Genomic DNA, 144,179 nt, shown 5'->3' with positions numbered 1-144,179 from the left:
ACACCCACTCACGCACATACACACTGACAAAAACTATGACTCCTTGCATGAAAATCTTTAACAGTGTTTGTAATTCACTAAGGTGGTGGTAATTTGTTATAGCAGCAATAGGGAACAAGTACATTTACCTAAAAATAAACCATGAAAAGACTTAGCAGAGCCATTTAAAGAGTAAGACAAATATATTCACATAATTCTGCATTTGCCTTCTCACTTTTTTAAAGCTGTATATAGAACTCACACAGAAGAAGGAGAATAAAACAGCTTGTGGTGAATAATGTACTTGTCTCATGAGCCCACGACACTCTGACCTCTGGTTCCTTCATTGCATCGCTTTCTTTGAGTCTGATCCTCTTGCCTCACTTTTATAAGGGCCCCTGTAGTTATATTGGATCCACCAGGATAATCCAGGATAATCTCTCCACCTCAAAATATTTAGTTTAATCACATCTGCAAAGTCTCTTTTATCATGTAAGGTAACATAGTCACAAATTCTAGGAATTAGGGTGTAGGCATCTTTGGGAGGCTGTTGCTATACCTACACACTAATGCCCTTCTTATGTTAGGTGCTACTGATCTTTGAGCTGGGATGTAGCTATCTTGGTCCAGAGATTTAATTTCTAACCACAGAATTACAAATCCTAGTCTTTGCTTAAATATTTATTAATGAATAGGGTTTAGCTCTTTTTATTTATTCATGAGTTCATGCCTTCATTTAATCAATAAACTGAGTCTATTTTGTTGAAAGTGTGCTTCTTTCCAAGAAATTCTGTAAAATGTTAGCTGATTATTTTACACAGATACAAATTGCTACAAGTTGCAGAGGCGAAATAATTGTTATTGTCACTAGAGTTATTTGCTGTTTAATGATGGGGTATTGATTTTTTCTTTTTCCATGGGAAGAGTTTAATGCTTAGAGTCTCATCTAAAAGCAGATTTCCCTATTAGGTAGTACCATGAGACTGTCCATGAGATCATCATCAAACATCGCTTCTCAGCAAGCAATTCAGGAGTATTATCATTTCACTGCTCCATGTCCAATATTCTAAAGGTGGCAGTAGGCTTTCCCCAGGAAGGATGACGTGGCTCAGGGAAAAAAATGAAAGCATCACTCAGCACTTTTTTCCTTCCCAATGCAGAGAAAGGACTATGCCTTTTAAGAATTATCACACTGTAGTAGCCATCTTTAAATCATAAAATGCCTATTCACCCACAATCAGCCTCTTTCTCAAAAAGAGGTTCATAGAATTTTATGACTAGAAGAAAAGTAAGAGATTACTTGTTCTGTTTTTTTTTTTTTTTTTTTGGTACAAATGAGGACTCTGAGACCCAGAGAGGAAGTGACTTGCCCAAGGTTAAACAATTAATTAGAGCTACACTAGGACTAGACTCAATTTAATTCTTCTGACTTTCTGAAAAGAATTCTTTTGAGCATATTTCCATTAAGAAATATGTGTTGAACATTCCTATAAAAATATGGCTGTGAGTGTTAGCACAATGCTGCAAAAGAAGTGACTTTTTGAAGACCCCTTGTCTTGTTCTTGTTTTTCTTTCTCTGTGACTATTGCAAAAAGATTGTACTCTGCTAGTCTCTTAGTTATAATGACCAATAGAAATATGGTACCTGCCTTTGGAGGCTTTGGGTAAAGTCCTGAGAAGTTCAACTGAAAGGTAAGTTAGTACACAGAAGAACCAAATGAGAGTTGCTGGGCTTCCCTAAGAGAGTCACCAGTGAAAGTTATGGAGAAAATAAGAAGTAAACCTTGACGATCAATGATATGTCATGACATAAGTGGCAACAGCTCGGGGAGGCTGGAATGCATAAAGAAAAGAGTTTGGCTAGACAGGGACAGAGGAGTGAAGAGATTTAGGTGAGTATACAGCTGAGTTAAGGCCAAGTCCCCCATTTTGACCTGATTCTAACTTTGAGTATCCAGTATCTCTCTTTTATTTTAAATTGATTTTATTGAAGTATAGTTGATTTACAATGTTGTGTTAATTTCTGCTGTATAGCAAAGTGATTCAGTTCATATACATATATCTATAACTATATCTATATACACACACATTCTTTTTTCATATTCTTTTCCATTACGGTTTATCACAGGATACTAAATAGAGCTCCCTGTGCTATGCAGTAGGACCTTGTAGTTTATCCATTCTCTATATAATAGAGTATCCAGCATCTCTTCTTCAGTAGCCTTCTCTGTAGTCACTGAAGATGTTTAAGTGGAGAAGTGACATTATTGAAGCAGTTCTTTATGATATGTAATTTGCCAAACTGTGCTGAGTGTTGTGGAGTAGAGAGTGTCCAGATGCAGGGTGGCCAGTTCGGAGGTTAACGAAAGTGTCTAGCCCCAAATTATTGAAGACAGTGGGAACTTCAACCACAGAATCTATGAGACTCCTGTGGTCTGCACCCCTCCTCTCCTAAAGCAATAGCGGGACTCTTCCTCCTCTAATCAAAGGCCGATCTCCTGTGTTCTCGACGCCATTCTTTCCCAGTTCCTCAAGAACCTTTCTTGTCATCTCTCTTCTCTATCCTCTATCCTTCCTTTCCCCCTCATTATTGGTCCCTTTCTTTCAACATTCTCAAATCTCTCTTATCTGAAAAGCAAAAATTCCTCTCATCTATAGCTCTGCCTTTTTTTCTTTACCGCTCAGGTTTTTCAAAGTTTCGAAGAAGTATTGAGGATCACTGCTTAAGTCTGCTCAGTTATATAAAATCAAACAGGTTACACTTTGCTGTACACTTGAAACTGACACAACATTGTAAATGAACTATACTTCAATTAATAACAAAAACAAAAATCAAACAGGTTACTTTGCATTTCCTAACTTTTTAATAAATTAACAAATAACTCCAGTCTGGGTTTTACTCCCATTTCTTGCATACAACTCTCCTTGCTAAGGTCACCAGTGCCCTCCAGAAGTCGCAGCCACACTGTTTTCTGTCCTGACTTGCCTCACCTCTGAACAGGCTTCAGCATGGTTTATGGCTCATCCTATCTGGAAGCATTTTCTTCTTTTGGTTTCTGTAATACCTCATTCTCCTCATTTTCCTCATTCTTGAGTCTCAGTCCTTCTTTTCTTGTTAATCAACCCCGTTTCCCCAAGCAATCACATTCTTGCTAACCACTTCTATTACCGTCTGTTCAGTGACAGGTCCCTAGTTTACACCTCCGGCCACGATCCTTTGTTTGAGCTCTAAGACATGCATATCCATTTGCTTAAGCAACAAATCCACTTCAATGTCTCAGAGGATCTCAAACACCTGTTCAAAACTGAACTCATGATATTTACCTGCATATCTCTTCTCCCAAGTATTTCAGCAAACTGGCCACCATAACCAACTGTTTCATGTTAGAAACCTGGGTAATCACAGATAGTTCTTGACACTTTTCCTCCTCTACTTGCTGGCATCCAGTCACTGAGTCAAGCTGATTCTGATTTCTAAATCTCTTAACTCTGCCCCCTTACTCCATTTCTCATGCTGCCACTTTAGTTTCGTAAACCTTCACCTCTCACTTGAGCCATTGCCATTGCCTCCTAATGATCTGCTCACTAAACAAGCTCTCTTCCACCTACAATCCACTTTCCACATAACAGCTGCAGTATTACTGTAAAAGCCCATGACACCACCAGTAATTAAGCGAATTTGGAGAGGATGTGATTGGTTACTATTTCCCATCCTTCCGCCATTCTCAAACAGAGGTGGGGTAAAGTTTTTATCTTTCATTGGAGAGGCCCAAACAAGACGGCAAGGCCCACTGAACTTCAAGGCCCACTGAATTTCAGGAACTCCTATTTTGGGAAGTGGATAAGGGACTTCCACTCCCCCAGTTTTCTCCAGTCCTATCTCCCTAGATGGTATCAGCAAAACAAAAGATTTCTGACATTGCTGCTACTGTCCTAGAAATCCCTTCCAAAGCACTCAGAATCATCCCTACCAGTATTTAACCTAGAATTGGCAGCTGCCACTAGATGGTGCCAAACAGAGGCTAGGATGCAGACCCCACCCAATTTGAAGGAATTTGGGCAGCTCTTCTGCACTCCAGTGACTGACAGCCTACTGTCCTTGTGGCTGATCCAGGTCACTTCATTAACCTAACCATAACAAAACTCTACATATATAATAGCAGTGGAAAATTCTGGACCACACTTACTCTGTTATGGAAAGGCGTTAGTGTATTTTATAAACTCAAATCAGAATGTGTCACTTCCCTTGTTAAACATTTTCCACAGATTTTTTCCCCCCCTCTGAGGATAAATCTCTAATCACATGGGTTCTAAGGCTCGATTTTCATCTCAACTATAATACTTATGGGGAACAGGCAGTAGGCGTGAGTGTGTGATCCACCTGCCTATAAGACTATAGGGAATGGTGGGGGCCTGGGGCTTCTGAAGCTGTATTTCCTATCTAAAGGTATTCAGAGTTGATTAAAAATAAAACAGAGTAAACGGTAAATATGCCAAAGGAGAGGAAAAACCTGCCCTCCTCTCTCCTCTACCCATGCTGCAGTTTCATGAATATGTCAAGCTCCTTCCTACCTCAGAGTTTAAGAACTGACCATTCTCTCTGCCTGGAATGCTTTCCTCCTTCTTTTTACCAGATCAACAATCTCTTGTCTTATAAACATTAGCTTAAAAATCACTTCATCATGGAAGCCTATTCCTTTTGTACTCCTGACTCGAATTCGATTCCATCTCCCTGTTACTGCATACTTATCCTCTTAGAATGTTTTCAAAATTATGATTATCTAATATCTATCTTTTCCTCCCCATCCATCCACCCATCCATCTGCTGAATCATCCATTCAATAAATCTTTCCTAAGCATCTATTTTCACCAGGAATCTTCAATCTATTGTAAGCAAGCCCATGGCAGGGTTCGTAGCATTGACTGGTTGGAAAATGAATACAGAGGAAAGAGGAAAGGGGATTCAAAAAAAGCTTTTGAGTGTTAAGCCTGGAAAAATGACAAGAATACTCCCCAAGAATATAGGACAATCAGGATGGAAGCAGGTTTTAAGGCAAGAAGAATCATCCTTCTATATCAAGATTGTGTTGAGACATTCAAAGATTAGTGTCTAGTATACAGAGAAGTTGGAGGACCATTTGAGAATCATCTGCAGAAGTGTGATCTATGGAGCTATGACAATACTTACAATCTGTAAGGCGCAGAATAGAAATAAAGAAGAAAGAACTGGCATATTTGAAGGAAATTCCAGGAAAGTTAGCTCAGGAAGAATTTTTTTCACATGTTCTATGCAATACAAGTTAACAAAGATAGCTTTCTTTCTTTCTTTCTTTCTTTTTTTAAAGGAAATAGCTCAAGTAAAATAAGAAGGTTAAAGTCCCTGATGTATATATACCATTCCACTAACAAAGAATGGTGTAGCACTTCTAAGGTGGAAAAAAACCCCAGTAAGGTTTAGTTCTTGGCTGAGCAATAATTGTTCTGTAATTGTACAAGTTGAAACCTTAATTAGCCAATTAAATCTTGCTTTCCTCATCCTTACTATTATCTAAATATATATTTTGAGATGTTGGAAAAACTCTCCTCTCTTTGAAACAAGCCCTGAAAATATTATTCGACAGAAACCCATCTGCACAGTGATTGAGTCACAACAAATCCAGATTCCTGGAATCAGTGAGAAAGGCTTTTGCTTGTCATGTCATCCCTGCCCAAGGACCTGGCAGGTTTCTCGGAGGCCAGATTTTCTGTGCTGCTATGCTCCATCAACTCGCATGAGGGCAGCAGAGGGGCAGAGTAGATGCTCACCCTGAAGAGCAAATCAGAGAAACCTGAAGCTCTAATTTTGGGCGTAGCGTTTTCAGAAACACCCCTTCAAAAATTAAATCGCATGTTTTATCTTTTTAAACAATCGTAGTCGGTCGATTTGCCTGCTTTTCTCCTTTAAAAGAAAAATTGGACCTGTGTCCAGGAATAGCTAAGTACCTGTGAAGACAGGCATTTGCAAGCAGTGTTTGCTCAGAATACATTTCCTAATTTTTCTTGGGTAGTTACAATTTGACAAAAGATTTACTTAATAAATACTCAATGATACCATCCTATATCCTTAAGAATAATTATTTTGAGCACAGTTCAAGCCCTGTCTCCTGTTTGGAGACACATGGAAGCACATTTCGATGAAACACAGTTTGTATAAAAGATTGGTGAAGAGCAACAGCTTTTGTATTAGATTTGTGAACTGTCTCTGGCTGTATCCTAGGTTGTAACAGAAAGTTATTGGATCAGTTTGACTCATAACTGAAAACTAGTGAATATTGAACTATAAAGATAGAGGTTAACGTAGTCTCCCTGCCACAGGATCCCTATCTCTTGAGAATGTCTTTGTTCTCTCAGCCAGATGCCTTTTCCCCACCTCCATCCCACCTCACTTTCCAGCCATTCCATTCTTTTGCCTGACTAAATCCTTCAGACTCGTCAGGTCACAGTAGAGGTACTCTCTCCAGGCAGCCTGCCCCACTGCTTCTCACTGTTCTTGGCGATTGCGTGCCTCTCCTATTTCCTCCCATGGAGCCCTGTAAGCTCCAATGGGAACTATGTCTTTTTCCTAATTTTATCTCCAGCACCTAGCACTGAGTACTTAGTAGGGACCCAATTTAAGAAAAGAATACTTAGAATCTTTATCAAGGAGGTGGAAATAAAGGGTAAGAGGAGCAGAGGACTCTTCACACTGTGAAGGAGAGATTAAAAGAGGATTTGCTACCCTGCATGTTGTAGGGCGGGGGTGGGGAATGTAACATTTGAAGCCAAAGCAAAACTGATGGAGAGCAGTTCTTTTCAGCAAACATTTGGAAGTCAGGTAAGATCAGATAGACCCAAGGCCCATAACTAGTCATACGACTCAATACTGATGAGAGTCAGGGGCTAAAAAGAAATAAAAGCGTGTTTGTGAAAATGCTTTGTGCAGTGCTAAGCACCGAGGAGTGAGCACTGTGTCATCTGTTTAAAAACAAAAGAAGAAGCTTAGACCTTGTAGCGATCTTAGCAAAACTCTTCCCCTGTAGTTTTCTGGTTGTTAAGGTGGTTCTCTCAAGGGCATCAGTTTGTGCTAGAGGTCATTGCAATGCGATGGGGAGAGAAAGAGAGAGCTCTTTCTGGAGAGGATTCAGCTTGCCTTCTTAGCATCTTGTTGCTAGGCAGTGGCTCTGCCGGTGAAAGCTCATCTCCCTCTTCAAAGGTGGAGTGAGGTCTTGTTGAGGGAAATGCAGTTTGTATAAATTGGACCATATGCAAACAGTATTTTGCTCTAATCCTCAAAATTGCCTTATCCTATAAGGAAGACAAATAATTCTTACTTAAAATCCTGTTACTTAGCAACCAGATACTATAACTCCTCTCTTTTTGTTGTGAAGCAATATACTTCCTTTTTAATCTTATTGATTTATTTTTACCTTTCCACCCATATGCCTTTCCAAATTGATTTAATGAGATTCAGCAGGGCATTGTTTTGTGATAGTATTTCCCTAGACTGCTGAATTAATTTCCATTTGAAAAATTACTTTGGATCTGCGGCTTCTAGCCAGTGCCTAGCATATTGCTTTTAGCGCGTATTACACTATGATAAAATATAATGGGTTGTCAATGTGAGGGCCAGTATTTAAAGAATTGGTTGTTTTAAGGGGAAGTGTAAACAGGTCAGTGCTATTTGTATATATCTGAAAAACCTACACATGGCTTACTAGACTCTAAAATTTCAAAAATCAATTTAGAATATATTCAATCAATATAGAAATCTTTTTCAGAACTGCAAAATATCCATCAGACTCAAAGAGCCTTTTGTATTAACCTTTCAATATTTCAAATTGTTGGTCATTTTAGAGCAAAATTTGCAATTTGCTTTTATTCTCATCTCAAAATAATGTTACAAACTTTTGGAAGCTAGTGGCCAAATTAACATAGCCACATATTTATATTTTTTTAATTCTGGAAGACTTCTAAGTTGTAAATAGAGAACTTTTAACTTAAAAGCAAGGAGTTTTAAAATTCTTTTCTAATAGTTATTGTGTGAATTGCCTAGTAGATTCTTGTGTTCATTACAAACCTTTATTAAAAAAATTCCATCCTGAAGAATTCGTTATTGAACCATGTATTTTTGCCCAACGTGCAGCAAGTCAGCCTGAGACGTCAAGGTTTGCAGCAGAGGGAGGGTTTATTCCCAAGACAGCCAAGCAAGGAGATGGGATAACAAGTCTCAAATCAGCCTCCTGAAAGGCAAGGGCCTTGAGATATTTATGGGAAAAAGAAGCAGGGTGGCCTAAGGCATGAGGAAAAATGATTGGAGATATGAAAAAAGTGAGGTAATTGTCGTTCTGTGCAGGTGCCACTAAGGTACATGCTTCTTCATGGGAAGCATGTTCAGAAAATAGCTGTGTTAGTATGTTCTGAGGGTGGAGTTTTTGGCCCTCTGACGTCAAAAAGTCACCGATTAGACACTTGTGCATGCCCAGCTGGAGGGTCGGTGGTCCCAACCAGTCTTAACAGGTTTGAGCTCAAACTAGACTACAGCTGACTCCAAGTTCCTGAAAAACAACTTGAGCAAACATCTTAAGACTCTTGTGTCAGAGATACTCTCTATAGGGGCAGTAAAGGGGTCTTCTTACTTATTGTTTAGGCTATGTGACACTTAGAGGATATGCAAATTTTTGTATAAACAATTAAAGTGAGCTGGATCAGTGAAGGCAGTTTACAGTTTATTGCTTATTAAGCAAGTGGAAGGGAGGTGGGCCCTTCCACACCATGGTCTCTAGTCTTCCCCAGGAAGATCAGAGGCTCCACTGTGACATCTGCTTCTTCTGTCACATGCCTGCGACTGTGGGGAACAGACTGTCCCTCCAGGTGGGACAGCCTCCTGGAACAGCCTGGAAGGCCACAGCGCCCCTTGTTACAGCATCGACAGATATCAACAGGGCCTTCTACCGGGGACCATCTATTGGAGGACTTGCTGAAGGAACAGGCTTTGTTTATTTGGTCTGGGACTCAGTCAACTGGAGTGACCTTCAGGTGGCAGGTGATATAGTTTAATGGATGTAACTGATGACTACCCGCAGTTTCAGTTTGTCACCTGATTGCCATCCAACACTAATAATTCTGATTAGAAGTTGGAAAACTTGAATCCTTGAGTGAGTTTAGTGAGGTTGAAAGGATTTCCTGTGCCATTTGACTTTTTAATTTCCTGAACCAGCTTAAGCAGAAAAGGGTTTGTGCATGGTGGAGCTGAACAACCCGACACCAGGGTCTGCAATGCCACCAGAATGCTTTTTCTCCCTCTTTCAATTCTGCTTCTCTCATCATGTTTCATCCTCTTTCACGTTATCCCTGTGTCTGTTTCCGTGATTTCTGGTAGCTTCCTGGACCATATGTTCCTAGTTTAAAAAGAAATTTATCAATGTTTTTATACTAGAAAAGGACTGAAGAAGGTAATCTTGAGTCACATACTTACTCAAAAACCAAATCCTGTGGCAAATCCAAATGCAAGAAAATAATAACTCCTAATTTCCAAAAAGGAGGGGTGGGGTAGGGGAAGAATTATGGTGTTGTTGATAGCAAGGAGAGGAGTACTAAGCAAAGAAAACTAAAAGTAATCATGACCCCATCACTTGCCATGTACTTTAGGAAAAAGATCGCTTAGATGTACTTTGGTTTATGAAAGGCTCACCATCTCATGGGACAGCAGGCTTATAAGCTAATACCTTTAAGGCAGTGTCACTCATGCAGCAATAAAAGCTTTCACAGGGCTCTCTAGGATCTTTGAGAAGGTGAACCAGCTTGCCTAGTGATATGGAGCTATGAAGTAAGAGGAACTATGCTTGGTAAGCTATGGAGATGGTTGTTACCAAGAATGCCTTTGCAGTGATACTTATGTTTGCATTGAATCTTGAATAATGTGTAAGAATATGCCAGGGGAACAAAGGAAGCAGACATTTAGGCAAATGAAACAACAAAGACAAAAAGAACATGGTATGTTTATGAAGTGTTAGCCATTCAATATGGATCAAGCCATGAGTAAATGGTGGGACTTGCTGGGAGACATCAGCAAAGAGAAGCAGGAAGAGTATCACAGAGAGCCTTTGGGGCCATGATAAGGTGTTCAGTTTATCTTGTATGTGAAAAGAAATCCTGAGAGATTTTAAGTTGACTATAAAACATCTGGTTAGGCATTTATATAGGTAAGTGAACATTATTGTGGATCAATATTTAAAATGAAAATGGAAAATACACTGGAGCCCTCATTTTAAACCTGCCTGGGGATATATGGAAGTGGACCCCACAGTCCAAACACCTTAATAACTATTAGTTTAAAGTAGTGCCTCCAATCTTTTCAAGATGCTGCATAGAAAACATTAATATTTATACAGCAAATAGATAGCCTGAGGAGGATGTTTCTAGCCAGGGTTACAGCCCAGGAGTCCTGGCTGCTCTAGGCCCCCATCTATCAGCTGTGAGGGGTGAAGAGATAGATCCATCTCCTAAGATGGTAACCCATTTGCTGCACACTAGTTGAGGAACTCTAGTGGAGAGATCTGCATAGAGTGGGGACATGATTTTTCTAGAGTAGTGATCGCTCGTTTTGACAGGAAGTACAAATAATGATAGAGTCGTTGATGGCAGTGAATTAAGATGGGAAGTGTTTTGGGGGGAGGGGCAAATTGGGAGATTGGGATTGACATATACACACCACTATATATAAAATAGATAACTAATAAGGACCTACTGTATAGCACAGGGAACTCTACTCAATACTCTATAATGACCTATATGGGAAAAGAATCTAAAAAACAGTGGGTATATGTATATGTATAACTGATTCACTTTGCTGTACACCTGAAACTAACACAACATTGTAAATCAACTATACTCCAATAAAAAATTTTAAAAAAAAGATGGGAAATATTTAACCCCTTAAAACCTTTCAGGATGTCGCATTTGGTGTTCTTGTTTATTTTTTTAATTTAAAAACTTATTTTCTTTTATTCTACTTTAATAAACAGGAATTTTTATAAAGAAAGAGTTCTTTAGAGAAAAACGGATTGTTCTGTCTTCCTGCCCAGAGCTCATGGGTGCTCGCTGGAGTTTTCTTCTCAAGCAGAAGGGCAGCACCCTCCTTGGTCACCATAGCAGGACCTAGACGAGGGAGAGGTGGGACCTTAGGGATAGCGGTGGGCCAGGCTCTGACCCTGAAGTTACCTGGTGGCACAGGCTGCTCTCCTCCCACCTGCAGCAGGATCCCACTCCCGCCCCCTTTGCCCAGCCCCACTGACATGGCTGCTCCTGCTGAGGGAGGCTAGCTGGGCGCTCCGTGGTCTCTGTTAGGACCAAGGGTTACATGGTGTACTACCCTGCTACTGGTAGACGTGGAACTGGGGATCCAGTGTTGGGGTGTTAGGAGAAGCCAGTGACCTATAGGTACTTTCAGTTGGAAAAAAAATATGTGAAGTAAAATATGTGAATTATACAAATGTATTATTTTAATGGGAACTTTTTATATAATTTTATCTGTTATTTCTAGTTTAAGTATGTACCATAATTACCTCCCCGCAGTGATTTTATTTTTCATTTTGCCATTATTTTTCAGATTTTCTAAATAGTACACCCATCTTACATATCAAACAGAGATATAGTCAGAGAAATGTTCCAAACAAATAGGTCTTTGAACTAAACTCAGATATTTGCATTGAATATGCTGCTTAAAATTCATTTATTCAGTCTCTAAGGCTGTTTAGTGTGGTGGTATGGATATGAAATTTGTCAGTTTTCTAAAGTGCAGCTAGAAAAGTTCTGATGTTTATAATATTTTTACTGGCAATAGATATGCATCAGTAAGCATATTACAAAAACCATTTGAATTTTTATTACATTTATTTATTAGAAAGATTATAGCTCTACTGACCACAATTAACCTATGAGTCTTTCTCTGCTCTTTTTCTTTATTTAAAAAATTTACTTATATACCAATCCATTTAATTACAAGGAAAGAGAATTAAAGCCTTTATCATAGACTTATTATCATGATTTATGTCGTATTTGTGGTTGAGGTACTGGGAACTCAATTAATGGAAACTTCATGTTAGTGAAATGAAAAAGTTGGAGAGAATGCTTCCACCCTTGCCAGCGGAATACCACCTAGGAATGGTATTAGGAAGTAGGGATCTTTATATAACACACCTTGATACTCAAAGTTAGACGTCTGCACATGATTCCCAAGGAGAGGACATTTCATCAGAAGATCATTAGAGTGGCAGTGCAGGTGAATTAGAAAAAAGTACAGTTATTTTAGAAGTAGCCTATAGACTGAATTGTAGGGAATGTAAAGGAAATGGCAGTAGTTAATAGCACTGTGCCTCTGATTATGATGAACCTTTAACTTGAATTTGTTTTGGAACCTGCATGCATAATGTTGCTAAGGCAAGTGTTTTACTTGTCATGGCAGAGATGAAAATGTCCTGTTAGATCATCTCCGGCCAATGCAAAATAGACTCCTGAAGTCTGCGTATGAGGGCTTTGTCCATACTGCTATAATACTGTTGGGTCAAACTTAATAGTGTTGGAAAAATATATTTTAATGTAGCAGGTAGTTATTCTGATTTGACTGTCCCATTAAAAAGCAGCAATAGAGTCAAATATCACCATTATGATTTTCAGATAACCCAATTGCATAGGAGGTGACTCAGCAGAAGTGTCAAAACCGAAAGCAGCCTGCTGTGTCTGTTAAACTCTATGCTCAGAGTGCTTCACGAATCTTTGATGTTATTAGGTTGATATGTAAATTATCTAGCCCAGCATGTTTAAAGAGTCACTATGCAGCAACAGTAAAGATCAAAAGCAGTATGAGTTGTTATTCTACTGAACTTCAAAGACTAATCGAAAATCATGAAGAAAGTTAAATGAAAAGTATTTTATATTTAATACCAGGAGCCCTTGAAAAATATAAAGCATAATGTCTTGGCTGAACTAGGGACACTCTAGTGGATTCTTGCTTAAAATTTCTCCCACTAGTTCTCGCCGCAGCCTCTCACGACTTCTCAAAACCTATGGAGATGCAGATAAAGAGGGATTCTTTCACTACCTACAAAGAGGAATTCTAACTATGCAATCACAATATGAAGCTGAAACTTAACCTATTTGGCAAAATCTGAGAGTTTTCAATAACTGCAAGAATCATCAAAGAGATTTTAAAGTGCAGATAATATACTTTTAATCTTATGCTGTTTTATTATGATTTTATCTAGTCAAAAGGAGTAGAAAAATGATATTTTTTTCTCCTTCAGGTTACCTTGTCACTTTTAACCTCCACACACACACTTCAGAAGGTGTGAACCAACAAAAACCTAGGGCACAACTGAACTATTATTTTGCTCTCCCCTCCAGCCACAAACACACATCTACACATGGTAAAGGCAGTCGAAGGGATATTAGGCAGAAGGAGGCTGGCGGTGTATCAAACCGGCAGTAGCATGTGACATTCTGGCAGCCATGCCCCGTGCAAGTCAAGTACTGCAGAGAGGATGCCCAGAGCCATGGTATCGGCCCTTTCTGTGGCCTGTTGTGCTCCCGGGTTCACTGCAAAGAGGATCTGAGAGCTAGTGAGTGAGAGTAGTAGAAGGTCCCACTTCAGGGCAGAGGAAACTCACTGGATTAAAAGCTGCTAGTATTTTGAGAGTGGGGCTAAGAATGTGTTTATTTTCTTGCCGTAACATTGTAGACGATAGAGAGAGATTGTATCAGGACAAGGTGGACAAAGTTTAATTCACTCATTTGCTGTCACTAAACGCTTTCTATCAATAAATGTTGAGAGTCTAGACAGGCATGACTTAGTGTTGAGTAATTGAAAAGAAAAATATCCACCTTGGAGATAATGAAAAATTACCTGGGAAAGAAAGACCCAGGGGGTTACAAATGTTGTCCTAAGAATTAGATTTTAGAAAAATGATTGGCATCCTTGATACAATGCCATATATATATATCTATATATATACACACACACATATATATATAGTTTATATAATAGAAGCTGAGATGATAGTTCAATATCTGGATTAAAATTCGTGTTGGAGACTGCAAAAGACAGATTGGACACTGCAGAAAATTGAATCAGTAACATGAACAACAATGAGTAGCTCTCTCAGAATATAGAGGAAAGAGGCAAAGTGATGAAAAAGACAAGGAGAACAATCATAGTTATGAAGAGCCAAAAATGTAAAATCAATCTCAAAATTATACATGTTCTGAGGAGGAGACTAGAATAATAGGATCAGAAGCACCAAAGATAATTGATGAAAAATGTCCTCGGTTGATAATGCTGGTTGAAAAAGTTCTCTATGTTCCAGACAAAAATCAGTACAAAGAAATGTATAGGTAGGCATATCTTGGTAATTAAAAAAAATTCAAATAGAGTTATAAAATATTTCAAAAGCATTGAGGTCTTAAAAAGTAACTTTGTAACAGGATAAAAATCATGATGACATCAGATGACTCCTCTGCTATGTAGGAAGGTAATAAAACCAGCAGCTTGGGCTTCCCTGGTGGTGCAGTGGTTGAGAATCCACCTGCCAATGCAGGGGACACGGGTTCGAGCCCTGGTACAGGAAGATCCCACATGCCGTGGAGCAACTAAGCCTGTGAGCCACAACTACTGAGCCTGCACTCTAGAGCCATCGAGGCACAACTACTGAGGCCCGCGTGCTTAGAGCCCGTGCTCTGCAACAAGAGGAGCCACCGCAATGAGAAGCCCACACACTGCAACGAAGAGTAGCCCCTGCTCGTCACAACTAGAGAAGCCCACATGCAGTAACGAAGACCCAACGTCTTCGTTACTGCATTTAGAACGTCTTCTAAATATCTCAATAAGAGATATTTGTTTTGTGATCCTAATGGGTATCAGAAACTTGTCAAGCTTTTCTCAGTCACTGCTAAATTTTAGACATTCTGCCTTAGACTTATGGACCCTATATAGATTATATAGTCAATAATATTATAATTAAACAGTGAAATGAAGCCAATTAGATTTTAGCTTCCTCTACTTCAGTTAGAAAATGAAAATAAGATAGGAATAGCCTTTAAAAAAATTTCTTAACATCCTATAGCCTCTAATTATACCCACCGAACTAAGCTAGGAGAAGTAGCTCAAACTAGACACAGCCTTTTCTAAATATTTCGGAACTTGTTCAGTGAAAACCAATCCAAAATCTGTTCTCTGGTTATTTTAGAAAAAAGCTAGGAGGTAGATGTTGAGACCATCTGGCCTGGGGTGGCAAGTTCCAGCTCAGATGCCAACCCTAATTGATTATTAGTGGCTGTATGTAAGGCTGTGCTAAGAACTGTGAGGTCTGGTACAGCTCTCTGTAAAAGATAACTAAAGTGGGAGGACATATGGGCATTCTTACCTCTCATTAACAGCAATCCTCACAGAAAGGGAGCTCCTTGCCCAGTAGGGGAAAGGTGAGAGAGGTGCAATCATTATCTCAGCAGACTGTCTGGAGCTGCAGGCAGTATTGCGTGAAAAACTGGGTCAGCCAGATACTAAGCCTAAAGGAGAATCTTGCTGTTCGAATTCTGCAAAAAGAGGTAGAATCCTGGTGCAAACGCTCACAGGGACCATTCCTAGGGAAGCAGCTTGCCTGAGCAGACTATAAGCGCCAGCATGTTTGTTTAGTGGTCACCAGTGGGCATTAGCAGGACATGGAAGGATGATGCCAAAGGAGATCAATTAAAAAAAGTGGGAATCTCTTAAAATACATATGGAAAAGACAAAGTAAATATTCTAAAATCAATTTTACTAGCCTTTTACTGGAGAGTAGTTTATATCTGGATCTTCTTATGAAGAAATATTTTTTTGATGTGCAATAATAGAATGTAAGGACTAGAAGTAATTTTGCTAAATCCAACCTCATCATTTAACAAATACATAAATGGTCCAAGGAAGACAGGTGAACTCTAAGGTCCAAGAGTTTATGTGTATCAGAACTGTGTCCAGAATAAGGTCTCCTGGTTCAAATGGGGTATTTCATTTCAGTAAGGGATCAGGATCTGAGCATCAGAGGCCTGCTAGGACCCCTTAAATAGTATTCATTTCATTTTACTTCCCATGGATAGAAGTTTCCTAAAATTGTTTTTGACAGGTAGCTTTTTATTGTCTTTAAAGAGCCCTAGGATATTTCATTATTTCTAGCACCTCGATATAAAAGGGAAGTAATTTTTAAAATCTCTTACCCATCTTCCACTTCACTCCTTTCCTTGAACCACTTTTTTTTAGCAAAGATAACCTAGTCATATCTTTCATCTATTACCTCATCTTTGGCCCAGCCGCTCCGCGGCATGTGGGTTCTTCCCGGGCCGGGGCATGAACCCGCGTCCCCTGCATCGGCAGGCGGACTCTCAACCACTGCGCCACCAGGGAAGCCCTATTACCTCATCTTTTTAAACATATAAATGGTTTCAATAGAGTCATATTTTAGGTAAGGAAAATCCATAGCTAGTAAAAATTGTCTGTTTGTAACATATAATTTAGACCTCTCTTTATTCTATTGCACTTAACATTAGTAACTGGATGACTCAGTGGGGGAGAAAATAAACATTAATTATAATTATATGTAAAATTCAGTTTGGGGAGTGCTATAAAATATCTTGCTTTTAGCCAAAAGATAATATGTTTATTTATTTGCTAAACATTTTGTATTAGGTACTGGGTACAGTGGAAAGTTGAACACAAAATGTCCATAATATACTCATATTTTGAGGATGGGAATGCACAAATAAAACTTAAAAATGGTATAGTTTATATAAATAATGTAGATAAAATGCTACTGGAGTACAGAAAATATAGTCCAGGAAGACCTCGTGGATGAGATGACATTTGAAGCTTCTGAGAACTTCCAGGGCAGACAAGACACTGCAGTGAAAGGGCATAAGCAAAAGCAAGGAGATGTAATGCTATGTGCCACTTTTAAGGAACAGTGAATAGCCCACAATGACTAAAGTACAGGGGGTATAGGATGAGGTGACAGAAGATGATTCTAGAGAAGTGTATTGTATACTAGAAATATATCCTTAAGACATGGACAGTCATCAGAATTTTTTAAATAGCGAAGTGATGTAATAAGCTCTGTATTTACAAAGATAGTACTTGTGGCAGCATGGAGCGTAGATCACAAAGGAGAGACAGACTGCAGGCTGCAGGGACATGAAGCGGGGAGATTTAAGGAGCAAGGCATTACTCAGGGGAGGGGCCCCGTGGTCTCTCATATAAGCTTCACTCTTTCTTGTTCTCTTTCTACTGATTCACTTTACTTATACATCATCCCGAATCCTTAAGGCAACTTACGAGGTTTGTCATGATCTGGCCCCTGCCCGCCTTTCATGGCTTGACCCACCCTGCTCTTCCAATTCCTCACGGAACTCCAGCATGCCGTGCATCCTTCCACTGTACTCATGTTACAAACTCCTGATCTCAGAGCTTTTACACATCTAGTGTCTCCTGCCTAAACTGTTCACTCTCTCCCTTTGCTCGGCCAACTGTTTTTTATGTTGCAGCTTCGAGTTATTTCCTTGAAAGATGCCTCTCCTATAGTTCTTTCCCTCAAAACACACAGACATGTGTGCACAAACATACACACCTACAGTCCTTTTACGTTCCTCCTGTCCTCTGCTTAGCGACGAGGTCATATAAAAGGAAAGCCTAGCCTAGACTTTGAAAATAATTATTTGTGCACTTGTTTGCTTATTGTCAGTCTCCTTCACCAGAAAACGTTTTAGACTGTGCTTATGTTTCTTCACTGCTTTATGTGCTCAGTAAATGTTTTTGAATAATTGAACGTGGTTATTCGTCTACGGGCTACATAACATTATTGCCCAGCGCCAACTAGCTGTAGTCATTGTATCTGTTAGAGAAAGAGGGAGAGAGAAGAGAAATGTTCTGATTGATTTAGTTATCCTTGCATCAGGTTTTCTTACCTGACGATGGGGTGGCAAGTTTATTGGGTGTGTGATGCTCACTCAGCAGGAGCTGTGGGCATTGGCAGATTTTGTGATACTGGGCATGACATGGCAGATACCCCAAAGTACAGTTAACATGTTAGTAACCAGAAAAGAGGGGGTGAGAAATTTATATATAGATATACAGAGGACATTTAAGAACAAAAAGCAAACTAAACAGATGGAGAATGACTGTCCAGGCAAAAATATAGTCTCAAAATTATTTGGATTCTACTTAATGACTAGCTGTAAATCGATAGGATAATGCTGTCATTTGAAATATGTTAGTAGGAGGATTTTATGTACCGACCTTCCATACTGGTCATTTACCATAATGCATCTATTCTAGGCTTCTCTCCTTTACCTACAAATGGTAGAAGAGAGAAAGACTAGTAGAGGCAAATAATAGAAATTAATACTGTGAAAACTGGACTTATTAGAATAACTCAGAGAGAAGAATACTGAGGAAAGATATAATCCCTTTTTGATTTAAAAAAGTTATTATGCACATAATATCAATCCAACTGTTTTAATTATTAGTAACAAACAAGAGCAAATAACTTGAAATCATTACAATTATTAACAAGATCATAAGCATGTGGATAAGGACCCTATTATGTGTTCATCGTTATTGCCTTGATGCCTAACATAGTTTTTGGCAAATAGGGAATGCTGAATTAATGTAAGTTGAGTGAATGAATGAAGGTGTTAGTTATATAGTACTCATATGCATATAGTTCTATGGAAATAATACCAAACAGAATAGCTAATATTTGAATATTTATAATATAAGGAACTGTCCTAGGATGTTTATACATATAAACAAATGAATATTTATAAAACTTATTTAAAATGTAGGTTTTAGAATTTTTCAGGTATGGTGAGGCCAACAGATCAGGAGAAAAGATAGCTTGTTACCCACAGTTCCCAAGAGGAGGGGGCTCACCACACCACTCAGGGCCATGTGGGACAGCACCAGGGTCAGTCAAGGGGCAAAACAGGTGATGGGAGCACATGGACAACAGCCTTTATTGTGGTTTTCACCGGAAGGAATGGAGAAGGCGGGTAAACAAACTGAGTAGGTTTAGGATCAGATAGTTTGAATAATTTCAGCAAGCTCTGGGCTATAGGGGTGGTTCCTAGTTGTTCAGTGCCTGATCCTTCGGTGATTTCCGGCAGACAGTGTCTCTGACTCTGGGAGCCTGATAAGAAGCTGGGTGGAGGTATGGACTCTGGGTGGGTGGGTTTGCATATCAAAGTTGTGCTCGCGGGCAAGTTGCTTGCTATCTTTAAGAATTACCTAACCCTGGGAGACTTGGTTCCTCTCTGGGTCAACAAGGTCCCAAGATGTCGAAGCATCATAAAATAACAGGAAAAAAACCCCCACGATTAAATCACAACCTCCTAAGGTAAAAATTATTATGCAAAATTTCAGATGAGCATGGAGGCATGGAGAGGTTAAATAACTTTCCCAAGGGAACATAACTAGTAAATGATCAAGCTGGATTCAAACCAGATAGTATGGTTTCAGAGACTCAGTTCTTTAGTATCATACTGTACTTCCCATGTACATAGTGAGCAATTATCAAATAAGACAAAAAATAAACTATAATAAAAGTACACACAGAACCAAACCACCAAGAGCTGAGCTAATGAAACCATGAGTATAAATGTGTTTAATTCAGTGATTAAAAATTTGATGAGAGGTGGATGTGACATTACATCAGGGAGAACTTTAACTTTCTTTTTTCTCTTTTAAGAAAGACTTCATAGATGATGGGTTTCTGCTTTGTTTTTTTTTTTTTTTTTTTTTTTTGCGGTACGCGGGCCTCTCATTGTTGTGGCTTCTCCCGTTGTGGAGCACGGGCTCCGGACGCGCAGACTCAGAGGCCATGGCTCACGGGCCCAGCCGCTCCTCAGCATGTGGGATCTTCCCGGACCGGGGCACGAACCCGTGTCGTCTGCATCGGCAGGCGGACTCTCAACCACTGCGCCACCAGGGAAGCCCCTTTGCTTGTTTTTAAAATGAGAAGAAAGAGGGACACAATAAAGGCTATATTTCTATCTTCTGTATTACTTCCTCCATTGAATTGTGATTTTTTTTTTAACATGAGTTTCTATGTTAGTTATTGTGTTGGCCGTGTATGGCAGAGACTTATTTACCTTAGCATTGGGTTGACCAAAAATTTCGTTTGAGTTTTTCCATAAGATGCTACGGAAAAACCTGAACAAACTTTTGGCCAACCCAATATCTTCCCAACACCTGCCATATAATAGCATTGTACCAGAATGTGTTAAATATGGAAACTCTGGTCGTAGAGTAGTTACATGGATAGGTAGATGATGACATAGTGATAGATACACACAAGACAGATAGATACAAAGTGCAGGATTTTTGACGACAATGGCCTTAACCTGGGTTGCTCTGAACTCCATGTTCTAAACTCAAATTTCTTCCTTATATAATAGCTCAGAAAGTACTATCTGCATGAAATAGACACGTTAGAGAGGCTGAGAGTAGCTCCTGACTGCACTTCGGTTATTCAGTAACCCAACATACTCCCCAGATCATTGTTCCCGTGATCTTTATTCATTAGTTATACAACTGGGAGCTAAAGGTTAGAGTGACCCAGCTGTGCTGAGGCCAAGCTCAAAGAACTCAGAGAGATCATGATGGGAGACAGTTAAATATTTAAAGGTAATAAGAGAAACAAGGATTAGGATTGCAATAAAATGCCATTAAACTTTAAAAAAAATCAAATCAGCAAATTTCTCTGTAGGGTTGGTGGTTCATTTTACATCCCTTGATCTGTAGGATGAGATTTGTTGCTCATGGGAGAACACTTCATCAAGCAAACTAAAGTTACTTGCATCTAGCCATTTTAGATTGTGAAATGAATGCACATTGAATATTAGACTGTTCATATCACAGTCTTTTGCAGAAAGTGGAAAGCAAAAGAGCATATTCCCACATGTTTGTTTAAATTTTAATTGTATTTTGAAAAAACCCAGAAGCTTGTAGCCAAGATTTGCAGATATGAGAATGTAGGTTGTCATAGTAGTACACAAAAACTATCTCTGGGACTGTATGACAGTGTCTACAAAAAAATGATTTGTATAACTTTTTCCCTATTGCTTAGCAAGTCAATAAAATATTTCAGAGAATTATTATGCTAGATTAAATGGATTAATCCTGTTCATCATATTCTATGGATTATTTCTTTTTGGTGCTTGCTTTGGTCCAGGTGGTTTTAAAAGCAGATTTCATGAATAATTGCTAGAGCTATTAATTTACAATGTAGGCTTTGGACTCATTTCCCTTACATTACTCTGCGGAAGCCTACCGCTTCCAGCTTCCTGCTTTATATTAAGTCAACCCAATTTGATTGATCATCATTTTTCTTTTATAAATATCTATGGGGAAAGAAGAGAACAAAATCAAAGAAGTTTGTTTCTTTTTGTGATCTATGTTAGACCAGACTAGACATCGCCTATTGTTTTTATTATTTATTAGCTTTTAATACTTCTTTGCTTGCTTCTATTTATTAGCAATGGCTGGAAGGTGTGAATTTGCCTGAGTCCCTGTTTACTGGAAAAATCTTTTTTAGCAGGTAGCTAGACAAAGTTGCACTGTTATTTATTATTTGTGTAAATTATTTGAACTTTCATTCTTCTCTTCAAAGAGAATTTCATTAAGAAGCAGGGCATAATAAATTGACTAGCTAAAAGTATTTTAGAGGGATATTTCAAAAACTTTTCTAATTTATACTAGTATTTCAATTCAAAAACAATTTATTGAGCACCTACTATGTGACAACCATGTGCCAAGCTAAGATTACTAGTAAGCATAAAATATAAGCCTTGCTTCCAAGGAAAGATCGACTAAGTCATTAATTTTATTTTTAGTTATTGAATTTTAAAAATGTGAAATATGAGCTCAGTAAAAACTAATGACTATAAAAGTCTGAAAATTTCACTTGAGCCACATTCCTAGATCTTGCATTTGAATGTTTATATTTACCTAATCCTCCTGTTTCTGGAAAATAATAGAACTATCACATAAGGAAAAGCTTTATAAAATTAAACTTCATCATTTCTAGAGTCTTTATTCTGATCACACCATCTGACCTGATAAGCTTTTCATTGTCCTTGAATGTGGACTTACTTTAAGGTAAAGAGAAAGTATTACTGAGCTGTATGCTAGGGCCAGATTTTAAAGAAGATCAACCTTTTGTTGATCAAAGTCATCAAAAGCTGGCTTTGAGCAATAAAAATACAATCTTGATGTAAAGTTTTATAGCCTCTCACTTTTAAGAACAATTACAGCAAACTTTCAAAAAGTCCTTCCTAACTCTACACTAAGTCCATTATAACCATTAACATACTTACTATTCACAACAGCCCTGGGAGGTGTGGCACAGTTTAGGGGTTATGAGCACACCCTCTAGAGCTAGTTGGTCTGAAAGTGAATCTACCAGGATATCCCAATAATATCCCATATACAACATTTCCTAAATGGATCTTACTGCTTTCTCCCACCAACATGCCCCCTTACCTGTATTTGCTATCTTAAACATCAGTACTGCCATCTTTATCCAGCCACCAACTCTGAAATCTGAAACTCTTGTTCAAGCCTCCATTTCTTTATCTCCCAATTTCTAATACTATTTATTCACAATTAATCCTTCTCTCTCTTTCAATACCCCCCAACTCCCCACCCTTCCATCGCATTCATTGCAGTTCACAGCATTTTTATACTGGACTTTCCACTAACCTCTTCCCTTGTCTCCAGTCCTGTCCTGCTCCAATCTGTGACCACAGAACCATCCCAGAAATCTTGTTATGTCAAATACAGCTCAAAATGCTTTGATTTCCCCTTTGCTTTTGGTTCATTTTAAAAAACTTTAGGTGAATACCTCTGTATACCAGAAATTGTCAGGTGCTGGGCCATTCACACATCCATAGTTACTATGATACACATGTGACAAAATTATAACAACATAATGTGATAAGTGCAATCAAAGGTATGATGATACACAGAGGTAGCAGACTGCTTGTCTTTGAAGACCTTACACTGTGGGAGGATTTTGAGCTGGGTCTTTAAAGGTCAGATGGGGTTTGCCAAGAAGATGTGGTCAGAGGACTCTTTCAAGTATATCCCAGGCAAGTGCACTAGGATATGCAGATAAAATTTAGACTCCCTTCATAGCATTCCAAATCCTTGCCTTTAATTATCTCCCATTGTAATTAACAAGTAGTCTCCCATATAGAGAGAATGAACCAAGTTTTCCCAGATATGCTATATTTTCCAGTTTTCAATGCTCTTTTCCTGTACCATGAACCACCAAGCTAACTACTACTCAACCAGTAGTATTTCTAAACTCAGTAATTTTTCTAACTACTTCCTCTCCCACTAGGCCCTGCTCCCAGGATAAATTGTTTTTGTCTCCTCTCTGTGTGTTGGTTTTTGTTCTTATTATCTTAAATATGCTACTCACATCCAGGTGTGGGACCCAGATACAACCAGGTCTTCCAGATGAGCCTTCAACAGCTGTGCTTGTACAACCTGTCTCTGTCCATTCAGAAGTGGGTATTTTGAACTATGAGAGGAAGAAGCAGCCACCTCAAAGGGAGATCTACAAATTTCTCCTGAGGAGGTTACTAGGATGGCCCCGTTTCTCTACTTTCTGAAACTTGCTTGTTTGGCACTTTTGAATTTTATAAGCTACTTCATCATGTTTCCCATCAATTTCCCTTTTTTGCTTAAACTCTCTGCATTTGATTGCCATTATTGACAACCAAAAAACAAACAAAAAAAACCCAAAAAACAAAACAAAACAAACAAAAAAACCCGAAAGAAAACAAAAGTAAAAACAAACAAAAACCACTTAATTTTGAAACTTGAAGCATACTACCTAAAATCATTGATTTTCTTGTGTGGATCACTTATTCACCTATGAATTCACTGAAGCCAGTGATATGACGTATAATGGGCCCTCAATAAATGCTGAGTGAACTGGAATGGACTATTTTGGGCTCAACTCCATTAATCTAGAGACACATTTTTAAAAATTAAGAACCAAAATCATCAGCGAATTAAAATGTATCTATTACTTGAAACTACAGAGTGGTCAATGGATGCTGTATTAGTACCTCAGAAGCTCCTGCTCTTTGCCAATATTCTTTCTGAGACGGCTTCAGACTGACTGCATGGTGAAAGCAAAGGAGAGCTTGTGTTACTGTGGATACAAACACTGCCAAGTCAGGGTGGAGGGATTAGGCTCTGGAGAAAGGATTAGAGAAAGATAATTTACCTGGGACTAAAGTGGAAAACAAAAAACCAAAAAAACCAACAGCCTAAAAGTGAAAAATGGTGACAGAATATTTTTGGTAGATAGTAAACTTTTGGCCAATTTTTGAAGTAGTTTATGTGATATTGACTGTTCTTAAACTACCATGTTATTTTTACTGTTTGGTGTGATGTTTATTGAGCTGTAAAAGCATTCTGAAATGTTGTATGTCATTTTAGCCATATATATTTGCATTAAATCTATCTTTATTTTAGCTCCAATCCAGTTTTATATATACCTTCTTACTCCACCTCTCTCACAGCCGTTATCCCAGTGAATCAAGAGCTATGTTACTTCTCAAATTTTTGATAAAGTTTAATTTAAAATTTTGCCAATTTAATTTACATTAAAATTAATATGTTTAATGAGGAAAGTTACTCTTTTGGGTTTTATTATTTCAGGTGTTACTTCCTTAGATAATCTGAGCCATGTCACTGTTAGAGTTATTTAACATTCCTGGGGAACCAAATTTAATTTCCAGTGTCTGTGTATAGATGGTAAGGAGTAGATGTGAGGGGAGGAGGGGCTCATACTTACAGTGAGCTCAGAGAAACATTAAGCTTATATATAATAACATTTCTGTAATTAATATACAGTTTTTTTTGCACACAAATCTAGTCAGTACTTCAACTGCATTCTCCTATTTATGAAAAAAATGGAAAACACTTTTTAAATTAGTATAGCTCTTAGCCTAAAGCCTTAGGTTCTTTAAGTAAGTACACATTTGAAACACAATTGATGATGTAGTCATAGGAATTTTTAAGAAACATAAATTATTTAAAGATATGTCATTCTCCATATCAGTGAAACTGCCATTAGTGAGAAATATCCTTTATTTGCCAAAAGGAGTTAGGAAAACATATATTTAAAATACTGTTATTTTGTCTTTTTTGCAAACCAGTTGACACTCTTCATGCGACCAGAAAAAAAAAAAAAAAGATTTGACAGCATTTCCTGTAAGCCTCTCAGAGAAGGAGGACATCACTCCAGTAACATTTGAATTAGCATGCATGTATGCATTTATACTAATATAGCTGAGTATACACTTGAAGTGTTAATTCTATTCCCCCTGATTCACACAGAACTAGAGACTGTATCTGTTTGCCATGGCAACGCTATCTTGATGAAATGCTTTGGGTTCCTTATTGAAATGAGTCATGCTCTGGTAGTGACAACATGACTCTGTTTCCAGAGCACTGCAGCAACTGATTCTTGTGTGAGTGAGGAAAAGAGGGAATGTTTCATGTTTCATGAGTGTGTGGGCTGTAAACAGAACAAAGGGTTTATCTGTAATTCAGACTTAAATAAATTGCAGAGTTAGCAACACCATTCTCACCAAGGGCCTTGTTCCAGAAAAGCTTCAAATGAAAAATTTGTGTTTGAAATTTTCCTGAAGAAGAATCCAAGCATAACACAGAACTGCACATTTTCTAATCTCTTTCCCTAATGACTTAGTCTTTTTTTCATACTGGTAGACTTAATCCTGCCACTCATACAATAATAAGACTGTAAAAATGTCCTAAGGATGTTACAGAGTGTTAAGTGCCTGAACCCAGGGAATAGTAAAACAACTCTCCATCCAGGATACTAACGGTGACACTTCTTTTAGAAGACATGCTGTCAACCCCAGAATGTTGTTGCTATAAGTGGGATTCAGGGGTTTATTATCCAGCTTTCTTGCTTAGTGATAATAAAACCCAACAAAAGATAAAATTTCTATGTTAACATCTGATAACAGCTCTATGACATAATACTGTGTTTCTGTGTATAAATATAAATTGTGAAGTCCTTGTGTATAATTAGTATAAAGAGCTTGTCATCCTTAAATAGCATTGTCAAATGCAATAATGAAAAGCACTATTACAGATGTGTCTATAATATATGACCATCAGAACATTCTACATTGAATACACTTGTAATTGCTCTTATGATGCCATCTGTGGATGCTTTTTGATAGACCCGTTTCTGATTCTGGGCCTACTTCTTTGCTGCATGAACCATATGATCTCTTACCTCATAATAAATGTGTAATCAGATCAATGCTTGTGTGTGTGGTATGTGAAGTAATGTTTTATTTTAGAGCAGTGACAAATTTTTGATCTCAGGACTCCTTTATATTAAAAATTATTGAGAACTCCAATGAGCTTTTTTTAATGTGAGTTATATGTATTGCTATTTACTGTATTAGAAATTAAAATTAAGCAATTAAAAATATGTATTAATTTATTTTAAAATTACAATAAAATTATTACTGGTAACATAACATTTGTGTGTGTGAAAAACAACTCTATTTTTCAAAACAAAAGACATTTAATGAGAAGACTGACACTTTTAAACTTATGCAAATCTCTTTAATGCCTGATTTAATAGAAGATAGCTAGATTCCTATACCTGCTTCTGCATTCAATCTATGGAAAAACATTGTTCTGGATGAAGTGTATGTACAGAATGTGGCCTCACATAGATATGTAATTGGAAAAGAAAGAAGAATGTTAATAGCTTTTCAAATATATTCAGATATGCTGTGGATATTGTTGTTTGATACTACACTAAAACTCAACAAGTGGATATTTCTTAAAAATTAGTTGCATTGTGCAATCTAAAATCAAGTCAATAACATTGGATACTCTGTGACATTCAAAATCTGTTGCTCTATCTTGCACTTTGAATGGATATCAACTCCTATGTGTTTTTTTTTTTTTTTTACCATCGTAGATTGGTCAATTGGAAAATAATGCTTCACTGAGTTATGCTGATCTTCCCAATGTCAACACATTTCATTATATAGTACAAAAAAAATACATTTGTTAATATCATCACTGAACTCATCGGAAGAGTTTTTAAGTATTGGGAAGCTGTCAGATTCGCTGCAGCAGATACAAGTTTTCCAAATTTTTATTTTTGCTTGAAAGCTCAAATTTTATCACTGGCAAAATAGTGTCAGCCTTGAAGTGACAGGCTTATTTCGATCGTTTCCAAGAAAGTGCCTGTCAGATACCCAAGTCTGAATAACCATAGCTTTGTCTGTCAGTTGTTCTTTCAAGTAAAAATGCTGTTCCATGAAAAATGCAGCTAGTTTATCTCCAAACTCAACCACCTATTGCTTTTCCTTAAAATGGCAGATATAAAGCAGAATGATTTTTGGTGTGTGTAGTCCCATTTTGTAACACAAAACTCAAAATACATGTACACAGTGGTCATAGTTTTATAAAATCAATACTTTTTACTGCTTCATCTAGCACACTTTTTAAGTAAAATTGGATTTAAAAAAAATCTAATGCCTACTCATACTGTTTCTTGTCATTCCCTTGACTCAGACTAAGACATCTCGTTTTATCTAGCAATGTTTTTGCACCATCAATGCAAATGTCAACATAGTGAAAAAGGCACATATCATCTTGTTAATACATTGATATTAACAATTGGTATTATTATGAAAATAGTAGACCCCCTGCAGAGATCGTGCATGCTACTGTCTAAACCCTGGCTCCACCACTCGATAACCATGTTCTCTTTACCTATTGCCACGTAAGAAAGCACCTAAAAAATTAGTGGCTTAAAACAACAATTTATTATTCCCTTTCATAATTCTGTGAATTAGTTAACTTCAGAAGGTGGCTTTTACTTAAGGTTTCTAATGCAGTTGAGGTCAGTGGCTAGGGCAGAGCCATCTAAAGGCTTCCTCCCTGTATTAGTCAGGGTTCTCCAGAGAAATCATTAAGACACGTATAGTTAATATATAAGAGAGATTTATTATAGGAATTGGCTCCCATGGTTATGGAGGCTGAGGAGTCCCATGATCTGACATCTGCAAATAGGAGAACCAGAAAAATCAGTGTTTTAATTCAGTCAAAGTCTGTGAAAATCGGAGAGGGCAGGGGTGTGTGGGGTGTGTGTGGGATGATGGTGTAAGTCCCAGTCTTAGCCCAAAAGATCGAGAACCAGAAGCACCAAAGTCTGAGAAGATGCATGTCTCAGCTCAAGCAGAGAGAGCGAATTCACCTTTCCTTCAGCTTTTTGCTCTGTTCAAGCCCTGAATGGATTGGATGATGCCCACCCGAATGAGTGAGGGGATCTTCATTACTCAGTCTACTGATTCAAATGCTAATCTCTTCCAGATACACTCTCCCAGACAGATTGAGAAATAATGTTTTACCAGCTATTTGGTCACCCTCAGCCCAATCAAGTTGACATATAAAATTAACCATGATACTCCCTCACATGTCTGCCTGTGGTAATAGGGCTGGAACAACTGAGGGATGATTGACATCCTGCTCTCAATGTGGCCTTTCCACTTGGCTAGCTCGGGCTTCTTCACAGCATGATGGTCTGGGGTTAGTTGGTGTTCTCACATGTAACTGGTTTCTCCCAGAGAGTTTTCTCAGAGACAGGAATGAGAACCCTATTTCAGAAATTGGCAGTGTCATTTCTACTGAAATCTATTGGTCAAAGCAGTCACAGAACCCATCCAGACTCAAGGGTGGGGAAAATAGACCCACTTCTGTATGGGAAAAGTGAAAGTAACTTGTCACCATCTTTAATTTGCTACAAACAGTGTGATCTTAGAGAACTCACTTTCTTAGACTTCTCCAAATCTCCTTTTCCTTGTCTGTAAAATGGAAATCACAATAGATCCTATCTTACATCTTCTCCATGAGAATTAAACGACCCAATTATACAACCCTTAACATGGTGCCTCCGAAACAGTAGAGCTCACTCAATGTTAGATAGTATAATCATTTTTACTGTTATTATTATTTTATACTGTTACTTCACAGTAGGCAAAAATTAGCCAATATTTGCTATGGTTTCAATTCAGGTTATCCTTTTAGAATTTCACCAGTTTGAGCTTCTTGGAAATAACCTTTTTCTTTCTTTGCTTGCTTATCATATTCACATCAGCTTTCCATAGGAGTTTTTCCAGTGGAGATAGAGAGTGCTGCACTGTGTCAGAAAATAGGCTTCGTTCCAGCTGCATTTCACTGTTGATGAGCTTGCAGGTGGGTTGCCATCCAAAAACTGCTCAAATAGCTGGACGTGATGCTCAGGTCAGGTTTCAAATCATAAACTCTGTTATATATTGGTAGACCTTGTGTATGATGCCTCTTGCTCTCCTGGGGCAACACTTCCAAGGATGCCCTTATTATTATATTTTTTAATCCTAAATTTTACTTTACTCATTAGTATGGCATTTCACCACGTGATGCTAACAGCCACAGCTCAGCAGCCACTTTCCGCTTTTTAACTTTTACTACAGAACTCCAAAATGAAATGTGAAAAAAATCCTTGCACCACACACGAACGACAAGTCAGAAGTGATAAAATGGTTTTCCCAAACTGACAAAACATAGGAAATGACCCATTTAAACTTTCTCTGCTAGATAAGTCACTTTTATTACTTTAGTTGTAAATTTGAGTACTTCATCTCTAAATACAGTAAGTTTGTAACTTTTCTTTCTTTAAGAGACAAAGGAGGGGTATACATTTACAAAACTTATAATTCATAAGCAATTAAGAACCTGTGTTGAAGAAAAGTGTATTGCCACCTTTATAAAAATGTGCTTCAATGTATCTTCACCAACCTCGGTCTAACTGGTAGAGATGAGTGAGGTTTAACAAGCACCATCCTCTCCAGGTGTCATTCAATACTTACTTCTGAGGCTAAAATGTTTGACTTTTTGCCAGCTGGCAAGGAAGCACCCAGCCTCTACTGCAAGATTTTCTCTCCCGGAGTAGAATTTTAATGGGAATGTCATTTGTATGTATTAATATTAATAGTAGTTCTAATTTTCAAATGTGCCCTTATTTAAGTAGTGAAAGACAACCGAAATTGTTTAAAAAAAAACCCCCAAAAAACCCTTCCCATCAGTTAAAGTGCCTTTAAAAATATTTTTCCAGAATATATAATCTTAGTTTCCTTTTTAACAGCCTCACCAGTTATAATACTGTCTTCTACTAGTTGAAAAGTAGCTAATAAATCTTTTCCTATTTAGATGCCAACCTTCTGACATTCACAATTAGCCAGAAACCATCTGTAGGTGTGTATCCCATTTCTGTTGCCATCTCACACTCTTGGGCATTTAAGTATTACCAAGAGATCCCTCATACTTGGGAAATTGTTAATTAGGATAATAGGGGTAATGAACTTGAGCAAATGCAAGTGTTCTTTTAGAAGATGGCTTCTATTTCTTAGTAGACTATCTTATCAACTATCTTCTAAGAATATGTTTTGGTCTCCATTTAATATATAACAGACCTCAGATGACTTCAGTTTTCTAAGACTAGGTACTTGAAAATAACCAAGGAAAAAAATCCTGTTTTGTTGGCATAGTAACCTTACATATGTACTCTACATACAGGGACAATTTGATTGAATCAAATTGATGTAATCAGAATTTTAGTCTTTGTTTAAAAATACTAAATTTTATCTTATATTTCCCGTTAAAATTTCATATTTAATTAGCATTATTTTAATGTACATTCATTAAGATCTAGAAATAAAAGCAGAGGTTATCTTAGAAGGCATAAATTATGCATTTCCAAGCATAGTTTGTTTTACCTTATATATTGTCAAATAAATTTTACAGCATTATGAGAAAGTTGAAAGGTACAGTTTAGCCTGGTACTTAAAACCACGGGCTCAGGAGTCACCTTGGTTTAAATACCTGCCCTCTAGTGGCTGTGTGACGTTGGTTCCATTTCTAAACCTAAGCCTCAGTCTGCACATCTGTGAAGGGGGGCTAAAAATAGTGGCCTCTTTAATAGGGTTGTTGGGAAAATTACCTGACATAATTCTTGCAAAGCACAAAGTATATGAATTTAAGGCCTATAAATGTTAGATATTTATCTTACAAAAATTAAAACACTCAGATATTTTGAAGTTAAAGGTGGAATACCTCCAATTCTACACAGTTGTAAGGGATAGTTTTTTCTTTCTTGTATACCAATTACAATAATCATTGTCAGAACAAGAGGCATGTATATTACTTAATTTAACTAAACCATAAAAGTAAGTGCCCTGAGTATGTTTCTTCCTTAGCAAATTGTGCATAATGATTTATCAAATTAAGCATGTATATTTGAATATATATTCTGTGTGTGTGTGTGTGTGTGTGTGTGTGTGTTTCTTGAGGAGCCTTATTATAGGAATTTTAAAAAATCAGAAACATGAAATAAACATGAGAAAATAAAGAAATAAACATTGTTAACCTGTTGGTGCTAATATTACCAATATCTTTTAAACTCCTACCCATAAATATCCTCACATGCAAGTGTGTTTATGCTTGTGCATATGTTTCTATGATGCAAAGGCATAAATTATTTGTGCATTTGTTTGCCAGACACTGATCATACAGTAATATTAATTTATACCCTGCCATTTCTTATTTGACAGTATCTGCTACCAGGAATTTATCCTACAGATATTCTGCAAAAGAACATCACATATGTACAAGATTAATCATTGTGTCATTGTAATAGAAGAAAGGGGTAGCTAATTATTTTGAATTTAAAATATCAAAGTAGAGTTAGGAGCCTCTCCTTAAACATAAGCTCTTAACACTGGTTTATCATTCCTTCCTTGGTTGGATTCAAGATTATCTCCCTCTTCATTCATTCATTCGGTCAGTTTAGTGAGTCACAAAATGTTTATTGTCTACTCTTTGCTGGGAATCTGCCAGGCCCTGTGGTGTTATATGGTCAGTTCCTTCAAGTGGCTTATAGCCTGCCACCTGGTTAATTCCTTTTTGTCCCTCAGGTTCACTTAGATATCCCTTTGTACAGGAAACCAGTGAAGACTGTGTTAAGTGCCCACTTTTCTGTTCCCCTAGCAGCCCGTACGACCCCCTTTTCTTAGACTTATCACACAGCATGACATTGCTTGTTTGCTTCTCTGTGCCTCATACTAGCTGGTTAACTCCACCAATAGAGAGTGTATATTCTTGGCTGAGGTTGTTTCCTCAGCAGTTAGCACAGTGCCAGGCACAGTGCCAGGCATAGTGGGTTATCAACAAATATATTAAATGAATCAATGATTATTTTGCCTGAATTTTGCTTTGACTTCTCCATTGTCCCTATTTATATTTTTTGCTTCATTTTTTAGTGCTTGTGTTTAATTATTTCTTCTCTGTGTGTCAGTGCTGCCTGACCCTAATTGGGTAAGACACTGTCTATTTAATCAATCTTTTTCCATGTCCAGAACAGAACAGTTCATGTGATCAAGGCTGTAGACTTGAAATAACTTGTTCTGAAATTAAATTATTTTAAGCTCAAGGGCAGGAACTACAGAGTTTTCCATTCTCTCACACCTTCTGATTCTCTACATAAAAAGCTATTCAATAAATATTAAGTAATATGAAATGTGATTTCAGAGAAAATATTGACTAAAGATAGCAGTGGAATAGCTAACATGACTGATAGTTTTAGAGAGGCAGTATACTAAATAGGGCTTGCATTTGGACAGGTTTGGCACCAGCCAGATCTGGATTTGAACACTGGCTCTGCCACTGACTTTGTGGTCCTGAGACTCTTTCTCCATTTTTATAAAGTATTAATAAAACTTATCTAATTAGAGTCTTACAAGGGATAAATAAGATAAAATTTGATAAACACCAGGCACATAGTACAGTGGTCTATAATTGTTTTACTATTTTCTTTCTGACCTTTAAGAGGCTTCTTAAGATAAATAGGAGATTCTTTACATTTGTATATTATGCCTGCATATTTATTGGCTCTTTTCTTCTACAAAGAAAGACATACTTTTAAGTGCAAGTAAAAGCTTCTGGGTCTTTATAATTGTGGGTACATAGGAGTGCCTGCAGTAAACAAATGAATTCTATGTTGCAGCTTCCAGAGATGGAGAAATCTGGAGACTGGACCAGAGTGTGAAGAGGATACAATTCTGCATAGAGCCTGCTTTTAATCAGTTGGCCACTAAAAAATGCCAATTCCAAAATGAGTTGTAGAAAGTACTTATTTAAGTTAAGGAGAGTTGGCCACTTTAAACTGGAATGCAGGATATGTCACTTTATTTTAAAGGAAATGATTGCTCCTGTGATATGCTTTTCAAAGCACAATATTAAAGTTGAAAAGAAATCTTTTAAAATGTGTATTTTTATTTTTGTAAAAGCAGTATTAAAATCATGTTATTCAGAGTAGAGACTGAAATTGGGAATGACTTGTTTTAAAATCTGTTTCTTGAACTGTCATTACATCTACATGCAAATGAGGTAATTATAACTCAAAATAATATTGCACATAGTACATGCAAAAAATGTAGGCTAATTCTAGAGTTAAGATTTCTATGACATCCTTTGTTTCAGAATTCATTAAAAAATAGTGTCTGGGAGAGTTGATTAAGTTCTGCTGTTTTATTCTCTGTATGATAACTACAAATTGAGAAATCATTGTATATTTGAATCTGGGTTAACTTCTTGAAGTAAAATTTGAAAAGTAAGAAAGGGACACACACATTATATGTATATATTTAAGATTTGGAGGAAGCCAAATTTACTCTGCTCAAACACAGACACAGCTGCATAATCTCAGGTCTTTACTGGAGCAAAGCCAGCCCACAAGGGTTACTGCCACTCACAGCAAATCTGAATGTTTCTCTGGCAAGAAGACCCAGAAATAGACCCCAGCAGGTGGAAGCCAAGTTTTCATGGTTTTTTCTACTAAAACCCCTATCAGAGACATTACTTCTCCTCCCCTGGGAGGAGTAAGGAGGTGAACAGAGCCTGGAAATATTCTTTCCACACTTTGCCCTTGGGGAGAATGGGTTGGAAATTTCCTCTATGAAAACATGAGGAGCGTGTGTTTGTGTGTGTGTGTGTGTGTACGTGTGTGTGTTATATTGCCTGACACTATTAATACATTTTTAATTTAATCTTTCTCCATATGTATACATACACACTTTTTTTATCTTTAAAGTTTACATAAGTATGTATGTATACATACATACACACACATACTCCTTATGAGAGAGAGAGAAAGGGGGAAGGAGAGAATAAGGAGAAAATAGAATGAAGTTTTTGTTTTTAAAAAAATTTTTTATATTTAATTTTTATTTAATATTGGAGTATAGTTGATTTACAATGTTGTATTAGTTTCAGGCGTACTGCACAGAAGGACATTTTTCAATTGTTTCAAGTTTCAAAGTGAAAAGCCAGAGTAGTCATAAAAGTCCAGGAACATCAGCTAATTTACTGAAGATAAATTCCCATAATTATTTCTATTTATCTTTGATCTTTTCTTGTTATGATTAACATTATTGTCAGAGTATGTAATGTCCCCAAAGTTATGAAGAGCTTAAATATGATCATGACATCATTTTTCAGAAAGTAAGGCAAGTATGGGTATCCCCCGAGAAGTGCATTTTGCCTTTTCATATAGCTTAAGATCCATTTGCATATAACATTTATCCATTTTTGGTTTGTTTTTCCATGTTTTTTTTCCAGAAAGGATTGGGGTGGAATTATGTTATAAATTCCTGTGTTTACATGCTTGATTGTGCTCTCAGAATCTAGAGAGATAAAGTCTTTTTAATAAATATCTGTTTCCTTATTTAAAGGTCAAAAACTCTATCCATATTATCCACCATCTAACTTTTAAAAAAAATACATTGGTAACTTTAGTATTATATATAGTTCATGAACCATATATGAAACAAGACATTCACAGCATTTTTATATAAGGACTTAAAATCCAAGAATGTGATTGAGTTCATTTTCTTGTAGAATTTTATTCAAGGGAAGTAGCTTGCAGTAATTAAATAATAAAATAGTTTACATGTAAATTTATTGTTCATTTTATTATTTACCTTTTTCATTTACATACTCCTTTTTCAGGTTTGCATTCTCTGCTAACGGATACAGGATGTCAACATAAACTGAAGACGTGACTGTAGATTTTCTAGACAAAGTAGCTGTGCTTAGAATTTAATGACTACAGAATAAAGGAAGAAATGTTATTTATGTCTGTTCAGACAGCTGATGTATAAAGAATACTATTAAATATCACTGACTCACATTTTCACTTTTACTTTTTAATTCTAGTTGAATTAATTTGCTCTGTTTTATAATATAAATAGGACATTTTTATAAAAGAAGAGGTTCTTTATAAGTACCAGATTTCATATTTCTATTTATGTCTGTCTTAGTCATTTTAAATTTAAAAATATTTATTTGTGCTTATCTTTCTGTACACATTAGTGGTATTTAATGAAAGATTCCAGTTACTAAACTGGTATATAACTTCCTTAGAGAATTTGTATATTTCTGTTATATTATTTATCTTATTAGTAATAACTATTACTACTCCAATGAGATTGAATTTCATTAGAGTAGTAATAGCTTTGCCTTTATTAAACCTTAGAAGAAATAAATGGCTTTTCTAAAATCAGCTCTTTGATCTATTTAAATTTTAGCTAAGTAAACAGGTGATCAAAGAGTATCCTTATTGTCCCTAATATCATTGTGTTGGGTCTGTGTGGGGCAGGGGTAAAGGAGGGGGTGGATTTGTTTGTATTCCTTTTTTTTCCCTCTCTCTTTCAATGTACTAGGTCATTGCTTGATGTTCACAGCAAGCAGCAAAAGGGTTCACCACTGTGTTCCCAAGCTAGTACCAACCAGCCCTGCTGTTTCTACTCCGAGGACAGAGGATGAGGCCTCTCCTGTCTCCATGACAACGATGTGTCCTTTGGGAAGCTGCTTGTAGCTAAAGACCTTCTGAGAGCTGGGGGAGGGGCCGTTTCTGAGGAAAATCTCACCTCATTTCCCCTCTTACCAGCGCATTATGTCTCTGCATAACGCTGTACCCAAAAGCCACACACCCAAAACCTTATTTCATAAACAAAGGGCCATATCACAGGGATTTTTCTAGCATCTGGCATATAGTTTCACATCCTCTTCTCCCGTTTTGTGTTAACTTTATCTCTAGTTCTCCAATTCCCTGAAATGATTTAAATATTAATGATCATTGGAAAGCCAAACACTGCCTTAGCCTGGGAATATTGTTGCTATACATTATGAATATTTGAAAGGAAAAAAATGTTTCTTTCTTTGCTTTTTGTTTAAACAGACTTACTAGTATAATTTAAAAATGTAGCTCGCACAAAAAAACCATTTCATCCTTAGACAACAGAGATGTGTGCCATATACATTATGCAAACCTAAATTTACCAGATTAATTCATTAGGGGGTGAGCATTTGATTTACATTTGCCACAAATCTTCAGCAATATTTAACATATATATTTATTCCCTTAAATAAGCTCTGTTCCAAGAAAATGAGTTAAAAAAAATTATTCTTTTTGCCCCGTGGCTCTATCTGGTAATGGTACTGGGCTGGTACAATAACCTTCCCTCTCTTCTCTACGTTTTCTCTCAAGGCGTCTCTTCCAGTTTGTGGCTTCAACTAGCATACTGAATCAAATGAATTACTGTGTCAAGAGTGTCTTGGGGGCTGGATCCTTCCTTACCCTGGGGTGGGGGCTGCACATGGACCGAATTCAGATAAGCGGGAACTACGTTTCCCAGAATTCCCTTTGCGGTACGACTTCGGCTTAGTGACGTGCACACGCAGAACCGGAGCAGCTGCCATATTTGCGCTCTGAGGTGGCGCGTGGTCGCAAGTGAAGTGCTAGATTGTGCCTGTGGTTGCCTGTCCTGTGGGCAGCACTGGGGCCTGCGACTCGCCTAGCTCCCGCCAGAGCTTTTTCTCCTTCTCTGGGTCCTGGACCAGGCCGGCGTGCGGCTTCGCGTTGCGGGGGGCCAGCCTCTCTGGCAGGCTACCCACTCTCGGAATCTTCGCTTTTGGCTTCTTTGAATCCTGGACCAGGTGCGTGAAGCACGACCAAATTTAAGCGTGACAAGTCCACAGTTATATGGGAGGTCTTAGCTTACTTTTCTTAGTAACTAATAGAATAAGCAGACAAAACGTCAATACAGAGATGAGTAAACACTAAATATGTAGATCCCTGTACCTCACAATTGCGGAATAGACATTGTTTTCAAAGACATGCAGAGTATTTACTGAAAAAGACTATATGCCATCTCTGAAGTAAATCTCAGCAAGATTTTATTTAATTTATTTAAAAAATTTTATTTTATTACATGAATACTTAAGGAGATCTATCCTCATAACACATTTTTTTTTTTTTTTTTTGTGGTACGCGGGCCTCTCACTGACGTGGCCTCTCCCGTTGCGGAGCACAGGCTCCGGACGCGCAGGCTCAGCGGCCATGGCTCACGGGCCCAGCCGCCCCGCGGCATGCGGGATCTTCCCGGACCGGGGCACGAACACGTGTCCCCTGCATTGTCAGGCGGACTCTCAACCACTGCACCACCAGGGAAGCCCCTCATAACACATTTTTAAGTGTACGAAGCATTATTGTTAATTGTAGGTACAATGCTGTACAGAAGATCTCTAGAGCTTATTCATCTTGATTAATTGAAACTTTATGCCTGTTTTAACTCCCCATTTCCCCTTCCTTCAACCCCTGGCAATCACCATTCCAATCTTTGAATCTATGAATTTGACTACTTTAGATACCTCATATCAATGGAATTATGCAGTATTTGTTTTTCTGTGAATGGTTTATTTCACGTCCCATAATGTTCTCAAGGTTCATCCATGTTATCTCATATTGCATAACTTCTTTCTTGAATAGTATTCCATTGTATGTGCATACCACATTTTCTTTATCCATTCATGTGTCATTGCACATTTAGGTTGTTTTCATAACTTGAATATTTTGACTAGTGTTGCAATGAAAATGGGAGTGCTGCTATATCTTTGAGATTGTGATTTCAATTCTTTTAGATAAATAATCAGAAGTGGGATTGATGGATCATATGGCAGTTCTATTTTTAATTTTTTGAGGAACTTTCATACTGTTTTCCATAGTAGCTACGCCATTTTACATTCCTGCCAGCATTGTGCAAGAGTACCAATTTCTCCACATGCTTGCCAATACTTATTATCTTCTTGGATGTGTAGATTAATGCTTTTCATAAAATTTGGGAAGTTTTCATCCATTATTTCTTCAAATGTTTTCTTTTTCTCTTTTTTTCCTCTCCTTTTGGTACAACCATTACACGTATGTTGGTGTGCTTAATGGTATCTCACATTTCCGTGAGGCTGTTTATTTTACTTCATTTTTTCCTCCCTCTGTTTTCAGTTTTGTGTAATCTCTATTGATCTATCCTCAGCTTTGTTGACTTTTTTGTTCTGTCAGATGAAATTCACTGTGGAACCCCTGTAATGAAATTTCCACTGTAGTTATTGTGTTTTTAAACTCTAGGTTGTTGTTATTTACTTGCTTGGTTTTTTTTTAACTTTTAATTTTTATTTAGTGATTTGGGTGAACTAATTTTGGAAAGTCTATTTCCTTAGTGCAGCCTCTAATTTCCCTGCTCAGATTATTTTCCCTTATTTTTCTTTCTTAGCCTGGATACCTTGGTATTACCCTGGGATCAGCATTAGCTACTTAATTTGTCAAAGGTTCTGCTTGAGCCCTCTAGGCCAGTTAATTTTTTTACACTTTGCCATTGGATGTGTGTGTGGCTTGGAGGCTGTTATCCCAGGCCAGGGATTTTGGTTTTTGGTTTTCAGCCAGGAACTAGTAGCTTGGAGTTTTCCTCTCTGATTGCTCCTGAGGGAGTACAGTCTTGGACATGAACACAGTCTTTCAGACTGCTGGGGATGAGTATGAATTTCTTTTTAATCCTGGCCACCTAGGAGTCACCTCTGGGTCAGAAAAGTTTATTATTCAGTCAGTGTTTAGTTGGAGGTGGGGTTTAAGCCTTTCATGCAAGTGAGCCTTCTGTCCTATTTTGATGGGTTTGCCTGCAGTTCAGGGAGTGCTTTAATGTCTGCCCCATGTCTTCTTCAGATTTCTCCTGAGTGGGTGAAGCCTAGTGCGTGTATACAGTCCTCTTGACCCATGGAATTGGCTATGACCTCAACAGGGCTGTTTTGCCTTTCTCATTCCTTAGTTCACTCTATGAAACTAATGACTGCTCTGCTGTTCTGCTTGTATTGTGGAACTACTAGCCTCCTCTCGGCTAAAGTCCACCTAGATCACTCTTGTTTTCAAAAACATCCTTAGACATGGAGTTCTGCACTTCCTGTTCCAAATAAAGTCAGTCTTCTCACGAACTGCTTTAGAGTTTTTTCTCCTTTTGGCCTGCCTTCTCTGGATAGGAGCCCCACACCACTGCAACCGAATCGGAGTCCTGCCTCTCCCTCAGTGACATCCTTCGAGTGGGTACTCGATGGTGGGTGGTAGCCCCTGGTCTAGACATGGCATTCCTGTAGTGGAAACTCTGACCTCTGAGTGAGCTGAGGTGGGTGTAGTTCAGGCCCCAAGTACTCTTCATCTGTCATGCCGCGGGTAGAATTTGTGCTATGCAAATGGAGACTGGGTGGGGCAAGAGACACCTGGTCCTCTCAGGAAAGCCTGTCTGGAATAGAGTTCCTGCAGTATGTGGCTGCGGGTGGGGATGGGGATGAGAATGAGAAGTGAAGGCAGCCTGTTTATCCTGGGACTGAGCACTAGGGGCAGAGGGAGTCCTGCGTTCTCAGAGTGCCCAGGATAAAGCTCCTGTAACATGGAACTGGCAGCAGGGGAAGACAGTGAGTTGTGGCTCAAATGCCACATACCCTTATTGTTTTTCCTGATATTTAGTAGATTTTCTTGAAGAAGTGTTTCTCCATTTGTTGTATGCCCCTAGGACAATTTCCAGAGACCTTAAATAATTGGTCTTAATAATTTTGACCACTTAAATAGTTGTTTTACTGATGAGAGAGTTCTCTGAGTTTCTTATTCAGCCACGCTAGAAGATTCATCTTTTTTTTTTTTTTTTTGTGGTACGCGGGCCTCTCACTGTTGTGGCCTCTCCCGTTGCGGAGCACAGGCTCTGGACGCGCAGGCTCCGTGGTACGTGGGATCCTCCCGGACCGGGGCACGAACCCGTGTCCCCTGCAGCGGCAGGCGGACTCTCAACCACTGCGCCACCAGGGAAGCCCTGCTTTTCCTTTTGAGTGTTGTGAAAGGTATCTCGCAGATTCTCTGGCTTCTCTTCTGTTCCTCTGAAAAATATCAGATGAGTTCAACTCCAGACTATCTTCCCTGCAGTGGGCAACAGCTGAAAACCCTGGATGTTTAAGACTTAGCATGGCAGCTCTAAATCTGTTGCACATGGGCAAATTTAAGGGCTCAACCAGATTTGTATGGTTCTGTCACTTTCCAGCTGCTGTGGTTGTTTCAAACTCTATGCTCTGATTTCTCAAATTGTAAGACTGTAAATTTCTATCAAGATTTCAGCTCAGTGATGACTGGATCCTGAACTCAGATGAAAACAGTAATAAACAGGAAACTCATCCAGTGCCATTTCCTTTTTCCAGTTTTCTGGCTTTTTGGAGTCACTCCCTATACCAAAAGATAATTGTATTTTGTTCAAGATCTACAGTTTTTATTTATCAGAACATTGGTCTGATATTATCTACCTCATCATTTCCAGGAGAGGAAACTAGAAGTTCATTTTTAAGCCTTCAAATATATTCCTAAAAGTTAAATTTGTAATTTAATTGTATCCAAATCAGAAAATGTGGTGTGCTCTGTATGACACCAGTACTTTGAAGTTTTTTGACACTTGCTTTTTGATCTGTCATTTAATGCATTTTTAGTAAATGCAACATGTGCACTTGAAAAAAAAACAGACTTTTTCAAATGTTGTTGCCGAGTTCTTTATGGGTCTAATAGGTAAAGCTAATTGTAATCAAAGATTACATATCCTTATAGGTCTTCCTGTCCACTTGAGCTATCAGTTATTCAGCAAAAATGTTAAAATCTTTCATTGTATGATAAATTTGTCTGTTTCTCCTTGGGATTGAATAGATTTTTGCTTTATATATTTTAAAGATAATTTCAATAAGTGCATCCAGCTTAAAATCATTATGTCTTAGAGTTTTTTTTTTAATTGGAGTATAATTGCTTTACAGTGTTGTGTATTTTCTACTGTGCAATGACGTGAATCAGCTATACGTATACCTATATCGCCTCCCTCTTGGACCTCCCTCCCACCTCCCACCCCCATCCCACCCATCTAGGTCATCACAGAGCACTGAGCTGAGCTTCCTGTGCTTTATAGCATGTTCCCACTGCCTATCTATTTTACACATGGTAGTGTATATGTTTTAGAGTTTTAAACCTATTTTGTCTCTAATAATACAAATATGTGAGTATTCATTATGTTAGTATTTGCCTGATAATTTTCAAATCCTGTTACTTTTAAGTTTTCTGTATTTTTGTGTTTTAGGTTTATTTATTTTAAATAACTAGACTGTAAAAATAAACATGATTTTCTTTGCCTTTTAACTGGGCAGTTCAATGTATTCACTGGTAATTACTAACATATTACTGACATATTTTTATAGATATCACCAATGCCGTGGTGTTATATTGTATTCTATGCTGGAGTTTTTCTCTAAAGTATACCATTTTTATAGAATACAGTGTGATTTTTCCCCTGGAGTTGTGTAACACAGTTATCCTGGATAATAAAGCAGTATGTTGCAGTGATTAAGAGATTGGCTCTACAGCCAGTTTTCCTGGATAAATATCTTTATTGTGGTTCTTCCTAGCAATGCATCATTGGGCAAGTTAAGAATATTACATGTATCTCAATCTCTTCATAGTTCTTATCTTCATCGGGTTAATGTGGATTAATGAGGATTACCATGCAAAGTATTTGAAAATGACTAGATTAGAACATAATAAAGCAGTCATTACATGTTGAGTATTGTTAATTTCCACCAAGTTGTTTTGTAGGTTTTATTTGTCTTATTTTTCCCTACTTTTATCTTCCTTCTTGTGCCTTTGAATTTCTTAAATATCAAGTTTTCCATTTTCTTCCTATGGTAGTTTTAACCTTTTTATTCCATTTTTTGTCTTTACATGTATATCCTTAAGATTTTAGTAAGCATTTTAAGCAAAATTTAAAGTTAATATCTTTACCAAACTCCTGAACAATACGAAGACCTTAGAATTCTTTTTTTAATTGAAGTATAGTTGATTTACAATATTGTATTACTTTCAGATGTATAATGTAGTGATTCAATATTTTTATAGATTATGCTCCATTTAAAGTTATTACAAAGTAATGGCTGTATTTCCTTATGCTGTACAATATATCCTTGTTGCTTATTTACTTTATACACAGTAGTTTGTATCTCTTAATCCCATACCTCTTTCTTGCCCCCTCATCCCTCTCCCCACCAGTAGCCACTAGTTCTCTATATCTGAGTCTGTTTCTGTTTTGTTATATATATACATTTGTTTTGGTTTTTAGATTCCACATATAGGTGATAACATAGAGGACTTACCCTGGTGGTAGTGTGGAGCTGTGCTGCAGAGCAGGTGGGGTAGGTGTGGGTTGGGGCATGGGCTGTGGCCATGTGGCTGCAGTCAGGGACACAGACTGCTTCTGATGTGCTGCCTGCGTAAGTGCCTGTAATGTCTGCCCCTGCCCTACTAAGACACTGCTCTGGGTCTGAGCCATCTTTGTGCTTACAGCCGACACACCCCTCGGCCACAGCAGCCCTCGTCCTGTGTGGAGTTGTGTCCTGAAGCAAGTGGGTCTAAGTGGTGCTCAGGTCAGGCCAGGGCATGCGCTGGGATGGTAGGAGAAGTGCAGTTTCAGTGTGCCTTTTCTGCCCTGTTTCAGGAAGGTGGATTTTAAGTCTCCCATTTTGTTTTGATTTCAATCATTACATTCTTTATTTCTGTAAGTAGCATGATATCCTTCAAGTATGCCTCATAATTTTGTCTCTCTCACTCATCGTCTTTGTTTTTTCTTTTTCAGGCAGTGTAAATTCTCCAACTATGTTCTTTTATGTCAAGATTATCTTGGCCTTACTCAGTCTTTTGCTTTTCAATATAAATTTCAGAATCAGGTCATCAGTTTCTATAAAGGAAAAGTCTGCTTGGATTTGAGATTTTTGTTGTGATTGCATTGAAAATAATTACATCATACATGTGTATGATGTAATTTTTTTTACATTATATGTATATGTGAGATAATATATATCTCAGTTTGTATATATGACTTTCTAATAATGAATTTTACCACGCATGATCTCTCTGTTTTATTTAGACTTTGAATTCTGGGTCTATGACTATGAATCTTGGGAGACTTTTTTCTGTAAACTAGAGCTAAGACAAGACAGTGTTCCCTTGCTAAGGTGTTCTTTCTATCTGCTTTTGCAAGGTTGATTTTTAAAAATGCTTTCATTAAGTGTGTAGCTTTTTGTGGATCTTGAATTTATTCAGGATCTCTAACCCATATTGGGTTAATCTTTGTCTTCTATTTTCTGTACGCAGGCAATTAAAACCAAGCTATAGGTCACTGGGATCAATAGAAGCCCACAGAATAGCCTCTGACTTTAGTGCTAGCTTACCTTTCACTATCAGTCCTAAGGAATTTCCCTTGTTTTCTGGTAAGGCTAACCGTACATTAAAATGATCTTCTAAAAATATTTTATTCTGTTTTTAGATATTTTGTGACAAGAGTTTTAGGATAATTGTCCCATTATATGCTGGAAATATACATTCATCAAGCAAAATCCTAGTTATCAGTGTATTACCAGTGTACCTATGAGTTATTCAAGTGAAGAATATATACATGATTAAGGTAGTGAAATAAAACCTGATTATGTTTTTTTATCCATACAGCATACATCTAATTGAGGACAACTAAGTAAAACTATTCTTTCACTGGCAGAATTAATGAAATGAAATTTTTTTTTTCAGTAGTTTTTGCTAGGCAATAGGCATTGCTTGTAAACTATAGTTACAAGGTGTACTGTATTTCTGAGATATTTTGTAATTATGGTAGTGCTTTATCTGAATTTAGATGCTAATAAATTTGAGAGTCATTCTGAGTAAGTACTGGAAAAAATTTACTGGTGGTGTTGTTTGGCACTTAAGTATTTTTGTGTTTTCCTGCAACACTCAATTCTAGCAATGTATCTGAGAACTGGTAGTCACATACCCTGTTAGTCATTGCTGATAAAGGATAAAAGAGTGAGAAAATTATTGAGATGCATCCCATACCTTGGATATACTACAATCTATTAGAAGAGATAAGTGCAAAGGAGGTAATACAGCACGGTAGGGTACATAAAATCCTAGATGCACATTAGGAAGTCTGAGGAGAAATGTTTCGGGGAAATCTGAGGAAGCTTTGAAAAGATGATATTTGAGCCAGTTTTTGAAAGATGAGCAACAATTTGTCAGGGAAAAAAAGAGAAAGACATTTCAGGCAAAGACTGTAGCATGTGCCAAGACAGGAGAGATGTCCAGAAATTGTGTAATTGGAGACTATGTGATTCCGTGGGGAGGAGGCATGAGTTGTGGAGTGATGGCCAATGACAGAGGATAGTAGTGGGATATGTGAGGGACAGGTTATTCAGGGTTTGTTTTTTTTTTAAACTCTGTAATAAGAAAGGGAAATGGATTCTCTGAATAATGGGATGCCATCAGGTTTAGAAGATTTCAGATGTGTATTTCAGTATGCCAGCTGGACGGAATATTGGAGAGACTCTGGAGAGAAGAGGAGAGGAGAAATACTGCAGATGGAAGGACACATAGGAAGGAGACAGTTACAACAAAAGTTTGGTTGCATCAAATCATAAATGTCTTTATGAAAGAATAAAACATTTTAGGTGTTATCATAAGAGAATGATGTGCATCTTCTATTCTTTTTTCAGTAAAAATAGTGTTCTAGGGAATATAAGACTTAAGCCCAACTTCCTTAAGTTTTGTGGCAAATGTTAATGACAGAAGGAGTAAGTACACATGTAGTTCGAGACAATTTTACAAATAACTAATGATTTCTTTGTTTTAATTTCTTCTGTTATATATCACGTGTTGTCTTTTAGAAATCTGTAACATCATAGAAGAGAAATAATAGCCATCCTTTCAATTATTTAAAACATTCTTCAACTTTGTCATATAAAATCTTTGAGGATAAGAAGACTTCTTCATTAGTGGGGCTAAAGTCAAGGTCAAATGTTGCATTTCTATTTTAAGTTATCTGAGTAATGTTTTAAATGGTGTATTGACAATGGACATTTTTTTAAATTAAGTATTATTCATATAAAGGAAATTACTCATTTTGAATGGCAATTTGATTTTGAACATAGAATTTTAGAATTAAAGTACTACTAGAGACAGCATACCTAATCCAGCATCCCCATTCAAATAAAGGGGGAATCTGAGGGGCCAGAATTTGGTTTGCCTGGATTACACTGCTAGTTTTATACCAGAACTGAAACTAAAAGCCAAGTGTCAGAACTCTTGGTCCAGTTCTTTTTACATTTTTCATTTCCACAAAAATGGTCAGTAAGAACTTTCTTTATGATTACTACTGAGTAGTTTGAAATGCACAAGAATGATTTTCAAGTTATTGTATTCTAGTTATTTGAAAATTAGTAAAACACGTAAATTTATATAGACATTATCTTTCAGCTACATTATTTGAAATGCAGAATTCTCATTTTTCTCTCCACACAAATGGTTTTTCTTTACTAAAGGATCACTTATTGGTAATTTAGTATCACTTACTGTTGATTTAGTATCACTTGTTGGTGAATTTAAGTTTCTTTAATTTCATGGTATTGTTATTTCTATGTCCAACTTGATTAATTCTATTTTTTACAAAATTCTATCATGAAGTTTAATAATAGAAGGATTTTTCTTGTGAAAGTAGTTATTTCAAAAATCTGTCAAATTGTATTAGCAACCCTGTATTCTGAACATTTTTCCGAATATCCTTTAGCTAGGTATATTTTTTAAAGTATTTTTTTTTTTTTTGCAGCTGAGACTCTTCTGAACATAAGATCATTTAGATATAATGCATATCAATTAATAGATTGCTTGGCTAATGATTATATAATAGGATGCATAAAAAGGTTAAGGACTTTGCAGAGTAATACTTGACTTCTCTGTGGTGTTGGCAAGATCTGAAAATTTACCTGAACAGCAAGAAGGCAACAAATTCCAATTAAGTCACCTCATACCGTTTATGTTGGGGAAATTATGAAATGCGTATTTAGATCCAATTCATCAAAAATATAAGCATTATAACTGGAGTTTTCTACTGAGAAGAAACATTTGGTTTTGACCTGACATAAATCCAAGGGACCCTGAAAAAAAAGTTAATATAAATTTTCAATCACTGCATCATTAATATTTTATGTGTAAATAGGAGTTCATAAAATGGATTTAAGTAACAAGCTATGTAATATAACATTTATTTAGTGCCAAGAAATTTGGAGATTACAATAATTACATTGAGAGGAGTTGAGGTCAAAATGTTTATAGCCAAGGGAGTTAATTGAAATGGATAACCATTATAGATGGCTACTATTATTGTTGTTGAACTTGAAAGTTGGAATATGTGAGCTTGATCTTTTGCACACAGAAAAGTTCACAAAAACTGCTTTTAATAGACTTTATTCTATAGTACTGCTTGGTGGATCATGCAGTAGGTTGTTATAAAATTCATGTGAACTTTTATGTATACAAATGTCAGATCAAGTACAGGTTTCATTAATTATATATGTTTTAAACTCCCAACAATAAAAAAAAACCCAGAAGCCAGGAAATTAAATACAATAAAAAATGAAATATTTATTCGTTTGGCTCAATAATGACATAGCTCACCGTTCGTTTTAGTAATAGCAATTCCCTGCATGCAGTTCATCAATACACTACAAGTAAATAGTTGTGTAAAAGGAATTAACATTAATCTTTTGGTTTGTGCAAAAAACAAAAATTTATATCATGTTAGGTAATTGCACAGCTTAGCCACTATGTTCATGGCTAAAAGGGTCAGAGCCCAAGTTATATCTCTGATAGCTTTAGTGCAACAGGAATTAAAAAAATAAGACTAGTCTGCATAAGCAAATACTACAAAAGTTGAGTAAAAAAAAAACCTTCCATGGATAAAGGGTTATATTGAGGCAACCATAGTTGGTAGAAAATGGTCTAGGTTTCAATTTTTGACCAATGTTCTCCTACTGGAATGGTAGAAAATATATTATAACAAAGAAATCCACAAAACACATTGTTTAACTTTTATTTTAAGAAATTATCCATTGAAAATTCTTATGGATTTAAAAGTTTGGAGTTGTGATTAAAAATAAAAAGAAAAAGCATAAAGTAAATAAATTGGCATGTCATCAACCTGAAAATAATTTTCTTATGTACAAAATGCAACAAATAAAATTGATTATATTTTTACATTATTTATATTTAAACAAGTTTTGGACATATTTTAGCAAAATATGAAGTATAGGTTTTGACAGTAGGCAGTATGCAGTGTGTTTCCTTGAAATCTAGAGAGACACCATATGACACAAGTTGAATTAAAAATGCAAAAGGAAAGGTGCTTTTAAATAACTGCAAGCTATTCTGCTTGATGTCCTAGACATAGAGCTGGTTAAATCACTCTACTACCAACATGTGACGACTTCTAACCAAGACTTGTGAAGAATGGATTGAGTAAAATAGAGCAGCATAGGTAATTAACATGCATTAGTGGTAGTCTTCAAACTATTTATGTTTAATGAATGGTGCAGGATACAACCCCGTTGGAAGCTCGTAAAAGACACATACACTGTGGTACATATTTGATTTAATAGAAGTTGTTTATCAGGAGATATATATATATACACATAAATATATATATATATATATATATATATATATATATATATTCCCAAACATGCCCCACAGGATAAAATAACTATTTACATAAAAGAGGGTGTGTTTAATTGACATAAAATGTCAGCTTTGCTGAGAGCAGAAGATGGCAAAGCAACACTGCATCAGAAGGTGGAACAACTATTCTAAAGCGATACTTTAGATATACTTTTCTAGAACAGATTTATTAGATTACTTTTTTGGAAAGCATTTAACCAAAATTAAATATAATGCTCTGGAACTTAGAATAAAATTTGCACTTGCTGAAACAGAATACTTTGCATAAAAATAATCCTTTAAAAATTAGAGGAGACTTTACAGGCACGTAACTGTTTAGATATAAACAAACATAGACTAAAACACTTTAAAAATTAAAGCCGTCTAGAAAATGGAAGTACCTGAAATTGTTATTAGATTTTTTCTTTCTGGATTTGAGCAAGAATTTCATCTCTTGGACAAAACCCTTTGTCTGATTATTCGAGAAACTTGTGGAGTAGGAACACAGGGCTCTTATATACTTTTTTCTCAACTTAAATTTCATTTACAAAAATAGTGGCATAGTATTATGAATAAACTATGAAGTAGTGACCAGGGAAATCCACTAGAACAAATTTTGTAAAAATATTGCAGATATGGAAGTTAAAAATAGAGTGGATGCAAGTACTGTACTAAAAGTGTTTGGTGTAGTTACAATGATCACTTTGCACAACTATCCCTACAGTCTAGGTAGCCATTGAGTTTCTCCTCAGCAGTGTCAGCTGGTAATGAAAACAGCAACCTCTTGTCAGTGTTGATACCCTGACTCACAGAGTTGTATTGATGGAGAGGTCACTGTCTTGTTATAGGCACTGACCATGAGTATTTGTTAAAACAGTTTGGCATAGACCTCCTCTGGGAGTCCAGTTGACACATAAACTTTACCTTCTTAGGCTGTAAACAATTGATCACAAAGATAATTCTTTGTCTCTTTTTACTTTTGATTTTCCCTCACCTCTTTCCCTTTGCTTTCTTTTTCTGGTCTGTCTTTTCCAAACTTTTCTTTGTCTGGCTTTGTTACACTATCATAGGAAGGAGGAGAGGTGGTAGAGGAACTTCCATCTGTTTTTTCTGGGGTGGAGTTCCCATTTAATTTGTCAATAATCATATCGTCTTTTATAGGTAAGTCAATCCTCCCTTTGATTGCCTCTTTGTTATACTCACTTAATACCGTCTTTAACCTTTGCCTTAAAAGATAACATCTGAAATTACGCTGAATGATAGCAGCAGATACCTCCTCTTGTTTGCGTTTCAAAGTGGTTGTAATGGGCTCATAGGAGACTTTGGAGGGGTTTGATGCCATGAACCGATCTTCCATTTGTATTCGAAGGGCATCCATCTCTCCACTTTCACCCAAAACACGCTTTGTAAAGGCAAATAAAATGTCGAGGCAGTGGATCCTGTCCCCACTGACCATGGGCAGATCCATGGCAATGAGCTGGACTTTGTTTGGTTTTGCTATGAGAAGAGGAGGATCCAGGGCAGCCGCAAAATCAGAGAGCTTGGAGAACTCTATGAACTGGGTGGCATCAGGATCAAACTTCTCCCAAACCTCATAGAACATCTCAAAGTCGTCCTCACTCAGGGGCTCTGCACTTTCTTCAGTAGCAACACTGAAGTTCTCCAGGATGACAGCGATGTACATGTTCACCACGACCAGAAATGATATGATGATGTAACTGACAAAAAAGAAAATCCCCACAGATGGGTTCCCACAATCTCCCTTAACTGAGCTGCCAGCGTGAATTGTGTCAGGGTCACAGTCAGGCGGTGCACTGTTGAGAATAGGTGCTAGCAATCCATCCCAGCCAGCAGAGGTGGTAATCTGGAACAGGCAGATCATGCTGTTGCCAAAAGTTTCAAAATTGAACATGTCATCAATTCCAGCTTCCTTTTTAACATAGGCAAAGTTGGACATCCCAAAGATGGCATAGATGAACATGACCAGGAAGAGCAGGAGGCCGATGTTAAACAACGCAGGAAGGGACATCATCAAAGCAAAGAGCAGCGTGCGGATCCCCTTGGCCCCTTTGATCAGACGCAGGATTCGGCCAATCCTGGCAAGACGGATCACTCGGAACAGGGTAGGGGACACAAAATATTTCTCTATCAGCTCAGCCAGAAACATACCTATGGAACAATACAGAAAACAGCTAAACAGTGAGTATCTTATGCTTATATGAATGCTTTTTCTTTGCAAGGTTAATGAAAACAACAAATTTGTTATGAGTATAAACCTTTACTGTTTGGATCCACTTCCTAATATTACCAGTGAAAGATTATAGAGTTTTATTTAATAATTCTATAATGTCATAAACCAATATGGACTCTTGCAAAATCCTATAAGTTAAATAATCTCACATAGTGGTATGGCATTTTAAGATTATATACACCCAATTACTATGAATAGTTATCCTCGCATATGAAATGTGCCAACAGCAAACAAAGACTATTTCTGAAATCTTCAAATATATTGTTTTCTTTTTTTGAATAGTTAAATTCTTCAGTTAGTGGAAAATGAACAAGAGTGTTGAACTTTAGATCTATACACATTATGATTCTCAGATCTAATTTCCATGTTACACAGGTGATAGGCTTTGGGGACTTTTCCAACAACTGCACTTCTCTGTAAATAAACCATTCTTACCTACAATGGAGAGAATCACCACCACAAAATCAAAGATGTTCCAGCCTATGGTGAAGTAGTAGTATCTGAGGGAGATAAGTTTCAGCACAAATTCTCCGGTGAACAGGATAATGAACACAAGGTTGATCCGGGACAAGACTAGAGTCATATATTTGCTCTGGTCATCAGTTTCTACCATCATGGTGACCATATTGAGGCAGATAAGGATCATGATGCTGATATCAAAAACTTGTCTGGTTACAAAATCAAAGACCATTCCTTGGAATTTGTTCTAGAAGGAGAGGAAGGAGAAGGTTAATACGCATATTTCATAAATATTGATCCATAAAATTGCAGATGAAGCCCTTCTACGTATGGCCCATGGGATGTGCACCCTTCTCACATTACCGCAAACAAATTTGTTAAAAAAAGAGCAATAAATGAAAAATGTCATATGACAAAAACAAAATATAATTGTTTTATTTAGGTCCCATGGGAAGACAAAGCTGAATAAAACATAAATTGGTGGCAACTGGTTGATAACGTGCATGGGCTTTGCTTGATTTTAATAACTGATAATTTTTACAAAAAATAATGACAACTAATAATGAAGATTTACAAAGTAGGTTAATATAGACAGACTTTTAGATGGATGAATATGCCAATTCATTTATCAATGCTTTAGGGATTTTGAATTATAGCTTATTTCTATCTGTCCATCCCTCAAAATATGTCAGTTGTTTTCTATTTAATTCTGCCTCTTCTAACTATAATATTTAAATGACATTCAGTAAAGTAGGTATATGCCCTTTTGTGTGCCCTCCCTTACATCATCCCTCTGCCCTGCTTCCCCTCCCCTCCCCACCCCCCGCCTGCACCTACTTCAACTACTCTTAAAAATAATGCAAAGTGAAGTCATTTATAGGATTCATGAGACCTTGTCAAGTCCCAGTTCTGGCGATTACAGGCTTTGTGACTTTACGTACAGTATATACCTTCTTTGGGTCTCAGTTCCTTATTCCTTACCCATCTAAGAGGATAGGTGATTTAGAATACAGCTCTGTGAACATAGTCCACCATCTTTATGACTTTCCACTATAATGAAGCTCTACAGAGTATGCATTCTGAATAAATCTTTTGTGTGTGGGTGTATTTGCTGAAACAAACTATTTTGATATACCCTTTTCCTTTCTAAAAACGTTAAAAATATTTTCTAGTCATAACAATGGAGAGAACAAATAGCATAGAGGGAGCCCATGGGTGTAGAATGGGAAGTCTGGAAAACTCCACCTACTTAAAAGGATAAGAGGGTGCCATGTAACAAGATCAGAGGAGCTGGAACCAGGTGTGTTGTTGGCAGCAGTAGGTGGCAGCAGGAGCATGAACCTTGCTTTGGAAGCAGTTATTGGGAACCCTGACTTGGAGGTTTTCAACTGACAAACTAAAGAACATTGCCTCATTTTTAAGAACTTAGTAATTCTTACAGTGTAGTAGTTGCAAATTGTGTTACACAGTATGTACTTTACAATTAGGTCATATTATATATTGATGATATCACCTAATATGTTCTGATCCAGAGCACTGCCCAATTTCATCATATGGAAATAGGGCTTTGGAATGTTAAAGAAGATGAGTAATTCTTACTGCAGGCCGAGGTATGGGTTTCTGAGGTTTCTTGGACCCAAGTTTCTTCATTGCATTGTAATATTTTTTTTGTTCCTCTGTCATAAATATGTCTTGACCTCCAAAGTAAAGACATAGTATAAAACTGGTTACAATCCAACCTGTATTACAACAGTACTTTTACAAAAGTATTTCTGAGTCTCTCCTTTAATCCTTCTTTTTCAGTTTTTAAATGGATATTATCCTGCTTCATATAGATTTATCCTGCTTTTCCCTTTTATGTGAAATTCTGAGTACCTTAACATTATGTAAAACCCATAATCACATAAAATTCTGATAAGTACAGGATTCTAATTTGATTATATTACATTTAGAAGGAGGCTCAGGAGGCTCAAATATATTTTCATGAAAGAAAAAAAATCTTAGTCATTTTAGTGTTGACAATTTTACTTCTTTATTCAACACTTTTTGAGCACTTCCTGTGTCTTAGACAGTGCACCCAGTATCAGAACTACATAGATATATAAGACACAGTGTCTATATGCAAACAAACAAAAACAACCCAGTACTGCAGAGATAACAATAATCTGTTTCTGAACCTGTTCCAAGATTCAGAAACAGGCTTTATATAGGGGAGTACCCTTAAGCTAGACCTTAAAGGATGATTAAGGGTTTGCTAGGCAAAGCACTTTAGGAAGAGAAAATATCCTATGTAAAGTCATGGAGGGAGAAGAGCATGCCTTGTTCAGAAAAGGGCAGAAAATCCATGTAGCTGTGTATGTAGCAAGTGATAGTGTTAATGGTGGGTACCTGAGGAGTAGGGAAGTGCATATAGAAAGTGTGGTGTGGAAGAAGATGAAGCAGGAAGACTGGGTGGAGATAATTCCTAAAAGGCTCTGTAAGCAAGGGTAAAGCATTGAGGCCCACTGGATGTTTTGAAGCAGTGGTCATATTTTTGAGTCAGAAAGACACTACAGCAGATCTGCAGAGGATGAATCTGGAGAGGAGCCACCAGTTAGAGGCTGGACTCCTCTGCAGCTGAACTGACCACATAGTGAATGGAAGACAATTTAAAAATGATCTAACTCCGTCATGACTATGAGTGTCCTGGTTATTTGGATGTAAAACAGACAGAACCTCAGAATGGAGAAAGGTGAGAGCTGAGGAATACTTATCTTCTTTTTCTGTTGGTTGAAGTTATCTATGATGACACCAATGAATAGATTCAGAGTGAAGAATGACCCAAAGATGATAAAGATGACAAAGTATAAGTACATATACAGATTTTCTTCATATACAGGCTGAAGTTTAACCTAAATAATATTGAAAATATTAAATAATATTTAAAAACACAATAAATACTTGAGCTAAATTAAAAATTTGGTGAGTGTTGTTACTTACTATAGAGTTATTTTTGCCTTGACCTGAGATACTGTTCTGCAAAAGCAATTCTTTTCTCAAATTAGTATGACCTAATATAATGAAAATTTGTAATTTTACAATTGTTCTTAAATCTATTTTCCCATTGTGGCTTACCTGTACCTATTCTTTAGAGTAAGTAGCAGTGGTATAAACAAGGCAAACATTTTGAACCTGTTATTAGTCTTACTATAATTTTTTTTGCAATATTTTCTCCTTGGGTTTGTAAATGTTAGCTCTTGGAGATAAGGCTTTAATAACAGAACATCAAATTCTAAGAGGAAAATTCAGCGTAAACAGATATGTTCTGAGGAACTATTTTTATTCCTATTTTCTAAATTGAGTTTCCCTGAAACTTGTTTGCTTTTATCATGATATTTTTGGAAGCTGCTTCACAGACTCTGGTTTATCATACTCTCCAGGGATAGGGAGAGACAAATTACTTCCCCACTGAGCAGCTTTCCCAATCTTAAGAGTCTCATTTACTGGACCAATCTGATTCTTCTAATCCATGCAGTTAGATATCCTTTCATATTAGATCTATAATAGACATATGTTAACCAAAATATCATTTATATTGAAGTGAATTGGCTTAAAAAGAGAACTTCTATATGCAGTTATAAATGTTCTGATTGCTTCTAATATAAAATTCTGGGCCTTTCAGTTAAATTATCACTATGGAAAAATCTAGTAGCTATAAATAGTATTTGAATGAAACTTACATCTCGTGAATCAACAGCTGCATACATAATATCCATCCAGCCTTTAAATGTGGCCTGTAAACAACATATATTTGAATTCTGCATAAAAACCTAATCCAAGAATACTCATTTTACCATACGAAAATATGATAGTGTTATTAAATATAACTTTTTGTACAATATTATGAAATATTCTACAAAGAGATTGAAATGGATTGAATGAAGAAATGAAATTGAAATAGAACAAGATTTTATTTCAAAACTGGAACTCTTTTTCTTTGTTTGTCATGGAAGGTATTTTGTTTTTTTCTACACTAACATGTAACTAGGTGAAACTCTCATCTCAGTCTCAAATCCCTTTCAAAAGGTAAGCTCTATGATTCAAACCTCTTGTGTGTTTAAACACTCAACTGTTTTCATTAAATTCTTGATTAGTTAATATACTGTCAGTTAAGTCAAAATAATTAAATATTACACATTTTGAAATCCACTCCATAAGATTTGCATTTCCACACATAGTAGAACTATACTCCTTAGATCTTGGTACAATTATCTGTACATTAATCTGTACATTATCTGTATCTGTGTGTTAATTAATTAATACTTAGATTAATACATAGATTAATAATCTATACATTTAATTAATCACTACAATAGATACGTTATTATTTTAATACATATAATTGCTTCTTTGGCATTTATTGCTACAGAAAATTAAAAATGGTAATAGCACAATAACACTCAATAATAGAGTAAGAAAAGACAGGAAGCAGAAATATAAAATCACATTAAAACATATTGACAACTGAACACTGGGGAAAATACATTTTAAAATCACTGCAAAACATCTTCTTTAGTCAAGTCACGCTAATAGTACAGGTGTTATCATCAACTACTTTCGTGCTATCAGATATTAATCACTCAAAGAACATCAGAGAAATGATTTTACTTGAAACATTTTGAAAACGTATTCAAAACTCATACAGTAGGCACTTACCACTTGAAGCAATGCGAGATAGCCAGCACCAACATTATCAAAGTTTACTTTCACATTTTTCCACCGAGCTTTCTTGCCAAGAGCCTGACAATCACTCAAATTGTTAACTTCACTAACTTCAAACATGTTACCAGTTGTCGTGTTTACACAGTGGTAGAACTTGCCAGCAAACAAATTCACACCCATGATGCTAAAGATCAGCCAGAAGATGAGACAAACCAACAGCACGTTCATGATAGAGGGAATTGCTCCAACAAGAGCATTCACAACCACCTAGAAGAGGAGATAAGGATAAGGCAGCTTACAAATTGTTAAAATGGAAACCATTTCTTCCATTATTTATTCAATATAAAATGGGTGTGAAACGAGTTAAATAAAAATCTAGGTGGACAAGTTTGTTTCTTCTGATATTTTCTAGGACATATTCGGTAGGGGAAAACAAACAGTGACACACTAAAGAGCTAAAGGATTTAAAGAAATCAAAATATGCCAAAGTGTGAAAAGAAATAAACAAAAACCTGATATAGTAAGATGGAGTCAGAAAATGTTTGTATGCTGGGGAAAAAAAGAAAAAAAAAGATGTATTAAATACCAACAAGAAATAATCATCATTCAACAATACATGTTAACTTTCAGGTGTGTTCATGAATGATTGATGATTTGAAAACATGGTTAAACAAACCCATTACAAATAAGCAAGTATTAATAATGCCTTAAATCTGTATCACCAGATCAAGTTAACTTTTGATGAAGATGAAGAATGGTATAAGGAATTTACAAGGTCCTTTTTCCCCATATTGATAATTCCTAATTTTAAAAAAGTATATTAAATTAGGAAATGAGATGGAATTTATCTCTGGACATAAATTACTGAATGTATTCCCATTATTATTGATCCAAATCTCTTAAATGTTCACTTCAGGGCACATGTTACTTCACCAACCCAGGCCAACCTATTTCATGAAGGAGAAATTCAGTCATCTTTCCTCTAAATTCAGAAGAGATTAATGTGTATTTTCAAATCTCTAGTGATTTGTATCTTTTCTTATCTAATTAATCTAGCTCATACTGGGACTATTTTGTTAGGCACTTATATTAAATGAAACGATTGTTTTATTTTAAAATACTGAAACATTATTTTAGAAATCAACACCAAAGAATTTTAAATTAATATCAAAACCTGAAATCTAAAATTGTAAAAATTTCTTATGCTACTTGAATCTTATTTCACTTAGAAATTGTCATATATATTATACTGAAACCAGGTTTTCTTGGCTCTAAAATGTGTGTAAAATGACCTCCCACAAGTTCTCTTATCATCAAATAAATGCATACCTTTTACCATATTTTATACCTAGAATGTTAATTCTGCCAGATGACAAAATTAAAAATGCCAAACTAGAATAGTTTTCAGATTAGAGCAAACTTGGAAGTTTTCTATTTTGTTCAATTGCTGTCTCCCCTCAAAAATGAATTATTAGGGCTTCCCTGGTGGCGCAGTGGTTGAGAGTCCACCTGCCGATGCAGGAGACACGGGTTCGTGCCCCGGTCCGGGAAGATCCCACATGCCACGGAGTGGCTGGGACCGTGAGCCATGGCCACTGAGCCTGTGCGTCCGGAGCCCGTGCTCCACAACGGGAGAGGCCACAACAGTGAGAGGCCCACGTACCGCAAAAAAAAAAAAAAAGAATTATTAATATGAAACCATGCAGCCAGATGAAGGCTTAAATAATGTGAGTGATGGTAAAAGATTGGTGTGGAAAAAACTTGAAATTACATAATCATTTTTATTAATTTTATCTTGTCTTGTGACTTTATCAAGTAGCAATGAAAGAAAATTATAATGTAAAAGCAAGTATTTCTTTGCTTACAGTGCATCTGGAGAGTGGTTTCATTCTTCCTGGTGAGTGAATCTCAAAGTCAAAACTGAAGTGTTTTTATCGCTTAAACAAACCACCTCCTAATATAAAAGCCCCATGGCATAGAAGAAATTCAGTATCCATGTGCATTTGCAAGCTGGATTAAACAAAGCTGGCCTTTGTGCTAAATAGTATTTTGAGGGGCGTGGCAAGTAGATGTGTATATAAGTGTGTATTTTATGTTTAGATGCATAAAATATACACTAAGGAAGAGAGCTGGAGAGGAAAATATAAGTGCTAATGGAAAAAGTGAACCTCATTCAGAATGCTCACTTAAAAGGGAGATCTATGAAACAAACCCCAGGGGTTGCCTTCAATGCTTAGTTAATTATCCTAACCCCTACTTTGGTTGCTTAGGATATATAGATTTTGTCAGAGGCTACAATTTAGTGTTGTTTTCTTGTACAACAACTTTTATTACTGATATTAATTGAAGAAGTAGAGCACACAAAAACCATTCTATCTTTCATTCATTACTGGTAATTTTTTAGAAATCAGACTATCTACTGAGAGGAAGAAAAATCTCCTCCTAGGATGAATGTCAGTAGTAAATAATTATAAAATGCATAAGCAATGAAAAGAAATAAATGGCAACACATAGGTTTTACTTGTTGTGGAAATGTCCTTGAACTGTCACCAGAAGACTTGGATTCTAGTTCTAGTTCTGCCACAAACAATTTTTGAGGGCCTGTTTTAGTTTCAGGAGGCTAGGCTCAGTGATCCTTAGGATTTCTGCTTTGAAATTTTGTAATTCTATGAAATAAATATCAGAAGAGTATGGCAGCCCTCTGTATCTAAATCATTACCTACACTTAATTTTTTTCAACAACGCGTTTTATTTAATTAATTAATTAATTTTTTGGCCGCGCTGTGTGGCATGTGGGATCTTAGTTCCCTGACCAGGGATTGAACCTGTGCCCCCTGCTTAGGGACCTGGAGTCTTAACCACTGGACTGCCAGGGAAGTCCTTACATTTAATTTTGACATGAATCATCAGAGAACCTGTATTTTTCTTACCCTCATGCCTTCAAACCGGGATAAAGCCCTCAGTGGTCTTAAAGCTCTTAATGTCCGTAAGGATTTGATGGCACCAAGTTCTGAGTAACCGAGAGCATTGGCTACCAAGCTAACCAAAGAAACCTAAAGAAGAAACAAATATCAATCAGTCCACCAAGGATATATCTATTCTTTATGCCAACCAAATAAAACTTCAGACATACCTTGGCAGCCTTCATATTCCACATAGTGTGATCATCTTACATTGCCAGCCTCATATCATATTATTGCTTTTCTTATCAGTGAAACTGGAGTCTTTGCCCATTTATATAAACATCTGTAAACCTCTCCAGTTAGATATTTTACCCATGGAGCCCTTTTCAACCTGTGCATACACCACTGATGATTTGGGATTTGATTCAAAAGCCATATGCTCCACGGATCTGGGCTTAATATCATTGATTAGAAACCATGCTTTGCTTCCAAATTTATGTAATATCTTGGTTATGTGTATTGGAGGCATTGACCATGTAATAGAGTCAATAGGTTAGATATCTTCTCTCCCCTTCCAGGTCACATTAACTTTTTATGGGCTGAGATGAAGCATTTTTCTTTTAACGTTCCTAATAATGTCTGGTTGAATATGTTTTAGTCAATATATGTTGGATAAATAAAAAAAGAATAAAATATAACCTGGAAAAACATTTTATCAGACCACATAGTTTCATAGTAATGAAAAATATTTTATCTAAACTACTGGACTTACAATTTAAAATACAGTACCTCTCATTCAGAATGATAATACATCTTTCTGATATTTACACAAATGCTAAATTTTACTTAAATATATGAAAGGTTAAAGAAGACATGTCTCTTTTGGGAGGAAGAGACTTTATTTGCTTTTATTTTCTTTCAATATAATAACATTTATTGAAAATTTACTATATGTTAGGTTCTGTTCTGAGTGTCTTACATGTATAAATCTCAAGAAGTAGGTACTATTACTTTTGCCTTTTCACCAGTGAGGAAGTTGAGTTTCCCCCACACTCCCCCCTTCAAAAAAAAAAAAAAAAGGATGTACAGGTAGAAAGAGGTGAAGTTAGAATCCAAGTGATCTGACTTCAAAACCATATGTCAACCTTTTTCCTCCATTATCAAAAATTCATTCTTAATCTGAACCACAGAACACAGAAAATGACTTGTATGATTATCTTCTCAATTCTTGCAAGGATTTTATATTACTAGTCCTCTTCCTGATGTATCGGAGAGAGGTTAATTTACTACATCCACTGGATGGCTTAAGGGTCATGGTGTAAAGGTGACACCAAAACCAGAACTGAGACTTTACAGGCAAATGGAGCCACTGTCCCCTCATTATTTAATTTAACATTCAGCTCGCAGAATTGAACAGAAAAATAAATGACTTGAATGGTAAACTTCACTAGTGGCAGTATAATTTATCGAGCTATTCATTTCTGTCTAGTGTTCGCTGCTACAGAAGAGTGGAAAGATGAGGAAAGTTATTATCAGAGAACGCACAGGCTTCTATATTCTGGCCTCATTTGCCTCCGGAAGCATTCACAGCTTCTTTAAGTTTCTGGAGCTGCTTTCTGAAGACTTCCCTCATCTTCCCAACCAAGTCCTCAGACTTGGGCATTTAAAGGGAAGTGGCTGCAAATTTCTCAAGACCCTGATGTAAGGAAGCTCACGCTTTGAAAGGAAAAGAAAGGTAATGGTCAGAACCAGGAGGTTCTGGAAGAATAGCAAGTTGTGGGTTCAAAGCTGAGAGGTACCACTTGCACACTGGGGTGGCTCTGTGTGTTGCTAGAGAAGCTGCATTTTAGTGAATTGCCCTCTTTTAATGGATTTCATGTCATTTTGTGTAGGACAAAAACTCATTGAGTTAAGTATTGTGAAAAACTTAATATGCTTTAAAGGCAATTTTGAAATAAATAATTTTAAAGATTTTCAACATACTTAAAATTGAAAGATGATGCCTTATGTTGGTAGGGTGCTTTAAAACTTACAGTGATCTTTTTCACTCATTATCTGTGTCTGAGAGTAGTCAAATGACTAGTCCAAGAAAAGGTAGCAAGGGGCAAGCACATAACTGGAATTTCTGTTTTCAAGTCCAGTGTGTTTCCCATCTCAGCAACTTTGTCCTCGACCTTTCAATACACAGTGTTTTAATCTTAGTCTCTTATGCTAAACACAAAAGGCATTCTTCCTAATGTGTGCAAAGTGTAACAGAAACTCTTTGCCAAAAACTGAATTTTTAGTACAAATTTACATGATTCTAGATACCTTACTACCCAGAAAATATATGAAACCACAGGGGGTGGTTTAGTTGTCATCCACACCCTTCCACAGTCCTGTGGCAGTTGAGACTGAGAAGGAAGGGAATAATGCAGGAGGGAGTTGATGGTTCTGAAGAAGACCCTGGAAGTCCTGTGATTGTTTAATGAACTAAGTGATATGAACTTATTTCCCTTAAAATGGCTAAAGATAATTTTTTAAATTCAGTATAAGCAGTTAAAAGATTAAAACCATATGATCACCTCCATACATCGAGATGATACATTTCATTGCAAAGCCTTGCTTAATTTTTGATGGAGAAATTTAGAAGCATTCTCATTAAAACCAGAAATAAAAAAATATCTCCACTATCAACATTATTATTTAACACTTTCTGGAAAAAGAAATAAGAGCTATAACAATTGGAAAAGTGGAAGAAGCCATTATTTACATATATGTTATTGTTGACCTCAAAAAAGCAGGGGAATAAAGTGAAAAACTATTGTAAACAATAATATAATTATTTTTGGTTGTAATATATTTTTTCATATTAATTTTTTAAAGTTTATATGTGTCTTTTGAAACTATACAAACTTTAAAATATTAACAAGGAAAAATAAAAGTATAAGAATAATCTAAAATATTGTTTTAAGAAGAAGAGCAATCAGAAAGGACAAATTCCACCTGATATTAAAGCTAATTATAGACCTACAATAATTAAAGCTGTCATATTAGTAGGCAAAGAAGTGAATTAAACAAACCCAAATTAGACGCAAGGCATACTGGCATAGCAAGATTTAGCACATAGAAAAGGGTAGCATTTTAAATGAGAGGTGAAAGGAACAACTAAAATGAGAAACCATTTTGAGGAAGATAGAATTGGAGTCTCACCTCACACCTTACACCAAAATAAGTTCCAGACTGATCAAAAATTCAAACATAAAAATGGATGAAGAAACAAAAACAGTAAAGCTGAGGGAAAAAGCATGACAAAATGTTTTAATAATCTTTAAAGCAAATGGTCTTCTAAGCATGAGAAAAACCAAAAAGGGAGAAAAAGGCTGGTAAATTTGACTAAACCAATATGAAAACATTTTCACGTGACAAAAAAAAAGCTCAAGAGACAAAAGCCCAAATCAGCAAAATAGTCATACCACATGTGACAAAATAGTAAATTTCCTTAATGTAAAAGGAGGTCCTACAAATCAGTAACAAAAAGGTCATTAACCAAATAGTAAGACATACAAATTCCGTCTAAACTTTCATTTTAATATATTTGTTTGAACAACATATTTATTTATACTCCTTATTGAAATTTAACTCGAAGGAAAGCAAAAGAATACAAAGAGAATGCAAGAAGAGACAAGAAGAAAGAGAGTTCTAAAAAAATTCTGGAGTTTGAAAAAATAAAGCACACCGGAATGATTACTTTCTCAGCAGAGCAAAAGCAGCAGCAGAAACCCAAGTGCCTGAAGAAGTAAGTCAAATTGTTCCAATGGACTCTGAAAAGGCTCTGGACATGGAGGCCCTGTGTTCTTCTAAGACAGGCGGTAATGGATGGCACTGAAAACAGAATCGATTCAAAGTCTCTGTATAGGAAAGCTGGACATTCTTGAGTCCCTTCACCCACCCTTCTCCAGCCCTGCCAGAGAGCAGAATGGAGTAATACTCCTTCACGGCTTACAAAGTAAAATCTGTATTTGTTACAGAGGTCAGAACGTAGCAACAATAATCCACATTGTGGTTGGGTTTCCTTGTGAGACCACAAAAGCCTCTTTAATACATCATGCAATGGAGGGTTTTCCATTAATAGTACCATAGGGTTTAAATAGCATGTAGACTAACTCAGTATTTCCTAGAGAAGGGCACCTAGAGTTTCAGATTGCTAAGTGCATACCTCCTTCCTTCTACTCCAGAACAGTCGGCTAAGCAGCTTCTAAAATGGGGCTCAGGTGATGGTGAGGGAACAGGTACAAATCTTCCATGGAAGTGGTGCTCTTAACGAAGATGGGAGGTAGGGGATACTGGAGATGGCAGGATTTGATCAGCTGGGATGGGTAACATTTATGGTAGGAATGGAGTGAAGACCATCCAGTGTCTGAGAAGTGAAGAGCAGTTCGTATGCAATGTCAGTCAGGAATGAAAGTCCTTACACTTTTATGTAACGGAAGTCTGTAACTCAAGGCTGCCTCTTTGCTTTTGACATTCTCCTACTTTTATCTTAGGCTTTTATAGTTTATTTATTTGTCTATAACTTTTTACATGATTAGAAAATTCATAATGCTCACCAGACATGTAAAAGTGAGCATCTTGGTAATTATGGTATTTGTGGCAGAGGGAAACTGGAGATAATCTAAGTGCTCATTCCTGGGGAATGGATGAGTAAATTCTGGTGGTGCATCGCTGGGGACTGCACTATGGCATGTAGACACCATGGGTTCCATGGGAATTTCATTGAAATATTGCAAACACCATTTTTTTAAAAATGAGGACTTTGAATCAGGTGATTTCTAAGTTTACTTCCTTGCCTGGAATTCCATAATTCAGTAATTTCAAGATGATTAAAGCAATATAATGCTATATGTTATTCATGTTGAGAAGATAAATCACAGTATCTTTACTAATGGAGGCATCATCTTTAATCAAGTACTCTACTGGTAAAATACTAGTAAAAGTGCTAGTCTCATTGATAGTGAGCATGATTACTTATGGGGTATGTAATTGTGAATCTGTCCTTAGGTTTAATTATTGTTTTTTTCTAGGAAAATAGGAATTGTTTTTGACATTTTACTTAATGAACATATGTTATATAGTCACTTAATAGCTAAGTAATTACTCCGTGTCTCAGTTTCCTCATCTACAAAATTGGGATCATAACAGTGAATACCTCAGTGGTTGTTGTGATGATTAAATGAATTAAAGCAAAGGTTAATCGTTATTAATATTATACATGAGAGCCCTTATCTGCCTTCAGTGTCACTGCTTAGAATCTTAGCAGTGATGAGCTGGTATGATATCCCATGGGAAGGCTTTTAGAAAAAGAAAGAGACATGTGGATCTTCCTAAGGGAGATATTTAATGAGGTCATGACTAGAGGCAGGGAGAACATTTATAAAGCAGCTCAGTGCTTTGTGACCACCTAGAGGGATGGGATAGGGAGGGTGGGAGGGAGACGCAAGAGGGAAGACATATGGAGATATATGTATATGTATATCTGATTCACTTTGTTATAAAGCAGAAACTAACACACCATTTTAAAGCAATTATACCCCAATAAAGATGTTAAAAGAAAAAAAAGCCATTGCTTGGTCTAGTTAGTCATTGTGATGTTGGTGTGTTGTTGAAGAGGAGGGTCCAGACCTCCAATTCATTTTTTAGTTGGTAATTTGAAGTAGAATTTGCTGATTGATTGACTGTGAGGGGTGAAAGAAAGGGAGAGGCTGAAGATGACATTTAGCTTAGCTTCATAAATATACCACTACCAGACTAAACAGGACATTCAGGAAGAAATGCATGACTGGAGGGAAAAAGTAATGAATGTACTCAGTCAGGAGGAGGATAAGTAGTATTATCTAGGAAGCAATTAGAAATGTGAATTGGGGTTTAAGGAAAGACCAGTATTGGCTAAAAGTCATAATCTTTTAAAAACTGGAATATAGACTTTATGCTATTAAATTAACAGGATTATCTCTTTAAACCTAGCCAGTGAAAAAATTTTCTTATTAATAAATTGATAATGCTAAAAGAATTAAATTCTTCCTGAAAAGGAACAAAGTGAGTCATTCCTATTAGGAGACATTTGTAGAAAAAGCCAAAGCACATACTAGACTATTTACATGGAAGTATGTTTGAAGAGAGATCAGAAATTGATATCAAATGACAATAATTTATAGCTATTCAGTTCCTTTACCTCAAAGTTTTAAATTTAATCAAATATTTCCACAAGAGCTCCAGGTGAAATTCAAGGCAGATGTGTACATATTAGCAAGGCATCTTATTGTTTTCATTCACCACCACCAAAGCAGCCACCTTCAGAGTGTAATGTGGGAACTCTTTGACTAGTGCAACATGACATTTTACATATATCTGTGCTCTGTTGAAAAATATGGGGCAAAGAAAGAGCACAGTGCTAGACAGAGGTACCTCTGACCTAATAGCTGTGTGACATCTCTAAACCTCATTTTATCAGTAGCGAAATAGAGATAAAAATAAGAATTACATCACAGGATTGTTAAGAGGATTAATAAATACTGTATAATTAAAAAGAGATATTGATAATGAGGTGGTAATGTAGGGGTTAGGAAGCACAGTCATTAGAGCCAGACTCCTTGGTTACAAAATCCAGCTTAGCCTCTTCCTTATTTACTGTGTTTACAAGTAACAACTTTTCTTTGTCTTAGTTTCTCCATCTGCAAAATGAGAATAATTATGGCTTCTAACCATAGAGTTTTGAAGATTAGATGAATTAACATATGTAAAGTGATTTTAGCAGCTGTTGTACACAGTAAGCATTAAATCAGGGTTACCAATTTTCTTTATTATTAGGTAAGGCTCTGAATTAGTGCTATTCCCACAGTAAGTGTTCAGGAAGTGCTAGGCATCTTATTGTGGCTACTAATATTAATAACAATTCTGGCTTCATTATTGAGGATGCTGATACGTCAAAAATAAATGTCAAGAACAGCCAGGATCACCTGATTCTAGAGGTTGATGGCAATTGTAAATACATATTAGAATCAGAAAATGTCCCTATTCTCCTTTTGTTCACTTCAGCAGAGCAGCTGATGAGGATTCTAAGGAGCCCTTGAGCAAGCAGGATGTCTGAGTAGCAGACATCAAGCATCTCATTTCAACCACATCAGCAACCTGTGCTGTCTCTAAAGTGGAAATCACTTGTGGACAATAAATATTTCATGATAGTTGAATCTTTACCAAGAGTGTGTTTTGGAAACATTAGCACCTTAGGATAATTTAGAACCAAATTTGAAGTTGTCATGATAGATGCTCAATGAATTTTCTTAGGGATGACACTTATGCAAAAATCCATAAGGACCACAAGAAATGTGAATTTTTTCAATAAATTATGATCACATGCTTAATTCATTCTATGGATAATAATAGCATCTAAAGTATAGCTTGTATAGTTATAATACAGGATAGTTTGGTTTTCATATGAATATAGTATCTTTTGCCTTTGGATAGGAGAAAATAATTATACAGAGTTAGAAAAAGTGGTCCATCTAGTGTGCGATTCTGACAACAAAGGCATGGGTTAAGTTTTCCTACTTGATTCCAACCTGAATTATCATACTTGCTGTCTCTATCTCTTCACCTCCATTCTTCCTCAATCTTACCAATATTTCTAGTACTTTATCCCCATACTTCCATGAGACATCTCGTAACTATGACAGCAATGACGTCCATTCTGCCAAATCTAAGTGTCATTTCTCAGTACTCATGTCACTTGACCTCCTTGCAGCCTTTTGATCACAAAATTGATCACCTCTCCTTTGGAAAAACCCAACTATCCTCCTCTGGGCTTCTGTGATACCATGTATATTTTGTTTTCCTTTTTCTTCTAATTGCTACTTCTCAATCTAATTTACTGGTTCCTTCTCTTTTGCCCAACTTCTAAATGTTGAAGTGTCTCCAGAGTTTGGTCTGGGCTCTTTTGTTTGTCAGCTTACATTCTCTGCCCAGGTTCATGATTTCAAATGTCATCTCTTTCCTGATGACTGCCAAATCCATAATCAGGTGTTAGATTCTCTTCAGAACTCGAGACTTGGGTAAAACTCACCGTGTACTCTTGAATGTCTAATTGGCATCTCAAACTTAGTACTACATCCCTCTTCCACCTACCATCTGCTTGCCCTGTCAAGCCTGTTTTCTGATCTTATCTAGTCCAGTTAATGGTTTCATCTTCTACCCATTTGTTCAGATTGAAAGAAACTCTGTTTAATCGAATTCTCCTTTTTCTTCATGTCATACATCCAGTTCATCAGTAAGTCTCATTGCCTTAGTCTAAGACATAATCTTCTCTTTCCTAGATTATTAACACAGCTCCCTAATTGGCCTCCCTGCTTTGACTTTTTTGCTGTTCCTTCACCATAGCCAGATGTGATAATTTAAAAACAGTAGAACAGATCCCTGCTCACCCTTTCTCCCTTGAGTTTCCCATTGTGAACTGTAATCAATATACATTAAATTACATAATATGTACAATATACATTAAATTACAGTAAAACATGAGTTTCTTACCATGGCCTCTAGGTGCCTTTCTGAATTTAATGTCTATTACTCTTGCCCGTGTTTCATCACACACAAGCACAACAGTTTTCCTTCTGTCTCTTAAGTGTCCCTGGCTCATACTTCGGCGCCTTGGGATTGTTCTTTTCTATTCCCTCAGGTCTTCAAATAACTGTCCCATTGTTATAGACTGAATGTTTATGTCCCCCCAAAAATCCATATGTTGAAACCTAATCCCCAGTGTGAAGGTATTTGGAGGTGGGGTCTTTGGGAGGGTATTAGGTCATGAAGGCAGAGCCCTCATGAATGGGATTAGTGCCCTTATTTATAAAAGACACCCCAGAGAGCTTGCTTGTCCCTTCCTGTATGTGAAGACACAGCGAGAAGACTGCTGCCTATGAATCAGGAAGCAGGCTCTCACCAGACACTGAATCTGCTGGCGCTTTATTCTGGGACTTTGCAGTCTCCAGAACTGTGAGAAATAAATTCTGTTGTTTACAGGTCACTAAGTCTATGGTATTGTGTTACAGCAGCCCACAGGTACTGAGACACTATTTCTCATCATTTACCTTCTCATCATTTACCTCATCAAAGACACCTTCCATAGAGACTCTGGGTAAAACTCTCCTGCTCCCCACTCTGCAGTCATTCTCTATCCTGTTATCCTGTTTTCTTTCATAGCAGTGATCACCATCTGCTTTTATCTTATTTTTGTTTACATCTTTACTGTCTGTTCCAGTCTCTCCTAGAGTGTTAGATCCTGTAGATCTAACAGTGCTTGATTTGTCTTGTTCATATCTTCTTTATCTCAAATAGCATGTGGCCCTTATTAGGTGCTCAAAATATTTATTAGATCAATGAATGAATATTAATGGAGGTTGGAGAGATAACCCAATACCTTTATTTTTAGGTAGGGAATTGAAGATAGATAAATTTTATATAGATAAATTTCTCCAGGTTTAAAAGTGTATTTCTTCTGGTTTGAAGTTACTTCACTTATACTTCAGTTTTTGGGGTTTTGCTTTGTTTTGTTTTGAGCTTTCTGTGACTGCTTAGTTGGTATAGCAATCTACCTTATGGACCGTGAAACCCTTTTAAGTATGTTTTACTTGTACTTTAAAAAACTGTTTTAACTCTATGTTTACTTTAGCTTATTGGACCCAGTGGTCTGAGAACAAGTTATTAGTTGAGGTTACATGAATTCACATATTTTAGTCCCTGCTTTGGGAAAAGAAGATAGATCCATTTAAGATTACATAACTTGCCCAAAGGTACCCAGTTCCATTTTACTAATTTAAACTTACTAAAAGGGAAGTAATTTGGGGGGCACCATTCTTTGACATTATTCTGTAGCTAACTAAGTGTCTATATTAGCTTTCTAAGGATTCAAACATGATACAAAACCTTGACAGATTTTTGCATCACATTTATTTCTTCTGTATGAGGGAAATACACGGACTTAAGTACAATGTAGTAAGTGTTTCAGTGAATGTAAATTTTTCAGTAAATGAAAATATTTTAGTAAATTTCAGAATTTTCTGGAGAAGTTCTATCACATTTTTAAGTGATCTTCATACATGACAAAAGTTTTTCGAACCAGAGAATATTATGTGTTTCGTGTCCCATCATTTCAGGGAAAAGCTGGAGATCATAAATGCTGAATTCCAAAGCCAGTATGAAAATATAAATATAACATTTGTACGAGTTAGATAAGAAATCTGTAGGGTAAAGGAGCACTGAATTGAGAATTAGGAAATTAGGACACTAATCTCAACTTTGTTACTAAGTAGTTGTGCTATCTAAGGAAAATTCTTCAAACTGAGGCTTTAGTTTACAATAAATTGTTTAGAAGACTGTGTAGAATAGAGCGTAGATATTCTTTAAGGTCCATTCAATCTGCAGAATATGAAAATATTAAACTTCCCTGTTTGGAAGCTTTTCAGGACAGTATTGAGATTCATCTCTATTATTCATTAAAGACCAGACACGGGAAGTTGGAAGTCATTTCTGATCTATTAATAGTGACTTGGCACCAGATTTCGTCTCAACTCAAAGGGTTGAACACATTTTGGTTATAGAACTTCGAGTATGTATGTATGGGAGAAAGGGGAGTAGAATTTAGATAGGCCCACACTTGTCAAAGACGATAAAAAGAATGAATGCACACATAATGACAATCATTGATTCATAGTGGCAAGCGTTAGAACTAAAAATAAAGTGCTTTATAATTGCTGGGAAACAGCTAGAGATAGTGCTTAAAGCACCTTTTTGAGGTGGAGGAGGCTGAGAAGCCTTGTGCAATGGAACATCACAGACTACAAAGGACCAGTTGACTCTCATTTTGCCCCAGTGCCTCTCCATTGCTTGGAATAAAAAAGTAGGCTGCAAGTCAGACAGGTCTTGTTATTGGCAATGTTCCTGTGACTATTCACCTCAGGGTAATCAGATTCAGAACAGGGCTTCTACACCTATCTCTTTGCATGGTAAATATTTCATTAGCTACTGAGGTATCTAACTACTGATTTAAGAATGGAAATACATTTTATTGTCTCTGTGGGTTTGTGGCTGAATGAATACAGTGAATAGGCTATTTTAACATTATTTAGTAACATACACTCTAATAAGGGATTAGAGTGCAATTCTGACAATTCCTGGCCCCAAATATGTCTTGATTTTACCTCCTGGAGATAATTTTTTTCAATTGAACTGTTAATAAGCTAGATCTGTCAATTAACAGATTTTTAGCTATTCCTTACCTTGAGATCCTTAATTTTCAGAAAAAGAAGAGCTATTTGCCTGTGGCCTAGAACAACTCTCTCTGTGTTTTCTCTTACCACTGTCCACATTTTTAGGACCTTTTCTACTGCTTTCCCTTGAGACTTACCTCATTTTTGCATTTTTTTTGTAGTTTTTAAAAAAGATAATTGCATAATTGTGTCAGAATTAGTGAAACTAGGGTCTAATTAAAGTCAAGGTTTTAATTGTAGAAATATATGAAATGTCAAACTTGCCTCTTTTAAGAATAATTTCATAAAAATCACTTAGGATACTTACATCGACAATCAAGAAATCTAGCCAGCACCAGGCATTAGTGAAATAGGTTTGAAATCCATAAGCTACCCATTTGAGAAGCATTTCCAGGATGAATATATAAGTGAAGACCTTGTCAGCGTATTCTAGCATGGTTTTGATAGTTTTTCGTTGTTCAATGTATATATCTTCAAAAGCCTGTGAATCAAGAATGCTTTTATTTTATTTGAATGGCTTGCCTCCACCCAAATACTTGATAAAATTCTTAGTAGAATGCTTGGCACAAAGCACTAATTTGATAAATATTGGCTAGTATCAGACAAATGTGGAACCAGACGAAATCTAAAGACTAAAACTAATGGAAAATGTTGGCAAGAAAATGTCAGTATCTTTACTGATTTAGTTTGTGCTTTCTTCTCTGCCTCTCACCCCAAGATCTGTATCTCAATTACTTCTACAAAGACATGCTTTTAGAGAAGTAATATGAACTCAGAAAATATCTAGAAGTTCTGTTAACGAGGGATAGACTTGGCCTATTCCAACCTTACTTTCATCAATTCTCTGAATGATCTGGCTCATTTTGAAAGAATAAATTGATTAGACATAAAAAAATACACTTTTAGTCCATAAATATTACTATGATTATTTGGGAGAACTGGATGGGATTCGACATGGAAGGTAATGTAGTTACAGAATGTCCCTGGAAATGGTTGTCTCAGTAAGGAAAACATCTGTTAGAAAAGCACCAGATGAGAAATTCCATCTGGCTGCTCATGGTTCTAATTTATTCTGTAATGAATTTTGCATAGTTAAACCCTGGGTGCCAAGCTCTGCAAGGTACAAATATACCTCTTGTTTTGCTCCTTAAACTAAGTGTATGCTTCTGGTATTTTTGGAGATAAGCTATTTCACTAGAACCTGATTCTTGCCAATAATGCGTTACACTTACCAAAGCACCACTACTGAGAAGGATCATGAAGACAATGAAAGTCTCAAACCAGTTGTGTTCAACAATGCTATAGCAGGTTTTCCGCAGATTCCACCAGACTTTTCCTTTGCCTTCTTCTATACTTACTTGACAGAATGGAAACTTTTTAATACATCCTAAAAGATAACATTAAATATAATAAACTAGAAAAATATATTTCAATCTTAAATAGGAAGAAATAAACTTTGTTCCTCCCTCCCCAATCCTAGTCTCAGATCATCATTTTATACAGCAACTGGCTACTTCATCCCTTAGTTATCTTCAGCATCCCTCCTGTATAGTGAATCATTCTCAGACTTACATATCAGCCAGCTACCTAGAATCAAAGAGCTGCTTGAGTATAAATGGTTCCATTCTTTAACCCTGCTTAGGATCTCTCTTTGCCTCAAGGCCAATCATAGACAAGAACATCTCTCAGGTTTGGGGAAAAACTGCATATTCAAATTGTTTATTCATTTTTTGATGTGATCCTGGATTTTTACACACTTCTTTTCACACAGAAAATTCCCCTGTCTCCCAAGGTGTCATCCACTGTCAGTTTTCCCAAGCTATTTATTTTCAGCCTCAGTGCTTTTCTTAGTCACACCTATGACTCATCTTGTCAGTCAGTATCTCTCTTCCTTTGTCCTCCTGCTCTTAGCTTCCATGTTATTTCTAAACTTCCATCCACTCTTCTGCTCTGAGTTACTACTTATGGGATTCAGTCCAATCACACGGAATCAGCAAACCTTTATTGATTTGTGTGCTAGCCACTGTACTGGTCACTGTGAGAATAACTGCTGGTCTCCCTGACAAGGCTCTAGAGCACATCTATATCCCCAAACAGCTCTGGTCACAGCCCAAATTAACCACATTTGAAACTGTTAGAGATGGAGTGTAATTATTGCAGCATCTATAAATCAAATCACAACATTGCCAATGAGGTCTGAAGGGATTGCTTTATCAATAATGAGATGATGTTCCAGAATGCCATTTATCTTCTAGGGTTCACTTCTCCACATTCTGGAGGATGAAAAAAAGGACTTGTCAAATTATCTTAATTGTCCAGGCACAGTAGCTGCTATAGTATAATCAGGAAATACAGATAAATTAACTTTTTGGAAGAAAAGAGGAAAACAAAGATAAATATGCCTTCACCATTTCTTTGAAATATTTCCTTCAAATGAGGTATATTTAGTCTCTGTAAGGAAAGAAGGGAGATTGCATTTAACCACACTAGAGCTTGTTTACCTTCAGTAAAACAAGCTTCTGGCTTAAGGTCTTCCTTGGGTTCAATTTCAGCTTGTTCACCTTCTCGGGGTAGAGCAACATCAACTGTACTTCCTTCAGATGAGCTGGTTGCATTTAATTTCTGGAAACAAAACCGCATTGCAAAGATGTGATTTTTCTCCCCTTTTATTCAGCTAATTTGGAAATGCTCTGTGATGGTGTGAAAAAATGATGGTGGTAGTGATAGCATTTGACTCTGTTAACAGTACTGATAATTGTGTACTAATAATTTAACATACTTGAAGTCCTATTGTTTAAAACAATGTAACTACTAAGTTGATTCAGACAAAAAATGGTTAGACAGCATTCAATGTGGTTGATTTGGAAGGGAGTGATTTTACTGATTAACTTGTTTATGATCTCTATTTGTCTATGGATGCCATATGAAAATAATTTAATACATCAACACTCAGGCCAAATCAAGAATAGTTTGATAAAAGTTTGGTATGCTGACATTCACTATTGATTATATTAATTAAAATGCTTCAAATCAAATTGTAATTTCCACTCTTCAATGGAAATTTTCAGAGGGCAAAGAACATTACCAGTTGTCTGTAACTACTGTCCATGTTTCTGTAATTTTAGAAAGGAAGAGTGGCACATTAACATTAGTCACAGTCATTATAGTTCAACTTAGAGCTATATTTTTCTCTGGCTTACATAATTTTCTTTTTACTTTACTAGCAGAAAAATGATAGATCTCTCTTTCTCTTTCTCTCCCTTTTTTGAACTGCTTAAATGAATTCAATACTTGCCAAAGAATTCTAAATGAAATGGAAATTTCTTCATAAATGACATTGTTCAAAATCTGTATAGACTTTCATTAGGAGCATATTCCAAATTCAACATGTGATCAGGCTGTGAAGTTTTCCTTTAAAAAAATTATTGTGACATGCCATGTGGCTAGGAAGAGCCACTTTAGTGTTGCAAGAATAAATATCTAATAAGTACTCTGATACCACTTGGGATGACATTATGGATGTACAATGCTTTATGAAAAGTGATGCAAAGATATGACATACAGCACAACCCAGGGAATGTAAAACTTTTAGAATGAAAGAACATGGACATGTTAATGGTTTCAAAGGCCCCATTAACTTTAGTAGCTGAGTTATAGGGTCACTCTGCCCTAACCCTCTGAAAGAGTTAATGTGTTACTGAAAAATACCTGGATAACTCCTTAAGCATCAGTCATATTGGAGGAAATTTGGCTCAAAATTCTTGATTTTTTGAAATCACCATGCAAATGTAGTTTAATACTTTATAACGTGAACATGGAAGAGTAGTATCCAGATGATATTTTCTGTGGTATTACTTTGAGGGTGACGTTAACCATGTCCAATTAAATATATTATGAAAGTTACCCTAAGTCAAAATATAATTCTATAATAAAATATCTCCTAGTCTGGAGTATGCTAAAGAGAGACTAGGCCATCGATTATGGCCTATGGTTCTTAGGATCATTAGAGTACAAGAATTTTTACCATTAAAATCCTCTACTTTTTGGAGAGGTGGAAGGTAAAGACATATTTTATTCTCTCAGGATTTTTCTGCTTCTTACAGCCAGAATATCTTTATTCTTTTAAGAAAATCCCAGGAAAGCTACTGCTGGATAGAATTGCAGCAGCTTCTGGTATAACCAAGAAAATACTAGATAATTCTTCCCTTCCAATTTCATTGGTGGTTTATGGGTTGGACACTCTGACATTTGATGAGTGGCAGCAATAATATCCACTGTATAAATAAAACCAGTAAGAAACCAAATTATTTTGAGGTTAGTTATAAAAAGCTTCATGTTTCTTCTTCCTTTTGGCCAATCCAAGCTGAATAATTTCTTCTGAGCCTGGTCATGATCCACTTTTTCCATGAAGCCTTTCTTTCTTATGATTTCTCCATGCTAAATTTTATAGAACGTTTTGCCCATAATACTTGTTTGCTTTGACCAAATATTCTCATAAATATATATAAATGATATATATACATAAAATTGTATATTTATGTACATATATACATATATATTAAAATGTACACACATACACAAATATACATCTATACACCAAAAGATTCAAGCATAGAATAGACACTAAATGGTTATGTTGAATTTATGAAAAATGAATGATTGAATGCATTTTGTTATTACTCTTATAGAGAGAGTTATAGTGTTTAGATAATTTGATCTCTTCATTTTGATATGTAACTCAATTGTGGCCTTTGCAGAAGTCTGTTTAGTTGTATTAGAAAATGCATTTTCTTAATGAGTAGGAATTATTAATGATATTTTAGTGGTAAAAACACATATTTCCAAAATGTTTCTCTAAAATATTGGCAGACATTCAATAAAGAAATCTGAAGGAAGAAAGTAATAAGTATATATGTATACAGACGCAAATACACATATACTTTTCCATTTGAAAACTTTAGAAAATATACTCACCCTTCACTTCTTATTTTACCACTGTTAATACAGTTGTGAAATGTTCAATGTTTTGCATTATAATTCTCTGCCATGTATTACACAAGTGTCTTATATTTAAAGCAAATCCTTTACAGCACAAGTGATGGTAGCCATTAATCTGAATGACAATTGTATCCACGTTTACCAAGTATTGACCTCTGGATGTGTCTTTGTTATTGGTACTGTCTTTAGATTGTAAACTTTTGTGAATGTGTTTAGTATGTTAAAATACAAATAATTTCAATTTTCTAAATGGCTATGGAGGTAATGTACATTGTAAAGCAGAGAGGGTCCGTGTGTGAGTTAGTTTACCTCTATCTGCCTGGCATTATGAAGCATAGCATGTCTTTTGAAAACAGACAAGGAAAAAATCTCTGCATGTATTCTGCTCTTCTCAAATGAGCAGAACCCATTTTACATGCGGAATTGCTTCACCGTTATTCAGGAGTTTTTCTGATTATAAGGATAAGCTTATTAACCTTATGCTCTGCAAAACTCCTTAAGGAATGTTTAGACAGAGACTTGATGAATCAAGGTTTAAAAAATAGTTGGTAGGCTAGTGTTTCTGCCGCTGAAAGTGTTTTGTGGGAGGCTCCTTTTCCTATGAAATTTGGCATAAAGTTAATTCCTGCTAGTTGGAGAGTCAGGCTTATTCATGGTGTAATCTTCATAGGCCACATTTTTGTCATAAGAAGGTACATATACTTTATCCTATGAAGTTATAAAAATATTGTATCAACTACATAAACATTTTAAAGTTGTGAATTTACCTACATTTATAAATTAAAGCTTAGACTGTGTTCTTATTAAGTTACAACAACTTACCAATTAAGATATACTGCCTGATAAGCTTTAGTCACTGGAAACATAAAGAATTTTACTGCTGTATTTTTAAATTTTGAAATTTATATCCTAGAAAACTACTTAAGCATTTAAAATTCTATACATGGATATAATACTATCTTCATAATCTAAACATTTCTAATTAAGTTCAACATTTTGGCATTCATACTCTGGTAGAGGGTAGTTTGTCATACTTTTATCATAGCCATACCAAAATGACTTCCAAATTTTATTTAAAAACACATAACTGATTTAAAAGCAGGTGACTGATGATAAATACAAAGAATAACTTACTTTCTTTAAATTGCCATAGCTGTGCTACTAAAATGATAAAAAAAAAAAGATACCTGAAATGAAATTTTCCACATTAAGGAACTTGATGACTATACTAAATAACTAAAATTAATACTTGTTCTGAAGTAGTTATAAAAATGTAATTAGGTATATAGGCATAACAGTAGAAAGCTTCCATATAAAACCACATAGTACAAGCTCATCACTTGTTTTCTTGTACTGTTTTCTCCCTATCCGTCCAATATTTAATGGCACTTAAGGCTAGATTCTTCCATCCCTTGTAGAAACTATTGAGTCTACAGAGGGATGATGACTTATGCTCTACAAATGCACACTGGAAAGCAGGTTTGAAGATGCAACATTCTCCAGGCCTAATTCAGCCACAGGAAGCATGCCTGGCTGAAGCAGAAGCCCGGCGCAATGCTGTGGAAGCCGCACGCTGGTCCAAGAACCATGTTCTCAAAGACATGGTACATGAATGTGAAGTTTTCAAGGTTAGCTGCAAATACTACTTGTAAGAAATGACAGAATCAGCACCCAGAAAGGCCATTTTCCCCTGATAACATGAACTTATATAGAAATCCCCCCTTATGGCGAATATTGCTCAATTTTTATCCAATTAAATAGTGAAATTTAACTTTCAGAAATGGAAGAGAATGTTAGCAACTGGCCTACTTCCACCGAAATGCGCTCACATTTCATTTATTTTCAGTCAGCTATCAAATGTTTGACTCTCACAAACTGCTATATGATTCAAAAGCAAAAATAAAAGATTCAGCCATTACAGACTGCCTTTAAAATCTAGCCATTTCTTTCAAAACTTCTGGGTTTTGTCTTGAAAGTAAAAGAAGAAAATCTTTTGGTTACACAATCTATCAGGGCCTTAGTCTGATCTTTTGGATATGCATATCCATATCTTGACTTATATTTCATTTGAAGGACAGGTAGCCACACAGTGAGGTCACTGGGCTGCATATCCAAGGCAGGAGGAACACGACTAAAACCAATAGCTCTTTTTTTTCTGGACCACTTATTGAATGGTTAAAAATATAAACCATCTCTATTTAGTTTGGCCTTAACATATTTTAAATGTGTAACACCCCTCATGCACCTTTTATTTTAAAAGAGGCTTACTACGAACATAATATAGGAAACTGACAATAATTATATGGTAGTTGAAGAATAAGGTAAAAGGACATCCAGCAGGCAAAAGAAAAAGCTGGTTTATGTTAAGATAATACAAAAATTTCCATCTAAACTTGCCTTAATTTTTATTTCAGCAGAAGTACACTGAAGCACCAAAACCTTTCTCTAAAGGTCAAGATAGGTTTAAAATGGCTTTTCACACTCCCATCTGTGCCTCTGAAAGAGTTGTGTCACATTCAGTTTCTCAGAGAGCATTTGGAAGACACTGAGAACGTAACAGAAATGGGAAGCTAGAGGTATTCTCCCATTGCTCTCCAGATTCTGAAAACGGAGCACAGGGCCTTTTCTAGAAGGGTACGTGCTTGGGACCTTAGTCAAGCATCATTTTCAAAGTTTCCATAACGACTTTGAAAAAGAGGGAATCCTGTTATAAACATGGTGTAAAAGATAATTTTCCAGTACCATTTAATTCTGCCCTGCTTGTGAAGAAAAAATAATCAGATTTTCTTCAATGACTAATAATCTTGTTCTACTCCTAAAACTAAAAAGTCATTTTAAGTAAAATTACATAAATCACCAGGGGCTGTATTTTAGAAAACTTTTTATTTATAATTTTATGTCTGAATTTGTTTCATTTTACAGCTAATTCTCAGTTATCCCTAAAGAAGAAAAGAGTATGTATAAATTAAACCTATAGACAAACCCCAAGCTCTAATTAGGTTTTTTTTTTTTTTTCACCAAAAGCCTTGAAAACTGCTAATACTCATGAACTTTTCACTTTTTAACTTGCCTTCAAGAACACTCACTCTGGGGAATTCCCTGGCGGTCCAATGGTTAAGACTCAGGCTTTCATTGCTGTGGACCCGGCTTTGATCCCTGGTCAGGGAGCTAAGATCCCACAAGCCGTGTGGTGTGCCCAAAAACAAACAAACAAGAACACTCACTCTGGCTGTGATTCCAGTAACAGGAGAAAGTTGAGTCAAGAGAATAAACTAAAGATCTATTTCATCCACAAACCTACAGCAATTTTTGGAGATATCCTTTATTCCTTATAAAACTATAATCAATAAATAATAATCCAAAGAAGGAAATTTTCCAAGTCTCTTTTTTGCCTGCTCAGTTTTGGGTAGAACATTTAGGGAGAAATTAATGTGGATCAGGGAAATTTAAAAAAATGGGTACACTGAACCAATTACTTAATATTAAGATGCAATGAACTTTTCCTATCCTGTATCATGATGCTTTTCATTTTTTAACTACAGTGATCACTTAGGGTTTGGCAGACACATGACTTAACAACTTCCCCAAACTACATGAAAATCCAAGATATGTGGTGCCCAAATGTATACAGACTATGGCCCTTCATATCCAAAATCTCATGATCACCTTACTCTTTTTTTTTTTTAATGGAGGCTTTCCCCCAAAACATGAAAGCAAACATTTCTATCTGGAGCACATGAATTGGATGGGTTGAAAATTATATGCACAGATCTGAATATAATGATCTGAAAATGGCAACACTGTCAAACCCTGTGAGGCTCATTTTGGTAATACAGTTTACTTATAAGGGCTGAATCAACAACAACAAAAAGTTGTGGTCTTATTTTAATGAAATAAAAGCTGAAAAAAAATGCATCCTCTCAAGTTCTTAACTATTTTGAACTTTAAACATTTCTATCATGTTTTAAAATAGATATAAATCCTATAGAGCATGCAATTATTGCTTTTAAAAGCCTAAACAGACTAAACTGGAAAGTCATTAACAGAATCAAAAACGGTGTTGGGACTGTCCGTCTTGCCTGACCATGCTGTGATGTGTCACACGATTCAGCAGAGAGCAGCTGGGCACGTCTAGCACTTCCTTGCCATGGCAGGGGAAGGAACGTAGCTGAGTAGCATGCAGGCCAGTCAAAATTTATTTAGAAAGTGATTGTACATGTACAACTTGCTTGGGTAACCTGGGTAAAAGTGGTGGCACGAGCCTCTGGCTGGTTAAAAAACGCCAGAGTTTCATTCTTGAAGGCTCCAGCTTGATTTTACCCCTGTGAGAAGTAAGAATGGTAAGCAGTGAAGGTCACAGTATGATATTCCTAGATTGAGCTTTGGAATTCAACTTGAAATATGCTTCTTAAGAGCATTTATTCTATATCCTTCACCTGGGAAGACAATGAAACCTTTCAAGAACTAAATTGTAAAAAATCCATAATTATATAAAAATGTCAAGAAATCATGTTTATATAAAAACAAAATTCTACATTATATCTTGTCATAAGATATATACAATTCCAAGGTTTTACAAAATAAAAGGATCACTATTTTGAAATTCATGCCTTCAATTTCCTTAAAATTTTTTTCATGCAAAACTTTATGTTCGTTTCCATACCAGTCTGTTTATGTTACTGGTGCATATAATAGATACACATATATAAAATATGTATTACATAATATAATAACAGCAGTTCATATTTTTATCTCTAAAATCTTCTAGAGATCATTTCTCCCCAACTGTGGTATAGCTAGATATTTTGAAAATGAATGGAAGGAATAGAGCAGCTAGAGTTTTCAAATACTATCTAAATTAATGACTAATTTACTGCCTCTTCTTAAAGCAGAAATGTGGTGCAAATTTTTTTTTCTTTTCTTTCTTCCTTTCTTTTGAAATGTATCATTCTGTTAGGTTTAACTTGTATGATTTTTCACTTTGTCAGCAAAGAGAAAGGATATTTTGTGTCCCCCAAAGCACAGCCCAATGTTCTTTATCTACTTGTGTTCAAAAAACTAAGAAGTGTGAACCAATATGCCACTTTATGGATACGTTATTTTTAATTTGTGTGTGTGTGTATGAGTGTGTGTGTGCAATAGCTAATAAAAAAGAACAACCCAGCCAACATAAATGTGAATCTGATATGTGACCTGTGTTCAATGCCAGCAGTTTTCAGAAATTTCAGATCAAAACTGAACTTCGCTGGAATTTATTTAAATCTATTCTATAATGCTGATTTTTACTTTTATTTTTGAAAACAGTGTACAGTTGACCCTGGGACGACACAGGTTTCAACTGTGCAGGTCCACTTACACACAGATTTTTTTCAATAGTAAATACTACAGCTACAGGATCCTCAGTTGGCTGAATTTGTAGATGTGGGAGTGCAGATACGAAATCATGTATATGGAGGGGCAACTGTAAATTATACTCGGATTTTCAACTGGATATAGGGTTGACACCCCTAACTCCTGTGTTGTTCAAGGGTCAACTGTACTTTTAAACTTTGTGTGAGCATACGTGAGAATTGCCCTATTATTCTTTCAAGGTTTTTCTGGTACTAATTTAAAAAATCATCCACATAAAACTTACTGCTGAATTTAATTTTACTGTGCAAAATAATTTGAAATTTTATCCTAGCTTTATAAAAGTTTTAATTTTATATTTACTTTTAAGTATTTTCCCTCTAATATATCTGTATACTTTAAACAATTTTATTACATTCTGTAATTGGATTCCATGTATCCAAAACCAGCTTGGAAGAGGACAGATGATTATTTTAAAAAATCACCCAATAAAGAATTTTTGTTCAGATAATAAAATGTTTTCAAGGACTTGAAAATGAAGACATTGTATCTCATTGTTCCAAGTTTATGATTTTTTAGTCATTAAAAAAAAGGACATGACAATGAGGTAGTATTCTCCTAAAGCAATAATTTGAAATATCTGTGAACATCATAGAGTTTTTTTTTTTAACATCTTTATTGGAGTATAACTGCTTTACAATGGTGTGTTAGTTTCTGCTGTATAACAAAGTGAGTTTTTGAAGTATTCTGGAAACCAACTTTTTGGTAAAAAGAAATTAAGATATATCATTTCCATGAGTGCAGTGAGATGAAACCTATGATGTTAACATAGCAAATGTTTCTCTGCCTCTTTGGCTTTTCTATCTCTTCTTGACTCCAAGCTAGTCTTGTCCCTAGTCTTCCCTTATTTTCTCTTTGTAATTACTTCTTTAGGGAACTCCTCTATTTTCAAGGAATCAGATAATTATGAAATCTGCGTTATTAAATCTATTTTTAAACCCTGACTGCTCATTCAGTCTCTCGTTCTCACTATATCCCACTTCTAATTCAGTATGTCCCAATTGAATTCTTTCTCTTCCCCCATAAACCTGGTAACCTTCTTAAAAAGGCCATTTCAGCCAGTTGCATCACCATTTTCCCAATTTCTCAGATTCTTTACTAGGTTGGTCAAAAGCCAGTTAGTCTCAGTTCCCATACTTATTACCGTAGCCCAGAATTCTGTCACCTCATTATTATCAAATGATTGTTACCACATTCCCCAAGATAACAGTTCTCACTCTAAACGGTTTTACTTATTGCTATCAAATAAATTTTCCTAAAACATCACTTTCCTATTGCTTTTCACCTGCTTAGCACCTTATTGACTATGCAGCCAATTCCAAGCTCCTTGACTTACTTCAAAGACTGTATAATCTGAAACTACCTTACTCACCCATACATATTTTTCCAGTCTTTTCAACCAATACTTTATACATGCTGATTATTTCACTACTGCACCTTAATACTAAGCTCACTCTAACTCTGGCTTTTGTTTAGTAAGTTTCTGCTTTTTGCTTTCTGTTCATGTATTTGACCCACATTTTGAGGCCTACTTTAATTTTATCTCTTCCGTTTAACAATTTGCTATGTTCTTGCTGTTCTCAATACTTGTATAATCTTGTATTCAGTCCTACAGGATTAAACTTTTTAATAGGTTTTTAATAATTTTGTGAGTTAGTATTAGCTTCCTCAAAGATGCTGAGATTTCCCTGAAGGGGGTTATGTTATGAATCTCTCCTTTAACTCTTCCTTACCCTTAGTATCCAGCAGAGTGCTGAATTCACAAAAGTGCTCAATAAATGCCTGTTAATTAATTGATGATTTTCTTAAATAAATCTATGTCAAGTGATGGAAAATAAAATTAGAATTGAATTCTTATTTTACCAGAATGAGCAACACATAAATTAGAATTGAACTCTCTAAGTAGACTTTGAGTGGAATTTCGGAGAATTTCGAAGAAAGAATTTTCGGAGAAAGAATACACATTTTTTGTGTATTTTTACCTTTTTCAAAATATTTTCAAATTTACCATTATATCTCAGAAGCTCTGAAATGCCTGAAAAAAAGGATCGGGAGGGTATCAGTTGTGACACTGTCAGCTACTTACTACTTATACAAATTCTGTTGACATATTACAAAAAAAAAAAGTTCCAAAATATGCAAATATGCTCACAGAATCAGACATCATTTGTCTGATTCCTATGGTGTCAATATTTATACCCTCATGCTAAAACCTGTCTTTTATAACCCTGTGCTAGACTTAACTTCCTACTTCCTACTGGTATATCAGAAGTCTATAAATAAGTAATAATAAAAAATTTAGTCCTGTTCTGCACAATGCAGAATTGCAGAATTAATACCACTAAGCTACTATCATAGGATCCTATGAATTTTAATCCTACAGGAGGAACAATTTCCTTTCTTTTCTTTTAAGTAAGTAGTAATATGACAGTAAGAACAGCTTTCCAGTCTACAGTTTAACTGTAATCCTTAAGTAGAGTTTTTCTAAATCTTACTATTTCCAAGTTAATCTGGAAGACCTTATAGATTTGCTTATCCTTGACTGGGCAAAATGTAATCAGTACTACTTTTAATTTCCTAATATGTGTAAAATTTTAATAAATGAATAATACTCTTATCATAGGCAATAAAAGGTTTAGAGGAGAACAAAAAGTACACAAAACTTTCACATTAAAAAAATCATAGCAAAACTTAATATATTATAGAAAGTAAGGAGATAACACTTTAACAATGATCAATAAAATATGGTTCATTGTTATTTTTTCCAAAGAGCATAATAGAATGTAGAATAGAATATATTAAATAAAATCTGTTTTTTTGAAGGCCACATCTTTTAATCAGACTTTCAAACTATCAAGAAGATGAATATACTAATTATTCAGAATGATGATTTTCTGTGAAAAGTTGGAATTTCAATGGATGGAATTCTCAAAAAAGAATATCTCATAATTTTCCAACATTACTGTATATATGACTTTCAATACACTTTTTAATAATGCATATAAGCACAATAAAAATACTAAGTAACTGGTGCATGTTTTTTATAGGAAATGCAAGAAAAACTTTAAAAGCATTCTTACCTCTTTGCTTTCTTCTAGTTCTGACTCACTGCTGAACTCTTCAGTATTTAAGTTTTCAAAGTCAGACTCTCCAACAGCAATTGGCACTGTTACAGTGAGGCTGGGATTATTTATGAATGACATATAGTCATTTTCATCGATTACATATTTTTCAACACTGCTTCCAGTACCTACACCACTGGTGGTTCCATTCCCATCCTTAAGATAATTAAGCTCTTTGCTTATTTCAATCCCAGTATTATTGGACACACAGCTGTCTATTTTGTTGCCTTCATGGATTTCTATACCTTTTGGCTTTCTGAAAAAGGTTTTTTGGAAACACTCCTGTATCTTATTTTTCACATAATCAATTCCCTTTTGCATCCTTCCTACTGCAATCTGGAGATTGTTTATTTCATTATCATCATCAGTGGCAGCAAGATTGTCTGAGCTAAATGAACTCAACAATAAGGCCAGAAAGAGGTTCAGAACCTAAAAGAAACAAAGAAAATTTTGCTGTATTAATATTGAAGTATGCATAAACATAATAGCTTAAACAGGGAACTCATAGATCTTTGCTAAAATTAATTCAACAGCTGCTTCTTGAATGCTTACTGTATTTCAGAAACCTTGTCTTAATCACACACCATTTAAAGAACCTGAAATCTTCTACCTGCTCTAAGGACAAAATGGTAAAACAAGCACCCTTCCTTTCAAACCGAGAAGGACAACAGGAAATTGGAGGTTCTAAGATTTAAATTGTGTCTACTCAGGGTTGCCAGTGAAAAGACAAAAATCCCATTTTTGTGGTTTTGGCCAATGAGAAAAAAAAGAGATATTTTTATTTTAGTCATTTTACTGCATTTTACCAGTTTGTCTAGGGAATGTCTAGCTTCATGTGTGTAAATAATGAATTTATCTGTTTAATAGCCTGATGGATATGTGTTAAAACAACATACTTGAAATACAAATTCCATTGTCCCATGACCACAAACTTTTATAGCAGCAGAAATTACTAAAGGCAAATTATAAAAGGTTTAACACATTTCTCATCAGTATACTTTGAAATATATGTGTCCAAATAGTTCAACAGATGGAGAGAAGTCTAAAATTATTCCAGGGTTTAGGCTGGACCCATATAATGTAAATTACTTTTTTTTTTTTGCAGAAAACATGAAGAAATCTCAGTGTATCATTTGGATACATGGGGAAAATATTACCCAATTAACTGATAAAATATGAATAATAGAAGAAGAATTCATTATAGCTGATGCAAAATAAAATTTATTTATAGTAATATTTTTAGCTTGAAATGTAGTTACTGAGTTTCAAAATATGTTACATGGTAGGAAGACTCATGCTAAGCCAGAACCCCAGTTTGTTGCCTTATTTTTATATCAGATTTATTCAGAATCTAGAGCTTCCTTATTTACTATTCTGAAAAAATTGCATGTCCACAGGTATCCCACAAACATTCTTTTAAGCAGTCTCATTTGAAATGTACTTCTCAAAGGAAAGGTTCAGTATGATAGCATAAAGAAACACTCTGACCACACATGATTGAAAAATGTAAGCATTAAAACACATAAACATACAAATTGTGCTTCTATATTAGTGCTTTTAAGTCAGAGCTAAAAGTAAGTCTTTTAAATCTGGTCAGTGTTTATACATGTGCATAACTTAAACCTCAATAATTTATTTTCCTTAAATAAGCAAATTCAGGGAAGAATATATTTCCAAGATGTTTGGATAATTACAATACATAGCTAAAATATAATGCACTGTTTCATTGAAATTTGTCTTCAAAATTTGGTAATATGCAACTTATGCCTCTGAGTAAGCAAACAATATGAGCTATGTATGTGTAAAGAACAGTTTCAATAGTCTTTTGTTTAGAATTACTGGAGATCATAATCTCATCAAAATAATAATAGAATAAAAATAATTCAGGCCATAAAAAATAATATTAGGACAAAGTTAGTCTTGATAAAAACATTTTTTTTGAAGAAGGAAAACTAAAAACTAATATTTTTGTCCCTGGACTGTCACGGGTATACCTCATGTAATCCTCACATAAACCATAAGATTTCAGTTTTGTTATTACAGTTTCATAGTCGGGGAATTTTAGGCTGAGAGAAGTTAAGCAGCTTGCCCATGCTCAGAGTGCTAGTACTGGGATTTGAGTCTAGGTTGTTGATGATAAAACCAGATGTGTCTGCTGCATCAGGCCACCTTCTTAGCCACTGTCTGATCTTGTTCTTAATTATGAGCATTTGTAATACATACGTACCACCAGGTTTCCAATGACCATGACCAACATGAAAACAATAAGGCACATGGTTTGGCCAGCGACCTCCATGCAGTCCCACATGGTCTCTATCCACTCTCCACACAGCACTCGGAACACAATCAGGAAGGAGTGGAAGAAGTCATTCATGTGCCAGCGTGGGAGTTGACAGTCACTAGAGATCTTGCAGACACATTCTTTGTAGCTCTTACCAAAGAGCTGCATGCCGACCACAGCAAAAATGAAGACGATGATGGCCAACACCAAGGTGAGGTTACCTAGAGCCCCCACTGAATTGCCAATGATCTTAATTAGCATATTCAGGGTGGGCCAGGATTTTGCCAGCTTGAAAACTCGGAGCTGTAATCAAGTGAAAATATACTCTTAGTAGTAGTCACAATATAATTTTAAAAGTTAGTTAGACATCATTTTATCAGTATGATACTATATTGTACTCCCACCTCTGAGGAATATAAAATCTCAAACTATACTAAAATTCAAATCCAGAAAAAAGTGTTAATAATACTGGAATTGTAAATCAAATCATAATATCATTTCAGTGCAAATATAAGAGAGAAAATATTTCAGAAATGATAAAACATTTCTGATTCATCAACAGATATATCCATGAAAACAAATTAATACTTTGATTACAGACATTTGTGAATTTAGCAAGCTAATGTCACCTCCAACTATATTTTAGAGAGTAAAAAGAAATATTAAAAGTATGAGGTATATATATATATATATATATATTTTTTTTTTTTTTTTTTGCGGTACGCGGGCCCCTCACTGCTGCGGCCTCTCCCGCTGCGGAGCACAGGCCCCAGACGCGCAGGCCCAGCGGCCATGGCCCATGGGCCTAGCCGCTCCGCGGCATGCGGGACCCTCCTGGACCGGGGCACGAACCCGTGTCCCCCGCATTGGCAGGCGGACTCTCAACCACTACGCCACCAGGGAAGCCCTGAGTTATATATTTTTAATGGACATTTATAATATAAAAGTAAAATAAATTAATTTGATAAACTTAAGGAAAAGCTTTTCAATTTGAAAAATACACATTTTACTTAATTTCCAATAAAATTTTGCATATTTTTAAATAATTTTTCTTGCTAAATTCAAAAAAGTTTGTTATACCATTGTCTAAAGTGCTAATGGGATCAAATATTTTCCCACATATTCCTTTAAAGTAGTTACCACTAATATAAGTAAGGTTGATAAAAAGATAAGATTAATTGGGTATAAAGTTTTTATTTATATTTCTTTAGAGACTTGAAAGCAAAAAAATTTTTTTAATGAATTTAAAACATAATTTTAGAAGCACATGTGTGTTTTTAAATGTGCCTTACATAGTTGATTATTATGAAGTGTTTCAACCATTTTTCATCATTCTTGATAAACAGTCACACTCAGCTTTAAAGAGAACATTTATATATTTTCTTAGAATATCACACATACTGGTTTAAGTTTAAAATATCATTGAGGTAAAAAGCTATAAAAACTATACACATTGATTCATTTTTGAAATAAGTATTTTGCCAATGAGAGATAGAATATAAACATAGTCTGTGCAGATACCAGTCTGAACGATCTCAGTACAGACAGTCCCTCCACATTTGCCAGGCCAAGCTCCATTAAACTAAGGCTGACAATAATTCCATCAAAGATATTCCAGCCCTCTTGGAAATAATAATATGGATCCATGGCAATGATCTTGAGGACCATTTCTGCTGTGAAGATCCCAGTGAAGACCTAAAGTAAAATAGAGATCAGTACTTCAAGCATTGAAAAAGTTTTGACACTCTTAAGAATTTGTAAAGAAGGTTAAACAGTTGTGAGTAAAAATATCTAAAATTTAAAGTGAAGAAATGTGACAAATGGATATACAAGTTTAGCATTTTTTTCAGGGGAATATTTTAAGTGGATTTGTGTTAGTTAATGAATCTGCTAGATTTCCAAGACAATGCTGATTTGAAAACATTTCATTGTCCACATTTGAAATCCGATACTAAATAATAGCTACTGAATTATTGCCTTTTTTGGTACCCTATGTTTCTACCATAATCACAACCAATTTTTTTTAAGTATTGCAATAAGAACAATTTATGTATTATTGGAAGTCACTCAAAAATTACTTCAAATTGGTAAAAACCATATTTTGTTCTTCATTTTTATTTGTTTTTAAGGGACACCATCTTATTTCTATAATTTTATAAACATTCCTGAAATAAGAGTGAGTTTGCCACATATGTTTTATAATAATTATCTCTGGATTTATGCCTCAGAATTAAGGTTAATGGATAAGTAGAGCAAGGAACTGCAGATTTAATTGAAAGCATCAGGAGAACATTCTCAGTATGCATACACCCAAAATTAGGATTAATAAATTATTTGAGTGGCTGGATGAATGTCTATTTGAAAATGGTTTTGTTTTTTAATTCAAAACCACAGGCTAAGATGCCCAAGGACATGAAGAGCTATGAAATTACTCTTGCAAAAAATCTTTTAAAGCAATTATATTAACTATAGGTAAAAGCTGCATATTATGACTAAAGTCAGGCTTACCACTTACCAAGGTAAATCAGCCTTTACCTTGAAGGAACTTTGTCAAAATAACAGTATCAAAATTATTTGGTTTCCTAAAATATATTAATTAAAGGAAATCTTGTTCTACTCTTACAAAGTATAATTGCAGCCAGCATCTCATTTTCCCAATCACAGAAAGACCTAAGGGAAATACCCATACCAGAAAAGATAGCTTAACTTCAGTTCATCATTCATTCACTCAAATAGAAGTAAAATGTAATTCAAGCAAGCTTAGTATATGAAAATCCAGATATGCTGGAATGCACATTAAAAAGTGATTTTTTTCATTTATAGAAGGACTTACCCTGGGGTATTTTTTCCCTGGTGAATGTAAAATAAGTTCTGATTTATATGAATTTTATTTCTTATATAAAGTTTTAGGAGCAGCTACTATTTGAAATAAACAGCCTGATTATAGAAATATATTAGTTAAATTGAGTTAGAAACAATCCAGGTAAATGATCTACAAATATCTCTTCCTACAGAAAATCATAAGGTGAACTTTTCAGCTCTTCTGAAATGACTAGAAGATGTCCTGCATTTTAAAAACCCATACCTTAAACTTAAATTCTTTCATCTAAAATTTAATCCCAGCATGAAATTCTCTTTAAAAATAACATTTTAATTACAATTTGCAGTTTAATGTCATAGCTATTTATCTCTTTAAATGCTTTCAATTTAGGCCCTAAAAATCATTGGGATTGTTTTACGTACATTTTAGTCTAGTTTAGCATTGTCAGTGATTAAGAATTTTGAAAAAATCTTTCTCATTCTAGCAAAGGTCAACTGAGGCTATTGATCATGATGCTTATGTTTATAAAATTTTAAAACTCCATCAAAAAATGCTAAGAACACAGAGAACTGCAACCCCTGGATATGTATATGGTTATGTACATAAATCCGTGTATGGTTTATAAACATACATTCTGCTGCCTTTGAATTTCTTTATCATGAAGAATTTTTAAGACTAAGACAATTAATAAAAACATACTGAATGTTTATTGTTTGGACTTAGCCTAATTATAATATATCTTGTCTTCTGAAGAAGCTTTTTGTTTTTTGAAATTTTGGATTATATATTTCTGTAGCCATTCATTCATTAATAAAAAATTGCTGAGTACTTACTAGATGTTGTACTAGGCTTTGAAAATGCAGTACTAATTAGGATATACAAACTGAGAATGCATAAACCTAGTTCATTTAGGCTGATAAATTTCTTATGGACAATACATCTATAGGCTTCCTAAGCCACCTTCTTTAATGAGGAGATAAGTTCAGTGAAAAGTTTCTAGCCTATTGTACGTGATGACACAAGACAATCAGCAAAAGTGTAAGTGCTAAAGATAGGGATGAGAATCAGCCTGGGAGTCTGGACCAAGAGTAAACAAATTCCAAGCATTTTGTTTGGGGGGGCACTGGGCTTGGATGATCAAATGTTAGGGCTTAAGGTCTCAGTTCAGGGATAAGAAAGTTTCCTTACTGAGTATTCACTTAGAGAGGAAAGTTCTGTTGATACATACATTAAAAAGATAGAAATGTTAGTTCTAAAGGCTCAAGTTTGAATATTGATCAGCTTGCTCCACAGAACCTCTTCTTGTCCAGACTGACATTCCACTCTTTTGTAGTGAATTTGACATAACTGTAGCCGCCTTTCGCTCCATTACTATTAGCTTCTTGTTTTAATGGTTTTAGTTTTATCATCCTCATACCTTTTGGATTTGTATCTTTAAATATTTGTTGTTGTTGTTGATTCTTTTTTGAAGGATGAAATTGAAATATATTTAAAGGAAAATGGTGGGACATCATTTAACATTTATGATTTTCTTTTATCTCATCTGTCAAATGAGGATAGTGAGATGATTCATCAGGTCTGTGTTTAATATTCTTGGATTTCTATCAGTATTATATTGCTTAGCAAATTTTATTACAAACTGTAGTGTACACACAATTGTTACACAAGAGCTTTATTAGTAGTTGTTAGAAAGAGACGAGAAGGCAGTTTTATATTACACTAGGAGAGGAGTAAGATGGCCAAATAGCACTTCTTCATTGATGAGAGAGGCTTCATAGGTGAGGTCTAGAATTTGGCTCCCATGGGTTTTATCTTTCAATAAATGAGCCATTTTTTTCCTTCAAAAAGTTATCATGTCCCTTTCCTGAGATTTTGAATTCATATCCTACACCACACCATTTAATTAAAATAATTTTGCTAATTATGTTTCTTTAGACTTTTATTTGCAAATAGCCTGTAAGATTTTTAGAACAGGTACCATTTTCTAAGTTCACATCTAGGTCTAGCAGAATAAAGGGATATCATGGACCTCTAATCACTGGTTAGGAGAGTTATAGTAAGAAAAATAATTAGTGTAGGAGCTACAGATCTCTATCGATATTCCCTGAAGAAAAAGTTACAGGTTAGTTGGAAATGTTTGTATGATGAAGAGGTTATCTAACCTACTATGAGTGATGGAAGATTCCTTGCTTATAGAATCCCTAAGATGAGTGCATGGGTTTTATAATGGTTAAAACAAAATTTAAAAATGAAAGCAAAACAGAGCATCTTAGAGAAACTCAATAGAGATTTGAGGTCTCTTGATACTCAAATTTGATCAATCGAATCAAAAGGAAGTGATGTAATTTTTATATGCTCCAGAAAGAGGAAACAAAAAGGCACATTGATCTAAGTAAAGACTGGAAGTTCCACAACTCTTTTATGGAACATTCTTTTGTTATCAATTCAACCAAAAAACTCGATGTCCTTATTTATAAGGCAATATGCAATCATTTGCGTAGTAATAAACTAGTGCATAGAAATTTAAAATTTATTTTAATGAGAAAACTGTAAACTCCCCACAGAATATACGATGTAACATCCATCCATGGAGTATAATATAAATCCAAATTCAGCTAAGTACCCATGCTATAAGGAATATATTCTCTTTTTCTTTGTGTATATATATATTATATATATATATAATTTTTCATATATAAATATTTATTATAAAGCTTGTTATGGGTATAAAATAAGATATGCAAAACTATGAAATACTTTACAGATATACAACATTATTACTACTACTCATAATGAGCTTTTAGCCAATAGTAACAGTCAGTTTACACATTCTCTTATTCCTAAGGTTAGAAATAGTTAAGTCTGTTCTCTGTCGTCTACACTCTCTGTCTTCAAGAGTCTTGTTTTCCCAACACTAAGCTCAGCTTATGCATGGTTCTACCACAAACAGTCAACCAGTGGTAGAACCCCACTTCCCTACTTCATTATCTCCATCACTACTCAAAGTTACAGATTTTAGAATGAGGGACATCTAGTCCAACACACTGTGCTCATGAGAAGGAAGTACTTGTGACTTTTTTAAGACCACCCAGATATTTAGCATGGACAACTGGATTTGGACCCAGATTTGGTGCTTTAGTCTAGTGCTTTTCCATTTGATTGTCCTATAATCCAATGTCTCTTATCCTGTCCCTCCATACTCAGTTGCTTCAACATTGAAATTGTATAAAACCTCAGTTTCCTGCTTCACTCTGACAAATTTCCAAAATTTTTCCTAACTGTTCAACTTCCCTAACTGTCTAATATCCTGGGAAAAATACAGCAGCTAGAGCAGAACTATTTTCCGTCAGTATTTCAAAGAAAGGTTAATAGCATACAGAAGAGGAAGGAAATTGTTTATTGAGCACGTGCTAGATGCCAGGCACAGTGCTACGTGTTTTCACATTATCTCATTAGATCTTCACAACAACTCTGGGAGATGAGTATTATTATATCCATTTCAATAATAGAAAACAAAGACTCAGATTTTTTATCAAACTTGTCCAGATGCTTCATTATTAGTAAGGTCAAACCCAGTTCCACCTGACTCCAAACCCATGTTCTTTTATGAAAAGATGCTGCATGATGCCTTTTTGGGTAGGAAACAAGCAGTTGGTTATTTATCGAGCTACAATCATGTAAACGCTCTGCAAGATACAAAAGAAAAATGGGATGTGAGCTCTGCCGTGGAGTAATTTATAGTGGATTTTGTTTAATATTCAACTAAGTTCTATTCACAAATGCATTAGGAATTACGAAAAAGTGTGTTTGATATGGGCTGAGTATCATATTAGAGGAGATGAGGCTTCAGTTGGACCTTGAGGAATATGAAGAATTGAGATGAAGTGATTTGAGTTGGAGTACTTTAAATGTGAAGGTAGAGAACAGTGATATACTATCCCATATGTAAGCATATAAACATTTGTGTGTTATAGTGACAAGGCTGTTCTGATAAGGCTGGTGGTGGTTGGTTAGGAACCAAAGGAAAATAAGCTGGTATAGGAAGGATGGAATCAGATAGGGAGTTTTGAAAACCAGGTAAGAGTGTTGAACCACAAATATAGGCAGTAGATCCTTTAGCAAGATGAAAGCATACTGAGTGCAGAGTACTAGAAATATGATTTTAATAGTAGTTACAGGAGTAAAAAAGCTGATACCTGGGAAAAAAGAAATAATGGATCTTCATATAAAATTGTATAAATATATAAGAAATAAAGAGGAAGTAAGTCAAATGGCTATCTTTGAAGCTGGAAGGCTCTTTGAAGTTGGAAGGCTACTACTAGAGGTAATACAAGACTAAATTGAGATTTTTAGGGCTTTCAGTAAACTGTGAGAAAGATGATATTTCAGATGTCACATACTGTGTTTAAAGTTATCCTGGAGCAATGATCTGTAACTGTTGGAAATACAGGAATGGAACACAACTTACACTATAATTGTAGATAATACCTAGAATTGTTGAGTACATAGTAATATTGAGTGAAAAACATAGCCTTAATAGGTAAAAGAAGAGAAGTCCAGACAAGGACGCAGAGATAGAGTGATTGGAAAGATGAAGGAGAAATCATCTCCTTCCGATGAAGGAGAAATTGGAAAAAAAAAATCAGTATCACAGGTGTCAAAGATGAAGAAAGTGTCAGGAATCTGGTGGGTGTTCTATAATGCAGTGAAGTTGAGTTCTCTTATTGGGGTAGACATTTATGCAACTGTCTGCCCAGTATGCGCTTTCTTCTTTCTGTTGGGAATAGTTCCTCCACCTGTGTAATTCCTAAGGACTGCCATTTTCACATGACTCCACCCTCGCCAATGCTGATGAAACCACAGGTGAGCATCTGACCCAGGTTATGCTGAATAGAATCCTATCACGAGAGTCTGAGCTGGAACTGAAAAAGAGGCCCAGTCTTTTTCCAGTGCAGAGGTTACAAGATGTAAAACCAATGAGCTATGGCTGATCATGTTCCTGACCTACAGAGAAAAGATGCAGTGAATGTTTGGGCTATATCCAGTTCCTTGGTTAAAGGATATCCTGAAGCCCATCCTGAAGCCCAATTGCAAAATTACCCTTCATATGTTTTGGTAGTTCATCTTTTTCTTTCCATTCCATGAGTCAGTCTTTTTACTTTCCTCTTAAGCTAGTTTGAGTTCTGTTTCTGTCTTGTGCCAAAAAAGGTCTTGATTAATAAACTATGTAAATTCTTTTCTTACTTGTTCATCCATTTCAGATTCTTCATATACATTTAGGAGGAAATGTACAAGTCAGCATACACATACACAGATGTCTGCCCAAGTAACTTGAACCAAAAATGTGGCTAAATTACAAATGCATTTTTATCAACTATTTCTTCTCTTCTGTGAATTCTACTGAAGCATTTTATTAAGAAGTTCAATTTGAAACAACTATGCCCTCTTTTGCACAAAAATCAATCCTTATGTATTCCCTTCAAAGAACATGATTTCTTCAGAAGCTATGTGTGCTAAAACTGCATGCTTGTGGAGCCAGAATTAGACGTCATTGTTTCTCTGGGCCTATATTTCCAGCAAGAATGACAGTAAAGATTTTAACAAGTTTACAAAGGGTAAGACACCATGATCAGTCAGCACAGATGTTGGTCTCAATAGTCAGCATTTATACCAGAATTCTAGACCTTATCACTGAGAATACCTTCAATATTCCTTTAAATATTTCTTCCTATGAAGAAAGATGGTATAATTAGGGGGTTCCACACAGCACAAATGGATTTCTTCTTTGGTCTATCTGCCCCATCCCTGACAAAGTAAATAAGTAAACATCAAATGAACTCACCAGGTTTCCTACAGTCAACACACTACTGAATTGACCAGTCATTGGGTAGTGCTCCATGGCCATGAAGAGGGTATTCAAGACAATGCAAATAGTGATGGCAAGATCAACAAATGGATCCATAACAATTAAATTCACAAGATGCTTTACTTTTAACCATGGATCACAGCAGTCCCAGATCAAGAACACATTGGCAAATCTATACCAGCATGGTGGACATTTCTGCCTAGATTCTTCAAGCTCTGGAGGAACAATAAAGAGTAAGAGTAGTAAATAACAATAAAAACAAATTATTGTTGTTGCAGATTATACATTATTTGATAAAATTGATGCTTCTACTTGGGGTTGGAAGTTCATATTAGTTTAACAGACTTGAGAAGACAATCCCATTAAATATTTTCACAATATATTCATAAAAAATGTCAAGTAAATAGACTTTCTCCTTTAATTAAACAGAAAATAAATACTTTGAATTTAATATTTTGCCTCAAACTAACTTATCTATTAAATAGTTAATGGGTCATTAAATTGCTGTATTTTCTTAATCAAACCAGAATTTTAAAGTAAGCTTTTAGAATTATTAAATATATCAAACAATTATTCTTTTGAAAGACCTTTTTAAGAATACTGTCTAAAGCTGTGATCCTTATTAATGTGTGTGACCCATTCTTTCCTCTCTCTGTCTCCACATCAGCATTGATCTTCCACACACTGAGAATGTAGTATGCCCTTCTTTTTAATATAGATTTAGACCCAAATCTAGTTCTGTTATTCATAATTACTCATATTTTTCAGAATTTTAGCTTAATATATTAAAAAGGCACTAGTAATTTAATGGGTGAAACCTATTATAATTATTATATGCCCATTTGTATATCCAGTACGCCAATGGGATAAGATACAAAATGTAATTGAAGTTTTCTAAAGAATTCATATTAGATATGACTTATAAATGATTTATAAAATTGCAGTACTAATATAATATTCCTCCAAACTTGAAGAAATGGGGACTTAATGAATGAACAAGGAAGTAATTGTTGCTGCCCATTCCTGTGTATCAAAATCAACAAATATTTGTGTCAGCTGTTCATTGGAGGAATGTAATGGTTTCTGTGTATGTGGAAGATGGAGGAAAAAATCTTTTTTTAGGGTCCCTGTCGAAGTGGAGCACAGGTTTTGATTCCTCCAACTTATTCATATGCCTCCCCAACCCATCACTACCTCCATGCCTGAACAACAGATTGAAGCTTGAAAGAGATGTTTCCTTGTGCTTCTAAAACTTAAAAAGGCAAGTTTTTACTCTAATTGCTTAAGGATAATATAACATAAGGATAAATCCTCACTGATGAGGTATCAAGTGGTGAAATATCACTCTTCAGATGAGAACCAGAATCAAAAAGAAATAAGGACAATATTAGTTTTTGTAATCAATGTGATAATAGTGTATTCCATATATTATCTACTTAGGTCTATTATACAGTTTTGATCTTGGGTAACTGACTTTCATAATTCTATGGGAATAAATAATAGTTCCATAAAGTATATAATCATAGGAAGCTGACTATCCCATGACCTTCTTCTTACCCTCCATTGTGTTAGTCAGGATGCTGGCTATGCTCATGGCTCTTTGTCTTCCGGAGGAATCCTCTAGCATCTCCATTGAAATCTGGTAAGAACTTAGCCTTCTCTTTCTGACTTCTGTTTCAGTGGTGGTACCCTGCAAACCAAACATTGCTGGCTCAAACCACCCTTTTCAATGAATAATACAACACAACTTAGCATTTCTCTGGAAAGGCATGCTACATGCAGTTTTCCCAAGTAACAATTTTCAAGTAATAGTAAAATACTAAATTTATTATTAAGTTATAAATACTTTAAAAAATCACAGATGGTACCCTAAAGGGTTAAAACAAGAATTTACTAGTTGGTTGCAATTATATAAGGCAATTATGTTGCAGAAATATTTTAGTTTACCTGTTGGAATTTTCAGGGAAAATTTTCATAAGCATGCCAAAGTCATATATTATTCCATTTCATTCAAATGCAAGGAATTTTAACTTATCTCAATGATTAATAATCAGATCAATCTTCCCCCAAAACAAATAATAGTATTATATAGTCTTCAGGCTGAATTATTATCTTTGAGGCTATATTGAAAATATTGACATATATGGGCCAATTTTTTTCCATGCACAAACACAGATGTACAATGAAATGTGTGTGCTTTCCTGAGATTTCTTTAGTTATTTCTATATGCCATCCTGTAAGAAATCAAAACACTTTAGAGTCATTTAATAGACATCAAAACATTTTAGAGTCACTGTAATATTGACAGTTGTATGAAAAGTGCCCATTATCAATATATTGGTCATTACAATATTTAATTTTAAGTATATGAAATTTCCAGAATATGAATAGATTATTATACAATTCTGGGTCGACAAACATCTGTAATAGCAATTTGGTTGTCAAAGCGCCCATTATTTTGTGCTGGTAGGTCGACTGAATTTGCAGATATGAGTTTCATCCCAGTCTCTAAAAACTGGGCTCTTTTAACCTAAAGCATTTGGAAGTTAATGGTCCCAAACAATTTAGTTGGTTCTAAAGATCCTATTGTTTTCCATTCAATAAATCGTATATTATTTTTAAGGACTTTCAGTTTGGGGAAGCAGGTTGGTATAACAGGCTAAAATGCCCAGGCCTTGGTTATTTTAAATTGGTATATAATGTCAGTAGAGCTAATTTATTATCTATTATCACCTCTGGTGGAAGTTGTCCAGTAGGTGAGGTTAGAGCTGACGGTCCACCCACCAAGGAAACCACACCATTGCAATCCACAGTGCTGTGCATCTTCCCATTTGCTGGAAGCCCTGGCACCATCCTGGATGACATACTGGCCTGACTAACGTTACTGTTGCGTCGCTCTCCGTGTCTGTGTGGCACAAACAGTGAGTCTCTCCTGCTCTCGCTGTCTTCAAATGTACTGTGTTCATCATCAGCAAAGTCATTTTCAGAACCAATATCCTTTGCCCGACCTCTGAAGCTGAAAATACTCGTTTTGCTATTGCGTCGTGGGGAAAACAGGGAGCCACGGATACTTAATAGAGACTGAGGAGAGAGCAAGGAAGAAAAGAATTGGGATGGGGGACACAACTATTTAATAAAAGTCTTAATATTACAGAATCTATTTGCTTTTGGGTTAGAATAGTCTTGCTCTTAAACACAGGTAATCAAGTTTACAGAGAACTCATATGTTTTGATATTTTTATTAAAGACCACAATGCAAATTTAAGTATAAAAGAGTAGTTTTTCTGATTAAGAATTCTGATATGCAGTCTACTAAGTGCATGACCACTTCATTTAATCTTCACTCTAGTACTGTGAGGTGGATTTTGTTACTGTAATATTCTAGGAGCAGAACCTGATGCTGGAGAGGACAAATGATTCTTTTTGGTAGGTGGCTTTCACTCCTAAATGCTATGGTCTGAAAGGGCACACAACTTGGAAAACAAGTTATGGTTCAAGTGAGACTGTTGGCTTAAATTTAAAATATTTGTACCAAATATGTTACTTTTGGATAACGATTTAAAAACAAAACCATTATCTCTCCATTCTCTTACTTTGAGTTCTAAAAGGAAATTACTCTTTTTTTTCTGGACTTGCTTGTCTCTATCCACATGGGCATAAAAGTCACAAAACTTAACCTATGATGCTGTCTTCTAAATTTGCTAACAGTTTCCCAAATGGCTACTAATGATTCACCTGTTTTGAGGGAATATATGTCATAGCAGACACAACAGAGAGAATGCCTAAATTGCTGTATAAATTACTATTCCTACTTAAAATTTAACACTGCCTTAAAAAAGTAAGGCATTTATACATGACTTTACCAATAAGGGTGATGTAGAAGACAGCTTATCCTTCTAATCTCAATTTAACTTTATTAAAAGGAACTGGATGATTCAGAAACATTTAAAATTATATTTGTTTGTGAATAAATCAAGCAAACAGTTTCTGGTACTTGAAAATGAGGATTTAGCATGAAGCCCCTTCTTCCACTTTTTCAATGGACTTTAAATCAGCAGCATCAAATAATTCTGTGTTTATTTTAGCCTTGGTGAGTTTTCAAAAACATCTCTTCTCTTGCAGGATCTTTGTTTACTACCTTCCTCATTAACAATGACATTTCCAATATTCCCCTCTCACCCCCAGCGGTTTCTCATGGCCTGTTCTATCTCTCTGCATAGCCAGGGTAATGTATATACATACATACACATACATATGCATACATATCCATATGCCAGCAGGAAACATGCCTGGACTTTCCCTTTCTTCCTCCAAGCTTCGGTGTAAAACCAAAGAAAATAATTCTAGTGGAAAAAAACGTAAGAAAGGCAGACTCCCTCAAATTTATTTTTGGTCCCTCTGCCTAATTAGGTCATGCTGATTTTCTTAGGCCCCATTTTTAGTTTTATTTTTATGGCTTTTCCCTGCCTGCAAAGCACTAGAATAATCTTTTTGCCGTCTGTCTCAGTGATGTTCTGGAAAGATACTATTCATTGAGAAATGTGCTATTGCTTTGGATTTGGTTAGAAACATTCACAGGAATTATTGACTGCCCAGCTTATCTAGCCTGAGACTGTGTGTATGTGATACTCAGTTCATGCAGCAGGTTTGTTTACCCAATGTCAGTCGGTAGTTAGACTGATTTTCCAGTCATCAAAGTGATCAAGAAATTAGACATTGTGAAGACATTAATTCAGCCCTCAGTAATAAGGAATGGTAATGTTTTTAATCTCTTCAGACTCAATTTAAATTATCGATATGATATTTGTATGTTCAGACTCATATTTGAAACCTTAGTGTGCATTTTTAGGTCCCAGCTTTCTGGAATTGGGATTCAGTAAACAGGGGGTAGGACTCTGGAATCTGAGTATTCAACATGCATTCTAGGTGATTCTAATGCAGGTGGACCTCACCCTACACTAAGAGGAATACCAACATTGTCTTACACTAATTCCTAGGATGGCTCAATACAATCATCTTAATATACCTGTATTAGAATACTGTCTTTGGAAACTGAAAATCTGTATGCACAGTATTCGTTGGGAGTATGTGGTATGTGTGTACATCCATAACGTGCATGTTTTTATGTCAGGCTGTTTTCAAAGGCGTTCCAGATCCTTGGGTTTATTTGAAACTTCTATTCACTCTTTGGAAAGTATAATAATGGGTGTGAGCACAGCTTTCAAGGCAACAGAAACTGAGAAAAGAAGATAGCAAAAATAGTATTGAGAGAAAATAAACCAAAAATAACACACTAGAAGATGCAGCAGAGTGGAGGGAATACCCACAGCTGTGGCAGCTCTTTCTCTATGGAAAACAAGCTTTTATGTTTTAAGGACCCAAAGGCCATCTTTCTTTGCCTCAGGCATGCCAAAATATAAATTCCAGGCATCTTTTTCTTTTGCCTTGTTCCAAGAAGGTAAATCTGAACTCTTTTTCTTAATTTTCAGTAACAAAAGGGAAAATAGAAGAATTTAGGTGTGTAAGACACAATCCTGCATGTAGGGACTGAACCTGAAGTGGAATGGGATGTCAAAATGGAAGATGCAGGGAATTTGAAGATGTTCTAGTAGAAGCATGTAAAGTGAGTATTTGTTGGAAATACTCACTTAATAGGATTTCAAGTTAAATATATGTAGCTTATCAATGTTTTCAATAAGTCAACAACTACACTTGGTTCTAGCTATAAAGCTTCTGGTTTAAAATAGTCTCCTCATGTCCAGACAACATAGATAAAATCTTTGGGGGGATTCACTTTCCATTGTATGCCTTTAAGTACTTTTTCATGCTGTCTAGGAACATGTATTATCTATTTAAGAATAAAATAATATAATAAATATAAAATAACATGTAAAGTTTATGTTAGTAGAGGACAGGGTACCCATTATTTATGGCTTCTTGGCCTTAACATTGTTAGAAGATATGTTTGTGTTGAACATTATGCCATGTCCATCTTATGCTTCCTATTCCCACTACCTCCACTGATTCTCTTACCTTTTAGAGAGTTTGTTTATACAACCAGACACTGTAAAGTGCTTCTGGTATATTTTTGCTTGTGAGTTGTGGTGATGCTCTCTGCCTGTCTTTACTGGGATATGTAATTATCAATGCTAATAGGCGATTTCTTCTTCTTTTGCAACATATACTATCTATCTATTTCATCTATCTATCTGTCTATCATCCTATCATCTCTTTCTCTCTCTCCCTGTCTACCTCTACGTATGTCACTATCTGTCTATTTACAAATATGAAATGAACTACATATAACGTATGTATATGCCAATTCTGTTTTTAGTATTTAAACTCTGGCTTTCAGCTAACTTCCCTGTGCTGTTCCCTCTCTGTGGTTCACTCAACAGAGGCCTTCCAGCTGCTTCTTGAACATTCTGGGCATATTACCACATCAGGGCCTTACACTTGCTCTTCAGTGAGCCTGAAATGCTCTTCGATGAGATAGCCTCTCCCCTTGCCTCCTCGAAATCTTTGCTGAGATTTCTCCTTTACAGTGAGGGCTTCCCAACCCACCCTATTTAAATTCTTTTTTTTTTTTTTTTTACCACCGGTTAGTGTTCCTAATCCCCTTTTCCCGCTTTATTTTTTTTTCCATAGCACTTATCACTTTCTGACATAGTCTATAACTTACTTATCTTGTTTATTGTCTATCTCTTCCTTTAGTATAAAGTTCCATGAGGTCAGTGAATTATATTGTTTTGTTCATTGAGATTTTTTTCTAGAACTCTTTCTTCCACATAGTAGGTGATCATTGTGGATTGGCTGAGTGAACTGATCCACAAGCTTTTGGCTGAGTGAACTAATCCACAAGCTTTTACTTGAGCATTATATGATGAAACAATGATGGAAATAGTGCTATTTTCAAAACACCTAAATATGTTCATGTAATTATTACTACTATGTGTATACATTTGTGATAACTGAAACTACTCAAAAAATTTTAGTTTTCCTAATTTGTAATTCAATGACCCATTTTAACTTAATAAGAGCTCTACTATTTGTCACATAGGGTTTCTATATATTGCTTAATATATAGAACTCTTTAAGAACACACAGCTCTTTAAGGTAGACATTATTACCCCATTTTACAGAAATTTTACAAAGTACAAGTGACTCAAACAAGGTCACAGAACTAATTTGGAGTGGAGATATGAACATAAGCCTTCAGTCTTTATGCTATAATGTCAAATATTCCTAATCTTAATGACTCCTAATGGTCTTAATAATGCTAAAATATCAGGAGTGAAGTTTAAGCCAAAAAATCTAATGTGAGAAATTAACTTGGCCTATTGAGCCTCAAGTTAATCCCAAATGTATTATACTCATGTAATACCATACTTTATATTTGTACTATGCAAGGTAATAGTTGGATCTCTTGATACTGGCATTATCTGTAGGGAAATGGTTTTTGTCTTATAAATTTTTGTGTGTGCATATATATTTTGTCCTAATATGAAAATTCAAGTTATAAGTTATTAATATAGAGTTTATTTCTTTTTAAAATTCTTACTTACATATTCAATATAAACTATAAAATAAACACCCATTGTTAACTAGCATATGCATTTTCCTCAGCCAAGAGCTAAACACTATACTGAATTTTGTGCTTATCACTCCATTTTTTCAAAAATATTTGTTTTTTATAAGACCCCTTGGATGATGTACAGTTTTTTGATTTAACTTAATTATATAGCGTGTCTCTCAAAGCATTATCTTTAGGACATAATTCTGACCCAGATTAATTAGAAGAGTTAGTAATTCATAGCCCATGAAATTCTAATGGAACCAGATAGGGTTCAAAGCCATAATTGTACTTATCACAGATTTCATAACTATTTACTCTTCATTATGCAACTGATAAAACTTATAAACAAAGAGTTGAAACTATTTTCCCTCTTTGACTTGAAAATATGCTGAAGAATTGGGTACTTGGCATTAAATCAGAGCAAAAACAGACTGTCTTTAATTTAGTTCTCTTCGAGAGCATTTAGGTCATAACTTCATTCTAATGTATCAAGGCATGACACCATATCAGCATAATGGAAGCTCATGAGAGTACAGTTCTCATATCAAAAGATGAAAGCAGGGCTTCTCTGGTGGCACAGTGGTTGGGAGTCTGCCTGCCAATTCAGGGGACACAGGTTCGAGCCCTGGTCCAGGAAGATCCCACATGCTGCGGAGCAACTAAGCCCGTGCACCACAACTACTGAGCCCGCATACCACAACTACTGAAGCTCACGTGCCTAGAGCCCGAGCTCCGCAACAAGAGAAGCCACTGCAATGAGAAGCCCATGTGCCATAATGAAGAGTAGCCCTCGCTCGCTGCAACAAGAGAAAGCCCACGTGCGGCAATAAAGACCCAATGCAAACAAAAATAAATAAATAAAATAAATAAATTTATTTTAAAAAAAAGATAAAAGCAAAAATCCAGAGACATTTCTTTTCAAAATTCATACATATCTTGCATCACAACCTCAGATAATAAAGGCAGAAACCCATATGCAAAAAAGGTAGGTTCATCTGAGGTCTCAAAATGGAAAAGGTAAACAAGGGATTACAAAACTCTCACTGAAGAAAAAAATCTGGTAGATAGTTTTCACTCCCCCACTTCCTAAAAAAGCTGATTAAGAAAATGGTCTCAAAATAGTGCAGTGCTTAAAACTGATTACCTTAAAATAAAAGTTATTAATGATTTAATAAAAGTCCCTTTTAAAGACAATTTAGGGTATAAATTTAAATAATCGTATTAAATGTTAGTTCCCTGTCCCTCATTTAAATCAGGTATTACAAAAAATATACCAAAATACAACAATGACAAAACAAACTGGAGCACTTAGTAGAAAACCATACCTGATGAGGGGAGTAGAATTTCTTGTCACTAGTCAGTCGATTTCCATCCATGGAGAAAAGGAAGCTTCTTTTGACACTGTCCTCAGATACAGATTTGGGAAACCTGTTTCCCGCTCCTTTGTTTCCTTCAAGATGCTCCCTCTGTCTTCTTTTCTTTCTTCGGTTCCTCCACTCCTTAGCACTTTTAGAGCTTAATTTTGATGCTTCTGAAGAGCTTTCCAAGAGCTCTCCTAACCCACCTATTCCACTGAAATCTCTTGAAGCAGCTGCTGCTGCTGCAACTGCCTGTTTAAACAAAACCAGGCATTATTTAGAACATACAACTTTGGAACAGTTGAATGTGATACAAATGTTGCTATTTAAGACTATTAGCTATATGTGAAAATGATGTCTTCTGGTCATTTCATTGTGTTTTACTACAAGAGAGTTTACTTAATAATGACAATTTTAAATAGTATAAAGCAATATGTTAGCTTATGCATTAAGACTAGAAAAGTCTGGTTTGGCACATCTTCTGAAGAGTCTTTTTTTAAAAAACTCTGTTGAGATTAGCTTCATTTAAGGGAACAACTTCTCTCTTAAAAATATCTTCTACACTTTAAAAGCAAATGTTCTCTAAGTGGTGGTTCTTGGTCTGATTACTATTCCAATTCCATCCATAGGTTTATTCCTCCCACTTGTGATTGTGAACAACCTAGTGGTATTTTTTCCTTCTAAATCTAGGACAAAAGTCTTTTTCTTTTCTTTTTTTGTGAACTCAAAGCATTTAAAGTGTCTACTCTTTTACCTCTAGATGGGAGTAGTGGGAATGTATTGGCTAGTTGATCCTCTTCCTTTATTTGAATCACATTCAGTGTTATTGTTCCCATTCCTGGGGTCATATTAATCTCACAGTTTAACATGATTAATTTATTAGATAGCACTTTTAGCTTTAAATTTTAAATGTTTATATATTATTTATTATTATTATATGTAGTAACAAATGATTAACATATCAGTCAGTAAGTACCTGAAATAATCATTCAAGGGATTATGAATACTTCTTGAAATACTTTCTTTTCATATTTCATCACTAAATATACTTAAGCATTTTGAGTTTCTGTACCTACTAAAGAAACACAGCAGGTCTGAGGTGAAACATGGCATGCCAGATGTTTTGTATTTTTATTTATATGAATAGTAGTTTTAGATGGGAATTGATCTAACCAAACTGGAGAAGATATGAAACTCAAAGCTGAGTTCTCATTAAGTATATTCCTGTTTATAAACATAAATGATTAAATTATGAGAATATTGGTTCAACTCTTTACATATGTCATTACTGAATACAAACAAGTCTAATATAGCTACCATTTTGTTCTATCTTCTCCACTTAGACTCTAAGCTAGTTAGGAATTCTGTCATTTGTGTGTGTGTGTGTGTGTGTGTGTGTGTGTGTATGTATGTGTATGTGTGTGTCTGTGCACATTGCCTCTTCTGTCTCCTGACATAAAAAAAGACTCTAAATATTTGGTGAATTAAGGCAAAAAAAGACATCATGCTGTCAGTTGTCTTAGACACTGAGTGAGGGTGGGGGAAGAACAAGACATACTTAGACTTGACTTTTAAAGATCTCATAAAAACTATGTGTCAGAATGGTCTGTATAATAGAAACATATTTTAGAAAAGAAGATAAAACTCATATTGAATGCTTTGACAACATGTTGTGCTTTACGTTTCCTCCTCCTTGAGAAGCAAACCTTCCTAAGTAGCTTCCATTTCTGAATCTCATCTCAACTAAAGATTTTTAAAAAGGTTTAAAACTAAAGGTGCTGTGATACGAATTCTCTGAGATTAACATGACCCCAGGGATGGGAACTATAGCATTACATATAGTACTAAGTATGTGTGTTAGGCTAAGCAACACATAAAATGTTTATATTGAATACTATATTCATCATGGAAACCCAGATCTAAGACTCGATATAGGACAATGCCTAACATTTAAATGAAACTTTAATTCAGAACTTACAGAATTGCATATAATCAGATAACCAGATTATTTTATTGAATTCTTGATCATCAGTATCACTTTTAATATCATCAGTAATGAAAGATGAGAAATATTAAGGGCCCTTTATAAATATGAATGTTTAATATAAATGTGTAAAATAAAGTAGATAAATGAAGTACTAATCTGTAGCAAGTTAAATATAGTTGCATAGTGCTTGATACATAGGAGATACATAATATACACCACTCCTTGAAAGAATGAATATATATATATATTTCTTTTTATCCGAATAAAGTCAGTTCTCCTTTCCATTTTGTATAGGCAGAAACACACAACACATAGTGCTAATAATTTATTGGTTTGTTTGTCGTCAGGAGCAAAGGACGTGGAAGTGGTGGTAATATTCCCTTGCCATAATTCTGAAACTCAGTTCATTTAAATCACTTCTGGAATTTGTTTTGCATAAGACATGATTTCCCTACCTATCATGGGTAACAGTTGGAGTAACTCAAAACCATACAGATTTGTAAGGCAACAACGGTAACCTCCCAACACAACACATTTTCTGTGTCACTCGTTAACTCAAATTTGTCACTTGTTCCACTTCCAGGGATTTGCCAATTCCCTTTCAAAGGCAGATGTTTCCTGTCACCTCCCATGTCTGTGTACCTGTTTATACCCATCTCTGTGACATGGCCAGTGTCCTGTTTACTTAGACTAATAGGGTTACTTTCACAACTGCCTTGCTGAATTCCTCTTGTAACAAATAATAAATATGTGCTAATATTTCCACAGGGAATAACATTTGCTTTTTCTTATATCATTTCTGTGTGATTCAAAATAGGCTCTATAACTTACTGTATCTGTGTGTCCTTAAAAAATAAAACCACATGACTATGTGTGATTATACTTCACTGTAAACATAAGATCCAGTTTTTAAATCCCATTTTAAAACTACAAGACATTAACTATACTTATTACAATTCTACCCCTAATTATATTGGATCTCTTAAATGCCACTATTTCTAATTTTGCCCCAAAGCTTACTCCTAAATTTTTCCTATCAGACCAATATATACTGCTATGGAATATGCTATGTTGGGCACTATTAGACGTTTAAAGATCACAAATTAAATGCCGAACACAAATATGACGGTATAGGACAAAGCATTTCTTTCTTTGTTGGCTTTTCTCTCTCTGTCTTTTAAAGTTGTACTTGGTTTGTGAATCCACTGAGCTGAATACGAAAATTTTTTTTCATGTCTAAACAATGACTAGCACTAGGAGGTCCTTCAACAGTTATTAAATAAAAATGGAAATGATGCTAGGCTTCATGAAGTCATTAGCTAGATAGTAGCTTTTGAAGAGTCAGAGGTGGTTAGCAAGACTCACATTACACTGGAGCACCAGTGATCTCATGGGTGGACTAAGTCCACCCCCCAACCTGCCTCCACTCCCTCCTCTCCTTGAACACTGGCTATTTATTGGTCATTACCAACTGCATTGTCAATAAGGAAGTAAAATTAACTTAGTCCTGTGCCATCCCAGTCAATATTAAAACACTGGGATAAGATACCCTGGAATCAGTATAATTTTTTTTTATGTATGAAGCTAAAGCTGAGTCAAATCATGATTTGATCACTGTAATCCAATAACTGACTTTTAAGTGAAAAGAACTGACATTTTTTTAGCTGACCTAATTAGGATAGAGATAATTAAGTTCTTTAAACTTCTGTTAGACATAGTGCACTTTTACTGCTAAATTTAAAAGATTATACTCTTTTAATTGATGCCATATTTTCCCTAAAGTGGCTGAATTTCAGAGTACATTCTTACCCCAGTACTGTATGTCTGTTTAGTATTTTCAAGCACATCGCTTTGTCTTTTTTTATAAATGATAATAGAATAATCCAATGCTTTAAAATACAACTGTGCATTATCTATCTATATGTATACATGTATATTATTTCCTATAACATTTATTTAAGCTTCAAAATGAAGAAATTCTTTGCCCTGCAAATAGCTATCTTATTTCATTATCTTACAAATGTGTTTTATTTGTAGTGACCTGGAATAAACTCTTAGATACTTGAAATATAGAAATTTATGGCAAGCATGATGTATACTTTATAAGATTTTCAAGAATCACCAAATTTGTTTATGGCTTTTCTTATAAAACTCAATAAACTATAACCATGATACTGCTCTGTACCCAATGGTAAGACGAAGATTCCAAGGATTTACTGACGTTCGAATAATGCTTCAAATATTTGGAAACATCCATCTGAGAAAAATCACTATGCACAAAAGTTATTTGGACTTCTGCTTCTGATCAAGATATAGTAACAGCTCAGATTTGCTCTTCCTCTGAAACAACCACTAAAACAGACTAAATACATGTAACAGTGGTTTTGAAGACACTATATGAATGGGCCATTGGGTAGAATTTTCAGAAGGATTTTCACTTAGTAGTAGGGAATAATTAGCCTTAGATAAAATTCGAAGTTCTACCTAACAAATCTTCAAAGGTTTGAAGATGGAAAGGATCAAACTGTTTATAAGTAATTTAACTATGCTCCCAAACAAGGATTGAGAATTTTTATAGGAATACAACAATATCCAGCACCCCAAAAGGTAAAGTTTCAGACGTCTGGAATTTAATTGAAGATTGTCAGAAATGCAAAAAAAAATCAGGAATATGTAACCAAAAATGAATAAATTATGAAAATTGACCAAGATCTGACACAGATGTTAGAATTAGCAGACAAGGACTTTAGGACTCTAAACAGTTATTATAACTGTATTGTGTATGTTCAAAATGTTAGCTGTGTGGGAGATATAAAAGAGATGCAGATCAAGCTTTTAGAGATGAAAACTATAATGTCTGAGATGAAAAATACAGTGGATGGGATTAATGGCAAATCCAGTGTTGCAGGAGAAAAGATGATAAATTTGAAGACATAACAATAGAAACTATCCATACTGAATTGACAAGCTGATTCTAAAACTTATATGAAGCTATACATTTTTAAAATATATTTGACCTGGAATAGTCAAAAAAGTCTTGAAAAAGACTATCTGATTTCAAGACTGTAGCTATTAAATAGCTACAGTGATTAAGAGAGTGCAGTTTTGGTACAAAGAGAAGCAAACAAATCAATTGAATAGGATAGAATCCAGAAATAGACTCACTCACATATGGACAATTGATTTTTGACAAAGGTTCAGTGGCTGTTTAGTGGAGCAAAGATATTTCGTTCAACAAGTGGTGCTGGAATAATTAGATATCCATATGCAAAAAAAGCCTCAACACATAAATCACACCACCTTACACAAAAATTAACTTAAAATGGGTCATTGACCTAAATACAAAACATAAAACTATAAAAATTTCAGAAGAAAAATTAGGAGAAAATATTTGTGATTTTGATTTGGCAGAAATTTCTTAGATGCAACACCAAAAGCATGATCAAAGAGAATTTGATCAAATTTCTATATTTCTGTTTTTTCAAACAGAAAAAAAAGTTTGATAAACTGTACTTCATCAAAGTTAAAAACTCTTACCTGGGAAAAGTACAGTTAGGAGAATGAAAGACAAATTACAGACTGGGAGAAATATTTGCAAAGCATAGATATCATGAAGGACTAAAGGACTTATTTATATATTAAAACTACTCAAACTCAATAATAAGAAAACAAACAACCCAGCTAAAAAATGGGCATAATATTTGAATATCCACTTTACAATAGAAGCCATACAGATAGAAAATCAAAACATGAAAAGATGCTCAGATTCCTTAATAATTAAGAAAATGCAAAATAAGACATCAGTGAAATACCTAGTAGAATGGTTAATAAGACTGATCATACCAAATGTTGGTGAAGACATAGAGGATCTATAATTCTTACTGAAGTGAATCGGATTTCGCTTTGTCTTCCCATGACTTTCACCTTCAATTTATGTTTTTTTCTTTAAATAAAGTACTGTTTTTCTCTCTCTTTTCCTCAAGACATGAATGCCCCATTCACTATGGCCCTAGCCCAAACGTCCTTTAATATTAATGAGAATTTAAAGTTGGAATCTAATAGCAGATGCCTTCCTGATATCCTGATATCCTGTTGTGCTATAGAAATTCCAAAGAATGGTTAAAGTTAGGTATGCATAAAGTTTTCTTGTTCACATTTGAGATCAATCAACTATAGAATAAAACTTCAAATGTTGTAATTAGGGGTAAAACAGGAATAGTTGGAAATATCCATTATGTATATTTTCTACATTAAACTGAAAATCAAAATCTCCCCTGAGTTTTCATGCGACAATTGCATATTTAACCTTATTCTGAATATGTTTTCTACCCTGAGCTAATTTCCTTATCTATAATATCTAAAAAGCTACTCTGACTCTAACTTAGGAAACAATTTTATGTTTGAATAGCTTTCTCTTTTCTAATGACAATGCCTGTATGCCAAATGAAAAGCCAGTTCCAGTTTGACCTCTATGGTACAACAATATTCCTACTTAAAACTAAATAATAATAACAATGATAATAATAAAGCAGCTTTGCTTATTATCACTTAGTACCTGAGCTTCTTCCTGTTGCTTTTTAATCTGTTCGAGCATTTGCTGAAATTCAGCCTCTTTCTGTTCTGCCTCTTCTAAGGTGGCCTGATTCTGTTCTTCATAGGCCATGGCTACCACAGCCAGGATCAAATTCACCAAATAAAAAGAGCCCAAGAAAATCACCAGGACAAAAAATATCATGTATGTTTTTCCAGCAGCACGTAACGTCTGGGGAAAAAAAAAAAAGATAAATTTCAACAATATTTTATAAAATGTCCCCAAATAAAGATCGGATTAGCATCATTAGACAGTCAGAAGACAAATGCTTTTTAGCATTCAATGTATTTTGACCAAGATTTTATTTGGTGTTAAAATGCACACACACACACACACACACAGACACACACAGACACACAAATAATAGTTAAATTATTTGAGGCTTGATTGTAGTGTCATTTGATGTAAGCATACACATTTCAAATTAGTATATACTGGATATGTATTTGAGCACTACTAAAATGCTTTTCTTAGAGTCTATAATGTGGGGCAATATTACAAGTAAGGACACTATTTTTAATTCCTTTCAATGGAGTTACTACTCTCCACATCATCTAGAGATAACATCTTTCTTCCCTCCTCTTCTACCTCCAATTAACCTTAGGTTTAATTTGAAATTTTTATATAATTGAATTTCAAAATCTTTTCACATGTTCTTGTTAAATCCACAACTATATTATAAACTCAAAGTCATGAACATTCTCTGCATCCTCCATAGCCCCTAGCAGAATGCTTGTCATCAAAGAATCTCAATATACATGTACTGAGTGAATGAACAATTGAGATCCTAGGCACACTTGCTTTATGCTGTACTCTTCTCTGTATTCTAGAGTATTATAAACAAATATCTATACTAGTCATTTCATATATGTTCATAAATTTAACTTTCATGCATGTTTGAACCTTTCTGCTGTGCTCTGAATGTGTGTGTCCCCCACCCCCCGCTCAAATTCGTATGTTGAAATCCTAATGCCCATTGTGATGCTATTAGAAGGTGTGGCCTCTGGGAGGTGTTTAGGTCATGAGAGTGGAGCCCACATGAATGGGCTAATAAAAAGAGTGCCTAATAAAAAGAGACTCCAGAGAAATCCCTAACCCCTTCCTCTGAGTGATGACACAGCAAGAAGATGTCAGCTTATGAACCGGGAAGAGGGCTCTTGTCAGAATGCGATCATGCTGGTGTCTTGATCTTGGACTCCCCAGCCTCCAGAACTGTGAGAAATGTATTTCTGTTATGGCATTTTGTTATAGCAACCCAAAGGGACTAATACACTTACCAACTGGTAAAGGTTCTCCCAGTAGTCTTGAGTCATGAGTCGAAATAGAGACAAGAAAGCCCAGCTAAAAGTGTCGAAGCTTGTGTAGCCATAGTTGGGGTTTCTACCAGCCTTCACACAGATGTATCCTTCCGGACACTGGCTGCAAGAGACAGAAATGGAGCTGGGGTCAGCAGAGCAATTATAGCTATTTCAATCCATATTAATTTATAGGAATTGTCAAAACCCAGAGTTGCTGTCTGTGATGAATTTGCTTGCCTTCATTTCCAGAACACTTTAGATAATTGTTCACAGTGAAACTGTTATCAGATGAAATTTATTAGGAAAATCAATAGAAAACTTAGGTGTGAGGAATCATTTATAGACATTTAGAATGGCAGAGAGGCAGCAACCACACATTTTTTTTGCCTCTGACACCTTTCTTTTCAAAGTGGCAAGAATCAGTGATTAAAAATGAAAAGTCAGAAAACCACCAAAAGGTAGGGAACAACTTAATGAGTTACTTCATTAGTCACTTCTATAAAAATTCCTAAAATAAAACTTACATTTTAGAATAATTATAGATGTGCAGAAAAATTGCAAAGAGAGTACAGAGACTTCCCATTTATCCCATGCCTAGTTTCCCATATAATTAACATCTTATGTTGGTATGGTACATTTCAATCAATATTGCTATATTATTATTGGGCTTCCCTGGTGGCGCAGTGGTTGAGAGTCCGCCTGCTGATGCAGGGGACACGGGTTCGTGCCCCAGTCCGGGAAGATCCCACATGCCGCGGAGCGGCTGGTCCCGTGAGCCATGGCCGCTGAGCCTGCGCGTCCGGAGCCTGTGCTCCACAACGGGAGAGGCCACAACAGTGAGAGGCCCACGTATTGCAAAAAAAAAAAAATTGATATATCATTATTAACCAAAGTTCATAATTTAGTCATATTTTCTCCGTTTTTCCCTAATATCCTTTTTATGTTCCAGGATCCCATCCAGGATGCACATTACATTTAGTCATCATGTCTCATTAGGCTCCTCTTGGCTGTGACAGTTTATCAGACTTTTCCTTGTTCCTGATTACCTTGACATTTTTGAGGAATACTGGTCAGGTATTTTGAAGAATATCTTTCATTTGGGATTTGTCTGATGTTTTTCTCATGATTAGATATTGAGGTTATGGATTTTTTGGGAGGAAGACCACAGACGTAAAATATTATTATCCTTACATCATATCAAGAGTACATGCTATCAGTATGACTTATCACTGTTGATGCTAACTTTCATCACCTGACTTGAGATAGTGTTTGTCAGGTGAGATAGTGTTTGTCAGGTTTCTCCACTGTAAATCTACTCTTGTTTTTTCTTCTTTTTCCATACTGCACTCTTTGGAATAAAGTCATTATGTGCAGCCTATACATAAGGTGCAGGGAGTTATGATCCACCTTCTTAAGAGTGGAGTATGTACAGAAATTATTTGGAATTCTTCTGCATGAGATTTATCTATTATCTCTCATTTATCTATTTATTCAATCAGTTATTTATATACGTATATACTCATGGATATTCATTTTATACTTTGAATTATACAATTATATTTATAATATAATTATTGTAACTTTTTGCTCAAATTGTTCCAGTTTTGGCCATTGGGAGCTTTTTCACTTGACTCCTGTATGTCTTTGCCACAACCCATGGAGGTGTGTGTTTTGTTTTTGTTTGTTTTTCAGCACTTTCTTACATTCTGGAACTACAAGATGCTCCAGGATCATCTTTTATATTTTCTGCCCCAGTCCTAGAATCAGCCATTTCTCCAAGGAGCCTTTGCTCTTTTATTGAAGAACAGCATTAGAAATTATGATTAGTGTGTGTATGTGTTTGTGTATACACATATATCTCCTCGCTCTGCCAGCTGAGGGCCTAGAAGCAATGACACTGCCTTGGTAATAAACACAGCACCCAGATCTTGCTTTCTAATACCATATGTATATATTTTTGTATGTGCCTAGATTAAGCTAAATATATGGTCATACTCATTTCTCCAACTTTATTTCATTACTATGGGATCATTCTGGATTGATCCTCCTCCCTTTGCTTATCTGTAACCCCTCACTCCAAAAGTGAGAAACCTGGCTTCTGTCATCTGCTATCTATATACTTAATTGTTCAGTACCAGTATACATGTATAATTGTTTCAGTATTGTTAATCCATATTATCATGGAAAACAGCTTTATCAAATAGAGTACAGTTCCTTTTGCCTTAGTCTTACAGGCTCCATTCATTTCTAAAGTTTCTTAGATTAGCACCTATTCCCCTCCTTCAGTGAGGTTATTTTATATTTTAAAATATATTTAGATACCTTTGTCACATTCTGTGTTTCAACCTGGGATCCCTAAACCTCACGTAAGATTTTTTTTTTTTTGCTTATACTGTTCAGTCTTTGTGCTGTAAAGTTCTATGAATTTGACAAATGCTTAACGTTCACCATTTCAGAATCATACAGAATAGTTTCTCCACCCTACAAAATCCCCTATGCATCAACCAGTCAAGGCCCTACCCTGAACCCCTGGAAAACATTGATCTTTTTATCATCTCTATTGTGTATCTTTTTCAGAATGTCATGTAATTGGAATTATACAGAATGTAGCTTTTTCAGATTGGCTTTTTTTCACTTATTAATATGCATTTAAGGTTCATCAATGTTTTTATGGCTTGATAGCTCATTTCTTTTTATTACTCAGTAATATTTCATTGTATGAGTATACCACAGTTTGTTTACTCACTTCTTGAGGGATAACTTGATTGCTTCCAGTTTCTTGTGATTATGAATGCAGCTGCTATAAATATTCATATCAGGATTTTGTGTGGATATAAATTTTCAAATTAATTAGCTAGATATTTAGTAGGGCAGTTGCTGAGTTGTATGGTAAGACTGTGTTTATTTTGTAAGAAACTGCCAAATTGTCTTTTAATATGGCGGTACTATTTTGCATTCCAACCAGCAATGAATGAATGAAAATTCCTGTTCTGCATCTTCACCAGCAGTTGGTATTTTCAGTTTTTTAAAAAAAATTCTGTCATTCTAATAGCTATATAGTAGTATATAGTAACTCATTATTGTTTTACTTTCAACTCCCTAGTGACAAAAGGTGTTGAGCATCTTTATATATCCATATTAGCTATCTGTGTATATTCTTTTGTAAGGTGTCTGTTCAGAGTTTTGCCCATTTTTAAATTGGGTTATTTCCTTGCTTTTTTGAGTTTTAAGGGTGCTTAGTTTATTTTGGATACAAGTCCTTTATCAGATATGTGTTTTGCAAATACTTTTTCCCACTCTATGGCTTGTCTTTTCACTCCCTTTACAGTGTCTTTGCAGAGCAGAAGCTTTTAATTTTAATAAAGTCCAACTTATCAATTATTTCTTTCATGGACTGTGCTATTGGGGTTGCATTTAAAAACTCATCACAAATTCCAAAGTCATGTAGCTTTTATTCTATGTTTTCTTAAAGAATTTTAATAATTTTGTATTTTACATTTAGGTTTATGATTAGTTTTGAGTTAATTTTTGTGTAGGGTGTAAAGCTGTATCTAGATTCATTTTATTGCATATGGATCACCAATTGTTTTAGCACCATTTTTTGAAAAAATTTTCCTGTCTCTATTGAATTGCATTTTCTTCTTTGTCAAAAACTAGGTGACAACATTTTTTGTGGTCTATTTTTTTGCCTGTCTGCTCTGTTTCATTGATCTATAGCTACTATTTCCCAATACCATATTGTCTTAATGACTATAGTCTTATAGGCAGTATTGAAGTTGCATAGATTTCTTTAGAATTTTATTTGACATTTAACAATAGAGTGACGGTCAATTTTACCATGTAAATTACCTGACCCATAGCAGGTACTCAATAAAGGGAAGGGATTAGTATGGTTTAGTAGGGATAAAGTATGCATTAACCAACCTTATCCAAAATTTCATCTAGGTTTTTAACCGTAATAATAAAAACAATAGCTAACATGCAATAAATGTTTTTGATGGACCAGGTGCTAGTCCAAGTGATTTATATGTATTAAGTAATTAATCACCATAATAGCCCCAAGGGAGAGATGATATTACTCTCTTCATTTTAGAAATAAATAAACTCAAATACAGAGAGCTTTGGACACTTTTCCAAGGTCAAAGAGATTTTAAATGGTGGAGGTAGGATTTGAACCCAGGTATACATAAACTGTAGAACCTATGCTCTTATTCACCATGTTCTCCTACCAAAGTTTGAGAAAACTATCAGGAAAAAAAATTTCCCCCAAATTCCATCTCTGTGACTGGTATATGGTTTCAGTAACCCTCTTAAACCTTTATGACCACACCAGTTTCCCATTTTCTAGGATGACTCAAAATATGTTCTGTGTAAGTTCTGTGATCTAAGAGTCACTTACTATTGCTATCCCTTGGCTTCTAAGAAATTCACTCTCTACCCTGATTTAAAATTAATTTATAATACTCTTGGCAAAATATGTTAAGTATGAGAGACTAGCAGGATAGCTAAGACATTACAGCATCTCTTATTGTAGAATGTGAAAAAAACTGTAAAATATGCAGATGCAGACTCAAACATGCCTTTGACATACATCTGCCACGTGGCTTCCTTGCACACAGGATTTCATGCTATTTCAAGAATACCTAAGTCTCTCAAAGCAGTTTCCCAACTGGGTTTGCACCCTGAAGACCATGTTACAGTCTGGATCATTTCTAGCCACAGCAAAACTTATCCCATCAATACATCCTCACATCAATCAAAATGTACCCATCTTATGTTTCCTTCCCTGTAATTCTTAAATGGCTCTGATGGGTTTACAGACAAGACAGATGCTGGGCCTTCACACTTGGAGCAATAATTCAGGTACATCCTAACTGTCAAATTCTTGATGACAGTTCTTCACCCAAAGGGATGATTTTAATGGCTGTGAGTTTAGAATTGATACCAATCCAATTAAGACAGAGAAGGTACTTCCTAGGTAGGCAGTACCACTCTTTATTATACACATGTAAGGCTACCCCGGTATATTTTTCCTATTTGCTTTTTTTCCAAAGTGTTCTACATCTTTAAAAAAAAGTTATCCTTACCCTGCATCTGAGCCATTTCCACAGAGTAAAGGGTCTTTTTGTCCATCCAAAACATAAAAGTGACCTGTTAATATAAAGAATAAACTTTCATTTCATATCAATCCTATTGCCATCAGGAACAAATGAGAATTTGTTTAGTTCAGTTATTTCCAAAGTGGACACCAATTTACAAAGATGGCTTCAAGCCCACAGCCTCAACTATTTATAGTTGAAAACTCATTCAGCAACACTGAGATTAACAATGGAGCAATCTTGCTTACCTTCCTCTTCAATGTAATCCTTCCAGTTAAATGTGCTCATTGTTACATTAACAAATGTCCCATTTGAATTCATTGTGCCATTAAAGAAGGAGGTGGTGTTGGTTTCAAAAGCAGAATTGCTTGGGGGCCATTGCAAACATTTATTCCGCAGGTTGCCCATGAACAGCTGCAGACCAATTAGAGCAAACACGCTCAGACAGAACACAGTCAAGATCATGACGTCAGAAAGCTTCTTCACAGACTGGATCAGGGCACCCACGATGGTCTTTAAACCTGAGGAGAGAGAAGGATAGGTCAGCTGAGGAAGAGTGTCATAAGCCACAATGTCTTCTTAATAGTCATACACGTTCTCTTTCCCCACAAACAATTGTTTGTTTCTTTAGACACCAAAGCTTTATGGACAGCCAGATGGTTTGGGAAATGGATGAAGAGCAGATTTTATTTATGATCAGTGTGATTTCTGGAGGTTTAAAATAAAGGTGTAAATATCTAGGCAGGAGGTTTTCTTAATGTGTGGTTTTATGTGCTGCCACGAACATGTAAAGGCAAACTTGCAGTTGTTTTACACTTCAGATTTTGTGTTTCATGAGGCTGTTTCTCTCCAACAATTTTTTAATACTAGCTTCCAAGTAGCAATGATTTAGAGGAGGAAAGAATTTTAAAATAATAAAAATCCCATGCCATGTACATGCTGTTCAATAATAATCTTTGCTCCTTTATAAGAGGAGATCCACTTTCAAAATAGATCTGCGGTAAATGGTAAAATCTAAATCAGTTAGTAAAGCCATGGTAGCAAAGCTTTTTTAGAATGTAAGAAAAAGAAAACATTGCACCGTAAATGCAAAAAAAAGTGGGTGAGAAAGAGAGCAAAACCAGTATTTTTTATAGACACCTCATGCAATTCTCTGTTAAACTCAAAGGCTGACTTTATAAATAAACATGCAATTTCATTTGGCATTCTTGAAGATGACAAACAATAAGCAACAAGGCTAATGTTATAAGTGTAATTTCAACCTCAATATTATTACAGTGTATTTAAAGTCAGCCTCGGTGTTTAAGCTAGCTCTCACCTGGAATGACTGAAATTGTTTTCAGTGCTCGGAGAACTCTGAATGTTCTCAACGCTGAGACATTGCCCAGGTCCACAAACTCTGTCACATATCTGTAATAGGGAGTTCACACACAAACACAATAACACAAAAGAAAAGTTGGAGATATAAGGGGCCTACCATCTTACACCAGTTTCTTCTTACCTGGGATTACAGAAATAGTTTTCAGAGCTCTCAAGACTCTGAAAGTTCGAAGGGCTGAAACATTGCCTAGGCTTACAAATTCTGTTACATACCTGTAGAATTAAATCAGAGTTACTGATAGTTTTGGAAAAATTTATACTAAATAAAGAATGAAAAGTGGTTTGGTTTGGCATATAGAGCCCCTTGAGTTTTATGGAAATGCTATAGACTTCAGGGTGCCATGTGCTAACAGCTGCCTTTACGGAATAAAATATTGCTGCTTTATTTCAATGCAGTTTTCACTAATATGAACAAGTTTGTTTACAAAACTAATCGAAGTACAGTTGGTGGTATTAAATTATAGTCAATGAATAACTTCACTTTGATGAAGTAGAAGACTATATGGCATGAAGGTAATTCCATTTATTGCTCATTTACCAGATATATTTACCTTGCAATATATATTCTAATATGTATTCTCAAAATATATGAGGCATATAGTTAATTTGGCTTATAAGCAAACTCTACTTTAAAAATATGTCACAACTACCTGATTTATGCTGCAACTATTTTCATTCCTTTGAGCTTAACATGTTTTCAAAAATACTCACGCCATCACAATGACACTGAAATCCAGCCAGTTCCATGGATCACGAAGGAATGTAAAATCTTCTAAGCAAAACCCTCTTGCCAAGATTTTTATAAGTGACTCAAAGGTATAGATTCCAGTGAATGTGTACCTAGGAAAACATCCAAACAAAAATTAACTGCTTCGTTTGAACTGTTAAAATATAGCAAATTCTATCCTTTTGTGGTTTTTCACTTCACTAAGGCCTTGTTCCTTATTTCCACTTACAAAAAAAACCTGCTAGTTTAATCTTATGAGCTTGAGTAAAGGGTTAAACTGAAGAGATAATATCTTCCACAAAGAATCTGATCTTGTTTAAATATTTAGGTTTTAGAATAATAGTTTCATGTGTTTTATGGATATTTATCAAGCTTGATCTGCTAGAGCAACACTGTCCAAATGAAATATAATACAAGCTACATATGTAGTTTTTAAATTTCTAGTAACCAAATAAAAAAGTAAGAAGGAATGAGTAAACTTAGTTTGCATATTATATTTTATTTAAACCAATATATCTAAAATGTTATCCTTTCAACAATTAAGACTAGCCAAATTTCAAGTTTCAATAGCTGCATGTGGCTTATTGGACATTATAGCTCATTGGACATTATAGCTCTAGAGGTAACATTTCTTGGATTTGTTTATTTATAATAAAATATTTCACTCAGATTTCTTAATGATTAAAATAATTTGGGGGGATATTTTACATGTCTAATCTAGAAAATGTACTTCCCCTTTTTTTTTTTTTTTTTGCGGTATGCGGGCCTCTCACTGTTGTGGCCTCTCCCATTGCGGAGCACAAGATCCGGACACACAGGCTCAGCGGCCATGGCTCATGGTTCCGGCGGACCGGGGCATGAACCCGTGTCCCCTTCATCAGCAGGCAGACTCTCAACCACTGTGCCACCAGGGAAGCCCTACTTCCCCTTTTTATCCTTAAGATTCAGGCATAAAGTTATAAATCTGCTTTTCTCTCTCTCTCTCTCTCTCTCTCTCTCTCTCTATATATATATATATATATATATACACACACACACACATATATTCACCAAATATATATATATATATCTATATATGTATATATACATATTCATTAAAAAACTTCCAGTGCATTAGTATTTTCTGTGTGTGTGTTTACACAATTACCAAAATTACCAAAATTCAGGGATACCAAAATTCCTGAATCTAACCTCTCATCAGTTACTATGCAATTGGGCCAAATCATTTAAACATGCTCAAATTCAAGTTTCAGCCTCCAAAATGGTGAAAGACTTTTCCATTTGTTGTTTGGTAGTGAATTTCTAGCCCTCTCTCCTTTGAGTGTTGACAATACAAGTTATTTCTGTTTCTTCCAAAAATAGTTGGGAGAGAGTACTTGTTTTTCAACAGTGGATTCTTTTTAAAAGTACAATCTAAGTTTGTTCTTCAGATTACTCCTCTCAAGCCACAAAGATTTAATTTACTTTCATTAAAATTCATTATCTTTTCTAGCCTACTAGTATTTTATATGTGAAAAAAGTTAGGAGAGTTATTTTCGCATTTTTTTTTTCTGTAGAAATTTCTCTCTTATGAGGGAACAAAGAAATCAAAGGAAAATGTATGCAGAAATCTTCACGTCTAGTTTTCCTAAGTCTTCCTTTTTTAAACAATTCAATTAATTTCATGAGGAGTAAGTATAACTGCTATCTTTACTTATTATGAAGTAGCTGACTTTATTAGGAAGACATAATTTACAATGCCAAGCTTATGGTTACTTGTGTTTTGGTTTGGATCTTTGTGTATTACATATAATCACCATGACATTTCTGTTTGGAGAGTTACCTGGCATTGCAAAAGGCATGAGACAGCTCCCATGTATGTTCTGTTTATCCTATTGATGGTTAGTGCCCTGTGGTTTATGCTTAAGCAATTCTAAGTTATCTACAGACTAGAAACAAGATTAAAGTCCCTGCTCCTATTCCTGTTTTGGAAAAGGAAGAAAATTTGTGGGGACATTTGGAGTGTATGGTGAGTGTGATAGCTATCCAAGGAAGAGAGGTCTTAGAACTTAACATTTGAGACAGCTCTGCACAGAATGGGTGTTCAGATGTACCTATTAGCAAACTAGATTGAACAGGTCAGTGAGAATCAAGGGGATCTTGATTTTTCTTGGCTGTACCCCCACTAGGCTCTTAATCATATTGTTGATTCTGTCCATTTTACAAGGTGTTTTATTTTCCCCTGTAATTTTGATGTCCATAGAAGTGCCTTGCCTTACATAACAACCTTCACTATACAATATGGTCCTCAGGCCTTCTGAGTATGCTACCTCTTTGTACAGGGACGGTTTCTGCTATCAGTGACTTCTATTTTCATGTCGGGACTGACTTCTCTTTGCATTGGACTCTGTTTTTTTGTGTGGTTTTTTGTTTGTTTGTTTCTTTGTTTTGTTTTGTTTTTTGGCTGTAACCACTAATATTTTGCTTGTTTTCCTGCTGCCTTGCTGTCAACTGACTAGAGATAATTGATCAGAAACCTGTGCAAAGTTTCCCAACTAAACCGTGTAAGTCAAAAGCTTTTGTAAAGCTAAGACTTTTCATAATGGATATAGTCATCTCTAAAAATGACTTTAAAAAGAGAAAACTGCATATTCAAATAATAATATTTAAGTGTCCCCTTTACCTGTCTCTCTTCTTTTTAAATATCTTTATTGGAGTATAATTGCTTTACAATGGTGTGTTAGTTTCTGCTTTATAACAAAGTGAATCAGCTATACGTATACATATATCCCCATATCTCCTCCCTCTTGCGTCTCCCTCCCACCCTCCCTATCCCACCCCTCTAGGTGGTCACAAAGCACCGAGCTGATCTCCCTGTGCTATGTAGCTGCTTCCCACTAGCTATCTATTTTACATTTGGTAGTGTATATATGTCCATGCCACTCTCTCACTTCATCCCAGCTTACCCTTCCCCCTCCCTGTGTCCTCAAGTCCATTCTGTATGTCTGCGTCTTTATTTCTGTCCTGCCCCTAGGTTCTTCAGAACCATTGGTTTTTTTTTTTAGATTCCATGTATATGTGTTAGCATACGGTATTTGTTTTTCTCTTTCTGAGTTACTTCACTCAGTATGACAGACTCTGGGTCCATCCACCTCACTACAAATAACTCAAGTTTGTTTCTTTTTATGGCTGAGTAATATTCCATTGTATATATGTGCCACATCATCTTTATCCATTCATCTGTCAATGGACACTTAGGTTGCTTCCATGTCCTGGCTATTGTAAATAGAGCTGCAATGAACATTGTGGTACATGACTCTTTTTGAATTATGGTTTTGTCAGGGTATATGCCCAGTAGTGGGATTGCTGGGTCATACGGTAGTTCTATATTTCCTTTTTACAGGACACATCTGTGGTGTTTTAGCACACATCCTCTGTCTAAATAAACTATGTGTCGAAATATAACTAAACATCAAAGTAACTTAAATACCTAAATGTATTTTTCCTAAATGCAATGATATAACATATAACTGAAATGCCTAATATAGTAATATAGAGCTAAACACCTAAATCTATTTTATCAGAATATAACAATAATGGTAATATACTAGAATAAAATAATTTTATTTATAAAATTATTCAAATGGTAATTATATTTTATCTAAAGTGCATAACTGTGATTCAGTCTTAACTTTTATGCTAAATGATTGTTTAGTTTACCACCTAGCATATACAATTAATAACCTTTCTTAAACAAATACTATCCTTTGTCAGAAGAAATACCTACCTCATAGGAGAAAAAGTCCCCTAAGAACTTGCTCTATTTTTTTCATATTATGGAAATAACTTTTTCTTAAAAGTGTTTAGCCTGACTTCAAAAAAGTGGAAACCATGAGTCAGACCATAACTATAAGGAGATTGCTAGAGAATTTGAGTGTGTATTTCTCATTCCAAGAAATTATTTCTACTTACTCTACATTCTTTGTCCAGTCTGGAGGATTACTCAGGGTCATAAATACACAGTTGGTCAAAATAGTGCACATGATAAGCATGCTGAATAAAGTAGATTATAGTTAAGGAATAAATGCTAGTACAATGTCATGGCCACTTAAAAATGATCCAGTACAAAAAAAAAAAAAATCAACACAAGTTACCTGTAAAATTAACCTTACTTATTTCTTTTAAAACAATGGCAAAAACAGTAAGAAACTTCAAAGTCTGTCATATACTCTTGGTCCATTCTTTTTTATTTTACATCATTTTCTCACAAAACTGAATTCAATAGAAAGAGATCTCTATTTGAAGCAAATGGGAATTTTGCATTTCAGTGAGTTGTGTGAAACTGCACTGCAGGGGAAATGACCATTCTTTAGTAGGTTTATAGTATAAGTCTAAAAGTTATACTTCAGGTATCGTTTACAATTTCTACTGACAGAAAAAAGGTTAATGAGTGCAATGTAATACACTTGAGAATGTACAGCCCCATATATTTGAGGATTACACTGATTGAGAATTCCACTGTAATTAGAAACTCTAGCAGTCTTATAGTGATGTAACTTGTTCCTTTAGCGTTTACAACGTAAGAATAAAGAGAGAGACAATTTTTTGCTAAAGAGCTAGTATTATTTTCTAACTTTCTATTTTCACTTGAGAGTGTGGGAACTTTGACCACCTAGCTATATTCCTGTATCTAGTCCACACCATACCTAAACAAACACTGTTTTTAAACCTTCCTAAGAATTAGATATGGTAATTTCCCTTAGGATCTCAATCCAGACTTCACTCTAAGGAAGTTTATGATTACATATTTTGAGGTAAATCTTTTATTTTAAAACGTAAATACTTTACAGTATCAAACCATAGAATGGGAGAATTCAAATGCACTTCAAAAGGTTATCAGTCCTATTTCCCCTGTCTCTAGGTTAACCCTGTCTCTATTGTCTCTCTTTTAGTTTTTATGTTAGCCTGTTTTGAATCTGTATAAGATGCCGATTCTTGAACACTGCATCTGAAGATCACCTTTCTATTTTATTATCATGTGTTGAGAATTTTCTTGAAATCCACCCCTATTATGTCATTTTACATATACATTTTGACTATCACTGTAAGTAGTTTTAAGTTCAATGAGTTTTAAATATATATTATCAATCAGATACATAGGCACATAGTAGTTTAAAAAATATTTACTAAAGGAAGGAAAGAGGGAAGAAAGGAAGGAAAGAGGGAAGAAAGGAAGGAAGGAAGGAGGGAGGCAGGAAGGGAGCGAGGACAGGCCCAGGTGATGAAAATACAGAACGAATTAAGGCACAAAAGTTTGAACATTTGGTAATATAGATAATAATACTAAGCACCATAGACTATGTTTCTTTAGTCGTGGCTATATATGGTCTAATTGAGGTTAATAAAAAGTTTGAAGTAGATTTGCTGTTATTCCTACTACACAATGTGTTTCATTTACACATTCACTATCATGGTAGCATTTTTTACTTCTAGAATCATAATAGTCATTCTACAATAATCTTGTTATAAATAGCAGAAAATCAATGAGTAAAACAGATTAAACAACGTTACCATTAATCCCAAAGAAATTTTATATATATATTTTAAAAAGAATGACATTTTTTGTAAAATCAACTACTAGAAACAGCATTTAGACAATTCACATGAAAAGGATATGAATGTACCAAAATCTTAATAGCAATTTTCCTAACAGGGTTTAGCGGAGTTAAAATATACAAGGCAGAGGTGGCACTGAATCGGAAAATTGCCTTCCCTTTATTCAATACTATAAAAGTCTGAAAAAGAAAATATGAGAAAAAATCACTAGATTAGACATGTGGCTTATTTGAAGAGCTTATACACATAAAAAAACTTTTTACCTGATTTGTTTGAACTTGTTTAAGCCAGTTTGTATATCATAACTATAAACATGTTAGATGTTTCTCCCTTAAATTAACATATAGCTACAAATAAAGATATGATATACTATTATCTAATCTGTCTCTCAGGTATCAACTTCCTGATACAAATTGATGATCCTACACAAAATTTTTACCAAGATGTAAGGTAACTTTATGGACTCTAAGTCTATCTAAGCCTTACCATCTGTCTCCAGTTTTGGTAACTTTTCAGATTATTCTGTACATACTGCTATTAAAATAATCTTTTATAAATATTTTAATTGCATCAAGTCTTTTAACTCCAAGGTTTATGAAGGCTATTTTCCCTCTGGTAGTTGTCCTACTTTAAAATGTTCAAACAGGCTGAATAAACTGGTTTTGCTCATTCTATAGATCTGCTGGTAATACTGAGAAGGAACAGCTGCATTAAGAGTTAGGCTGAACTACATCATTTCAAAGGGCATTCCCTGAAACCTATAATCTTCAATTTACCATTTAAGTTGTACTACCCAGTGATTACCTAGTAGGTCTCTCTAGGATCATCTTTTATTTTTTTCCCACCAAAGCATCTCTGTTCCAGCCAATTCAATTCACTTGCCAGTTCCACTCACTGTCAACTTCTCCCTCTGATTCTGAAAATGAGTGTCATAGAATCCTAGAGGAGGGAGGCACCTGAAAGGTCATGTAATGCAAACTTCCTCCCGTTTCAGGTCCGTAACAGACCTGACAATAAGGTCCCACCTACAATGACCCACTATTATATCAAAGGTTCTTGGTCCTGTCCACATGTTAGAATTTCCTGGGGTGATTTTAAAATCGCCAGTATATGGGATCCACTTGAGAACAATTGAATCAGTTTCTGGAGGATGGGCACAAACAATGGTATGTTAAAAAATTTCCTCACGTGATTCTAATATGCAGCCAAGGATTGAAAATTCCTACTCTCTGGGAATGTCCTCAGCTATCAAGATCATCTCCTCCACCATGTCTTTCCAGATAAATCACACTGCCTTCTGATCACTCCCTAATTGTTTCCCTTTTCCAGTAAGTCTTAGTACATTAATGTACGCACATTGGCATGTTGCTTGTAATTAGAGTCAAGTAGCAATTTACATGTAGAGTTCATTCCACTGAGGACTAGCTTAGAAGTTGTTATAAATCATTGAACATAAAGAGCCTGTTCACTACTTTTTCTCCATTTTTTCCACAGTATTTAATAGCCTGGTTTGCAAATAAACACTTGTTTTAATTAAATGTGGGTTTATCTTTAAGATGCCATTTACCTTTAAGACATCTATTCTATATAACCAGTTACTTAATAATATGTTTTTATCCTTTAAGTAAGGGCTATATCCCATACATTCATGTTCACTGACAACATGCTCTGTTTGAATAGATATATTGTGAGTATAATATTTATATTTTATAAATATAAAATATTTATATTGTAAGTATAAACGGTAGAGAAAACAACTTCTCTGCACATTGGCCTTTTGTATTCAAGACCATGGACCTCACCAACCATTTTCCATGAACTGTACTCTATAAATTTGAATAATTCTATGACAAGGGCAAATAAACTGTTCTTTACTAGCACTGAGATTATCCACAAGGGACAGTGGACATTGGGAAGAGTGCCCTTGAAGCACAAATGCATTAAAGGATTTTTTGAATTCACAGGATTAAATCATGTAATATTATAGCCAAACAATCTAGATCCATTTAAACATTCAATGACAGCAGTAACATGTAAAGTTTACCATAGTTTAAGGTGCATTTACTCATGCCTTTTTGAAACAATATCCCTGAAAAAACCACTTGTAACATTGAGAGGATTTTATTTTGAAAAAATCTCCAAAAATAGAGTGAACAGGAATGAACTGTTCCTTAAAACATGGAATCCTCTTCTCTTCCCACAAGATTGGCCTTTGTAGTACTAATAGGATTAAAAACGACATGCCAAGGGCATCTTCGATGAATTTACTGATTCTGGAAAAAGCAGACCTTAAGAACACAATACCAGTTTATTTCTGGAGAACAGCCCCTAACACAAAGAAAACTCTGAGTTCTGAGAAATTAAGAATAAAACGTTAATGTCCTGTATAGTGAAAAAATTTCAAGAAAGGCATTTGAAATTTGGGGCTCTTATGTTATTGAGAGATATATCTAAACTGAAAATTGACAGAATGACACGTAAATAGAAGAGAGATAAATAGTGTCAATTCCAAAATCAGTCCTCTAAGAAATGATAAGTATTGATGTGACTTAAAAAAATAGTACTACTTATTGCTACTAAGATGATGAATGTTATATCCGGAAGTATGTTAAACTGGTTATTGTCTACTCTGGAATGCTGCCTGCTTCTTTTTTCCAGGTAAATGCACATTTTACAGGTTCACTAAAATTTTTACTACTTGAGGCAAGAATAAATTCTCTGAGTAGAACCGCATACATCAGAGAATTCAAAATTATAAAACCAATTTTTTAAAAAAATTTTCTTTTCTTATATTAATAAACACCATATGTAGTTTTGCTTAGTGGTTAAGAGCTCTGGTTCTGGAGCCTGACTGCCTGGGTTCGAATCCTAATCCACCACTTATGGAATGTGACTTTGGGCAAGTTACTTAACGTCTCTGGGCTTCACCTTCCCATCTATAAAATGAGGTTAACATAGTACCTGCCTCACTGGTTCTTTGAATATTAAATAAGTTATACCAGTTAAAGCACTCCAACAGCACCTGACAAAGTATGAGCATAACAAATGTTAGCTATTATTATTACTGTCACTATTCTTAAGTTTTATCTGTTCAATTTGAATGCCATTAAAATACACTGTGATGTTGCTCATATGATTAAATTAGGTATGTAAACTGTATCATTAATTGATGGAAGCAAAGTTACATAATGCTTTACAATTTTAAAATGCCTTTCACCTGCATTATTTCATATAATTAACAAGCTCTATACTGTATTTTAAATTCCAGAACTTCTCCATTAGCTTCCTATATTAGTTCCTTCTATCCTAAGAACCACAAACTACCTTTTTCTTCAATAGCACCTCAATCTTTACCTTTATGGACACTTCATAAAGGAAAGCTGTGCAGACAACAGTAAACAGTCTAGATGTCTCTCAAGATGGGTCATGGCCATTATGAATAAATCAGGGTTCAAGTCTTGCTGTCAGACAGGAAGGCAATAAAAACTGACTTTGTCAGCACACAGAGAATAATTCTGTTTCTCAGCAGCAGACTCACATTAACCAAGCTTTAAAGCCTGATATAAAATCAGAATGCCAATCTACTTATATACAACCAGTTATATCACTGTCACATGGGCTGAAATAATTGCCATAGCACAACCAGCACATTCTTTTCTTTAAGCAGATCTATGGGAAGACAAATTATAAGATATTCTTTGCTGAGGGTGGAGTCCAAATAAGCTGACTTAGTTAAATAAAACATATGTTTGATGACATCTTGATTAGGTAGTACAGTGTAGCCCCTTTACAATGAAGTGACTATCTGGGAGGAATATGCTTTCAGGGCTACTACTAAAGATCTGTCTCCCTGGGAAAATGCTAATGTTTGTCTCTATTATTCTCCTTTTCCCCCCTTAATTTTACCAGTTCCCTTTCTTAAGGACACTTCCTTTCTTTAAGTAGCAAATACTTTTAATCATGTCAGAGTATCAGTCATGCCCCTGTCTCTTGAAGGTATCTTTGCAAATATATAGTTTGAATCAATAATTTTCAGAGGAGAATTTTCTTCTAGTTTCTTGGGGAATGCCTCACTAGCATCATCATGTGTAATAATACAGTAACTAAATTTCAAAATTTTCTTTATCAATTCTATGGTAAAGTACTGGAATAAATTATTTTTAGAACTATATGAATATTTATTATCTGCCACCTTTCATGAAGCTAGTTTAAAAGGAAGAAGAAAGGACCTGTTTATTTAACTTTGTTCTGTAACTTTAAATAAAGCATTTTAAAGCTCGCTACTCGAAGCATGGCCCATGTACTAGCAGCATGAGTCTCACTCGAGGGCTTGTTAGAAACGCAGGATCTGTGACCCCACCCCAGATCGATGGAATCAGAATCTGTATTTTAACAAGATCCCCTGGTGATGTGTATGTACATGTAAGTTTGAGAAGCAGTCCTTTAGAGCAATAGGGCTAGTTCCATGTCTGAATGGTTGTCAGTTCCTTTAACCATCATTGATCTTATAAATTGTATGCTGCTTAAAGAATGCAATTTCTTTCGCCATTCCTTGTAAAAGGGCTGGCTTCGGCTAGTAAAAGTGCTCAATATCTCCTTTAATCTGTAAGCGAGTGGCTCATGGTGATATTAATTTATCTTTAGTTTCTACATGGGCCTGTTTTTATGCTTGTGAACGTGAAATATAAATTGTGGTTGTAAGATGTCAAAATACCCAATTAGAAAGCATAGAATCTATCATCCGTTTTTTATATTTCCTATAAAATACTGTACAGCTGGTTTAACATCAAAAACTAGCTAATTCTGACAGAATTATGTGATTATTATAGTATTAGGAAGGCACAGTCATAGCTGTTGATTTAAATCATATATGGATGGAAAAACTTGAGGTTTTTCGGGGGTGGGGTTTGCCTTCTGTTCTTGACATTCTTTTCTTGGAGTGATTTTTTTAACAATATGTAAGTGTTATAGAATCTAGCCTGTGACAAATTAAGGTTAAGAGAAGCTCCCAATCATATTCCAGGTTAGTGGACCAAAAACATGTATCCTTGGGTGAACATGCTTCTCACTGTATATCTTCCTATAGGAGGATGCTAAGTAAAAGCTTATTTATTGCCCTCTAGAACACAAATCTATTGTGAAGAAACCTCAAGCCAAATAAGAACTAAAAAATAGTTATATGTACCCCATAACTCTTCTTTCACATAGCTACTGTTCTGTTGTCTACCGTGTGCTTAAATATGTCGGCAGTAACAGATATTTTGCTTTGTTGATGTCAGTTTTAATTTTGACAGTATCAATTACTATGAAATTGTACAAATTGTTCATTTCTTTGTATCTCTTCACTGTGGCCAGATCTTGACTTCATTTCTTATAAATGTTTCTGCTTATTATATTGTGCTTAAAAATAAGTGGAAATAAAAAGTATAAAACCTTTAACAGTAGAAAAATTATGGTGTGGTATATATATGAGCCCCAGCAAAGTATATTAAAGTTGAGTTAAATTAAAGACTTATTGGAAGGATAAAATCAACACTCACTTTCTTATTGATATAGTATGGGTCCAGGTCCTCCAGTGGCTCTGACACCATCCCTAGAGGGATGTCTCCGTAAATAAATGGAAGGTTCTTTCCAGCTTCCAAGTCACTGTTTGGCTTTGGTTTGTTCTCGTCATCGTTGTTTTGTTCTCTCTTGGGTTTCTTGGCTTTCTCTTCTGCAGCACGTTTTTCGATAGCAGCAAGAGATTCTCTAGTAAAAAGGCGGAAGCTTTCAGGTCCTGGGGGTACCGGAAGTGCCTGTGCCATCTTTTCATCCTGCACATTTAATTACGTTTAGCTTCTTGCATAAGAATATCCTACAATTTTTAAAAAATGCATGAGAGATAGGAAACCGAATGAACGAGAGGGATTAAGAAAATCAACCAAGATGTCATTTAATGTTTCTTCTAGTAATTTTTTTAAGTATAAACTTTAAGTAGTGCTTTTCATGCTGCACTACAAATTTTAACTTAGAAGCATCATTCAATCTAATTTTCAATACGCCAACTTTATATGTCCTTCAAAAGTCTGTTCTGATACCTTTGCACCAAAGTATAGTATATGTTTGGTAAAGAGTAATGCCAAGAATGCTTGTCAATAAAATTACTCAAGGACCCATTATTTCTCTCCCTCCTCCTTTTATCACATCTTACTAACTTTTCAAAGAAAGAAATCCTGGTGACAATGCAGTGGTATATCCCTGACTCATAGAATCTCAGGATAGGAAAAGAAGTTTTGCCTAACCCAGCCACTGTTCTGATTATCAGCATCATTGACCACTGGTTGTCCAGACAAGGTCTGACCGTCAGCAGGGACAGAGAAGTCAAAACTGTTTCTGTTTAGCTTTTCACCTTGGATCCTTCTGAGGTATCTTCTGAAGCAATGCAGAATATATTTACTTCCTTTCCCGGTCTGCTGCTCTTTAAGTATTCCAAGACAAGTTTCATCTTCTTCCTGAATCTTCCATTTGGTGTAGTGTGGTAAAAGCATGGACTATGGAGCTAGACTTCTGTTCTAAACCCTGGCTCTGCCACTGATGAGCTGCATGACTTTAAAAATGTAACCTCTCGGTGCTTCAGTCTTCATCTATAAAATGGGGATAACATGAAAACTGACCTCCCAGGTTATTGTAAGGAATAAATGAATTAATTTACATTAAATGTTTAGACTATTTTCTGGAATTAGCAAGCACTGTACTAGTGTCAACTATCATAACCTAATTATCTTCAGTTCCTCCAGCCATTTCCTCTGTTGTGGTTTCAAGCATCCTCACAATTCAAGCCACTCTTCTTTTTATAAGGTCTTAACTTGCTGGAACTACAACTGACTGTGGAAGTTCAGGAATGGGCTGGGAATTGCAGAGTACAGGGGCACCTTCATTCATGCCTACCACCTGGCTGGGAGAGGAATGGAGGTAAGGCACACATGTGGAGTGGACATGTTCAACTTCCCAGGGAAGGGAAAACATTCTATCTGCTGGAAATGTGACAGGAAAAATACAGGAAATCAGCTACATAAATTTTGAAACATAAGTTAACAGTTAAATATTATTTTGCACTGTGCCAAGAATCTCATTATAAAAATCAAGATAGAAAATAGAAAAAATAACAAAAATACAATGAGTACACCAGTCATCTTGTAGAATGATCTACAACCTTGGCATCAAAATAATCATCCAAGTCATCTATGACATTTTCCCTATCTGCAACCACCCACCTGTCTCTGCCCTTATTCTAGTCTCCATGGTAGTTTATCCCTAAATGGCCTTCTAATTCTTGGCAGTTGATTGCATGGATATACTGACCTTCCAGAGAAGCAGAAACTCTAGATCTTATAGTAACATAAGAAAAATGACATAGGTTATTATATGTTTTTTGAGTGTATATCTGAGTTACTGGTTCCCTGGTCTGTTCCAGTAACAAAACATATTTTAATACCTGTGTCTTTTCATAGAATTCATACTCATAATATGACATTGTTATTATATTTCCTGCTATTATGAAGGTATATTCTAGATAAGTTATAAATTATCAGACTTGTCAAAAAATTGTGCCATTTTTGCTACTAGTTCTGAAAATGAACTTCTGATTTGTGGTGGGACAAGGCTCTTTTTTTATGCTCCATCAACCGGTATATAAATCAGAAGGTTTGGGAACAGTTATTCTGTTTTACTTAAAAATCAATCAATCATCTATTTTGTGCCTTCTAAATTCATGGTAGACAGCACAAAGTAGAATTAATAGTTTCAGCCATTTTATGTCATTTCAATGGCCACATAGTCACTCCAAACTCTAGGCTGCTGTGGAATAATCACAGCTTTTATACTTTTCAGTGTGGAAAGAGTTTGTGCTTAACTGCAAACCTTAAATACCCAGGGATGTGTAATCCACCTGTGTCTCATCACCTGTCATGAATTAAATGGATAAGGTTCTTCCCCAGTGCTAAATGAAAATGACACAGCATGAGAAAACTTTCTTTAAAAATTTCTGTGGAACGTGGTTGCTTTCTTAAGGGAGAAGAAAGGTTACTTTTGTATTTGAGCATTTACTTGCACTGATTTTGGTTTCTTTACTGACAATGGAATGAAAACCATGCAGCAATTGGTATCAGAGATCTAGATTAGTATTGAGTCTGTTACTGTTTGTCATTTAACCTTCCTCAACCTCAGTGTCATCGAAGTACCTTATGATGTATGAGGCAACACTTTGCCATAAAGAAATAATTATACTTATTTAATTGGAGTCTCCTGGTTCCTAAGTTTTAAAATGAAATTAGTTTAAACATGTGGAAATCTTTCAGTAATCTTTACAGATGACTTTGATTTCTCTGGGATGACATGGAACAAGGAACCATCACAAATCATGGAAATTTATTTAAAAATAAATAATCCTTTACCTTCTTGTTCACTTATCAAGGGCTAGAATAAAAAATTTGAGTCTTGGTCAAAAGGAAGTAAAGAAGTCTCTTTGAAATTCCCATGCTGCTGTCTCTAAATCCTGAGAAGACAGGCCAGTTCTAGACTCTCAGATTTCTGTCTGCAAGGGGAACTAGGGTTTGTTCAATATTTGGATAGGCTGAGACATTAAAGATTATAGTGAACAAGAGTTTCTCGGGGCTTCATCTACAGCATTGCTGTTTAGAAACCTCTCATAGTTCTTTGGCAGTTCTATTTTAATTTTTTTCCTCTTCTTTCTTGTTCTTTGTGAGCTTATTATACAGAGCTCTTACATAATTTTATATTCCTATTAGGGCCAGACTTTACAAAATTAATTCCTACTGATGCCTTGGTGTGGAATATATATTATTAATGAATATATGTGCATTATAATTTATTAAAACACATCAAATTTAACATACCAAATTTTCTCCAGAACTGTCCTTGCAAGGACAAAAAAGATAAAAGACTGAGGAGATGATCTCTTTGATTAAAAACTAAAGTGTTTTTGTGTGTTAATGTGTGTGAGTAAAACAAATACATCCTTCTGTTAATCAAGAAAGACTGTGGTTCAAAATATCCTATTGTAGGGGTGGACGACAGAATGTCAAGCCTGGAAGGAACCGTAGGATCATTTATTTAGGAAATATTAATTGAGGGACTACTATGTATCAACACTGTGCTTGGACTAGGTACCCATAGTCCCTGCCCTTAAGGAACTGACAGTCCATTGAGAGAGACAGATTTCTATACTAATAATTATAATACCATTATATGTAACTGCTTATTGTCTGAGGTCCATAAAAGGGAGCAATTTATTCTGCCCAGAGAGGTATGGTTCAGGCAAGTTTTCCTGAAGAAGTGATGCTGGGGTGGGTTTTGTAGACAGGTTGGGATTTGACCAACTAGTTGTTGTGGTGGTAGTTGGGGGAGGGTTGGTAGGAAGACATATCAGTAGAAACCTACTTGGTAGGCAGGGAGGCAGCATGTATATGAACCCAGAAATAACAGAGAGCATGGATTGTTTGGGAGGAACTATAAGCAGTTCATTATGGGTGGAGATCAACCTGCCCAAAAGGGAGTGGAAAGAGAAAGGAATGGAAATTTAGGCAGGATATAGATCACCAAAGGCCTCATTCAGCACAGTAAGGTAAGCTGTGGGTGGGGAGTGGCATGATCATTTGGAAGGTTGGAAAGATGGTGGCGGTATGAAAGGCAGACAGATAGGGAGTGATCCGAGAGCAATGGTTTTCACACATTTTGGTTTCAGGATTCCTTAATACTGCTAAAATTATAGAAGACCTCAAAGAGCTTTTGTTTAAGGGGAGGCTTATCTATCCATATTTACTGTATTAAGAATTAAAATAGAAAATTAAAAAACATGCTTTAATTAACTTAATAACAAGCCCTTGTATGTTTACATATAAAACAGATTTTTAATGAAAATAACTTATTATCCCAAAGGAAAAGAATTGAGTAGAAGAATGAACTTGTTTTACATTTGGGCAAATCCCTTTCCTGTCTGGCTTAATGAAATACACCTAGATTCTCACATCCTCTTCAGGGTTCCATCTGTTGAGATTTGTTGTTTTGATTCAAGTACAAGATGAAAATCCTCCCGGGACTTCCCTGGTGGCACAGTGGTTAAGAATCCGCCTGCCAAACCTGGGCTTCCAGTGGTTTGGTTTTTGTTATTTTGTAATTTTGTTCTTGTTTTTCTTCTACTGTTCAGCTCTGTTTCAGATAATTGCAGTTGATACATTTCTTTGTTCTTTAAATCTTAGATTGAGAACTATTTAAATATTTCTTGCTAGAAAATGGGAATTCAAAATCAAGAACAATCTTGAAGTTAAGAATTTGATATTTTAAACTGTTACCTTTATGTTGTATTCAGCTAAATGCAGTTATTCTTTTTTTTAAATTTTAATTCTTTTTTAAAAACAGATTTTTTAATTAATTAATTAATTTATTTATTGGCTGCATTGGGTCTTCCGTTGCTGTGCACGGGCTTTCTCTAGTTGCAGCGAGTGAGGGCTACTCTTCGTTATGGTGTGAGGGCTTCTCATTGCGGTGGCTTCTCTTGTTGCGGAGCACAGGCTCTAGGCGCACAGGCTCCAGTAGTTGTGGCATACGGGCTTCCATAGTTGTGGCTTGAGGGCTGTAGAGCGCAGGCTCAGTAGTTGTGGCGCATGGGTTTAGTTGCTCCACAGCATGTAGGATCTTCCCGGACCACGGCTCAGACCCATGTCCTCTGCATTGGCAGGTGGATCCTTAACCATTGTACCACCAGGGGAGCCCAATGCAGTTATTCTTAAGAGCTCATATATACAAAGCAAAAAGTTGCAGAGTATAAAATTAAGTTCATGGCATTTTAGAAACCTGGAGTATTGACTCCCACTGCTTGTTTCCATGATAAATAAAACTCAAGAAACACACACACACACACACACACACACACACACACACACAAAGAATCCGCCTGCCAATGCAGGGGACACGGGTTTGATCCCTGGGCCGGATAGATCCCACATGCTGTGGAGCAACTAAGCCCATGTGCCACAACTACTGAGCCTGTGCTCTAGAGCCTGTGAGCCACAACTACTGAGCCCATGCACTGCAACTACTGAAGCCCTTGCATTCTAGGTCCTGTGCTCTGCAACAAGGGAACCACCACAATGAGAAGCCCGCGCACTGCATCAAAAAGTAGCCCCCGCTCGCTGCAACTAGAGGAAGCCTGTGGGCAGCAACGAAGACCCAACACAGCCAAAAATAAATAAAATTTTAAAATAAAATAAAAATTTTTTTAAAGAAAGGAGAAAATCCTCTCACATATATGTAACTGGAAAATAGGGAATATTTTAATTTCTTTATCAGACAATTGGGATTATTATTCTTTGATAAATATCAAAACTCTACAAATGGTACTCTCTTAAATTAGTTTCAATGTGGAATCAGAAACCATATCAGTGAACTTTTGATTGATCTTGCCCTTTGGATGGATTTTGTACCATCATTCAGGGATCATTTGGGAAATATCAGCACATTATTATGCAGATTTTTCAAATTTTGACAAATTTTATTATATAACATTCAAAAATCACATTTGTTAGTATCACCATTGATCTCTTGAGAAAAGTCATAATGTATTGGGAGACTGTCAAGCTCCCAGTGTCAGATAAAAGTTTTCCAAAATTCCAATTTCCACTTGAAAGCTCCAATTTTAACATTGGCGACAAATGCTGTCATTTGCTTTCCCTGAAATGACAAGTTTTTCCTTTGTTCATTTTTGAGAAAATATCTGCCAGATACCCAAGTCTGAATAACCATAGTTTGTCAGTTCTTTCTTTCAAGTGAAAATGGGGTTCCATGAAAAAAAAAGTGGTATTCGGCTCCTGACACAATCACACAAGTGCTTTTCCTTGAGACAACCATGGTGCTCAGTATGCAGAAGAAATGCTTTATGTATTCTTTCCCTATCGTCATACAGAATATTAAAAATATGTGTTCTTTAGGGTCAAGATTTAATAAAGTTAATAATATTTACTGCTTCATCAAAGATGTTCTTATGTGAACTGGTATTTTTTTTCTTACTGAAAGTGTTTGGTGGTAAAGAAAACAAGGACTCCTTCAGTATGACGCCACTGCCTTGATTCCCACTCAGGCATTAGCAGTTTTACCCCCTGACTGTAGCACTGTCAATGCAAATGTCAGAACAGCGAAGAAAAGGCAAATGACACCTTGGTATTGTTAAGAAAATAATAGTTTCTACCTCAGAGCCCCTCTGAAAGGGACTCAGGAATACAGCATTGTCTGCAAACCACCCTTTGAGAACAGCTTCCTTAAAAGGAAGCAGATGGACACCAGTGGTCTAAAGCAGAGGGCAAGAGAATTTGACTATAGCTTTATTATTTAAGGGCATGGACTTGGCAATTAGGACTGCATTCAAGTCCTGGCTGTGCTACATTCTAGCAGTGTGACCTTGGATAATTTTTTTTATCCTTCATAATCTTCAGGTTCCCAATCTACATAGTGAAGATAATGATAGCAATGATAGCACATACTTCATAGAGTTAATGTGACCTTTAAATGAGAAAATGCATCTAAAGGTGAGCAGGTGCCTGGAAAATGGTAGGCAGTCAATAAGTTAGAGAGAAAACAAACCATGGCCCGAGGACTGTACTCAAGGCACAATTAGGAAGAGAAGACCAATAAGATTTTGTGATGATTTGATAGGGTGAAGAAGAGTTATGTGGTTAAGTTCATTTCCAGATTTCTGGTTTAAGCCACAGATTTAACCCAACCGAGACATGGAGAAGGTTTATAGGGCACAATAATGAATTATGCTTGAGTTTTATTTAGTTTCAGATGCCTGTGAGACAACTGGATGTGTAATTAAAATATGGGTCTGAGACTCAAGAAAGCTGCCTGGGCTGGGAAAATGTTGATTAAGCAGTCACCAGTTGAAACTGAAGAATATGCAGTACATTATTTAGGAAAAAATCGGAAGATGAAGAGCAGGACTCTTGTGACTACCAATTTTAAGGAGAGGGAACACAGAGGATATTAGACAATGAAATTAGAAGAGTTACATGGATGCCAAAAGAGGAATTTCCAAGATGCTAATTAAAAGGCATGCATTAGATGTGACAATTAGTCGAACTTCCTGCCTTTAAAATAAATGAGAAACAGGCACAGAGAAGCAAAGTAATCTTCACTGAAGTGTCTATTGACAAACACAAATTGTTGCTCTGAGGCAAAACATTTTCCACACAGTCTGTTCTTGACGGATTTTTCCTACTGTTGTTGACATTTTTTATCTTGAATCTTACTATTGTGGGATTTGATATTAAAGATCTAAGCTGTATATTAATTAACTACAGAAAAATTGATTAGTATACCTCAGTTCAGTTTTCCAGGCTCACATATCTGTATGCTATGATACTAACATAAGCTGCTGAAACTATATGAAACCAACAAATAAAATGAATACAAAACTAATAATTGTTAATGAATCAGAATCTAAGAAAAGTGGCACAGTAAATATTTGGGATATGCAGTGGCATTATTGCAGCAAAGGCAAAGTATTTTTTCCATTAGTCATTTAGCCCATGAATTCTCGTCTTGCCTGATTTTCCAGAACAGAAGACAGTATGTTGAATTGTATTGGCTTATAGCCTTTTAGTATCAATAGTCTCTCTCTCTGTAGGGATTTTTATAATTATGTTACAGACAAAATCAATTAGTTCTGGTCTGTTCCCATGAAAAGAAAATTATGTCAGAGGCAGTAAGTTTGCCATCTTCAAGGATAGAAAGTTGCTCTGTGTCATGCAACTTGAGAGATCAGGGGGAAAAAAACCCATCCAAATGTATTTTCATGTTCTTGATGACAAGGGAGGGAGTTGTCAGGGAAAGACTAGGTCCATTACTAAGGAAAGGATGCTGTCTGTGTTTTCTTGGTATCAACAAGAGACTATTATAGGAAGGGTATAATCTAGAAGACAAAGTGCACCAATTAACTACTGTCCTACTAAAGAAAGTTATTAATTTTTTCCAAAGGAATTTTCGTTTAGGGCTAATGATTGTCTAGTATTCGCTATATATCCTCAGGTAGCATGTGTGACCAAGAGCATATTTTATCAAAGGCATACACACAGCATTCAGCACATTATAATAATAAACACTGGACACTCGCCAAGGCAGAATAAAATATTATTTTCCATGTTTTAAAAGAGTTTTGAAATAATACTTTGTTGGTGTGCCTACCGAACCAGGTGGCTTTGAGGATTAAATAATATTAATAGATAAACATCTGTTGAATGATTACTATGTCTCAGACACTCTGTCATTTAATTTATGCACACTAACTCATTTTTTTTCTTTTTTTTTCTTTTTTTTTTGTGCGGTACGCGGGCCTGTCACTGCTGCTGCCTCTCCCGTCGTGGAGCACAGGCTCCGGATGCGCAGGCTCAGTGGCCATGGCCCACGGGCCCAGCCGCTCTGCTGCATGTGGGATCTTCCCGGATCGGGGCACGACCCCGTATCCCCTGCATTGGCAGGTGGACTCTCAACCACTGCGCCACCAGGGAAGCCCCACACTAACTCATTTAATTGTCATTTTAATCTTATGAGATTAGTACTATTATTATTATTCCCATTTTACAGATCAAAAGACCTAGGTGCAGGTAGGTTAGATAACTTGTTCAAGTTACAAAAGTAATAAGGAGTCAGGATTTGAACCCAGATAGTTTAGGAAAAGCTGGGCCCCAAGCCTGCAAAATGAGAAGAATTTTAGTTCATGTTTTCAGAAATGGAATTAGGATGAGTCAGCTACCTTATTAGGAGGTTATTCTGTATAGAGCCCCATGTTAGGAACGGGGTGGTGCAGCCTAAGAAATATAGCAATATAGTCCTCACCTTTGTTTTAAAGTAGAATACAAAACAAGCAGGAATGAATTAATAAAACCACCATCTAATAGATACCTGCTTACATGTATGTTAAGCATTTTGGAATTATTTAAAGGTAAATTAAATGCTTAGGCTAGCTTCTTCTGTGTAATGTACCTCTTGTTCTTAGTGTGATGTCAAGGAATTCAATATTACTACTGGTTTGGACAAACCTACTGAGAAAGTAACTGTAGTATGGATATCACTACGCCATGGCCAAATACAAATGAAATGTAGGCTTTCTCTACCATTGTTCCTTTCCTGTTAGCTTAACACATGATTGTCTATACACAAATATAATTATTGATTTGCTAACTGTTTAATAAAAAAAACTATTTTTGCCTTTCTCTAATGTCATGCCTCTGAAAAAAATAGCTGAGTGTGAAAGCACAAGTCATCTCTGTCTTCAGAACAATTTTTGTCTTGGAAATAATAATCATCTTCTAGGAGATGAAGTTCCCTGTGACTTTTTCTTTATCAGACAGCTATAAGCTTAGAGAGACAACTGCTCACTAATAACAACAATTAAGCCAACGTTGTAATAGATATATCAGCATCATTGGTTTCATCAGCTCCTGAGTTTTTCTACTGTATGTTTGCAAACTGAAGCAGATTTTGTGTTTATCTCCCCAGTGACCATTCCACTTTGACACCTCCTCCAAGCCCCTTGCCAATCATTGGTTAAGGATTAGGCACTTGGTCCAATTCTGGCTAATAAAAGATGAGGGGAAGTCTGCCAAGTGGGTGTTTGTAAAAGATTTCTTCACTCAAAAGCAAGACACTGAGGAGGAGACAGAATTCTCTGTCCCCTGGACCTTAGCATCCGGGTATGATACATGGCACTACTGCAGGCACTTACAACCAGAATGGATGCCATTGTGAGGGCAAAGCTGACAGACTTTGGGTGGCAGATCACAGAGACAGATCTACCCCTGGGCTCTTGATGGATCACTCAGCTCTTGGACCCAAACAACCTCTGCACCGCTTGTTATGTTCAATAAACATCCTTCTTGACTTAGATAATTTTAGACAGCTTTTTTAGTTAATTGCAGCTGATACACCAAATAAATAAACACTCCTCAGTAGGTTTAAAAATTTGGCCAGTCCAGAAGCCAGCTTATAATCAACTTCTGACCACATGTTTTGTTGTCCTTTATCCTATACAGAGAGGTGAACTATGGAACCAATTACCACATAAATATAATAAAATTCAAGTAAATACAGTCCTAGGTAATACACAGGATGAATGTCTCTTTTGAAAGAAAAATAAATAAAAAGCTGGGTTAGTTTCTCTTTCTTACATCAATAGCCTTTATCATTATTCCACTCCCTGAGGTCATCTCTGCCATGTCTCTAAGTGTTTTTCTCTTTGGAGGAACAAACTAGCAAAGAGGTAGGAAATCACTCTATTCTACCTTCTTTTTGTCCTGAAACTGCTACCGCTGTTAGCTAATAAAGATTTTAGTTTACCTTCCACAAACACAGATTTATACCCATTAGCAGTTTAGGTACCTTAGATAGTCACAGCACCTTTTTCTGGAAAAGCTCCAGGCCGCTTCTGGGAATTATCTCATTTGTTCTTACACTAGTCTTACAAGAGATTCTTTTTATTCCAGTAAGCCACTCTACCGCAAGTCCTTGACAGGTATCTCATCCCTGATGAATTCTGATGTGGCTTGACATCAGCTTTCTTGCTCCATGATCTGTGTAGAAAGAGAACACAGGTGAAGTGAGCCCAGCATCTTTGGCATTTGGATTGATGTGAGTGCTCTGGTTCTAGGTCTGGGTTTTTGTATTTTGTTTACTTACAGTCCTAGATCAAGGAAGCAGGATTGACACAAAACAGGTTGTTTGACCCGTGTGAGAAGCATGCCCTTGTGTGCTCAAGGAAGGATGGAGCCTGGAGCCACTGTCAGGATCCTAGGGTGGGCATGGGGCTCACTATCCGTCGTTGGCAGCCCTGATTCAATCACCCCTTCTGAAGCCAGGCTGGAGCTCTAGAGCATCTTCCTGTTTTTCACCTCCTACTTCCTTCCTTCCTCTCCCCTCTTTACTTCCCCTTTGTTTCTTTTCTTCAAATACCAGAAAGGTCGAAGAGGTAGACCAGTGGAGCATGTGGTCCACATGGATGTTGTGGGTTATTATTCCAGTTCCTTTTCAGCTCCTTTTCCTCTCCACCTAAAACCCCATTTGATTGGCTGACTAAGATAAGGCCAATAAACTTTATTCAGTGGCTTCTAAGAATAAATTTTAGATAAGCAGGGGTGAAAAAAACAGCATGTTAAACCTAGGCATAATATCTGATGTCATATTCCTTCCAGCTATAACCATTAGCAATGGCTAAGCCCAGTTAAACCAGGAGTTTTAAAAGGACAATATATGTAATTTTTAAATCAGCAATCAATATTTTAAAAAATATTTCAGTTCACTTATACAAAGCTTACGAGTCAAACTGGTCTGAATCCTCACTAACAAATCTCCTTTTACAATTTACTATGACAAAAACCCATTAAATGTCACCTTTTTATTTAATGCACAGTCTTTTACCATCTTTGTTTTCAGATGAGAACTCATTCCTAAGCTACCAATCTTTAACCTGTCATCAGAGTGATCTTTCTAAAACGTACATTTTACCCTTATTAAAATTTGTCAGTGGTTCTCAGTGACTTATCATCACTTTAGCAAAGTGTGCCGGTGCCTTTATGATCTGGCCTCTGCCTCTCCTCTCTTACCTTTCACTTGGTAACAACACAGACCTGGCTCTGCCACTTGCTAGCTGTTTGACATTGAACGTGTTACCTAACCAATCCAATTTTTAGTTTCCCATCTGTTAATGGAGATTATAATACACAGTGAAAGAGGGTTGTTGTTAGAATTAAATGATCTCACGCACACACACATGCATGTAAAGTCACTTGTACAATAGCTGGTATAAAGTAGGTTTTCCATAAAAGCTGGAGGTTTTAGTAGTAATAGAAGTAGCAATAATAGTAATAATAGTATTATAGCTATTATTACATTAATAATACCCATCAGACAGATCCGTACATCAGAGCTTGAACCATTAAATTGTTAAATAAATTTATAGTCCTTTAAATGTAGTTCCCTCTACTTTACAGCCACAGCTTAATAAATGCTACTTCGCCCCTTCACAGCACATAAATAACTGGGTTTTAAATACCGTGATCTCCAGCCTGACATATAATGAGCGTGACGTTAAATAACCAAAATAGCAATTTAGATATTCCAAAGTATTTGCAGTCTTTTCTCTGAGGACAAGGAGGGGGGTGAGGTAAGGAGGGCTGAATATCAAAGAGGAACTAAGAAATTAAGGAGGAACAGAAGAGTGGAGTTTGAGAAAGCATGCCAGCTTGAGTACTCTTTCTTTAGCCTTCGCTTATGAAAATCACTGATTCATGGATCAGAGAAAATATATCTCATGGCCTGGGCTCCAAATGCGAGAGATTTTTTCAGTCTCAAGTACACATGAGAAATAGTGATTTCAGCTCCAATTTAGGCCTCATACTGTAAGTTGTATTATGTCCTAATAAGATCTCTATCTCACTCATCTTTCAAAGTAGACCATGGCTTATAGATTAATCGTAAGATAAAATTGGACTACATGAGTTAAGAGGAGAATGAGGACTCTTTAAATCAGTTCTGAACGTCAGTGAGCATAAGAATCATTTGAACTACTTGTTAAAGTTGCAGATTTCTGGGTTCAACCTCTGGAGATTCTGAAAAAGTTGGTCTAGGGCAAGGCCCAGGGAACTACATTTTAATCTAGCTCCTTAAATGAATTTGGTGGAGATGGCACATGGATTACAAGTTAAGAAGTTTGTACTGAAGGAAAAGAGTAGAGATTACTGTGAATATGAGATGGTTACTTTATACAGTCAAGGCTGGCATTTAGCGCTGTTGTTCCCAGTAGGTAAGAAAAAGTGGAAGCACACTGGGTCACATGTATTTGATTTTATTTTAGGAAACAAAACCAAAAACAATTCTTAAAGGCTATGTATAAAAAGACAAACTTTCTCTGAGAACTAAACTGAGGGAAGTTTTGTTATCATAAGGGACACTAGGTAACATGCTTAGCAGATGTCTTAAATTTAATTTCACAGAAGACCCATACAAGGTTTAATCAAATAAGACTTCTACTGATGGCTAAAATTAGTTAAGCTCAGTGAATTCCATTTAGATGGTGATGAGATAAGATGATTCAGAAACTATACTTTCAGATTATTTAATACAAGTATTGGACCTGGAGATCCCCCCAAAATGGATAGCCTACCTTTGAAATTACCTTAATAGAATTTTAGCAGTTTGGAAATTAAGGGGAAGTTCTTTATACCACAAATGAGGAAGTGCTTGTTCAAAGAGTGTAATAGAAGCTTTACTCTGAAAAGGGTAGGTGTCACCAGCTGAGGAACTTTGGACAAAGTTGCCTTAATTTTATTTTTGTTAACTCATTTCTATTTTTACTATTAATAATTTTAATACTAATGCCAACAAATGTATTTTATAGAGATAAGCTTATTTATATTTCCTTTTGTGTTAGTTTATCCTAACAATTGTTTTATCATTTAATATCTTTAAAGTCCAGTGTTTATTTAATTTTTGTCTTACTCCAGCTCCATTGTTTTTAACCATTATTTTGCCTCTTTAGTTTCTCCTTTAGCTACTTTTGGCCACTTATGCCATTTTCTTTCCTTTCAATCCATTTTATCTTCCTTTATGCTGATGTGATGTAACTGCTTCAGAATTTTCCAGATCAAAACCATTTCTGGCAGGCATTAGGCTGTAAAATTCTGGGACTCAGCTCTTTGTGCAAGGGTTGAAGCAAATCCAAAGCCGCTCACTGAGTAGCTCACAGATTTTGCCAGCAGGTCCCTGGCAGCATTTCCCCATGGGGAAAGGGCAGCCTTCCATCTGGATGGGATCGCTGGTTGGCCCTTCAATGTCTGTAATAGCCCTATCCTACCAGCTGCTCATTTGGTTTTAAGTCTTGAGACTCTTATCAAGGAAATAACTTCACATGGTCAAATCACCAAGATATTGTGAAGTGAAAAACTGGAAATTTGTCTAGGAAGCAAAACCATGCATCTACTTCTCTGTGTACTCCAGAGATTCTCCTGGAGCAAATTTGACCATTAGAAGACTAAATGGGGGTCTAGGTTAGGTTAACTTAATAGCTGGGATTTCTTTCTTTGAGTTGTATTAAATTCATTTCTGCCTTACTCTAAAAATGTTGAGTCCAGGAGGCTCAGAGCTAAATGTACATTCTAAAACAGTAACTTCATTAATGCACAATCTTTAACAGGTTTATCATCTACACTTTCTCCATTTTCCTTGTCTTCAACTGCCTAGTGCATGTGGATTTTGAAAAAATAATATACCACTTTACTTAACTTTTTTATAAAGAGATGGAATA

General features: G+C 35.7%; 1 protein-coding gene across 17 annotated transcripts; it reads right to left on the bottom strand.

Annotated features, from left to right (window-relative positions):
• Positions 1 to 48,859: 48,859 nt before the first annotated feature.
• Positions 48,860 to 129,636, bottom strand: SCN3A (sodium voltage-gated channel alpha subunit 3). Of its 17 annotated transcripts, none has more exons than XM_029225028.1 (27): positions 129,373 to 129,636; positions 123,893 to 124,011; positions 122,189 to 122,278; positions 118,222 to 118,350; positions 117,632 to 117,723; positions 116,379 to 116,651; positions 116,119 to 116,182; positions 111,011 to 111,152; positions 109,698 to 109,904; positions 103,123 to 103,407; positions 96,955 to 97,302; positions 95,779 to 95,911; positions 94,198 to 94,436; positions 87,056 to 87,229; positions 85,481 to 85,837; positions 83,212 to 83,682; positions 72,226 to 72,346; positions 70,957 to 71,111; positions 70,032 to 70,205; positions 58,458 to 58,580; positions 55,522 to 55,794; positions 54,546 to 54,599; positions 53,580 to 53,717; positions 52,426 to 52,530; positions 50,803 to 51,073; positions 49,320 to 50,285; positions 48,860 to 49,268 (listed from the first exon to the last, which is right to left on the bottom strand). In XM_029225028.1, exons 1-27 carry the CDS (start codon positions 129,634 to 129,636, stop codon positions 49,090 to 49,092), a joined length of 5,946 nt encoding a protein of 1,981 aa, XP_029080861.1. In that variant the 3' UTR covers positions 48,860 to 49,089. The 17 variants fall into 17 exon arrangements, with proteins under 17 accessions (XP_029080861.1, XP_029080858.1, XP_029080856.1 ...); XM_029225025.1 differs by lacking the exon at positions 117,632 to 117,723 and adding an exon at positions 117,449 to 117,540; XM_029225023.1 differs by having other exon boundaries at positions 48,860 to 50,285; positions 103,123 to 103,403; positions 109,691 to 109,904.
• Positions 129,637 to 144,179: the final 14,543 nt, after the last annotated feature.

This window comes from Monodon monoceros, unplaced genomic scaffold (assembly GCF_005190385.1).
Source record: "Monodon monoceros isolate NGI ecotype Baffin Bay Population unplaced genomic scaffold, NGI_Narwhal_1 Super_Scaffold_16, whole genome shotgun sequence".
Classification (NCBI taxonomy): Eukaryota; Metazoa; Chordata; class Mammalia; order Artiodactyla; family Monodontidae; genus Monodon; species Monodon monoceros.
This window is presented reverse-complemented; position numbering and strand designations above follow the sequence as displayed.

What these genes read in the sequence shown, in the direction of transcription:
- SCN3A (XM_029225015.1), bottom strand. Translation starts at nt 129,636, where the DNA reads ATGGCACAGGCACTTCCGGTACCCCCAGGACCTGAAAGCTTCCGCCTT. An exon ending in GGGAGAACCTTTACCAGTTG is followed by an intron (nt 109,905 to 111,010) that starts GTAAGTGTATTA and finishes TTTTTTCCCCAG; the next exon opens with ACGTTACGTGCTGCTGGAAA. An exon ending in ATCTCGCATTGCTTCAAGTG is followed by an intron (nt 54,600 to 55,521) that starts GTAAGTGCCTAC and finishes TGTTGTTTACAG; the next exon opens with GCCACATTTAAAGGCTGGAT.